This window comes from Squalius cephalus (genome assembly GCF_949319135.1).
Source record: "Squalius cephalus genome assembly, chromosome: 5".
In the NCBI taxonomy this organism is placed as follows: Eukaryota; Metazoa; Chordata; class Actinopteri; order Cypriniformes; family Leuciscidae; genus Squalius; species Squalius cephalus.
In genome coordinates, this window is record NC_137126.1 from 16,801,528 (window position 1) to 16,939,105 (window position 137,578).

Consider the following 137,578-nt stretch of genomic DNA (forward strand, 5'->3'; position numbering starts at 1 on the left):
AGCAAGAACTAAGCAGATACTGGATGAATGCTGAATAACATCATGTATACTTACATTTGTTATATTTTTAAAAGGCAGATATAGTAAGAATAGTGTTATGGACAGCCTACGTGCTATCAGAGCCCGTCTACGGATTCTCTGGTGCTATCAGAGAATGTCTAATAGGAAGAGAATTGGCACTCTCTGCTTACTTCCGGTTTCTGGACTGGCTGCAGTAACACGTCTCTGTCCATGCGGGGGCGCTCACAGGACGAGTGCAGAATGAATGGAGGTCTATGGCGAAAAACCCTCAAAATCCACTTTTCTCAGGATATAATTTTTTGTCTAGTAATTTGAATGTTGTATTCGAAAGGAGATGCAAAGAAATTACACATTGCTGGGTGTTAGATTTTTTAGAGTCACTTATTTGGTTTAAAAAGTCTTTTAAAATGTCAATGACGTCAGAATGCTGACGTCATTAGCAGAATGCTAGCGTGTTATGGGCAACAACAACTCAACCTGCAAGAAATCGAAAAGAAATAAGTACTCGTTCATTCAACTTTCGACCTATAACCCATGTTGAACTTGCAAAACTTACAATAAAATCTGAGATTTCTCAACGGGAATAGGGTGAAAGAGACACATTTAGCCGTCTAGCCCCATAGACTCCCATTCAGTCTGCACTCGCCCGCGATCACTGCAACCAAGATCGATACAATGGGGCTAATAGGAAGTGCCAAGGCTCTCCGTAGACGGGCTCTGGTGCTATTCAGCTGATGTGTGCTAGCCATAGACATGGTGCTGCTAGCAGAGAATGTCGGCTCTGGTGCTAGCTAGCATACATTTGAGAAGCTAATGTTTGTAGACTCTCGTGTAATGACTCTCCTGTCTGAAAGGTGGCACTATACCCTTCAATGTTGAATACACTTGGTAATTTGCGATAAAGAAGTAGAGGAGGAAGAGTGCGCGTGGAAACCATTGCGCCAAAAGTTTTCTAGGCAACGAATAATTTTGCTTTATTCCTATATATTGCTAAACATATTTTCACTTTCATCCTGTAATATTGCTTTTAATGTGATTTTTTTTTTTAAATCGGATGTGCGGATGACACGCGATACACGTGCAAGACTGTCAGAGAGTCAAGTTGTATTTTTGAAAAACACGTTATTCTGTTTTCTGCCTTGTCATGTTTTTTGCTTTTTAAAGAATGGATGAAATGCAGTCAGATTTGCGTAATAACATAATGGGCCGCTTTAATGAGGAAAAGGTGAAGAAGAAGAGAAAGAAAAACAGGAACTTGCATGAACTCACTGAAAGCTCAAAGATGCAGACTGAGAAGCACAATGAAAAGAAGCACAAGAAAACAAACACTGGACAATTGGAGAATATAAGTCTGCAGACACATACAGGTAAAAAGAAAAAAAGAAAACTGAACGAAGGAGGCGAGGTTGTCATCTTTGAGGAGGCTTCAATGATGGATGGTGGTGTCACAAGCCTGCATCAAGTAAAGGACATGAAAACACCCACAGCAGGATCGCAAGAACTGCAGGGTTCAACTGAAAAGAAGTCTGCTAAAGCAAAGAAAAAGCGAGCAAATGTAACCGAGATAAACTGTGATCACATGGCACAAGAAGAACAGTCTGTCATGACGACAGAACCTCAGGAAGTCCCATACATAAGCTATCAGGAAAGTGACTCACCTGTCGTACTAACTGGTACTTTAAAGCGCAGAAAAAAGAAAAACCGTTCGGAAGAACCACTAGTTGATCCAAATCTCCTGAATGAACTGAAAGAATTTTGTCCTAAAATAGAATCCAGAGACCCATCTGAAATCAACAAAATGATCGTGTATGACCTGCCAAGGTTCAAGGAATTCAAAAAGCAAGGTAGGCTGATTATATCAATGATATATAGTATTTTTGATTTGTCAATGTTAAGCATGATTGTATTGATGCTTTCATTATTATTTATATCAGTGTATGTATATGTATATATATATATATATGTATATAAACACACACACACACTATTGTACTATTTTATTACAATACTGTCTATGTCAAAGTAATATATTTTTGCCTTTCACTCTTATGTCTGCAGGCATCATGTTGAGACATGGAAGATTCTCTAATGCAGAAAATGAAAGGTTAAGAAAGAATGTTGAAGATTTTATCGCTCTCACAGGAGTGAAAGATGCTACCAAGCTCTTTCATCCAAAAATGTTTCCAGAAGAGAAATGGGAATTGACAAAGTTGAAAAAGGTCTACAGGTTTTTTGAAAGAATTGGTGAGTCTCAATCACATTGGTTTTACCTACTTTTCTGTAATTTAGATGTTGATTTTGTTTTTGAAAGTTCCATGGTTATCATCCTTGTTTGTAGACACACAATCAAAGCCTTTTTCAGACTGACAGTCAAATTACAATTTATGTGCATATCCATTTGGAATCTGATCATATTTAGCAAGTGTGAAGGCAAAAAAACAAAAAGAAAAAAAAACCTCATACATTTTTACTAATCCGTTTCCGTTTCCTATGTGGCTTGAAATCCTATTCAAATTTCTCCCTATTCAAATCTGGGTACCATACGACTCCACCAGTCACTGCTAATCGGCCTGGTCTGCAAACCTCTTGAATTTTGAGACCAGCAGAGACAGCAGCTTGGGATAAAGCCGTGCATATCAGCCTCTTACGTTTCTGCCACTGGTTCATTAGACGTCCAGCACTGCGGCTTCGTATTGGCATATTATAAGACAACATTTAAAAATGTTTGGTGTATGCCTACCAACACAACGTCCTTGCCATAGAAACCAAAGCAGATACTCCGGAAAGAGTGCCATGGGACACATAAATCAAATCTGAACCCGGTCAACCCACCTCTCTGCACATTTTGTATCACTCTTTTATCTATCTGACACACTTAGTTCAGTTCATTTAGCTCTTTTTCAAATGAACTGATGATCTGAATCAGGCGTGTTAAATAAAGAATATATATAAAGGCTACATCCTTCGAAGGACTCCGACTTCAAAGTCCATGAAGGTCGGACCAGGAGTTGTTAAATGGGATGGTCTAGACTCTAGCCTACGGAGGACTGTTCGCCTAGCAACTGTGACAGCTGCCGTTGACGAGCGGCAGTAACGTTTGTACTGGACTTATATTCATCTGCCTAAAAGCAAACCATGGTTGTCTAAATATGTTCACCTTGTTCCATGTACATAATAAAGAGTATGAAGTATATAAAATAAGTAAGTAAATATATATAATGTAAGTAAATATAAATATATATATTTTTAAAACACAAATTATATTATTTAATTATATTTCAGCATAAACATATCTAGCTAACATTTATGTTAACATAGAAATGTTGCATGTTTATGTAAAAATCAAAGTATTATCATTATGTACCCTTTAAATATTTAAAAATAATGCCATAAAGATGTCACCGGAAATCGAGTCATCCGTGTCCGTGTAGTGAGCCAGGGTCCTTGCTGTCCTTACCAGTGCCTGAATTCATGTACACGTCACGATATACTGATTCGCGACCTCAGTAGCTAGGGAAGCTAGTTATCGCTAGGGAGCTCTTGAATCAGTATATCGTGTTCATGAATTCGGCACTGGTAAGGACAGTACAGGACGCTGGCTCACTACACATTGGGACACTGATGACTCTATTTCCGGTGATGTGAAAACATCCTCATTGTACAACATCATTACTGGTATTTATGAACAACAGCAGAGCTGATATCTTCATGACATTACTTGTAATGTTATTTAAAGTACTTTATGATAAATACTTTGCTTGTTACATATACGTACGTAAATACATTACAAATGTTTGCTATTTTGGATGACTCCCTTATCTGACCCATATATTTCTGGTCTTGGAGTCTTTACTAATGAGCTGATGAGTTGAGTTAGGTGTGTTATTAGTAAGAGTTTGCAATAAGCTACCATTTCTTAACATTAGTTAATGCATTAGCTTTCATGACCTAACAATATGAAATATTTTTTACAGGGTTTATTAGTATTTGTAAAAACAGTTGTTCATTGAAGTTAGTTACTATAGTGCATTAACTAAACTTACGTTTTATAAATGTAGTTATAAATTTGTAGGTAATTTGAAACTAACTAGTTTTGTCAATCAATAAATAATCGAATTGCATGAATAAGAGCTTGATCATAAAATGTAACGCTAGCCAAAGGATGATAGAAAAAAACAGATGCTTCATTAATTGCGTTAAATATTTTTAACGCGTTAAACTGGAAAAAATGTATCTAATGCGTTAATGCGTTGACGTTGACAGCACTAAAATTAACATGAATAACAATGTTCAATACTTCTACAGCATTTATTAATCTTAGTTAATGGCGCTGACAACCTGGCCATCTTTAAATATCAACAAGACCATGCCTAGTTCCAGAATCAAAGCACCAAGGGTGATTCTAGTAAAGCGCAGGTGTAATGTGTAAACAGCAGTTTAAATAACAGGCACTTTACATGGCTGCTGGCTCTAACGTTAACCTAGATATGTGTGTGCTATTATTAGGCACATATCCAAGTGTTTGTGTGGAGTGTGGAAGCCAAAGTAGCCTATTAGCTTGCTTACTGCATGACATGGAGGCGCCCGTGCGATCACTTGCATTTTTTCCTGTTAACATTGGAAAGAACTTAAAATACTCCGTCATTTTTGGTCATACAGAAAAGAGTAATACATCATGTAGTGCATTGAAACTGTAATGGGTCTAAATTTATTTGTGTACACTCACAATGACAAACAACATTTTTGTAAAATAAAGAAAACAAACAGGATGCGCTTTCTGCAGTCTCGGTCTCTGTGAACTGAAGCACATCACGAAAATAAACTGAATCTTAGCGTACACTTGCCTCACATACATGAAAAATATAACTGCAGAAAGCTTGAAATGTCTTTTAAACAAAACAATTCAAATCGAAAACAAATATTATCTGATTATTAGGGGTGTAACAGTTCACAAAATTCACGGTTCGGTTTGATACGATACGACAGTGGTGTCACGTTTCGGTAAGTTTTTGATACAGCAAAAATAAATAAATGCCAGGAAAATTTCCTTAATTTAAAAAATAAATAATTTAAACAACTAACATCATAAAGTATGATCTTTTTTTTACTTTGAACAATGATGGAGCTATACTTGACCTATCCTCTGGGGTGTCTTCTTAGCAGCATATAAAACAAAAACAGCTCCTTATAAAAAAAATAAATGTAATATTGTAGTAGTTATAAACAAATACAGAAAATAATTTTTGTTTTTATATGAAACTCAATGTGCTTTTACTCAGTTTGCAAACTATTATTATTATTTTTTTCATAAAGATGACTATGTCCACTAAATGCTGCGGGGATAGTTTGTAGCGTGTGTTTCTCCTTGTTTTCGTCTAAGTTCCAGTTATTGACACACTGGGGAGATGTGAGCGTAAATTAGTTGACATGTTTGAAGTATTCCCACTGGTGTAGCCTATTGTCATGTACAGGGCTCCAGACTTTTGAAAATTTTAGGCACATAAGCAGTAAATTTAGGGGCACACCTTAAATCAGCCTGCAGTGCAGTTATTCACATTTTCCCCCATTTTGACTTTATTACTGACAAGTCAAGTCAAGTCAACTTTATTTATATAGCGCTTTTCACAATACAGATTGTATCAAAGCAGCTTCACAGTATTAAATAAAATAGTACATCAGTGTTTGTTTCTAGTGTAAAACGTCCACGTTTGGTAATGCTGATCAATAGTATTGTTGATTGATTAATTAAATTTAGTATCTCCAATTGAGCAAGCCAAAGGCAACATGTGACAAATGTCTTGGTAATAAATAGACTTAACTTAACTTGAAGACTTAACTTTTATTTTAAGTTTGCAAGGCTCCAGATTAACATTTGAGGGCTGCATTTTTATTCATAGTGTTGAAATAATAAAATAAAAATAAAAAATGTATATTTGGGAGTGGAAATGGCTGCCACCTACTGGTTACAATGGTAATTGAATGTCTTTTTTTATTTTTAAATAAGTGTGAGTTTTCCTACATCTTGAAACTTTTAGTTTTATAAATGGGGGTAATCTTTGAAGGATGAACAAATAATGTTTTGGTCATCACACTAAAAATAACATTGCCTACAGTTAAGTGCTAGAAAAAGATGTGTGACGTTCTTGAAAGCATTTTACTATTCCTGGCAAACTTCCATGGTTACAGTTAGTGTTACTACACTGAAAATGGTCCAACGAATCGTTCAATTTGCAATGCATACCGAACGGTTCAATACGAAAACGTGTATCGTTACACCCCTACTGATTATGTAATCCATATGAAACGTGCATATGGGCACATCCACTTCTGTGGAAATGCATCTTAGCTGGCTGAGAATGAATAAATTATAGAATGAATAAACGTCCCAAACTGGATATGAATGTAGACAGTAACAATCACAACCTCTACTGCAGTATTCTTGGAGAAAATGTGTTTCCCCATAGCGTTAGCTACTGCTGTAGTGTCTCGTTCCCTCCTCTCAGGGAACCGAGACGCTTTATGTGCGCATTTCAGCTGTGTGCGCTCAGAAACAGTCTCTCACATAGTGTATGCATTTACTGAAATTAGACCTCTTTCACTACTTATTGCGCATAAATGGTTTAATATCACTTGTTTTTAAACTGCAAGGCATTCAAATGATAAGCTTTTGTGGTGGCGCAGCCCGGTAATATCACATGAGCGTAACCGCGATAGAGACGATAGTCCAAAATCTCTACTGATTGACAAATTTCTACCGGTAAATCGTGTCTACTGGTATATTGCCTACGCCTATACATCTGGCACGGCATGAGGATGAGTAAATGATTAGAGAATTTTTGTGTTTGGTTGGAGTCCCATAAACTTGTCATATTTAAGTACATATTGAACATTAAAGAAACTGTAATGAAAATGTAACATTTTTGTTACTTAAAGAATTTGTTTATCTTTTTTTCCAAATCAAATTTGAACAGCGGATGGAATTCCCAGGTCTTGTCATGATGTTTTTACCCGTGGAACGAAAGTTTTTGATGGTAGAAACTATAAGGGAAGGTAAATGAAAGTATAATTTTGAAAGTCATTTATTTGGTTTGAAAAAATGGATCTGCGATGCCTTTTAATTTAGTTTTGTTACAAACCTCCATGCTTTTTACCCCCCCCCCCCCCCTTTCTTTAAAGGTTTACAAAAGAAGAAATCAAAGCATTGCTCAAGTATCATACATTACATGGCAGTAACTGGCGAAAGATTTCTGAGCTGACTGGTCGAAGTTCTTTTTCTCTTGAGAAACGGTTTTCCCAAATTAGTTCTGGTAAGTCTTTTAAAAATTTCCAAATATGTACATTTCAGGTTTAGTGACTGTTGGTCATTTTGTACATCATCTCATCACACAGCTAAAAAAAGTGGTCTGTGGTCCGTAAAGGAGGAGCAGAGACTTTTGAGGGCTGTGCGAGACCATATTGTAACAGTGCTGAAATCTGAGTCGCCAAATAACACAACACCAAAACGAGTCAGTAGAGAAATGCTCTACCAAAAATTGCCTTGGTTCAATATTGCACTGAAGGTTAAAACTCGATGTTGGAGCAAATGCAGAGAGAAATGGTGAGAGAGGCATTTAAAACACTTTTATATTAAATGGTGGTCCATTTTAAGTTATTCTCTATTTGTATAATCAACATTGTTGAATTTTCCCCTTCACGCCTAAGGTTGAACATACTCGCTGTACGGATGTCCTCAGGGACTTTATGTAGGGGAAGGAAAGCTCAGGAGGCCAAAATCAGACTCATTAAAGCGTAAGAGATCTTGTTTTTGCATGCTTGCTTAGCTTTTGTTATCCTGTTTTTCTTTACCTTGCTTTTACAAAAACAAAAAAAATCATCTATTTACACAGAATGTATCAAATGCAAGTGGAGGATGTTACGGATGTCGACTGGGATGATCTCACAGCTGTATTCGGGTGAGGATTATTTGCAGTTGGGGTGGGTGAAATGGCAAAAATATATAACAAATGTTTTTTCAGGCAGGATCATGACCTTATCACGGTTATTTTTCATATTGGTTTGCAAGTCTAATTGTTAGTTACTTAGCAGTACCGCCTAATTTCCCTATTTAAAAAATAGAACCCTACAAGGTAACAAAACATAAATAAAAAAGAATGCCAGACCATTGAGGCAAAAGTAAGGGTTGGGCAATATGACCAAAATCTTATTTTGCGATTCATAATTTTATTTAGCACCAATAAAAACAAAGACAATCAGTAAAGCAATTTTAAAGCGGTAAGTAAAGCGGTTTAAAAAAAAAAAAAATCAGGTACAGTATGTATTTTGAAGAAATACAGTATGCATTTCAAGTAAGAGATTGAATAAGCAATTGTAAAAATAAAACACTCCATAGTTTTTACTGTATGAATGAAATATACATTGATTCTTATTCCAAGAGTAAAAAGTGATTTTTCATTTTCTTTTGGTGTTTGATTAACAATGCAGCAGCAGGTTTATTAAGTTTCTCTCACTTCAAAAGAGGCATAGATATATATATATATATATATATATATATATATATATATATATATATGTATGTATTTGACCGTTTAAGTGCAATGAGACGCAAAAGAAACAGCACGAATTGTCTCAGGCGGCTTTCTGTTTGCACTGGGTGTGCACGCACAGTACTTTCGTGATGATAAAGAACTGTAATGTAACGTGAGCATAACCACAATAGGGCCATTTCGTGTCAAGTCAATCAGAGGTCCCTGGCTCAAATATTTTATTTTTTTCTACCATGGATAAATATTTACATAATCCACTATTTTGTAAAGGAAGGTCAAAATGACAATTTTAAAGCCAAATTACAAGGGGGTGAAAATGACTTTAGAAAAAAAAAAAATTTTACACATAGAAAAATTGGTCTATTAGTAAATGATGTTGTCTTTAGCAATCCTTGTTGCATTAAATACAAAGGTTACAGTTAAAAAATGGGGAGAAGCACTTTTCATGTTTGTTTGTTTTTTTCCCCTGCAAGTTGGCATGCCTGTAAGTCAAAAAGTACCGTATTAAAGATATCTCAATATCCTTTTAGATTTTGGTTCTCAACAAACTTTTCTTTTGTTTTGTTTATTTTTAAGGCCATATATATTTAAAGCCCCAGATATATTTAGATCTCAATGTGGCTCTATGTGCCTATTGTTAAACTTGACCCATTTTCAATGGTCGAAAACCAAATGTGGGTGACACCTGTGTAGGAGAATTTACAGTTAATGACCCAAGAACCAGATATGATGAATGATGACCCGGAGTCAGATGTTAAGTCAATTGAAGAAAATGTTATTGAAGAATAGTTTGCAGTTTCATCAGCAGAAGTCAGCTTCAACACTCACAAGGAGTTCATAGGCCACCCATGCCGTACATTTACATTTACACAGCAATTATACCTTACACAAGTCACTCATCATTACTTCAGGTTGAATTAATCTGATTGGCTAAGAAATAAACAGAAAATATCCGCACATGGACTGATAAGCTGAAGCATATCTCCATCAATTATGCGGCTGACACCCGGATTCTGGTTTACGCACGAAGTGACCCTCCGAAGTCACAGAACTTCAGGTCGTTTCAAGGCGCCAGCTTGTCAAGAAAAACAAGTAATTCCGTCTCCCCAGGGTGCCAGTTGTTCACCTCACCAATACTGATCTGTAACAAAGAATACTAGCGCTCACACACACAAATACACAGCTTCTTCAAGGTTGGAGTTGGTCAAGCTCTTGCTCTAAACAGGAAACTTTCCCAAAACATAGCCTACTAATAACATGTTCTTTCTCTCATTGAGAGGTTCAGAAAATATTCGTCATTATTCTCTAGTGATTGAAGATGACCACTACTTAAAGCATTTATTTTACTTTTCAAGTAGACAGGCTGAAATGACCCCAGTGACCTCGGCTGTCTTGGTCAGCTAGAAGAGTAAATAAATGTTTTAACATGGAAGAGAGCACATTGCATATAATTCTATAACTAAGTAAACTCATAAGCTTGAAGAAGTCATTAAAATAATTGAATATGTAGAAGGATAAATATTGATTAATACCTTAATTATAATCACTCATTAGACATTGAAGCAACAGTGGATTCCGGAATCGAACCCTTCACCTGTAATTCTGCTCCAAATCTCAGGTGAAAATTGTCATTCTAACCCCCCTCCACAAAACAGTGGATTACTCAGTAAATAGTGATCAATGGCATTTAATATTTTGGCTTCCAACGCTATTAATGTTTGACTTTATTCAGAATATTAAAGGGTTAGTTCACCCAAAAATGAAAATTCTGTCATTACTCACCCTCATGTCGTTTCAACCCGTAAGACTTTTGTTCATCTTCGGAACACAAATGAAGAATGAGATTTCTGTCCCTCCATTTACAGTCTACATAACTACCACTTTGACACTTCAAAAAGTTCATAAAGAGATTTGAAATCTAATCCATATGAATTTAGTGGTTTAGTCCACACTTTCTGAAGAGACACAATCGCTTTATTTGATAAATAGATTTGATTTAAGCTTTTATTCACATATTGAACAATTTGACTTTTTCAGGACTTGATTCATTGACACACATTAGTTACGGTAAACGGAAGCTCAAATTGCGAGAACCAATGAGTTTTTTTCTTGTGCGTCAAGCAAGTATGCTTGGTTGAGCTTCTGTTTATGTTTGCTGATCATAGTTTATATGTGAATAAAAGCTTAAAATTAAATATGTTCAAATTTTATGTTCATCACATAAAGCGATCGTGTCTCATGAGGAAATTTAGACTAAACCGCTCAATTCATATGGATTAGTTTTACGATCTCTTTATGAACTTTTTGAAGCATCAAAGTGGTTGTAGTGGTTGTCTCTCCGATTTCATTACAAATATCTTAATTTATCACTGAAGATGAACGTAAGTCTTACGGTTTGAAACGACATAAGGATGAGTAAATGATGACAGAATCTTCATTTCTGGGTGTAAGTGCAGATCGAGGAGACATTTTAATCGTTCACAATCTATTATCAACTTGTTGCACACCCCAATGTGCCTAAATGAGTAACATTTATGTACACTTTTGGTTGCTCAAACACCCAATTAATCTACTATATATAAAGTTTGCCCCAAAAAAGTATTTTGATACTGACATTTTTCTTTCAAATGATAAAATGAAATGCAATGAGGTAAATTGTCTGGGACTACACAAAGCACATGCAGTAATTACCTGTTGAGGCAAGTGCTGTTCAGTTTGATTGGTTGTTTGTAGTAAAATGTCCTACATTCTAACACTGTATCATTAAGGCTACATTCAGACTGTCAGTCCAAATCCGGTTTTTGTGCATATCCGGTTGAAATCCGATCAGATTTAGCAAGTGTGAATGGCAAAAAAAATCACATGAAATGCAATATGCCATATGTGGTGTGAAATCCTATTCAAATCACATTTCTGGAAATCCATTTCAGTCTGCCTGCCTTGATCGGATTTTGCGTGGTTTGTGACTTTCTCACGCCACGTAAAACGTAAAAGTCAGATGATGTTATTGGAGACATGCTGAAAGTCACAGAAGAAACAAGGTTGTGTTGTTGCAAAGTGCCATACCAGCCACCTTTCTGCCGCTGCCTCAAAAGACGCAGTTGTCCAGCGTGGCGACTGCACATTGTCATGTTGTAAATAAGACAACATCTGTATTGCAAAGCCCTCCATGTTGTGGTTGTTGTTGTTTTTGGCATATACCTACCAACTGAACTTCATTGCCATAGAAACCAATGCAGAAGTCTTTGACACCACATTAGTTAAAGGGTCATTTCACCCGTGGAGACATGAATGTGTATTGAAAGTGGGTCATTTATGTAGAAGAAATGTGAAATTATTTTTGAATTTGGAGCTTTCTAGACTGAGAAAAGCCAGAAAATGTATTTTTGGCTTATGTGGATGAAAGACAACAACTCCCAGAATGCACTTGCTTCGCTGCCCTACAAGGCCACTCCCAAGCCACGCCTACCGGTAAGAGAGCGCAGTTTAAAACAAGGCAAGGCTAGGCTACGAGTGAGTCTCCGTGACGAGTTTGCCCAAAATGTCCGGGATTCGGCTTTTGCGTTCTACAGTCGCCATTCATCATGTTTACTGTGGCGAGCAGGACGAGGCTGAGGGGCGCGGGAGAACGGCGCGAGGCCGGTGGCGTGATTACTGACGACCGACACCTGTGAGGCACTGTTCTCGTATCTCGCACGGAGGAGCAGGTATTTTCTTAGCAATGGTAAAACACACATCAACCGATCACTCAACCGGCCTCTCGTCTTTCAACCGATCACCCCACCGGCCTCGCGTCTTTCAACCGATCACGCCACCGGCCTCGCGTCTTTCAACCGATCACGCCACCGGCCTCGCGTCTTTCAACCGATCACGCCACCGGCCTCGCGTCTTTCAACCGATCACGCCACCGGCCTCGCGTCTTTCAACCGATCACGCCACCGGCCTCGCGTCTTTCTCCCGCGGCGCTAGCCTCGTCCTGCTCCCTGTATTACTGTGATTACTGATGAGCGCGCCTGTGAGATGCACCGGTCTCATGGGGTATCTCTCACGGAGGTGCGGGTATTTTCTTAGCAATGTTAAAACGCAAATCAACCGATCACTTGTTTAGCATTCATGTAAACATTACATTCAGATTCACCAATCGGGGTGAATTCAGTTAGATTGAAACAAAAGGTGAGCATGTAAACAATGGATGGCGACCGCAGAAAGCAAAAGCTGAATCCCGGACATTTTTGTCGATCTCGACGGCCGGACATGTCCGGGAAATAGAGTATGGTAACCCCTACTACTCAGCTTTCTTCGTCCCTGTTTTCTGCAGGTTTCTGCCGTTGAAATCAAACGCACTCGCACTGATCTGTGATAGGTCTGTTAGCGCATTAGGTCCAACCCCCTATGGGCGGGTTTGAAAGGGTGGATCTAGTGCTTGTAGTCTTAACAGAAATCCCCCCCTCTTACACTTCCTCCTACAATGACGCAAAATGACGATTTTTGCGTCATTGTAGGAGGAAGTGTAAAGAGGTAAATACAGATTTCTCTCGTCTCGGGGGAAAATGAAAAAATGTTGCATGACCATTCAATAGTATGACTGGGTTTCTAACAATGCAAAGCTTAATGCAAATGGGTGAAGTGTCCCTTTAACTATGTAATAATGGTCCCACCAGGTTGGCTCATTAAATGTGTAGAAGTTGCTACCTCCAGGCCACTACCATTTTGGCTGTTTTGACATGATGTGACTTGAAATGTTTTTCTAGTTGGAAATCAATAATTATGGTAATTCTGACATGTGAATGTATCCTAATACCACAACCTGTAAATAACTGATGCAGTGGACACAAAGGACAGCTTTGTAATATAAGATCAGTGATAACTTAATTTAACAAACCTATAGGATCGTAATTATAGATTTAACAGTGATATATATGTATATTTATTTGTTAAAAACCATGAATCATTACGAGGTCTTAATTTTACTTTTATTTATTTTAAAATTTATGTATGTAGTGTGGTATAACTATGATATGAGAACTAATTCAATGAAACCCCAGATTAATTGAAACGTTGGTGTTTGAACATTGGAAGCATTTAAAACAATCAGAGATAAATAAGGTGAGATTGCTATATCCAGAATAAAGAAATAATGTCCCTAAGGAGTTAATTAAGTTGGGTAAATGGCATCTGAGGTCAATTACACAGGTTACATTATTCAGGTTCCCATCAAGTAAATGGAATAATGCACCTGCTTGTTCAAGCATGATGATGATGATGATTCTGCAGGTGTAAACAAGCTTGGTGTCACGTCTTTGTCTTCGTTGTCTCATAGGGATGTTCCTCCAGCACATGTGCAAGCAAAGTGGCACCAGCTTAAAGTTTGCTATGTGCCAGATTGGAAGGTCAAGTGTTTTGGAGGTAAGTGCTTTCATATATTCCACATTATTGCTGAATTTAGCTTTTTACCTTATAGATAGTAATTGTAACTTCAGCACATTCTTCTGTTTTCCAAAGTGTACACCAAAGATGGCTTCCTAAAAATAGTTGACACTCAGCATAGCCTTGTAAACAATTTACTTGGTTTGCTTTAATGTAAAGTTTCAAGACTTGACTCTTGGTCAGAGACTCGAGAATATGTCGGTGTGCAGTAAAAACTTTTTTTCATGTAGAAACCCATCACATGTTAGCTCATGTAGTGACTAGAGTATGAATTTCCCACTAAATTTATTTTAATGTATTGCATGTCTATTATGTTTTTCCAGACATTGTTGACTTCCTCTATGAGAAAATCTTGCCAGCCCTGGAGAAAGATTGTGAAGACCTTGATGACAATGAGCTGAAGGTTGAGCAGAAGCAGAGCTTTCTTATATCTGACATTTTTCAGGACATTGAGGATGGTTGCTGTGACAGTGATGAAGAGAGTGGCCAGAAAGAGGACAAAACTTGAACTATAATCACTTGTACAGATAATTAGACCTTAAAAATGATACCTTTAAACCAACACGCTAAATATTCCACCACTGTAAAGAAAAAGTACATGTTTAAGATGTTTGATAGTTCCTTTTTTATTCTTCTGTTCATACATTTATTTTTGATCAAGCATTGAATAAACAGAATTTGTATAATGCCTTTAAATATCTTCTGGACAGGGACATTTTTTATCTTTTCCATAAGGAGGTAAAACAGGGATGAGTAAGGTAAACAATGTTCGGTCTATCTCAGTTGAGAAATGTTAGGTAGTATGAAGTGTTTATAGGCAGCTTGAAGCATTTGCATTTTACATTAGATCAAAAGAACACAAACAACCCTGTCTCATTGTCCCGACAAGCCATTAGATTACATTTTCAAACCAGTCATGGCCCGTTGCAGTGGGTCAGAACTCCAGAAATCATGGTTCCAACCCAGGAACCAGCCTGTGAATGTCGGAGGTTCAAAGCCCTGCTTCACTGTAACAATGGGAGTTCTCTTGTCCCTATTGGCAGGATCCGATTCAATATATTTGACCGCTAAAGTAGGAAAAGACAAGGATGAAGGTAAATCATTAGCTAATGAAAGCAGCTACAATGTTACAGAACATAGGGATTTTCTCACCTGAAGTCAAAGTTTCACTTTTTTCTTCTTCATTAGCTTCATTTCCAATCCAAACAAAGACCTAGAAGACAATGATTTCAAGCATGGAAGGCATTAGATTTCATTTTCTTTAGAGTGTATTTTATTGCAAGTGTCACATATATACAGGTTTACCTGATCCCAGGTGTCCAGGATCATGATATCATCTGGAGCCAAGTCCTCCTGGGTCATTTCTCCTGGCACCTCTTCAATCTAGATTGGTACAGAACAAACAAAAATTGTGCACTATGAAAGCAGGCATTTCAGTGATCAAGGCTCCAGCATCCCTGTGACCCTGCAGAGGATAAAGCAGTTTGGATAATGTATGGATGGATTTCAGTGGACTATAATTAAATTAAACCACATCTCTTTAGATCAATAGAACAGTGAGGAGCATTGACTTTTCTGGAACTCCGTCTTAAATACTACAATCGTGTTTACATTCTTGGCAACATGGAAACTCACAAGAAATAGTCCTATCTTGTTAGAGCATGCAAACAGCTTAGGAGGATGGGTGTCCATTTTGTTCTTGAGCCTTTCAGAGGTGCGATACTCTGCTTTTCCTCCAAGAGTGCTCCAGAAGTCATCTATGTAGAAATTTGAACAATATTTGTTCTAGAAGGATTCTTCTATATTTTTAATGCAGTGTCAAATATAAATACATTAAAACACTCCTCTACCAATGACTGTACACCCACCTCCCTCTGCTCCTTCTGATATCTCTGAAAGGTCCACTCCTAAAATGCTGCCAAGCTTTTTGGCTCCATTCTTTTCTGCATCACTTATACCCTGACCCAGCCACAGCGTAGAGCCCGAAGGAGTCACCAAAACAAAGGCATCGTTGGAGTTGAGGCTGGAGGCCACAGCGTCAACCTGTTTCAGGCAAAGTGAACAACTTTTGTCCAAGGAGAACCAATTTTGCATACATTTTCAAATGAAGAACAATAGACAAAAACAAATCATACAATGGTACAGCTAAAACACACTTTCACTCATGACTCACCTCAACAGCTCTTGTGTGCCCAGCAGTGTTGGCACGCACTTGGAAAAGGCGGACTACAGGAGCTTGTGATTGGCCACCCTCTCGTGAAGTCCCACCCTTGTGCACCACCATTGGTTGCCCACCAAAGATACTCATGAGGTGAAGGGGTTCTTTGCCTTGAATTACTCGCACCTTAATAAACATGCACATTCAAGCTGGTGTTACTGATTTGTTTTGATGGTCTGTGTGTCAAACAATTACGCTCCAATCCTAATTAAGCACGCCAACTTGCAAATCAAGGTCAGGATTGCTAGAAACCTTCAGGCAAGTGTGTTGGGGTAGGCTGGAGCTAAACACTGCAGGACATTAGCCCTCAAAGAGCATGTTTGGACAACTATGGTTTATTAGACTACAGGTAGAAGGTGAATATTGTAATCATTAAATGCACCAAGCAAGTGTCACCTGCACAGCACTTCCACCAAGCTCTGCATCTAGCTGGGCAGCTAGAATGGCAGAAGTTCCTTTTTCATCTTGACTGGACTCTTCCCCCTGCCTGTGGACATAAACAAAATGTAATGAACCTCTGCAGTGATGACTCATCCCATTGACGAACAGAGGCCCAGCCTGGTGGGGCTAAGAGATAATACTCAAAGACCATTGTGTTCTGTTACCCGAGTGCTCTTGTGTAACATGAGCAGACAAAGCCCTTGGCTTAAGACCAACCCCTTAGGCATTCAGTGTTTATTTTCCAGGTTCAGGATTCATAAAGGACTGAATGGAATCCAGAAGTAGGTCTGTAACTCTTACCATATATATATAATCTGCCCCTGACGTCCCCCATGCCTGTAGGTGTACAGGATGATGTAACTATCTCCTCCAAAGAACTGCCCATGAATGGATGAGTCAACTGGAACCTTGTCTGATCCCTCAATGCGCCAGATCTTTCCAAAGCAATGAAACAAGACAAATTGTCCATTCATATGTCTACTTAAAAAAATCACTTGATAATTGCAATCTGTTACACAACTACAGAAGACGTTTACCTTTATCTCCCCCTTCCCGTCATCTACCATTCCATGCTGAGCAGCCATTGCCTCTGATTTGTGCAAAGATGATGCATCAAAGGGCACTTTCTTGATCTTGGCAATTCTGTTGGGCACATAGGCTTGTCCCATACCCTTTGTCTGCTCTGTATCACTCCAGAACTTAAAGAACTGTTTGAAAAGAGGAGTCTCTCCATTCTCAGGGATGATCTGGACCTCAGTGTGTTTAGGATAGCCCATCTTACTTATGAAGTCCTCAGCAGCTTTCATACCTGCACTCCGTTCTTCTTTATTAGCCTCTTTACCTGTTTTATCAAAGAAATAAAGGTTAAGATTTACATTTAGGCATGTCCCAAGATGTAAATTTTGAATAAATTTGAATGATCTGCTAAGCCGACCTTTCCAAACAAATATCTTGCCATTGGAACCATGGTCCAAGATAAAGCAGTCAGTGGACTGCAGTTCACTTTGTGAAAAAGGGTTCTCTTCAGCCACCAAAGTGACAGACATAGTCCCACCGGCATTTGACACCTGAGCAATAATGACCACAAGAATTACCCATTTTGTGGATTTTTCAAGATAATTTCTCAGGGAAAAGCTAAAGTATAGCTTACTGTACCTTGTACAATTTGGCCGACTTCCTGTTGGACGCGTCAGTCTTCGTGTCTTCAGACTGCGCATCAGGAAGATCAGGCTTTGGTCCAAGAATCTGATCAAATATAGTACAACACTCTTGTTCAGAACAAAAGCCTGAATACTTACTAAAGGCTGCAATACACTACATGACATTTCCCCCAATTTGTAGACTGGAAGAGCCAGTTGAGGAAGTCAGCCAGTTTAGTTTAACTTAGTTACATTTTTTTAGTCGATTTTAGAATGCATATGGTTTTCCTTAGTCCTGTGACTTGAACAATTGAGGCACGTTTCTATTTGAGTTTTTTGTACTCGGAACGACTTGAATGTCTAGTAGTGTGATCCTCAGTCAATCAGTGTATGATGGTCAGTTCTGATGCATGTCTAGTGTTTTAAGAGCTGTTCAGATTTTATAAGTTGTGTAGTGTATTCCAGCCTTAAGGCACTAACCTATATCAAAAATGAGTGAAGGAAACATACTCCTTGTATTATACTTACCGCTAGTATCTTCTCACTCTCTGATCCTTCTTCACATACAAAAAGTTTTGCTCTCCCACAACGTTCATTATCACGAATATCTTTGGAAACATTGGTGGCCTTCAGTCTTTCAAATTGGTTACACTTGGACCCACACCACTGGTATATCTCCTGATGCAAGTATAAGAGAAATAGCATGAATACATGGAATACATTATGATAAAATGCAAAAGAGAAAAGAAGCAGAACATTAATTCATATCATATTTCACCTGTCCAAAGTCTAGGATGAAACAATCACCCTGGTTGAAGCTGTCCCAACTCACAGGTACTTCAATGGCCCGGATTACACGTCTGCCACTCACATGGAGAACTCGCTTCACATTCACTGCACCAGAAGCTATGTGTTTGAATCCAGAGGCAACTCCACCTTGCTAAAGAAATAAAAAATTGTTTGATAAGTAAAATGACATCTGTGGTTTTGTTATGAACTAAGTTTCCAAATATATTTTGTGCATCAAAGCATTTTAAATTGATTAAATCTACCTACCATGTACTTAAGGCCTGATTTGAAGTAGCCTACAAAGGTTTTTGACTCATATCCCTGGACCTCTCTGTACTGGATGGGTTTTCCTCCAAGGAAATCATCCATTTGGATGGTGAAGATAGCAGCAGCCCCACTCTCATCCGTTGTGCATGCATCACCTGGAGATACCATTTAACAATGTTCATAAACAAGTGGTCACAGTGGACAACTTAGATTTACGTTAACTGCAGTATTACCTATCCAGAAGTGAACGTCATATTGTAGACTCCCAGACTTTTGTTTTATGGTATTAAGGATGAGGTAGGTATCACCTGTGTAGAAGCCACCATGAAGACTCTGAGGGACAGGCACCAAATCCATGTTTTCAATCCTCCATACCTGCAGGCCTGTCTGCTTTCCTGCTTTCTCAAATTCAGGGTGGTACACCATGGTGCTGTTGGAAAAAAACAACTATTATAATAATTATATACAATAGCCATATTTTGCATACTTGTGTTCCACATGGTCTAATGTTAATAAATTAAATAGAGGAAGGGTGATGTACTTTGTTTCCCATGAAATACATTATCATCAGCTTCCATCAGAAAGAACAAAGGCAGTTCCTGTCTATATGTCTACGAACACTTTTTCTACACCTCAAAATAGTTCTAATGCTTTGACAGTTGAACTGCTCTCCTGGTAATGCCTCAGGCAGATATTTCCACCCCCACTGGAAAAAAATAAGAATCAGAAAGGGCGGAGTCTCTCTCACACGTACAATTTTATACTTACCAGTCCTCTAAGACTTGCCATTGTATGTCATTCAGGAGTAGACAATAGTACAAGGTTAAAGTTAATAAGGTAAAAGTTACCCTGCTGACCTAATTTACATAAAATGCATTTTATTGGTTAATGCAGTGGTATCATGATTGCAAAGCATTATATAATGTTTATAGAGAAACTGATGTATTTTTTAATACCACTGGGCTACAGCAGATCAGATTGTAAATTAGAATAATGCATTAATAAATGGACAACAAAATAAATAAATAAAGCAAGTGATAATATATATAAACATGAAGGCATTATATACTTTTTTGTGCATATACACCCAGGATACCTACCCTGAATCAATTAAGGCTGCTTACAGAGATGCTTGACAAAGGTAAATAATTAATAGCAACATCAGATGCACTGAAAGGTGACTGTATCAGGAAACTATCAGGATTTAATGCTTCTCAATTAACAAAAACATCATCGATAAGAATACATTTGCTTCTTAACTTATAAATAAATATATTATGCCTACCTGTTGGGTAAATCTTCCTTTTAAGGTATTGTCAGCAGAAGAGTTTGGGACCGAGGCGACAGCTGTATGTTTGAGCAGTGAGCTTCCGCAAGTAATGGGAGTAACATCTTCAGGTGTGTTTCATTTGCATATGAAACCCCTCCTCTTATTAGAAACAGCTCCCCCGTCTTCAAAAATGTGTTTCTTTCAGGAAAAAAAAAAATGTAGTGTAGAGTTTGCAGTTTAATATGAAATAACACAGTTATAATATATTTTAGGTTTAAATGCACATTACATGTTTGCAATGATTTAGTTGTTAATGCATTTCATCGCATTCGCACCAGTCGTAATAAAGCAGTGTAACAAAGGTGCCATTGCCCATATGACCATGAAGGTTTAAGGTCTCAGTCTGGCATTCATGCACAGGGCAAATTACATTTCATGAAACATAGCTAAAATGCACAAGATAATATACAAAAATAGTCAAACCATTACCCAGGCCAACACATACTACAATTAAAAGTTACAAAATATTTATATTATATTTATAACATTTAAAACACGCGTGGCGACTTGCCTCGACCTGACAATTCTGGAAAAATACACTTTTTGGCTTTCTGACAAAAAGCCAAGCGTCTTCCCTTTATGCTAGTTTCTCTGTTGGACAGTGTAATTTTAGAAAAAGCTGTTGATTAAATACCATTTGATCTCATATTGTGTAAAAAAATTTTCTCTGAACTGACGATTATTTTCCTCATCCGTTTTTGTGGAAGCACTGTTGGTCCAGTAGAGGTGTGTGTGTGCCAGTTTTATCTTCAGTAGAGGTGAGTGTATGTGCTATTGTTGCTCCAGTAGAAGTCGCTGCTCTCACTGTTTTCATCGCAGCAGCACTTTTAGAGGAAGAAAGCGACCGGACGGCTCACACTCGCCGATAACCAACCCAAACCTCCAAAAACCACTTGAATTTATATTTTAGGTAAAGGATACACACATCACAAGATAATTTTCACCATATTGCTTTTCAGAATTGCTCGATACTAACGACTGACACTGTTTTTAACGCTTTACGTGCCTCATTTTTGGGAGTAGCTGTTAGCTTTAGCATCTCTGGGTTTGGTTCAGCGCGAGGTCAGCTAACGCTAACTAGCCCTTTAATGCTCAACATTAACACATTTATCGTCTAAAATACGACACGGAAACGCAAGGGTCGCTGACATACGGGTTAAAACATTACTTTGGAGTTATTTATATTAGGTGTGGTCTAGCTTATAGCTGTGAAACCTTTGACAGGAGTATGTGATTAGCTGATTAGTCAGTCATGGCGCTGGCTGATTGTAGTGCTGCAGCAGTGTTTATGCTGCTTTAGCTCAGTGTCACGTTACTCTTTGCCTGTATACATTTCAATTACCATAACTATCGTGCTTGCTTGTCACCTATACATCATCATTATCCTGAATTTGCTTTGTCCCGATCTCTCACTACCGAGGTTTGGTGATCTTATGGAGGAAAGGGGAAATGTGCCTTTTAGACAATAGTAGGACATTTGGTCAGCTGAGCGCTGTTTGATTGCTGCCAGTGTGGTTTCATTTTGTTGTTGTGAATGCTGAATATTTGATTTATTTCGACTGTTTATGAGTTAGTGTCATTTTAAGCTTTGTATAATTTTTCTTTCTGCTTTCCAGTGCAAAAATGACGACTGCACCATATAACTATTCCTATATTTTCAAATATATCATTATTGGTAAGTGATCAGTTTGTTTTCTACAATACACTGTTTTTTATCTATCTATCTGTTCCATAATATTTAATTATTTAGTGGACGTTTGGTTTGGCTCTTATATGTGTGTGATTATTTGTTGTGTATAGGTGACATGGGGGTTGGAAAGTCATGTTTACTCCACCAGTTCACAGAAAAGAAATGTAAGTGCCAAAGGTGGTATGAATTACACTAAAACAAGGAATCCTTAAAGATGCACTAAGCGATTTCTGGTAAATGCTGTTGATTTTTGAAATCACCCAAAAAAAAAAAAAAAAAAAAAAAAAGGATCACACCCCTATCTTGATGCCTCCGCCCCCACATTCATGTACACGCAATGCAACACAGGCAACAACTATGACGGAATCTGCTGTGACTGCCGCCCGAGGGTATGATTTCATCAATAAGTGAAAGCAATTAGTGTTACTATGATAATGCAGGTCGAATGTCTAATTGTTATTTAGCTCCTCTACTCCTTCAATGGCAAAGTCATCCCTTCCAACCCCAAAAAATAAAAAGTTTTCATGAACAGGTCCCTACATTAACACGATAGTCCAAAGTAACTAATATATTACACATGTGACATAATTAAGGGGCTATAGAGATCACTAATAGGGGAAACAAAAGAAAAAACAAAATATTAGGAGTGTTATCTCACTTTTTGGACACACTTATTGACAATGCTTGAAACAGGCGGTGGAGGAGGTTTAGATGTTCCAGGCTTATAATGACACATGAGTAAATATTCAAGCAAAAGACATGATATCTTAGTTCTGTGAAACACAACAAAACCAACGTTATTCGTGTATCGAGAAGAAATAAAGCAACCTCGGCATCTTTTTTCAGGCCTTCCCGCACCTTAAGGTCTCTCCAGCGTTAGAAAGCTTCTCCGATATTAACACGGGTCCCACCTCTTGTCTGAACGTAACCCTTCTTTTAAAAGGGATATTCCCTTAGCCTTTTCCTCTTTAGTATTTTTTCTGCCATCTCTCTCTCTCTCTCTCTAATGACTGTCTTGTGCACTGAGCTCTCTCTCCTCCCCCATCATGAGTGGATACGCCCCCTACTGCTGATTGGCTACAAGTGTGTTTTGGTGCTATTTCCGATCCACTTTTCAACAGCGTTTTTCATAAATCGCTTGCTGCACCTGTTTATTGAGGCACAGGCTAATACTAAATACATTTTTGTTGTGATACTGGAATTTCTAATATGCAAATGTATTACTTTATAAAGTAACATCGCCAACTACTGGCCTGGCATGCATAATATGGAATTTTTAGTCGTTTACACGGATGTGCGTGTACGGGGATCGTTTTGATAATGTTCTCGTCTGTATGCAAGGAAAAACATCTCAGATTTGTCTGAGACGTTGTCATGTAAACACAGCCTTAATATCTTCACTTGCAAGAATAAAAAAAAAAAAAAAAACTCAAATCTTTTATTTTGACGGAGAACTGTAGGGAAGCCCTTAAAGTTTTGTGACAACAGGTTTACTAACACTTCCAATTACAAATCTAGTTGAAATGCTACAATCATCTGTCCACAAAAATGGGAGATTACGCTAATGTGCTAAAGCATAACTGCTGCATGTTGCATTCCCAAATGCATGTTAAATCAGAGCACATGCAAAGATGGAGTTTGCAGCATTTACTGTGAACCGAGTTGCTCTGAGATGCTGAAAACTCCAGATCATGAGCTACTCGTGTGTAAGAACACTGCCACGCTCTGAAACACGCAGTGCAACAGAGAGATTTATAGATATTGCAAAAAAGAGTATTGAAAGAGAATTTTAGTATCTGTGTATCAAAAAAAATTTTTTTTTTGACCACATATGTTATCCTTTTTATGCTGATTATGTCCTCATTTTAAACAAGGAGGCTTCAAAAAAAGTTCTTCATTGCTTGAATAACTTCTACTTTGTATCTTTTTAGTTATGGCTGACTGTCCTCATACAATTGGTGTTGAGTTTGGCACACGGATAATTGAAGTGAGCGGGCAGAAGGTGAAGCTTCAGATTTGGGACACGGCAGGGCAGGAGAGATTCCGTGCTGTCACACGCAGCTACTACAGAGGAGCCGCCGGGGCCCTCATGGTGTATGACATCACCAGGTAGACCAATACTCTGATCGCATTGAGGTTACATGTTCAATGCTATCTTTTGAACTGCTCTTTTTATTATTTAAGCCTGAAGGAAAATATGTGATTCGTATTTGTTTTTGCAGGCGAAGCACGTACAACCACCTCAGCAGCTGGCTGACTGATGCCAGGAATCTCACCAACCCCAATACTGTGAGTTCATTCTGTTTTAACTATAACTTAAGCCCAAACTTGGTACACGTGATGCTTTTCAATTTTGTTAAAATGGTGTTGGGGCTTCATTCATATTTTACCTGCAGATGTGGTTTGCATGAAGAGCAAACTTGAGCCTGTGCAAGACAATCTAAATCTTTCCTCAGGTGATCATTCTAATTGGTAACAAAGCAGACCTAGAAGCCCAGCGTGATGTCACATATGAAGAGGCCAAGCAGTTTGCTGAAGAAAACGGTAAGGTGGTTGTAATTTAAATTTATAAATGATTATTGATATCTTTAAAGAATCTTTAAACTTGAAATTAAAATGCAAAATCATATTTCTTTCTATTTTCCCTCAAAAACTATTGTTTTTATTGAAGAACATACAGTTCTGTAATATAGAACAAAACTTCTGGAATAACAAAACGACTTGGGGTAAATTTAATATGTTAAATTAAATGTTAATTCATTGTACTTTGTTGTGGGGGTGGGATGGTTTTTAGTCCATTTATTGTTGTTGTTGTTAACTGAATAGCTCAGATCCAAATGATAAAGTGGTCCACTGTTGAATTGACTTCAAGGCTAATACATTGCCAAACATCCCACACTCACTACAGTCTTTTCAAACAGGTTTGTTATTCCTTGAGGCAAGCGCAAAAACGTAAGTGGCCTTTATCTGCCATCAGAGCGTACGCACGTAATTTGTCAAATTCCCAGTGCGATATTTCAGTTCTCTTTAGCATCTCTGCATATGTCCATCCAACAGAGGTGAGAATGTGGAGGATGCTTTCCTTGAAGCCGCAAAGAAGATCTACCAGAACATTCAAGACGGTAGCCTGGACCTGAACGCGGCCGAGTCAGGGGTCCAGCACAAGCCTACCGCCCCCCAGGGTGGGCGGCTCAGCAGTGACGCACAGCCTCAGAAGGAGGGCTGCAGCTGTTAATGACCATGGAGACTTCACTCTCTCTGTTTCTCTATTCCTTCCCCTCCCAGATCCCACCTCTGACTCCCTCTGTATCTAAAAGTCTTTCCCCTTCCAGTATGTTTGCTCATGGAGACTGGGGCCAGATGGCTCTGTGTGATGGAGGTGTAACATAATTCATGCTCTATTCTTTCCCACCTCCCCTTCTCCTCTGTATTCCCTCACTTGTTTTGCTTGTTTCTCATACGCACACATCCCAGTGCTCCCATTAAGCACTCAAGGGAGGACGGCTCCTCCACTGAACACTAATCCTGAAGAGAGAAGATGATTGTCGATAAACTGAAGAAATGCTGGGTTTATCCTTTACAGATGTGATGTGCGTAACTATAAACTAAACATCTCATGTACAGGGGCTGTCTGAATACTAGAGTAATGTAAATGAAATGGAAATATTGGCAAACGTTATTCGTGTTGAAGTGATCAGGAGAACATGCATCAACATTGTATGTAACATTTTGTTAAAAATCTAAAACTGAAATATTGTATTCTGTTTTAAATTAGAGTTTTTGCAGTTCACATCCAATCACCAAATATTTATCCCTGTTTGTACCTATTCAGGAAATAATATACATGTACTATACAAGATTAGTATTGTTCTGAGAAGAATCTCAATGGAAGGTCCATTGTAAAAAAAAAAAAAAAAATCAGCTATGGCTTTGGTCGTTTCAGACAGTTATTTTAACATAGTAACTGTTATAGTAATATATTGAAGAGGCTGGGACACATTTTAGGTCCTGAAGAATGTTTTCCGCACTTTGCAGTTTTGATTTGGTTTTTTTCCGAGGGCCTGGAGCTGGTTTTGTGTTAAGATCTTAAGTCTACAAGGTTTCAGATCCCCTTTCGGGCTGTTTTTGAGCATCTGTAAATATTTCAACATCACAGTAGCTTTAGAAACAGACCAGCAGGAGAAACATGTACCGAATCTTCAGGCCCTGCAAATTGTCATCATATCAAGATATTCATATTGTTTTTACATTGATAATTTCAGTTGCCTTATGCTTTGCTTCTGTTCACTCTGATGTGCTGCCCTTTTTATTCATAATCCTCATGTAGCTTTTATCGAAAGAATTCCAGCGATTCACTTGTAATAGAGATTTTGCCTTTTCAAAACATTCCATTAAATTGATTTCCAAACACTGGTCATCTTTTGCGCTGAGCTGAGTTTCTTGAAGGTTGCTTAAGCATGATGCACGATATGACTGCTTTAACAGGCATCATGGTTTTCCCCTAATCCAAAGGGAGTTCATAAAACCCTACAATTTATGAATATGTAACGAACAGGCCACCACAGCATGAGAAATATCATTGTGGGAAAATTTAGCCCTGATCTGATTAGTACAGCATCTTGGAAAAAAACTACTTAAAATGGGCTGATGCGACAACCAGCAGTTTTCTTTTTTCCATAGATGCACATTTGCAGTGGACCGATAAAAAGGCAAAACCAAGCACTCCAAATATGATTTTTCTATAAAATTTGTGTATTACAGTAGATTTTAGATGTTTTGTAAACTGAAAATCCCTTTTTAATTTGTGTTTACTGTCTTGCTTTTTCACATCTTAATGACATCTGCAAAAATTAATCTGCTATTGAACTCAAGTATGTCTTCTGACTGTAAGTGACTTTTATTTGTAATTATGTTAATAAAGACAATACTTTAGACTGAGTTTTTGTCCACATATACAATTGATCAAACTGTATATGAGCAATAGTGAGAGACATCTTGGAACATGAGAAACTGGACAAGAAACGAGGCTAGTAATTGTGTGCAATTCTCGCTTTAATTAAAGTATTTGATTTGAGACAATCTATATAAAGAGAAGTGCTGTAATAAATACTCTGCATATCATGGTTTCGAATACAAGATCATTTTTGACAAATGAAACTAATTCATTCCAGAGCACAACCTTTTTTTTGTGCGTCACATGATGAAACCTGCATCTGTTTCAACTGTAAACACCCACAAAACATTCACAAGACATTACCTACTTTAACATGAACAAAAGGCATGTAACAGTCATTAATAATTTCATAAAGCAACAACAAAGAGGTAGAGAATGAACTTTCACCGTCTTATTTTTTCCCTTAAGTTTCAGTTTCCTTGTTTGTATGGAAACCGAAACCAGTTTGTTTTTTTTTTGTTTTTTTTTTGTGCTGTAGAGAAAGGTTTAAACATCCAGCCTCTGCCCTAACCAAAGGAGGAAGTTGAGACTGTCTTGTGGATTTGTCTCAATGTTTGCCCTTTTCTTAGATGTGGGGTTTAATCGAACAGCTCCTCATCTGTACTCCTCTGTAATTACCTGCTTACATAATCCGATAATAGAAGATAGTTTCTTCTTTATAAATGCTGCATGGTTACTATTCAGTATATGCAATTATGATGTCAATACAGAAGTGCCAGTGGACCATTGTTTCTGATCCCTTACATCGGTATGTTTTGGCAGGGCTTCCAGGTCACTCAAATAAGAGGAGTCTTTGGAAGAGTTGCCAAGGAGCTGGTCCAGTTTGTCAACATGTCTGCGCAGACCCTGAATGCTGTCTTCAGTCTGCAGTCTGCGCTGACTCAGAGCCTCTTGCTGGGAGAACATGCGACTGCGCAGTTGAACCTGGAAACCATGGACAGACATTCAAATCAGCCCTAAGATTTCAAATCTTCTCAGACAAAATCTAAATCAAATTCTAATAATATAAAGTGTTACCTTATCACAGGGGTGTCGGGCCAACGTCCTGCAGAGTTTAACTCCAATATGCCCCAACACACTTGCTTAGACATTTCTAGTAATTTTGGAGACTTTGATTTGCTGGTTCAGGTGTGCTTAATTAGGATTGGAGCTAAATTCTGCAGGATAGTGGCCCTTAAAGATCAGGGGCCTCATGTATAAAACCTTCCATAGATTTCATCCTAAAAGTACGTATGCCAGAACCTGTGCAAAGTTCCCTTTTTAAAACCTCCACCCCGTCTCCTCCCATCCACGTGATACCATGTTTAACAGAAGGCATTAGGGAAATAGGAGATAAGGACCATGTGCCGTCACATCCCATTACTAAAAATCATTCAGTATCCTTGCCTTGTTTTACAATAAATAAATCAATATTGTATAAAATACATTTCAGAGAAGAATTATTCTCAATCACAGGCCAAATAGTAGACTATTTTTAATTGCTTTAAGCAAATCAAATTTATGCAATTTTGCCTATAAGATATACATATTTTAGGATGGTTTATATATTTTTAATGGAAATAGACTTGCAGTGTAAATAATTGTCTGACTCAGCGCGTCACTGACAAAAACATTAAAAAATTTAAATAAACGTGGATATCTTATCGTTCCCTTCAAATACAATAGTGTTTTTCATAATATTGGGAAGACCCCGAAAAATGATTATCATTAGGCTACTGTCTGTCTGTCTGTGCACGACACCAACAGCACCTGCGTGCAGCAGAGGTTTTACAACCTACTGTTACTGGACTGATTCAATCTGGTCAATGAACCGTTCGATCACCGAGTGACTCCTTCAGTGCCTGTCATTATACGGTCTATGTTGCTAAGCCATCTGCTTAGATGGAGTAAGTGCGCATCATTGATCATTATCCGCACAAACGTTTTTTCTCAGAACATCTGTTATTTAGAACACAGTTCAAAGCGGAATTACCATGCGCCAAGCAATCCACGCTGTAGTTAAAACATTAAAACACATCATGCCACAGGAAAAGTGTTCAAAAGCAGCGCATCCACTACAAATATTTCTATCTAAACTAATATAAAAATATTGTAACTTCTGGATGATGATTTCATGAAATTTCAGTGCTTAACTCCATTAATGAGAGTGGCATATTTCATCTAAATGTGTATATCAGTTGTAAAACCAAGTTTAAATCATTATTTTACTTCATTACTTCGCTCACTCCAGTAAAAGACTGCGTACGCACATATTTATGCCTGTGTGGAAAATGTGTACGGACATTTCAATGCCTTTTTTGCGCGTACGCAACGTTTATTCATCAGGCACCCCTGCCTTATCAAATGATCAAGATATTGGCTGCATCCTTCGAAGGACTCGGACTTCAAAGGTCTTCCCGAGCGTTGTTACATGGGACAGTATAGCCTACGGAGGATTGTTATTGACGCCTAGAATATGTGACAGCTGCCGTTGACGTGGGGCAGTAACTTTTGTACTGGACTTAAAAGTTATATTCAACTGCCCAAACACAAAACAGGGTTCACAGCCTGTCTAAATATGGTCACCATGATCCATTTGTGTACAAAATAAAGAGTATAAATAAACTATATAAAAATCACATCTAGATCATTTGAGTAAGTAGAACCCAAAACCATTTAAGAGTGTAATTCGGCAATTTCTTTAAAAAAATTCTGTCGTCACTGGCGCACAAATAATTCTGTGGTATGAAAAGCCACGAAGGGTCCATCTGTTTTATAATTTCACGGGAAACGAAGGGCACATTTCAAGGGCGCATTTGAAGGAGCCTTCGAATTGGGACAGCATTTGTCACGCCGTAGTGATGCAATCGGCCTTCGAAGGATGCAGCCTCTGAATTGGGACAACAATTGAGATCCTGATTAACTTAACTGTACCTTCAGGTGGTCCTCCTGCTGCCTTAGTCTTTCCCTCAGTGCTTCCCCTCGCCACTGTTCATCCTGTTAGTAGAAAATGATCAACATTAGCCACATTCATTGCATCTCAACTCCTGATTAACAAAACAGAGTTTGCAAATGTGCCAGGTTAGAAACTTCAGAAGCAGAAAGAGATTTAAGAGCTGAAGAAAATGGATTGTGCCCACAAGTCATATGAGCTACTTCTTGGTGCTTTATCCTTTTGGAGCTCCCTCTGTGTTCAATGGATAGATTAATCAGACTTTTCAGTGATAAAATGCTGAATAAATGTTACTTAAGAGCAGTGGTTCTCAACCTTTTTCACTCCAAGGCCCCCTTCTAATATCCACAACAATATTCAAAGGCCCCCTATTTTATTTTCAAAACTTTTTTTAAACCAAGTCCTTGTTTCTGTAAATAAAAAAATATATATTATATTATTTAATTTTTATACTTATGTTATACTTTTATACTTATTCTACTGCAATGCACTATTTTTAACCAATGAATTTACGTGACTCTTTCAGTTGGGATTAAGGATTTTTTAAAATATATATATATATTTTACTCAAATTGTACCCGATAAAATATTTTAAAGCTCAACTAGTAAACTAGTAAAAAATGCATTATTCATTATAAAAATGCCCACTGTGTTTTAGATTTTATTAATTTACCAGGTGTACAAGTCACACTTTTAGAATTAGGCTTCCTCATACAGTATATCCAGGTTTACCAAGACAGTGGGGAGCCTGGTTCTTCAAGGAACAATTAAATTAAAGGGATGGTCCGCCCAAAACAAATATTTCATCATTTATCATTCTGTGGAACTACTGCGGATATTTTGAAGGTGGTTCATAACCAAACAGATCTAGTTCCTATTTACTTCCATTATTTATTTTATTTTTTTGTAGATATAAGTCAATGGGTACCAACAATCTTAAAAATATCTTCTGTCATGTTCAGCAGAAGAAAGAAAAGTATACAGGTTTGAAATGAGGGTGAGTAAATTATGACAGAATTTTAATTTTTCCATTATTTTAAATCATTTAATTCATCATGAGGCCTTCTAGATGTTTGCTGAGTCTCCCTAGTGGGTCCCGGCCCCTGATTGAGAACCACAGCTTTAGAGTAATCTGTGCACTTTTACACCGCTATCTCCCATTCTAACACACTTGTTTAAGAGGTGCATATGAAAAGCCTCACCTTAGTGTTGTATGCTGGATTCCCCAAGGAGAGCATAACACTAGGATGATTCTCTTTCAGGCTGTCTGTGTCTGAGGAGGCGCTAGAGGGCGACTCCAGCTCCCTCACCCCACTGTCTATCTCCACTTTCATCTGTGATCTCACAGAGCGCACGCTGTCCTTAATCTCACATAGCCGAGAAACTCCTTCCTCTTGGCCCTGCAGCTGAGAGAGAGGCACATGACAGTCATTCATCTTTCTCATATCTCACTGATAACCATGTACAGTAACATCACATGTGCTGCAAAATTAGTTACAGCCCAAACAAGTAGAACAAGTACAACTAATACGTTTTATCTGCAACAGATCTATAACAGTAAACAGATGTGGTGTGTTACAATGCTATTTTCTGTTTGTACCTTGTCTTTGAGGCAGAGCAGCTCTTGGGAAATAGTGCTGAGCTGTTCCTGCAGCGTTCTGGCTTGTTTATGGTTTTCTTGAGCAGCTTTTTCCACAGTCAGCAGGTCCCTTTGGAGCCGCACACGCTCCTGAAACAAGCTCAAGTTAGTCTGTCGGCTACAAAGTATAATAAAACTTACAGCCGGAGCTGACTAAAGACCTCGTAAAAAGAAGGAATGTTAAAATAAAGCCAGCACAATGTACCCATTTACAATGGTATCATACTTGCAAGTCTAAAGGCCCGTTCACACCAAGAACGATAACTATAAAGATAACGATAATGTTCTAAAAATCGATACGACACAGAGAAACAATATTTTTGCAATCTCTTTTTTAGAACGATTTTATTCCATCCGATGAACGATACAAACATAGACAGCCGATCAGAACCCATCCTGCTTTAAAGAGCTCAAGCATTTAAAGCGGCAGACAAACACGTGCTTAGAATAAACAGAACGATATCGTCCGCTGGTGTGGACGCTAATATAGTTATCTTTATAGTTATCGTTCTTGGTGTGAACGTGCCTTAATTGGGTTAAGTTGAGCTTGATGATCTCAAAATTGCCAAATATCAGCTGAATGAAGTTTATAATGTTGTTATTAAAGGGTTAGTTCACCCAAAAATGAAAATTCTGTCAGTAATTACTCACCCTCATGTTGTTCCAACCGCGTAAGACCTTCGTTCATCTTCGGAACACAAATTAAGATATTTTTGATGAAATCTGAGCTATGTCTCACTCCTCCATAGGCTGCTATGTGACCGAAACTTGCTGGCCCAGAAAAGTTATTAAAGAGATCGTTAATATAGTCCAAGTGACTCCACTGGCTCAATCTTAAGTATATCAAGCGACGAGAATACTTTTTGTGCGCAAAAACAAACAAAAATAACGACTTTATTCCACTTTTCATTTCCTTCTCTCTGGGCCTCGTAGTGTTTTTGCGCTGCGCGTCTGTGTTGCACGTCATCACGCATCACACACATGACCGGCGTCGGCCAATAGTGAGCCTACGTGGTGACGTGAACACAGACGCGCTGCGCAAAAAGACTACGCGAACCAACTAGAGGCCCAGAGAGAAGGAAATGAAAAGTGGAATAAAGTCGTTATTTTTGTTTGTTTTTGCGCACAAAAAGTATTCTCGTCGCTTGATATACTTAAAATTGAGCCACTGGAGTCACTTGGACTATATTAACGATCTCTTTGATGACTTTTCTGGGCCAGCAAGTTTCGGTCACATAGCAGCCTATGGAGGAGTGAGACATAGCTCAGATTTCATCAAAAATATCTTAATTTGTGTTCCGAAGATGAACGAAGGTCTTACGCGGTTGGAACAACATGAGGGTGAGTAATTACTGACAGAATTTTCATTTTTGGGTGAACTAACCCTTTAATAACTAAAACTATGAAAAATAAAGCTGAAATAAAATATAAATATTAGAAGAAAAAAAATAACCTTAAAAAATTTAATAAAATAAGTTCCTGTCAAAGTACTAAAATTAAATTAAAATTAAGTTAAAACTAAACCATAAATTAAATAAATTAAAGGTAAATAGAAATATAAAAAAAATACAAAATTACTACATAAAATTACTATAACTTGAAAACTGAAAATATAAAAATAACTATATAAGTACTATAAAAGTATATAAATAATACTAAAATACTGGAATAAATGGCATTAAAGTCGACATGAAATCAAAATGGACCCTATTTACTTTGTTAGCGCATTTTACTAGTCTTGTGGTGAACAATTAATCCGTGCAAGTTAATACACAGAAAAAATCTTTAATAGAATTCGGAAAAGTTACTTCCGGTCTGGAATGGCGTTCCTTTTCTGATGATGTCAGTTTGACAGATAAAACGCTTAACCACTCCCCTCAAACTGTTAGTCTGCTATGAGCAGAGATGGAGAGGAGGAGTGCTAAAGTAAAACCCTGCCCTCTATTCAATATTCCGTTTTACTCGGAAATACGTCACAGCACTGTAGAAAAGTCGTTTGCAACTTCCAGTTCATGGGGACTTTAAAAGATATTTTTCGTGCATATAATGAAAGAAAACAGACATTCTTTAAAATATATTTTTTTATGTTGCTCAGAAGAAAGTAAGCCGTGCAGGCTTGGAATGACAGAATAAAATGTTGGAATTCTATAGCACTAGGCAACAGCTCCAGTGCCCATTAAATTGCCAGTGTATTACTAATGGGTCCCTGACAATCACCTCTTCCACTCCCAGCAGTCTTTGCCTGTTTGTGTGGCTGTGGTTCCTCTGGGCCTCCTGACGCCCCTCAGCGCTGGTCCTGTCAGACAGCAGAGCCTCCTGCAGGCGATGGGTCTCCTCAACAGCATGCTGGAGTCTGATGTCCCGCTCACACACCCTCTGCTCTGAATACACACTCACACTTCAGTACTTAAAGGCAAGTCGCTCTGCGCTCACCAGACTAAACGTAAGGGACCACGTGGTAATGCAGCTCACCCAGTTCATCCACCTGCTCTTGTAGTGCAGTGCACTGTTTGTGCTCCCTCTGCAGGTCCATTTCTGCGACTGTGTCCTGCTCCATCCGGTCCAGCCTCAGGGCCAGAGCTCTGTCTAATGCCTGCAGCTTCTGCTGCTTCAGCCTGTGCTGGTGCTCCAGATCAGTGCTCTGCTGCTGCTGTACCCTCACCATCTACCCACAGGACACAAACATGATGACCTCATTACTCCTAGAAAACGGTCACCTACATCATTTCTTAGACATAATGATTTTAAAGGTTAGTTCACCCAAAAAAAATGGAAATTCGGTCATCATTTACTCACCCTCATGTCAAACCCTTATTGGGTGGTCACAGTTTTTGTCGAATCCACATGGCTGGGAATTAAGTGTGAGGGCAAAATAATTTACAACGCAATTCAACGCATCATACATCTTCACTGTTAACAAAAGACTAATTACTTTTTCCCGCAGAATTTTCTAATGTGATCACAACTTCTGTTCGACTTCGAAACACAAAAGATAGTTTCAAAGAAACCTGAAAGATTTTTGTCCCTCCATTGAAAGTCCTTTAGGCAAAAAACTCAAAACTCAAAGTTCAAAAAGAGGTGAGAGAGAAGTACTTTGACAAACTCTGTAACCTCATTCAACAGTTTTCCAGTTATTAAGAAACGGACCAAATTCAGATGTTACTGGGGAAGCTTGTTCTTGTCATTTTATTCATTGATTTTATGAATAAAATCAATGGCAACTGTGACCACACCATTTTGCAAGCTCTCCATTGGCTTCCAGTCCAATTTAGGATCGACTTTAAAATTCTACTATTTGTGTATAATTGTTTACATAACTTTGCTCCTAACTACTGATCTATTGTGTCCCTAACCCTCCCAGAAGTTTAATATCTGGTAACCTTAACTTACTGACAGCCCCTTGCTCAAGACTAAACGCAGAGATAGAGCCTTTTCGGTGGTGGGGCCTTGATTGTGGAATAGCTTGCCAGTGCAACTTACAGCAGCACCCTCTTTACCAGTTTTTAAATCTCTTTTTAAAACTCATTTATTGTCCTTAGCTTATAATATATGTTAATTGTCGCTCCTTTTTACAGCCCTTTGGTCAGTCTTGAGGCCGTTTTAAATGTGCTTTATAAATGAATAACATTAACTTAACAAGTTTTTGTTAACAAATACAAATATTACTTAGTCTTGTCATTACTTGTTTTGCATATAATGCGTTGGCAATATTGTATGTCAACACAATCATGTCAATAATTGAAAACTGAGATTGAAACTTTTTGGAGGATAAGTAATTGATGACATAATGTTCATTTTTGGGTGAACTGTCCCTCTAACACGTCTAACGTTCATCATCTAGTTTCAAAGGTAAAGATAGTATCTCGCTTCACCTTTTCATGTTCTTCAAGCTGTGTCTGTTTCATGGCTACTTCTGCCTTGAGCTCCTCCAGCTGCTGCCCCAGTCGGTCCAGTCTCTGTTGTCTCCTCCTGATCTTCTCCTCTTTCTCCTGCAGTCCAGCCTTTTGCTCCTTTTGTTGCTTCACAAGCTCTTCCCGCTGCCGTGTTGCAGCCTTCACCTCCTAAACATGATCAATCAAGAGAAACACTTTTCATGCTAAATAGAAATGCACAGAAATTTCAGTTTGAGTGTCTAAATCATTAACCGAAATAGTGATGTTTAATTAGCACTTTTTCTGATGGTGCGTTTTGACTGTCAGTATCTATTTAGTCCACAAAACGTGCATAACACTCTACAACAGGTAAACGTGTCTTTTGTGCTAGGGTTGGGTTGACAATATGGATTCCTCATTTTAATAACAATAGTCTTTGTGCTTTGTTAATTTTGGTTAAACAACGTCTCAGCTTTCAAATTCTATCAACAGATCAGCACGAAATAAACATGATTGAACATCAGAAGGTATGTAGAAAGGAAAAGTACAACCAACTGAATTGTATCATGTTTCAAGTAAAGGCACGTAAAGGTGTTTCAACTGTGGAAAAACGTCAATAAATAAGAAACAGAAACAATTATATAATTAAAAAGGTGATATAAAAATGTGCAATTAAAATTTTTTATATACACATTTTTATATTAAACTGTTTATACAAGTTTTGTTTTTTGTTTTTGATATGATTATTAAATAAACTATTTTCGGTTTCAGTTTTTTGGCTAAATGAATACCGCTAGATATGCAGCGTTTTGCTGTTAACTCACCTCTCTGATCTCATCTAACTGAGTTTGAGATTCCATCAGCTGTTTCTTCAGTCTGCTCAACTCTTCTGTGGGTAAAAACAAGCATTTCAGAGTGTTTATTTTCACAGTGCATGAAAACCAACAGCTGATGTTAAAGTAAGGCTGCTGAGTGGATACCCTCATGCTGCTGCTGCGCGGCTGCCGTGTCTCTGCTGATCTCCTGACGCAGATCATGTGCGTGTTTCTGCTCCTGTTGTAGTTTGTCCAGCTCAGTCTGTAGTCTGAGAAGCTCTGTTTCTGCTGCCCTCGCCCTCGTCTCTGCTGCTTCCAAACACCTGAAACCAAGTCAAGTCACTATTTATATAGTGCTTTATACAATATAGATATACAAAGCAGCTTTACAGCGATAAACAGGAAAATAATGATCAATAAAGCAAAAATAATTAAATTCTGCTGTAAAAAAACATCATTCATCTGAAGTCAGTTCAGTGTTGATTCAGTTCAGTTCAATAACTGTGTAAAGTTCACCAATTATGAAATGAGTTCAATTCAGCTATAAACTGCTCTGCAGAAGTCAATAGTAACGTTATTCACTTTGAGTCAGTTTAATGTTGATTCAGTTCAAGTCAAATAAGCTATAAAGCAGCTCTGCAGAAAACAGTGTGATCATGTAGCTCAGGGATGCCCAATCCTGCTCCTGGAGGGCCAGTGTCCTATAGAGTTTAGCGCTAACCTGCCCCAAACATACTTGACTGAAAGTTTCTAGGGGTGCTTCTCAAACGGATGGCTGCCACGTCATCAAGTGGTGCCGAAGGCTGTCTTAATTAGAACGTTTTGAACATTTCATGTCCTTCATTCAGCTCATTTTGAAGGATGCATCAAGTGTATCCTTCGCATCCACCCATAATCCTTTGCACACACTTCAATCCATGAAAAAGAACTGATGGTAAACGAGGAAGCACTGAGTTTCTCTGAGTTCATTATGAAATGTAAGACAAAAATATTGTTTTTGTAGAAGAAAGGCATACATGTTAGCTTTTGTTTTGATGTAAATTAATCACTTAAGACTAAACTACCATTAATGTAAGCACTGGGAGACCACAGATGCTTGTCATTTCTGTACTATTGTGAAAGCCAGTTAATATAAAGGTTTTTAATGCAAAGTATTTTTCCAAAATTAAGTTGTAATTGTATTTTTGTGCCCTGATCGTGGGGGCGGGAACATGTGTGACGTAGTAGCCATGCGCATTCTATTCAGCCATTCAGACTCATTCTATAGTTTAATGCTGAGGAGTTTTGTTCTCATCCAATAACTAAAGAAAAACAATCAAAATCAGCCACACCATAAAGATAAAACTCAAGTCATTCTTTATGATTTTTTTTAAGCCTGAGATAAGTGGGTATGGAAGATGCATATTTTTTGTTTGCTATATTAAATTTGTATCTTTGATGAAAATATAGGTATTGTTGGATATTCTGGACAAGAACTGCGCACTTAGACACTAAGGAACCACCTTGTAAATGATTGATCGACATAAAAATATAAGACATAAATCGACCAACCATTGTTATGTTAGACTTTAACTAATGAGGCATTTAGAGGTAGATAAATCTGAAATCATATTAATTTTCATGATGATGATGATAATAACTAAGATGTAGCTTCATCAGATATTGACTTTCCAATATGACTCGAAAGTCTCTAAAGATTGTACAGACAAAAGAAATGTGATTTTTTTTATTTTAATTTTCCATACCTGTGAGCATGTGTGCGTCTGGCCTCCAGGTTTCTGCACTGTTCCTGCAGGCTGCTCCTCTCTTTGGCTGTTTGCTGTTGCAGGTCTAGGCTCTTCTGTTGGAGGGTGTGCAGCTCTGCTCTCTCTTTCTCCAGCAGGTTCATCTGTCTCTCAGCCTCCCCACGCTGCTCCTGCAGCTCTTGCTGCACATGCTGCAGATCCATGCGCACCTGAGCAGAGGAAGCTCACATCAAACATCAGCACAGACAGTACAGGTGAAGACGGAAAAATGTTTAGGACTGACCTCTAGAAGAGTTTCCTGGCTCTTCTCTAGCTGGTCCAGTTTCTGGTTATGTTGCAGCTTCACTCCCTCTAATTCCCCAGTCTCCAACTGGACCATTTCTAACACATGCCTTAGCTCTAAACACACAAATTCTCAACATTAATTGGGCGAACCAAACGGATACGATTTTCATTCATTCAGACTTATAGTAATTTGTCAATTTCTGCACCACAAGCAGTAGTTCTTTATTTTGTAACTTTATATATGGATATGTCAGGATAACCTTATCTCTTATACATTACTTACTGACCAATACATCACAGAAAACCAGACCAAAATTTTCAAAATGTCAAATTTGAATGGTCACGTGATTGAAACGTTTGCCATTTTCAGTAAAGCAGTGGCTTTTGGTGGCTTTCTTTTCACTATTAGAGTGTGCAGGCTTCCGTTTGGATCTGTCTATTTGGATCTTTTCAGTTTACGCACCTCGTTTTGGACTTTTTGAAGGTGTGGTGAGTTTTTGACTATTTCACATTTTAATGTCAGCAGAGGATTGGCTCTCAAAGGAAAGTGACTGTTCCGTCAACTGGCCAGAAAACAAGTTTCCAAAAACACTCCCTCTCCACCTCTCGTCTGCCACTCACACCACTGTTTGAGACTGACGTCAAATTATGTTAAACTGATGTCATGACATGTCAAACTCTATTGTAACAGACCTGCTGTGTGTTTTTTGATGGCTGAACGAAGGCTCTGCAGGGTTTCTTCTTCTTGCTGCTGATCTTTCTTACACTGCCCCAGTCTGGCTTTCCTCTCGGACAGCTGAGAGTCCAGCTCTCCTTTCTGCACGGCCAGAGACTGGAGATCCACGCGGAGTTCCTACACATATCCAGACCGTTCATAAATATTCATCCTAAATATTTCAACACTGCACTAATATTTTGTGCATGTAAAAACCTGAATGCGCTGGTGTAAGAGTTGGGCATCCTCTTCTCCCTGTCTGAGAACATCCAACAGGCCCTGCCTGTGCTGCTCCACACTAACTCTCAACACCTCCTCTTCCTGTTTCCACTGCTCCAGCTTCCTGTCCAGCAAAGACAGCTCCTCCTGCTGCAACACCACCTGTATCCCACACAAAGTCACATTGATGTAATACTTTTTCAGCTACACAATACTGTTCAAAAGTTTTGGGTCGATTTATAGTGAAACACTATTACTTTCACTACAATCTATAATTAACACTACAATCTTTTCTATTTTGGTATGTTTTAAAATTGACTTTATTCCAGAGATGGCAAAGCTGCATTTTCAGTAGCCATTACTTCAGTCTTCTTTGTCACATGGTCCTTCGGAAATCATTCTAAAATGCTGATTTGGTGCTTAAGAAACATTTATCATCACGGCTGAAATTTCTTGTGGTGCTTAAAGAAAGTGTGAAAACTGATACAGTTTTTTTTTTTTTTAAGATCTTTTGATGAGCAAAATTTTGGAAGAAAAGCATTTATTTGAAACAGATATTTTGTTGCATTATAAATGTCTTTACTGTCGTTTTTGAATTATTTAACGAGTCTTTGCTGAATAAAAGCACAATTTCTTAAAAAAGAAAAAAATCTTAGTGACCTCAAACTTTTGAACAGTATTTAGTTGATACTGAGTGGTGATTTTCAGAGCTGTACTTGGTATTGTTTTGCTTCTTTACACATGTGTTACCTGAGTGTTGAATTTGTCCAGCTCTGCTTTGCGTTGTGTTAGGCTGTCTTCTGTCTCTCTGCAGCTCTGTAGCAGTTTCACCTCCAGGCTCTGGGTCTCTCTGAGCTCTTTCTCAACAGTTTCCAGTCTATATACAAGAGACAGACAGTTCAGTGGAGAGAAATTTTCTGCATTCAGTGATTTACTGAAATTATAGTTGTAGCACCTGTCAGTCGCTCTATCCAGTTTTCTGTTGACTTCTTGAAACTTTGCATCTTGACATGCGAGGACCTCCTCTACTTCTTTCAAAGTGTGTTCTTGGTCCTGTTTCCTTTTCTGCAGCTCCTTAACCTCCTCTTGAAGATTCCTTTAGTAGCACATTTACATGTCTCATTTCTTGTTATTAGCAAGTTTTCCAGCTCAAACTAAACTTGATGCAGAATCACAGAAGAGCCTTAAAAGCTAAATTGCTGTTAAAAGTTTTGTAAACCATTCATAAGTTGATTTCCCCAAAAAGTGTAAACACTTTTTGTCTAAACAATAGCAGATGGGAAAAGTGTTTGGTAAACCTTTTTGAAATGGTTATTTTTGCAATTCTGTTTGGTGTCACTTATGACGTATTCACAGCAGCTGAAAGGATTCAGAACTGAAATAAGTCAAAATAAAAATCAATGTGTGGTATTTGTGTTCACCTGAGCTGTTGTTTGGTTCGGACCAGCTTTGTGGCGCTGTCTTGAGCTCTCTTTTCCATCTCCACCAACTCTCGTTCTGTCTCTTCCGCTCGCCTGCTGGCCTCATTGTAGCGCTGCATGCTCTCTTTAGTCTGCAAACCCACATGCATTAGATCATTAGCAACTTGGAAGTTGACATATACATGTAATATTTAAGAAGCCCAAAGTTAGGGAAGCTAATTTAAAAAAAAATTATGTAGTTAAATGTAACCAGTCAAGTTACTCTTTAAAATAATAATAACTGATTTATATTTAATATTTTCATTTATTTAATAATTATCATTTTTAAAATGTAGTTTATTCCTGTGATCTCAAAGCTGAATTTTCAGCATTATTACTCCAGTCATCAGTATCCCATGATCCTTCAGAAATCACTTTAATATGCTGATCTGCTGCTCAATAAACATTTCTTATTATTATCAATGTTGAAAACAGTTGTGCTGCCTATCATAATACATGTTTAAGGATTATTTGATGAATAAAAATTTCTAAAGAACTTATTTGAAATAGAAATCTTTTGTAACAAATTTCTTTACTGTCAGTTTAATTGCTGAATAAAAGTATTAATTTCTCTATAACAAAAAAGAGACTTATTTGACACTAAACCTTTCAATGGTAGTGTATTAATTGATATAAATAAACACTAAATTATTAAAAAAACTAATAAAAGCCTTAATTTATATAATTAAATTAAAACTGTGTGATAAACAGCAGTATGTAGCTAAATATTTATTGTGCAGGAGGCAATGATTGAATCAGTGATTTTTGTAAAATACTTTTTTTGTCATCTTTATATATATGACACTGAAGAATTGATAGGAAAGTGGAAGGAGTGAGAGAGGACGTGAGCTACACTGGACTACTGTAAGGGGCAATTCACACAATTCAAGCAGGTCAGTGGAGCGAAAAGGTCTGGAGATGTGTTTTTTAAAAGTTTAACTCATTTTAACTTGAGCGGCGCGTTTTTAGAATGGCGCATCATGCACGAAATGCAGAAAAAGACAAGAAGAAGCAGACGCAACGGTTAAACACGTCCGTCTAGCACATGTTTACATTGATAAACAATGGAAAAGTAGCGCAGTGGAATGGAAAAACGCGTTCTGTGTGAATGGCCCCTACTGAAAAATATATTTAATAGCGTGGCTACGCAACAGTGTCGGACCTTGGCTCGAGTGTCTTTGAGCTCTGTCTTAGCCTCTAGAAGCAGTCTGTCAGCTTCTCTGAGCTCTGCTCTGCGCTTCAGCAGGGTCATCTCCACACACTCCACCTCTCCCAGCATACACTGCTCCTCCTCTGCATGCAATACTGTGCTTTCCAGCCCACTCCTGATGAACCAAAACAATGAAAGGCATTAGATATTCAGTTTTATCCATAACATGTAGTTTACATTTCAGAGATGCTGTGTGTTATACTGAGTTGATATTGAGTAAGATATATTGGTGTTAGCATGCTCACTGACGTGTGGCGCTGCAGTGTGTGGATTTTCCTGCGCAGACGTTTGATTTCCTGCTGTAGCTCTGTTGTTTTTTCCTGCAGTGTGTGCTTTTCTTCTTCAGTGTGAACTTTGTCAGCACACTCGTCTCTCAGCCTTCGCTCTGCCTTCTTCAGATCTCGCTCCTGAAACACATACCAAAACTACTTATCTTATAAAAATTAAGACCATTTCCATGTACACTACCATACATTCATTTGGGATCAGTTATTTTTTTTATGTTTTTAAAAAGAAGTTTCTTATGCTCACCAAGGATGCATTTACATAACAGTAAACAGTAATACTGAAATATTATTATAATTTAAAATAACTGTTTTCTATTAGAATATATTTGAAAATGTAATCTGTTTTACATTTAACATTTAATTTTCAGCCACCATTACTCCAGTCTTCAGTATCACATGATCCTTCAGAAATCATTCTAATATGCTTAGGTGCTCAAGAAACTTTATACAGTATCAATAGTTGCTTTCTATATCAATCACTACATGCATTCTACCAGCCAACCGTGCTGAGGATTCCGGGTCGAGAATGGTTTGTAATTGTGACGTGACGTCACATCCAGGAAATATAACTGGAACCGTTTGGCTCGATAGTGAAAAAGCAGCTAATGTTATCAGTTGTGCTTCTTAATGTTTTGTTGAAATTGTGATTTTTTTTTAGGATTCTTTGATGAATAGAAAAGTTTGAAAGACTTGCTGTCTTTTATTCCATGCTGAATTTTATTCCATCTTACTAACTCCAAACTTTTGAATGGTAGTGTAGTATAGTGACAAAAAACAAACATTAGCACACAAGAATATAATTTGCTAAATATCATTGCAAAAGTTCGTGATACTTCTGATCTCATTTGGACATTAATTGGTTAATAATATAATATAATATAGTTTTTTTATTCATATTTTCTCGTAATATTGGGTTTTTTAGTCCTTACATTATGCACACATAATCAGAATATGACCAAATTCTGATTAATATTGTATTCTGATTAATATTGTAATATAATCTTGTGTTAGTAAACACTGTCAATGTAAAAATGTAATGTTAAAATAAAATAATAATTGAAATTAGTATCTCTCACCAAGTCCTGATGTCCTGGCACATTACAGTGCAGCGTCCCACTGGGCACCAGAGGAATAGTAAGATTGCTGGGAGGAAGACCGAACACCAGTCTGGCTCCATCAGGAGGCGTCCCACAGAGGACTGTACTTGAGCCAGTGGGCAGGCCAGGTACAGGGTGACTGTAGATAAATGAACCGGGGGGAAAAGCGGTGCCATCCGGTAGAGTAAATCCAGCAGAGCCAGATGGAGGCGTGAAACGTGTCCCCTCCATATCGCTCTCTCTTCCACTGTCTCTGAACATCTGAGCATCTGAGGAAACATGTGGACAGATATTAAAGCTTTGACATGATATTCATCACCATGATTATGTTGAAGAGAAAGACTGTGGCACTTGCCTCTCTTTCCATGAGCGTGCGGATGGGGGGAGTAGACCCAGTATCCTCCATTAACAGGAGGTCTTCTCTCCCTGTGTGCTCTGTGGCCTGACCGTCGACCTCTCTCAGGTGACTGAAGGTGCACAGAGTCCAATCCTGAGTCTTGTGTGCCCTGAGATCCCAAACTAGGGGCCTGAGGACAAATAACATGCTGATTATAATACAATACACTTACAAGAGTATTCCTTTTCTAGTGCTAAAAGAACATGTTTCAAAACATGATTTCTTACATTCTGATTTGATGGTACATAGTACCAATATCCTGTGTTTGGCAGGGGATCTCCTAAACTGGACAGGAAGTTATTCTGCTGTAGAAGAGTCTCCCTCAGGACTCCAATCTCTTCCAGCAGCTCTTCTAGATTTCCGTTGTTAGCTAAACAAAGCACAATATATAACAAGTCTATTTTTGCACTGAAGGAAATGTGCATGGTGCTTGCTTGGCCACAGAACACAGCACCATGAGGCTAGGGTGTTTGTGAGGTGTTACCATGGAAAGATGACAAACAAACCTTCTTTGGATTGTGCAAGTTGATCTTTGAGACGTTTGGTTTGAGCCTGTTGCTTTTTCAAGGTTTGGTTTAATCTTTCCAATTCTTGCTGTTGAATACTAGAGTTTGGGACATTGCGGAGATTCCCATCTGTCTCATGAACCTTCATTCAACAGAAATCAGGGAATGCATTAACGTACAATGTACAATGGGGACAGGGCATTAACAAACTAAAATCTCTGACAAGTGAGATACTGGAAGTCATCAATTTCCAAATGAGAGTAGTACAGGAGCTGCGTGGAGTTCCAATCATATACGTACGTACATAGAATTTTCTGATATTTCGATTTGAGCTTCGGGTGCACTGAAATACCGCATTTGAACTTTTGCAGCTAGAACATAAGCGACTGCCTGACAAGATGTGATGCATTCTAATCAAAACTATGAGCATGATATGAGAAATACAAATATTTTTTAATTAAACTGATATCCTTTAAACACTATTTCTGTAAAATAGGCAGTTAAAGGTCTTTAAAATTAACCATCACTGAACTTACAAAAGCTGGACAATGACACTATTTTCTTCTCGATCTGCTGTACAGCCGAAAACAAACTTTGTTGCATTATTTTCCTGTTATCACTGTAAAGCTGCTTTGAAACAATCTGTATTGTAAAAAGCGCTATATAAATAAAAGTGACTTGACGACTTATACATAATTATTTACACTGATTAGCTCTAGAAAACCTACTATGCTTTTCTTCCAAATGTATTGGCAGTAATTTGTTCTGTGTGCACAAATTCATACATTCATTATTCATTCATTTTACCATAGTGAATAAGCAAAGGGTTATTCACAACAGTTCAGTGTGACTACCACTACGGGGCGAAACGTGCCTATCGTACCCAAAATGTCAGAGATTATTTGAAAGGAAGATAAAACTGAAGACTAAAGTCTGAAGATTCTGAGCAGATACATTACCCTATCTGTCAAAAGCTTCTGGAGAACCTGGATTTCTGCTTCAGCACTAGCCAAGTCCTGAATGGCTTGAGCAGCCTGAAACTTGGTGCTCTGCAACTCCTCTGCATTCTACATGCATATAAAAACATAATCATCAATGAACTTTTCTCACATTGATGCTGCTCCAAAAAGATCTCAAGTAGCCTGCACTTTGTCTTACCGCTGCTCTCTCCAGATGTATTTTTTCTATAGTGCTATGAAGAGAGTGAAGTTTGTCCTTAGCTGCTGACAGTTGTTCGGCAGCCATTCTGTCAGCAGAGGAAAATGATCTCCTGAGTGCCTGCAACTCCAGACTAAGAGAATCCAGCTGCTCTTGAGTCTGGCTCTCCTCGGCTTTCATCTAGAAAAACAACAAACCATTACATACAGAGCTGCTTAAAGCAATATCCAAAGTAGATTACTTACAAAGTAAAAAGTTTAGGTCAATTGTGGATCAATAAATCACGCATAGCTGACTGAAAATAAAGCATTTCTATAAAGGCACTGGTATAAACTCTCATTCAGTTTAAAGTTGTCCATAGGGTCGAAGAGTAAAAAAAAACTTTTCTTGCTAAGGTTCCCTACACCTAACATTACAGTTTGATTAAAGCTCTGAAAGTATCTCAATCATGACAACTTTGGCAATAGATTTAACAGCATTTTATTGTTAGGAATGTTTCTCTTTCAAACATTCGTTCGGTATCTCACAATGGGAAACGCCTTGGGCAAATGGATCTGCTATGCTGCTGCTACTGGCATGAGTGAAGTACAATCAGCTACTTCGAAGAGATTCATGACTGACCTATGCATTTAATTGAGCAAAACAGAACAAAATCAAGAAGGTGGCAAACAAATTTAACAAAAGAGTTTTCAAATGTTGAATATGTTAATCAATCTCATTCTGGCACCTGTTTATCTTGTTCTTCTAATTCAGCAAGCAGACGGTCCCTATCGATTTCAGTCTCCTCTAAACGCTTCAGCATCAAGTACTGCTGCTCATGGGCATCTTCCAGCTCCTCCTTCAACCTATGGAGCTCCGCTTCCTCACCACACCTCTCTGCTGCCTGCTGGAATCAAACAGAGGGAGATCAGCATCACTTTATACGAAGACATTATACTGGAATATGTGAGCATCTGATTGATGATATTTCAAATAATGATGAATTGAATGCTCACCTGAGTCTGGTATCTCTCTTGGTACTTCCTGAGTCTCTCTCTGAGCAAACCCATTTCTCCAGCGAGTCTGTCCTGGCAACGCTGGGCCTCGTGTCTATCTCTCTGAGCTGCAGATACTACACGATGCACCTGCTGTTGAAGCTCTATGAATTTCTTGTTCACTGGTTCCCCGAGGTCTTCAAAGCTGCAACTGGATGGGATAACAAAGACATTTCACAATCTGTTGGACACATCTGTAATCTGCTAAAACATATAATAAGAATCTATCATACCTTAGTTCCTCTTGTCCTGTAGCTATGGCTCTTGACAGCTCTCCTAAATGTTTAGCCACATTCTCAGGGTGAAGAAGCTCATCCTTAACCTGCTCTAAATCACCATGAAGAGCATCCACCTTCTCCTTAAGACTGTCTCTCTCCTCCTGTGAAATACATTTTCAGCCAGGGTTTCAGAGACGTGAGTCTTACTGGAGGCTGAATGATTCTCATTCATCATCAAGCAGCAGAATGTACAGTACACTTTTACAGGAAGTGAGAAGGTTTTTAATGAGGTGAGGGGTCTCTGCACTTCAGTTATGCATCCTTTGGTTTTTCCAAGAATTGACCTATGCTTATAAAGGGATAGGTCTGACTGAGCTTTATTATTCTGGTGTGAGGTCTGATGTGCAGTAACACACCTGAAGAGTGTTGACCTGTTGCAGAAGCGCCGTGTTCTCGAGCTCTCTGTCGGCAGCCATGTGCATCTGTGCCAAAGCATTCTCTTTTGCCTGTCTTTCTTTCTGCAGCTCCGCCTGAAGAGCTGAGTGCTCCATCTGTAAATGTGGAAGGCAAGAAAACTTAAAAGTTAAACATTTCAAAGGATAGTTCACTTAAAAAGTTCACTACAAGTATATTATATCCCTAGTCATATAAAGCCATTTGTGTGAGGAACAAATTTTAGTTATTCACTGTTCCACATATTCAAATCTAGTACACTACTGTTCAAAAGTTTTGGGTGTAAGTGTTGGGGTATTTTTTTTAATAAAAATTAATGAAGTTAAATGTTTTTACAATAAGGTTGCTTTACAATAAGGTTTCATTTGTTAACATTAATTAATGCATTAACTAACATGAACTAACCATGAGCAATAGATTTGTTACTGTATTTGTTCATCTTTGTTAATGTTAGTTAATAGAAATACAGCTGTTCATTGTTTGTTCATGTCACTTAACAGTGCATTAATAACATTTCACAATATTGCTGTGTTTATGGTATTTTTGAACAATTAAAAACAGCCTTGGTGAGCATAAGAGACTAAGATACATTAAAAACCTTACCGACTGCAAACTTTTGAATGGTAGTGTTTAAGGAGCAAGCTGTGCTTCCAAAATGAATGCAAATAATTTTTGCTGATAATACACATGAAAGAATGTGAATATGAATGAATATGAAGAATGAATATGAATATGAAGAATGTGACCTCCAGCTTGTTGATCCAGCTCTTGTAATATTTCAAGAAGATGAGGACATATCAAGAATATTTGAAATATAGTGCATAAGTTGTTTAATTGTGAGAGCTGCTCCTTTTTGGAGGTTGATTGGCACTAATCACTAATCACTTTCTTTTTATGGAAAAGGGCAACGTGAATATTCAACCAAACATTTTGTGAAATGAAAAGAAAAAAGGTTTGGAGCAACAATTTTTATTTTCAGGTGAACTATTCCTTTAAAAAAAACTATATCATATTATGGATGAATATGTAAAAATCTATGAAGAGATTTCCTACTTGACTGAGTCGACGCAGTCTTCCCAGCTCCTCCTTCAGTTGCGTGGCCTCAGTATCTCTCTCCTGCAGTTGGGTCTCCAGCTCTGCCAGATATTCACTGTCCTGACCCTGAGCCTGCTTCAGCTCTTCGCTCTCCTTCCTCAGATCCTCCAACTCCTGCTGCTGATGCTGCAGCTCCTGTAACACAACAAACAATATGATAATGTTGACTTGACATATTATTACAGAGTGGTGTATTAAAACAGCACTGTTGAGCATTGTGTCAGAATCAGACTCCAACCTCCTGTGCGCTTTCAGCTCTCAGAGCATCTTTCTCCAGCTGTGTGCATTGAAGCTCCTTCTCACATAGGAGGTGTTGCAGAGTATCTTTCTCCCTCTGCAAAAGTCTGCAATCTGACTGGGCTCTTCGTGCCTGTTCCTTCATCCCCTGCAGATACTCCTGGAGACCTGAGATGATGCCCTCCAGGTCACGCTTGAGTGCTTCATTGGCAGCTATCTGACCTAAATGAGTGGAGATTGTTTCTTCTTACTTATTTTCATTTAAATATACTGTATTCATAATGGATCCAACAGCATCATTATCCAATAAAGGAAAAAAAATGTAAAAAGTTCCTCACCATCTGTAAGCTGTTGCTCTAGTTCTTTGATCTCCTGCGTTTCCTTGTGTATCCGCGTGATCATATCATCCAGCCTGCCCTCCAGTTCCTGGTGCTTTCTGCTCATGATGGCCAGCAGCTGTGTCTTTTTGGACAACTGAGCCTTCACATGGGCCTGCAGAAGAGATGGCAGAGAGCAAAATCAGTAGAATCACAAGTACAACACAAGTGATACATATGATGTCAGTTTAATGTTGTACAACTTTATTTTTTGTGTTTTTTAATTTTTATATTAAGGGACCATAACATCATAGAGATTTAAGGCCAGTTCACACCAAGGACGATAACTATAAAAATAACGTTTTAATAATCATTCTAATTCTATGAGAAAATTTAAGTCCACAACACATAATAATGACACAAAGGAATGATATCAATGGAATCACTTTCAGATTTAAAAAAAAAAAACGGATTAAAAAAAAAACAAAAAAAAAACACTGACATCCAATCAGCCAATCCATCCTGCTTTAAGGAGCTCAAGCATTGAAAGCAGCAGACAACATATGCAGTGCGTACTAATAATAAACATAACGTTATCATGTGTTGTAGTGGATGCTAATATAGTTATTGTTATAGTTATCATTCTTGACGTAAACGGACCTATGTGGACTCATTTGACGTGGACCAGTAAACATCCATCCAGCAACCACCTGAACACCTTAGCAACTGCATAGCAACACCCAGGCAACCACCCAAAGCACCCTAGCATCCTGGAGGGGACTTTCATTGGGAAACACACACAAATGTGCAATTGTACAAATGTAGAACTACTAGGTTTCATCATTAATGCATTTAAAACTGATCTAGACTGATAAATGATTTGCAGTCTTTTCAAATCAATCAGCTACAAATCTCAGAACAGAACTAAAAAAAGACAAAGACCCTGCATCCCAATTCACATACACTGAAAAAAAAATTGGTGTAGAAACACTTTTCACTCACAAATTGCTAGAAAATTTCTCAATTAATTACAAAATTGGCAAGAACACATTGTAATTATTGTTATAGTTTTGGTTGTGGTTCTCATAGCGGACACTTAAAATTCTCACTGAGGACATTTTACTCATATTTATTTGACTGCATTGACACTTTTAGATGAGAGCTGAACTGAGCTGGATGATGACATCAATCACTGTTTTTTGCAGAACTGCGTTAGATGAAATTAACTAATTTAATAACTGATTAACTTTTACAACGGAACTGAATCAACACTGAACTGACATCAGCTGAACAATAACAGTTTTATTTTTTTAGAGCTGCTTTACAGTCGAAATAAACTCTGTTCGCATCAATAAATAATTTTCCTGTTATCAGTGTAAAGCTACTTTGAAACAATCTGTCTTGTATAAAGTGCTATATAAATAAAGGTGACTTGACTTGAATTAAACATGAAATTAAGTAGGAAAGTAGAAAGACTGAAATAGTATTGTCTTGTAAAACATACTCTGTTTTATATACTCTATAATCTTTGAGAAATAGCTGGTTGTGTGGTGGGCGTTCTGGCACAATATGGCTGCCGTCCCATTCAGGTTGATGCTGCACATTGGTGGTGGTTGAGGAGATCCCCCCTTCTATGTAAAGCGCTTTGAGTGCTATATAAATGTAATGAATTATTATTATTAAATAATCTTTTACAGTGTACTATTGTGGACAGTATGCAAAATTGGGAAGAAGGGACAGTCGTGGGATGCTCTCTTGAGTAGGTACTTATTATGAATAAGTAATTACTTCACAACCACTTAAAAAGTACGTTCTGTATAGTATGAATGTGTCTAGTATTTATTCGCCATGTTGCCCTCATCACGTAACCTACAGCATCAGTTGCGTCCCGTCACAGCCATTCAAAAATCCTCTCCCGTGGCCTCATGGGATAGTAAAGTGTCCATCGTATGCACACTTCAGAATCTCGCTGGAAGTATTAGGTCATCCGGGTACTTTTTGCCTACTCTTTTATGAGTACTGTGAATTCGGACATACTTCTTTTGTCACATACTACTATACTGTAGGGTTTGGGAAGTATGCAATTTCGGATGCAGCCTTGGACTTCTGCATTCGTTACTTCTCCACCCATACACTTCTTCTTCCCTTCCAACAATTATCTCAAAGTGATAATGTAACACTTTTATTAAGCATTATTTTACACATAATACATTGTTCAAAGGTCAGTTTGTTTTAAAACTTTGAACCAACCTTCTTTATAAATAAATATACCAAAGGTATTTATTTGTATCAAATGGTTTGGTCATAGTAATTTAACAATGTACATTGTTATTATGCCAACTGCTCTCAAATCGAATGTAAGCCATGTAAAATATGCAATCCAGCAAACCCTGTTGACATAATGATTTAGCAATTTCCTGTTTAAAACACGGAAAATATATTCCATATACATTCAAACTTACACATTAATGAAGCATGTTTTGATCAACTTTAAAAAATGAAATAATGGTCTTTCATTTCAACAAACAAAATCAAGAGTCCCAAATTGCAACACTATGACAGCAGCCTCCCATGAGCCCCTCCTTGACCCCAGTGGGGTATTTACTTACTAAAGCGGTGTGGCTGCCATCTCTTCACTTTCTGTCTCTATATATCCATTTTTCTCCTGTTGCTGCCCCATAAGGGGAAAGAAAGAGAACATTTCCTGTGTCTTTTAGCTGCGCTACTCTAAACTTCAGAGCTTTTGTCCACAGAGTCCAACTATCATTAAAAGTAGCCCTCTCCTCTAGACTTCATTCTCCCCCTCCTCTGCCCCTGCGCTTTTTCCACCCTCCTCTCTACTCTCTTTGAATCAACACAGGAAACTTTCTGCCTCAGCCAATCAGTGCCCTTGTCTGGGGCCGGGTGGGAGTAAGGAACCTCTTTGGCTCCACCCACAGCATTAACAGATTTCCCCTAGGACAGTAGTTCTCTCTTCTTTCTTAAAGAGGCAGACGCCTCATTTTATACAACGTGATGCTGAGAATAATGGGTTAGTGATGATTAATTCCATAGAGATCTTCATCTTATTATTGTCACCTTTGTTGTTAGGGAGGTACCACAACACATCAGTGATTGAGACACATTTTCGACTACACTTTTTGTGTGACAAACATTTTCTTTAACAGAAAACAGGAAGACATAAACTTTGTTTATATATAACATAAATAGACTGAGGATCTCAGATCCGAATAAAGCATCTGAAGAGTTCAGATGCTTGTGGTGAAAACAGAATATACATAGACATAGTATACATAGTTTGTTCCCCTTTCTTTCATGGTTTACTCCAGAGCTGCTATATATACACTACCGTTCAAAAGTTTGGGGTCAGTAAGATTTTTAATATTTTTAAAAGAAGTCTCTTCTGCTCACCAAGGCTGCATTTATTTGATTAAAAATACAAACAAAAACAGTCATATTGTGAAATATTATTACAATTTAAAACTGCTGTTTTCTATGTGAATATACAGTAAAGTGTAATTTATTCCTGTGATCAAAGCAGAATGTTCAGCATCATTACTCCAGTCTTCAGTGTCACATGATCCTTCAGAAATCATTCTAATATGATGACTTGATGCTCAAGAAACATTTATGATTATTATCAATGTTGAAAACAGTTTACATTTTTATTTCATGATGCTATGATGAATAGAAAGTTCAAAAGAACAGCATTTATCTGAAATCTAAAGCTTTTGTAACATTAAACACTACCTTTCAAAAGTTTGGGTCAGTGTATTTTTTACAGTACAATATTTTTTTTACTGTATGTGAAAAGGTTCAGTGTTTTATGTATTATGTTAGTGTTGTGTATTTTACCCCGATGGTATGTCTTTAAGTAACACTGCTCTGTGTATTTTTAATTATTAGCCATTGTTTATAGAATGGCCGGTTTTAATGAATTGTAGTTTTTCATTTGACCTTTTATTTTAAACATCTGTATTGTTATGGGGGTTTACCTTAAGCAGATTTATGTTTAAGTAGATTGGTATATTAAAGTTGTAATGCAACGGAAGAAGCAACAGATCTTTTCTTCTGTATTGTAACATTTGAGTGTAATAGATTATCGAAAAAGAAAAAAAAGTACAGTGGGGACTTTGTTCAATGTATTGGTTGTTGATTGGATTTTGAGATGTGGGAGAAGTCTGAGAGAAGTCTCTTGTTTTTATCGGACTGTCATGTTATGACATTTTGATTAAACATTTAGAGAAGAGAAGAAAAAACATAAGCATGTATGAATTGTTCAAAATAAGATTTATAACATGCATTTAGAAAATAGATAGGGTGAATTTTCATTTCATACCGACTTTATATCAGTTCATGATACATACGTTTATGAACTGTAAAATATGCATATTTCCGTAAATTGAACAGGATGTTTTATAGTGTTCAGTAAGGCTAATAAATTGCATTAACTTCTAGAAGAATTGTTTTTTTAATTATTATTATGAATACATTTATTTACAGAACATTGGTGTCTGTGTTTTGCCACTGTGTTATGACAACAATAATCCACAAGAAGTTGCACATAACAGAGATTTTACCATAATTAAGGGGGTTTTACTCACTCTGCAGCACATCGTCACAACAACATTACTTAACCATGGTAAAATCACTGTAATTATTGCTTTAGCATCATAAGGTTGTAAAAGCATAAGTGTTACTGACATGTCTGGGGTCACTGAGATCCAGGCTGTGCAGTAGATTCTGCAGCTGGTCCATTTCATTCTGGGCTTGATTCCTATCAGCATTTAGTGTGTCCAGCTGCCTCTCCACAGCCTCCATCTCTCCTCTTAGCTTTCCCAGCCTCTGTATCCTCCTTTGAAGCTCTTGCCTGAACTGCTCCTTCTCAGCTTCACAGATCTATGTGCAAATCAACATAGATACATTAAATAATTTAAAAAAATCTGAAATATGAATGGGGACTCAAGCGGCCATCAAGTTTGACTTAAAACAGAGAAAATATTCTCAAGGAGAACTGCAAGTGGTGTTTTAAAAACTTGTCTAAAGGGGAACATCTCACCCGTCTCTGAGAAACGGTCTCCTCTAGCTGCCGGAGCTCCTCACTGGCTCTAAGGATCTGCTGCTCTCTCATCTCAATTTCTTTAAGTAATTGCTGTAATCGCACCTCAGCTAAAAAAAAATAAAAACACAAAAACAGATGCATTAGGAAAACTGCAGAGATGTGGATCTTATAGTGGTCCCATAAAACAGGGAAAATGTCCTGCTGATGCCACTTGGTTTTATTATTTTTGGGGGCCACTGTTCAACAGTCAGTTCAGTTTTATTTGAGGGTAATATTGTACATACAGTATGCGCAAGCAAAGCGATTGTATGCAACTTAGTCCCATACCTGAGCAGCATTGCTGGTAATAAGAATAAAAATCTACAGATTGTTACAAGTAAAGCTAGTAAAAAATGAATAGCATGTGTAATATACAAATGAATAACTATTTAGACCCTTCAGTATAATGTGAATACACAGTGCCCTTGAACCTTTGTACCTCTGAGCTGCGCATGTCTGGACATGTCATGTTCTCTGGGGTAGTCTGTCTCTGTCAGGTTCGCTGAGGCTGGCTGATGCTGGTCTCGTGCACCCAAGAGGATGTTCCTCTTCTGACAAGACTTTCCTATGTAGGGACTCTCAATAGAAAGTTTCTCTACCTCCACCTCCTGAACAACATAGAGAATGATGTCTCTAAAAATGAATATAATCCTACCATACAAAAATGACCAAAGCAAAATTAATTGGAGCTTTTGTATTGCAGAATTTAATCATCAAAGCTCAAATGAAATGTATCTAACTGTTAAAGACTCGCACTAAAATCTTATTAAAATATATATATTTATTATTTTCTTAAAAGTGGAACTGAATGAAGTAAAACTTCATGCACTACATATTGGATGGAAAAAGACGCACTACCGTTCAAAAGTTTGGGGTCAGTAAGATAGTTATTTTAATTAAATTGATACTTTTTATTTAAATTAATACCTTTATTTAGCAAGGATGCATCAAATTCATCAAAAGTGATAGTTAAGTAGTAGGAGTCCTCAACTTGACACCACTGTTTTGGGTTTTTTTCCTGTGCAGAATGTCTTCATCTCCCACCTCTGTAGGAGTGATTCCTTCATCCCGAAAGAAGGTTGGAGATATGGAGACCTAGTGGGCCCTGTTCAAAGCCTGCATTGAGGAAGCAATTGGCTGGAAGGTTGTTGCTGCTCTTTGCGGATGATGTTGTCCTGATGGCCTGATCGGGCTGTGACCTTCAGTGCTTCCTTGGGCTGTTTGCAGCTGAGTGTGCACCACCTCAAAATCCAAGGCCATGGTTCTCAGCCGGAAAACAATGGACTGCCCACTTCGGGTAGGGAGTGAGTTGCTTCCCCAAGTGGAGGAGATCAAGAATCAATGGGTCTTGTTCACGAGTGAGAGGTAGGAGAGGTAGGTCAGAGCATGAGATCGGGTCATTATACTGGACTGTCGTGGTGAAGAGAGAGCTGAGCATGAGGGCAAAGCTCTCGATTAACCAGTCAATCTATGTTCCAACCCTCACCTATGGTCATGAGTTTTGGCTAGAGACCGAAAGAATGAGCTCACAGATACAGATTGCAGATGTGGCCAAAATTAGTTTTCTCTGCAGGGTGTCTGGGCTGACCCCGAGAGACAGGGTGTGAAGTAGAGCTGCTGCTCCTCCGCGTTGAATGGAGCCAGTTGAGGAGGTTCGAGCATCTAGTCAGGATGCCTTGCAGTGGAGGTGTTGCGGAAAAGGACGTATGGGCAGCCTACTTAGCCTGCTGCCACTACGACTCAGTCCCAGACAAGTGGAAGAGAATGGATGGATGGATAAATGTAGCCTTGGGGAGCAAGAGAGTTCTTTCAAAAACCCTCAATCCCAAACTTTTGAACGGTAGTGTAAATTTACCAATAATAATAAAAAAATGAATCCCTTTTTCTCAAAACAAATCACAATGAATGATCTACTTATATCCTCAAGTTATTATAAAACCTAAACAAAACCAAAACTTACAAGGTCTGGATAAAATGGAAGAGGTTCAAACTTGACATCTATTTTGTGAAAAGCCAACTCTTGCTCGAGCTCATAGTGTTTTTGACAGGCCTGGGTCAACTCCACTGTTTTCTGCTTCAGCTGTGTAATGAGGAAGAGGTCATTTAAACAAAACATTTTACATAACACCATAAAACACATCAGCCACACATCACTACAAACCTCTCAGCTCAGAATGAAATTGAGTCTTAAAGATATGTGTACTACAAAACTGTTACACTCATGGAAATGCACAGAGCAATGAATGATAATTGAAGATTTCCATTAATACAGAATGCACACATGCAGAAACATGCTAAAGAACATAGCAATGCCATACCATCAACATTGCTCTCTAAAGCGAGAACCTGAGAGGACAGGAGAACATAACGTTGACATCATTCCGTAATTGGTAGGGCACATAAGTTAAAAGACATTTAAGTACCTGACAGAGGGAATCCAGCAGAGGAGCATGATATGGAAGCTAAGATTGAAGAAGGAATGAAGAGAAGAGACAGTAGAAGACATACAGATAGTTTACATAAGAGCACAAGAGTGAAAGATAAAAAAAATCAATAGGGAAGGGAAAGTTAAAAGGGATTCACTTTCTGCATTAGAGCCAGTTCTGCAATGAACTGGCCTCAAGTGGTCACTGGTCTCAAGTAGACTTCTAGTGGATATATGAAGTCAATTCTACTCAAATTTACCTGTGTCTAAGCAGATTAACCACAGCTGTAGATCATCACATTAGCCATGCATGTTGTCCACTAACGTTTGACAGAAAAGTGTCCTATTACAAGCAGTACCTTGAACAATATCTATTGTTTTTCATTTAAAAACTAACAAAAATGATTTCTGTTAAATATTTTACTTAAAAATGTGCTCGTGCAATATAAATAAATGGCATGTTTTTAAAATTTTGTATACTGAGCAAGTGCATTAAAGCAATGAGTATAAATTTGCTATTCAAGTAGTTGAAACCGATTTTGTTTTTCCAAATACAGGCTCTCCAAGAACTTCTTCAATTAAAGTGATAGTAAATGATGCAACACACTACAGTGATGAGTGATGAAAACACTTTTCAGTACCATTCACAAAATACCTTTGGAGTAGGTGACAAAAGCATGGAGTAAGAAAAGAGAGCTGGACAGAAAATTGTCTAGAAATAGACAGGAAAATTAATGTAAATTTTGAATAATTAATGTATACTTGAGTGCTCACTGTGACTGCATTTTGAGTTTTGCAAGCACAAAGATTTGAAAATTAATATGAAAGCAGATAAAAGTAATTTATAGATAAAAGTCAACATGAAACATGGAAAATTTACAAACCATTTTCCTCCCGTTATGTGACATTTAAAAACAAACAAAAAAAAACCAACATATTTCTGTAATAAGTGATGTTTTAGAGACGGAGCAAGTGGGTTGTCTGTAGTGTCTTGCCTTAAAAGGATAGTTCACCCAAAAATGAAAATGAATACACCATTTACTTACCCTGGAGTTGTTCTAATGGCGTATGCCCTTCTTCTCAAAAGGAGAATTTTTTAAAAAATGTCTTGCTCGTGCTCATCCATATAATGGCAGTAAAAAGTGACCAGCATCAAGCTTTAAAAAAAGATGCAAAAGTATCACAGAATGATCCCATGCAAAATGTGCTTTATATTCCAAGTGACGAAATTTTATGCATTGTTTAATTAAAATCCTGATATTGGCCGTTGGTCTACTCTGCTCGACTGTGAGTTCAAGAATCTATTAGTCGCCCAGAAAAGGAGACATAAAATACAATTCCAATAAATCCCCCCAAAAAGTATCTGTATACTTTCTTCACTGAGATGAACATCTCCAGACTTGAATTCCGGTTGTCAGATGACAGTCAGAATGACTGGTGGCAGATGTGAACGTGATAACTTGTTGTTGCGATGAACACAACAGATATATTCATCTCAGAGAAAAAAGTACATGGATTGTATTTTGTGTCATGTTTTTATTAATCTTGATTTCTCACAACTTTTCCCGGGCCGAAGACAGAGTGAATTGCTAATAGACTCTAATGAATGCCCAGTTGTGCACAGAAGAAAAAACGGCCAAGCTCAGGATTTTAGTTAAATAATAAAAAAAAAATTTTAACCAAACCTTGTCATATACCCCCAGAATACTTGGAATATACAGCATGTGATCAATCTGTGATACTTGTGCGTCTTTTTTTAAAGCTTGATGCTGGTCGCTAATCACTGCCATTATATGTACGAGCGCGAGTGGGACTTTTTTTCTTTTTGTGACCCAAAAAGAAAGAAGAGCATACGGCATTAGAACAACACCATGGTGAGTAAATGATGACTTAAGGCTGTAATACGCTACACCAATTTTAAAATCTGAAAAGATTTTAGAAACATTAGGCATCAAACACTTGCAGACTTTGCAAATGGTTACAGAGAAAAACTAGGCATCATACAAATTTCAAATGATTATAATCATGATGGAATCATAATCTGAAGCTAAAAAAAAAAATCAGAGTCTGTGCCCATCATGCACTTTTCTGTAAAATCAATCAACTCCAATTGCCCAAAATCAGCAGACTGGTGGAGACTTCTGGCAACTTTTGTCAACTTGTCTGCAAAAATCAGAAAAAGTCGTGTAGTGTATTTCTGCCTTTATTTACATTTTTGGGTGAACTAACACTTCAAAAAAGTAAATTTGGATTTAATTTTGACTTTAAAAATAGGTTTTGTTAGGTGGTGCTTCTTAAGGAAATTATCTGAAATAAAAAAATATTCTTTACATAAGATATCACAGTTGTGTTTGAGGGCGAAATGCTCCACCCTATTCACACTGAGCTTGATGACAGCGAAGACTGCATCACCCACCATTTCAGATTTGGTGTCCAGTTCTCTCCTGAGTTCCTTGTGTCCCAGCTGTTGTTCCTGGTTCTGGTGCCTCAGGTTTTGATTGGCTGTGTCCTGCCGCTCCAGCTCTTCCAGTGCTGCGGTCCGCTCTCTCTGAAGCTGTGCAGTCTCCTCAACTCTCAACTCCAACTCCTGCTCCAAACGCTCCACTTCCTCTATAAGAACAGCACAATGGGGTTCATATTATAACAGCACATATGAAGATAAGATAAATGTAGAAGATGAGATGGTGTACCCATATGAAAGCGTTGATGTGCTTGCTCTCTATCCTGTGGACTGATTGGTTGTCCATCCAGTATTTCCAGTGACCTCAGATGAAAAATTAGGAAGAGGTGATAATGGGGCAGGCTGGAGATAGGGTTTTCTGCTAATGTCAGATTCGTCAGGTTCTTCAGAGGCTTTAGTTTGGCCATCTCATGAAGCTAGATCATAAAGGTTGAGAATTTTGTAAGTAACATTACAAAAACTGAGTATGAGTAATTCCCTTTTAACACAGTTAAATATGACATCAGTCATTATTTACTTTCCCTGATGTCGTTCCAAACCTGTTTGACTTTATTTCTTCTGCTGAGGAATATATTTTGGAGAATGTAACCAAACAGTATTGGTTCCCTTTGGCCTTTGATTTCCATTGTTTGGACAAAAAAAATAAAAAAAAATAAATAAATGCTGATACATTTTCCAAAATATCTTCTCTTATGTTCCACAAAAGATTGAAAGTTAAACAGGTTTTGAACGACATGAGGGTGAGAAAAACAATGAAAAAGTTTTCATTTTTGGGTAAACTATCCCTTTAATGTTTTGGGGGTTTTTTTCTGTTGATTTTAAACACATGATAAACAAATATAAGCAAAGGCTGAGATTGAAAAACCCAGATAAATTGTACCTACAGAGAATATCTTGTTGCTGTGTAGGTTTATGGTCTGAAGGGATCTGAGCTTCTTTGCCATCCAGACCGGAAGATGTTCAATGTTGTTGAAGGCCAAATTTAGAACCTGAAGGTTTGTCATGTGCTCTAGACCTTCAATTTTTCTGTACATAATTGAAATATAAATTATATTTTAAAACTTTTACTGGCTTTAATAACATTATATCTTTTATTCTGTTATAACACTATGAAAACAATAAAAAAATGGATATGTGGTGCCACCACAGGGAATGCTTGTCATCAAGTAGACAAATGTCACATTCTCTTACTGTATGCTGTTACTGGAAAGGTGGAGTTCCCGTAGTTGACATAATTTCTCTAGTTTCTCAATTTTCTCAATCCTGTTGTTACTGAGGTTGAGAACCTGCAGGCGCTCACACTTGTCCAAATTTTCAATATACTAAAAAAAAAACATGAACACACAGAAGTCAATACAAATGAATGCAAAATGCAACAATAAACTTTACCAATCACACTGAGCATTAACCAAATAATGTCCAAATCTTACCCTAAATTGTTTGTCATGTCCCGTAGATGTAGACAGATCCAGAGTCTGCACAAGGACTACATTTTCACATTTAGTTAATCTCCTAATCAGGTCTTCTGTGATGTATCTTGTCCCTTTCCCCTTATATTTACTCTTGTCTAAGGGTAGATATTTGTGTAAATGAATAACACACAGTGCAAATATTTACAAAACTGGTAGCAGCAAAGTAATTATTAATTAAAAATAATGAAATTATTCATCATTGTGCAATTACAAAACGCTTAAATGCATTAGATGAAAATTTGTTACTTTTCACACTGTGGACTAAAAATGTAACTCTTTCTTAATAAACATTGTTCACAATCTTACTAGTTTAATTTGTCTACTAACCAAGTCCAATAGGGGGCATACATGATTATTCTGGCAATTTCTAAAAGTCACGGATATTTTCACTCTTGTATCATTTCAATCACATCTCACATTATTTGTTTTTAAAGGTACAGTATGTAGGCTAACTTTTTTGTTCAAAATTAACTAAATGTAGTCAATAATGATCCGAATCCATTATAAATCCTTCTTCCAAAGCGTGTTTTTGTCTTACCCTGATTCACTATGGTAAGCCTATTTTAGACCGGGCAGGGTGGTTTTCGCGGGAAATTGCATAGGTCACGTAGCCTGGCTAACGTCAGACCTCTTCTCATTGAGAAGTGGTCTGGGAACCACATGTTCATTTTCTCGTATTTGAGGCGTGGTTTACGAATGCCCAGAGCCGTTTATTGGGCGCTACGAATGTCTATCAAATGCGCCTGTACGTAGATCATAGCCAATCGTTTCAATTATACCAGATGACGTGTAGAGCGACAGAAATTCGACGAGGAAGAAGACGAAATAAACTTGCGTTCTAAACACTATCTAAGGCTGCATCGAAAGGTAACTTCGCGTCTGATTCCATGTTGGATCCATAGATATAGAGCTCCCGCCCATCCGTAAAACCCCACTGGACCTCTAGATTGAAAAATCGTCAATGCAAGTGAATGTGAGAAAATAATTATTTTCTGGTCCCGTTTGAATTTTGCCATGAATGTGAACATATGTTGTCTGTGAATTTTGAATATAATTTTTCGTGTGAAGAATGCTACAATTTAGCGGGTAGAAGTTTGATACGGTTAGACTTTGTGTGAGAGCACTTTGTGGACTACAACTCTTCGCTGCTTTCGACACGTTTCTGAAGAAAGAACAGCCCATTTGGTTTGAATGGTGACATTTGGGGACAAAACACACAGGCATCTCGATCTGTCTCCATAGATTATCGCAGCATTAGCACCATGATTTGACAAGTGGAGGGAAAATGTGTTATGGGGTGACGTCACATAGGGGACATGTAGTCTTTCTCGTTATGTCTTTTCCACAACTGCTAGCCAAAGAATCGTACAATATACTGTCAAACTCGTAACATGAAAAATTATATAAAAAATTCACAGACAACATATGTTCACATTCATGGCACAATTCAAACGGGACCAGAAAATAATTATTTTCTCCCATTCACTTGCATTGACGATTTTTCAATCTAGAGGTCCAGTGGGGTTTTACTGATGGGCGGGACTTACCAGCTCTATAAACAAACTGCTTCGGTGTGTTGCATAGACGTCGTCATCGTCAGAAAAGTTGCTCCGGCTACTTTGAAGTATGTATGGTGTGGGAGTGGCATAGGTTAGTTGTCACAACAAGCGAGAAAGGTTGACATTGAGCATGTAGAATCTCGAACCACTGGGAATCACGCTTTTTTTAAAAAAAGAAAAGAAAAATGCAAAATAGAGGAGAGTCGGCTGGCAAAAGGAGAACGTGACAGTCAGAGTGTGACGCGTAATAAAACAAGAATCAACATTGGCTTGGTTTTCAGAGATGGCGAGAACTGAGGGATTTGAAATGTTAAAGGCGTCATTAAAGTTTTGTGAAGGGTCACTTTATTATGGGTTGTTGTAGCGCTTTCACTTTTGATTAGGCCATCAGGTAGCGACTTCAACGAGGTGGATAATAATTTAACAGGCAGTCGAATTTTGCCACAACCCCGTCCACGACGAAAGTTTGGTCACCAGATTACATTGCAGTTTACGCAAGTCATGTATAGCTGGGATAATTTATGCTTATTTCACTCTTAGTCATCGTAGTTTTAAACACAAAATATTTCACACTTTAATGGATTTTTAGTTTTAGATTAAGTGCCCAAAGTTAAAGAAATATCCACTTGTTGAATGAATTTGGAGAAATGACCTAAAGATTTCAAAGGGACATATCAGATGAGACAGACACCTGTACTGTAGGACATGCAGTATCTAAACAAGAGACTGAGATGTAAGTTAGCTGCTACCATCATCGTTAAGATCTTCTCTAGGACCTCCCTCTCCGACCGTGAGATGGCGTTGGGGGTCACAAGGCTCTTGGAACATTTGGATCCTGTTGTTGGTGATTGTTTGCGCATCTTGCTTGCGAGTCTTTTCATTTTATTAACGTAACGTTAGGGGTATTAATTTTATCTGAGGAAGCCAGCGATTACGATGCTCATCCTAACGTTACCTAAATCAAGACGACTGCTAAAACCTAACTGCTGGTAGTTTCTTCTGCTTTATGTTAAAACTTACAATGCAGACCAAATCTGACTAATGATAGAACGAAAGTCATCTGCTAACAAAAATGTTATATTTAAAATAAGTTTTATATTTAACTGCATGGCCACTTTTGTGAAGACTCGTCCATTTTTGTTAGCCCAGTTTCCATAGCGACCTATTAGGATTCCTAGAGATCATCCAGTAACCGTCAGATTATTATAATTCTCTCTTAAATAATGTCAAAGCGGATACAAGCCTGTTACCTTTATCTCTTGTCCCAGGTGTCGTATATAGTTCATGCGTTTCTAAAGGTTTAAACTGAGCTATTACTCTCTTGTCTGATTCTCCAGCCATGAACTCAAATGATTCGCGGTGATGTTAGGATCATGTGACTCAGCTGCAATTATTTCAAAATAAGAGTACTGTGCGCTCAAAGCAGACTCAATATCCAAACAACCAGAATGTTTCTCACAATGTTTAGCAAAATATTATAATAATTGTATGCACATACATAAATAACAACAAACAATTTCCTAAACACATTGTCAGTAAGCTTGCAACGAACATTGAAAGTTGTTTGATATAACAAATTGGAAATGGAATACTTTTTTTTAATTTTATTTTTTATTTTGTATATGTTTGTAGTTAATACAAAATAATGACTAAGCTTATAAAATAATCACATATTTAAAGAATTTCAAAAAACTGTAGAATTTCTAAACAATATTTTTTATGTATTTGAACGCTTCTGTTTATTCTTATTCAGAGTATGTTATAAAATAAGAACATGCATAAGAATTATCTCTTTTATTGACATTGCAATTTATCATTTATCTTCACAGCCAGATAATATGAAATCAATTTCAAAATCATCCAACACTCCGGCATATTGTTTGCAGGCAGCATTCCTGCAGTCAGATTCAAGTGGCCACCAGTCCACCCAAGCATGTGAGTCCAAAGGAAACTTATACCTAAACACACATGGTATAAAGAAAATCAGTTCTGAGGCTTTTGTACTAGCCCACATAATAGTTAAATAATGAATGTGAAACACTCTCACTTTACAATGTGTTGTACTAATGCAAGGTGTTACATAACAGATTTTAGGAATTCATAATGAATTTGCAAAAAAGAATTGCATATATATGGTCGTACAAACAGATAGTCTTGCCCAAAATCTTGATTTAAGGTACTGTATGATGTGTTTTTTAAAACATGAGCAAGAAAGCAAAAAAGAACTCACTTATAAGCACGATCCACTTTTATCTTCATGCTCTCAGAAGTCATGACCAGATACTGCTTGCCAACTTCGAAATTTGTTTCATTGCAAGTTGCCTTCTTCACAAAATCTATCTCTGAATCTGTTTTTAAGTCGTCCGTTTGTTCTGCAGAAGAGAAATTCTGGATTGAAGCTTGTTTATTCAAATTCTTTATTCAAATAATTTTACTTTAAATCATTTACAACTTAAACTTTATAATATATTGACAGAAAACATATTCAATATACTCTTGCCTTTTTTTAGCACTGCTTTAACTTTTGCTTTGTAGGTCACGAAATCTCCACTTGCCTCAGAGGATCCAATTAACACTTTAAATACTAGAAAAAAAGATGGGACAGTAAATTACACATTGTGCAAACGTATACCACTGATCATGTGACAATGATTTTTATGTGACCAGAAGCTTCATGAGGATCATTATGTACCATATTTCATGCTGTCTTTGCACATATCACTTTTGCGCTGTTCAGCAGTGATTGTGGGATCAATGGTGGATTTAAAGTTGCAGCATTCCGCTAATTTTGAAAAAGACATGGAAATACAGACAAATTGTTAAACTAACACAGCCGCATTAAACTCAATACACACGTAAGCCTATGTAAATGATAACGTCATGTGCGATTTCAGTTTTTTCTTTATTTCTGTTTTTTTGGTTTTAAGCAGCTTACCTGCCATGCACTGACACTGGTCTCCCTCACAGAGTCGCAACAGTTTGCGGCTTTGTTTGTGGTAAAACTTCATACAAGTACTTCCTATTAAAAATGAGAAGAGAAAGCTTGTTTTATGTAGCCAAAATCAGTTCAGCCAGATATAAATAAAACATTTGGGGAAACATTTGTGCTATACCTTGATCATTAAATTCGTAAACTCTGAATACCGAGGATCTGCTCATGCCAGTTTCAAATTCCTCTTGAATACGGAAACCCACACAGTAGAAATCTTTTGATGGTATCTGCAGGATAAGTATTGTGTGGTTAGAAATATTCTTCAAGATGACATTCTTTAATGCAACCTTTTGGAGAAAGTTTGTTTTGTCTAGCAATGCTTACCGAATCTATTTGAAGGATGACTTTGTCACCCAATATTTCATAGTTGGAAATCTGAGACTCAAGTCCATTTTGATACTGCAAAATTTAGAAACATAAAATGTCACTACAGTTTTCTGAAACTATGAATGTTTTCTGTGGAAATGTATTTGCACTTAGTGTCTCACCATATCTAAATCCTCCTGGACTGGGGTCACACCGGTCGGCAAATTAATTTCCATCACAGTGAGTCCTGACTCAGTTTCAATTGAATTTTCATGTGGCTTGTATCTTTACACATAATGGCATTTTTTAATGCGTTTTACATGCAAATCAGAAATTTACACGGACACTTAAAACGTGTAACTTCTTATCAGGAGTTTCTACAGACTTACTTTGCACAGGCCACAATCCGCTGTGACAAAAGCATAGGATCTGCTCACAAAGAAATCAAATTAGCTGCACCAAGTTCATTTTAAAATATAACAAATGTATAAAAGTATAAAAAAAATACAGAACGTACCATCTGAATATGGGACACGGTCATGAATGTCAATTGATATATTAAATTGGCAATTTTCATTGCTCTCTGTCATCCCATAGTAAACTGTTCTCAGCTGTCAAAATGAGGTTAATCAATAAATACAGTTGGTTTCATGCATAGAATATATATATATATATATATATATATATATATATATATATATATATATACACACACACACACACACACACACACATATGTATAAGTCTAGATTGGTGTAGTGTTTATCAAATACACTGAAAATTACCATCCTTTAGAATGATTGTTTAAAAAAGGATGATTTTGTTTTGTTTTAGTTTTTTTTTTAAATCTGGTCGTTACTGATCAATGGCATATATTAAAATTCTACAATACTATTTTTCAAAATCAAATAAAAACACTAAAAATGAAATCAATACTTTTAAATAATACATTTGAGCATCATTACACTATATACTGTAACTAGACAAGTATAAAAAAACAGATTTTTACTTTGGGATCTGAAATTAATTTTAAGTGATCACTAGAATATAGCAGAGGTAGTTTAAATGTAAAAATAGATGAAAATGAGAGCGAACAAATAAATATCCAATTTTGATATATATTAGTAATATCAACCAATAACTGATACTTGTATTCTTTTGTTAAATACAAGCTCACTTACTTTGGCAAATGAAACACCAGAGCTCATTGCTGTTTTGATTATTATATCATCATTTTTGATCACCTTTTCAAAGAAAACAGAAGAGTGGCATTGAAATGAAAGTGACAAATGAAAATTGTATCCATAATAATTAAGTTAACATCATAAAAAAAAAAAAAAATGAACGCCTTACCACTATTGGTTTAGCAACAGGCTTTTGCTGAGTTAGTTTGATTCTGCTGATGTCACCTTTAGTCTTGTATTCAATGTCAACCACCATGTCTAAGGTGGCTTGACTGGCTAAGAGGCTATACTTAGTAAGGGCCTCCAAAGTGAGAATGCTGTCCTGAAAATTTGAGGAAAGTAAGATCACATATGATAAAGACAACATTAAAATATTAAGATACTGTATATATTGCATTGAGTACCTGTGTTGAAAGAATGCCCCCTCCGTATCTCTGGTCTTGTGTTAACCAGTTCAGGATGGGCTTTGCATAGGTGGAATCACCTCTGACTAAAGAGTTAAGCAGGACATAAACTGTTGTTTCCACGGTCTTTGCTGTCGCACCACTGGGTTTTAATGAATCCTTGTTAGATTTAGAGTCTTCCCAGAAACGAATTGTGGCTGGGTTCCCTGAAAATGTTAGATGTACAGACAAATTGTTCGTATTAAGTTATTGGTCAAATATTAGAGGGTTTAATCTGTGCTGATTTGGGTGGTTTTTTTGGTCAAAAGTGTGCGGATTGTCACAAATAAGATTTTACCTTTAACTTGAGCCTGCTGTTTGATTTTTTCATAAAGGCTGACTGCCGGCATACTATTGATGTCTACCAGTGTCAGAGCATAGGATGCAATGGCTCTAACATATAAACTTTCAATCTTCTTTGACTTAGAGGAAAGGTACTCCATGGCATGATCTAAAGCATTTTTAAAGGCCTAAAGAGACAATTGTACTGTTAGTCACTGACTGAATGAGGAACAATCCTACATTGGTCAGAATTTACTGCCAGTCCTACCTGTATGTTAACATTTGGGACCTTCAGAGCATTTTTAATTCCAATCATGACAAAAGAAGTGAGGAAGACTGTCTTTTCAGTGACATCTGCTCCGGAACCCTTTAAAAAAACAAGACAATCTTGATAAAAACACTGAAATATACAGTATGATATCATGAACACTTATTTTCTTCACATACCATGAGTTTAAGTGGATTGCTTTGTGATTTCTCAAAGAACGAGCCATCATCATTCTGACGATATTTAATCAGCCAATAAATGCCATTGATCAGCACTTCAGACTCCATAGAGACATATTCATGCATGTCAGCAAAAGTCTTGACTATAAGAGCCGTCACCCTAAAGAAGTTTTTACAACATTACACCTCCAGTAGAATGTTAGTAGCACGTAAAATGTATAAGTTCTATATGTATTGCTATCTATGTAAAACATTTGTAAAATAACAATTAGACAATGCTTCGTTTCAGCTGCCACTGAGGAAAAAATATGGCATACAAAAAAATGTAGCAGTTGTTTACCAGGTACTGGCTGATTTGTCCTTGTTCGACCACATGCTGAAACCATGTTCATATTTCAGCTTATATGACATCATGCTGGTGATGCCTGGAAAGCAACAGTGAGTCGTTAAATCACTTAATAGTTAATTATAGTTAATTGTACTGGCTATAACTGATATAGTTACTTTCGTATAAGACAAGCAAGTAAAAAACAAAATGTAATTATTATAGGATGTTACTATTGTATGGAGACCGAGTATACAAAAAAATTGAAAATAAAATAATGAAAATAGAGCAGCAATTAACGGGGTTCAAGTGCTTTAAGGACTTTAAGCACATGCGTAAAAAGTTATCTTTTAAGCACATGCGTAAAAAGTTATTATGTTTTATTTAGCAAGCCTGTAACCACCTAGTGGTTGCAGCCAGTTTACTGAGAAAATATATGTTTTAAATCTTTTTAAAAGTTATCGAGGTTGAGCCAAAAATCTAGCAATCTCCAATATTAATGAACGGTTCGATTGACCCCGGTGGTCCTAAAGGCAAAGTTGCTCAGAATGAGTTGTAACATATGATATAAAAGTTGTGGGCATGTACGAAAAATCGCACGATATACAATCCTCTACGCACGCGAAAAACGTGAAGCCCATTCATAGGTGTACAGAGTTTGGTGAAATTATATTAATCGTTCAAGAGGGATAGCCATTTTAGTAAAAGTACTTTGAACGTTTTGGCATCTCGCCACAGACGTCAATCTAAATTTTGACTTTTTTAATAATCATTGACAGTCAGACTCCAGAGAATATTTCTGCACTGGTTTGGTTCCGATCGGGTGAAAAACCTAGGACTATTTCCCAAAAGTTTTTTTTTTTTAAATCCAAAATCCCCAAAAATTGTGCAGAGTAATGATCAAGCCAAGGATTCCAACAATATAAGTCACTTGACCCTGCGATGAATGGTTTGAGTTATGAGCTATTACATTCTTTTGATCGCTGTAGTGCCACCATTAGGCCGATTGGGGCGAGCCTTGGTAACGTTGTAGATGGGGGCTGGGTACTACCATCCCTCAAAGTATAAAGTCTCTACAACTTATGGTTTGGTCTGCCCGATCACTTTTAGGGGAGAATGCTGATCCTTGGAAATTCTAAACATTACAACAGGGTTTCAGCGCTACGGCCTTGAACCCCTAAAAGAACATGATACAAGAAATGTGAGGGGAAAAAAAAGTATTCTTCTCTACTGAAACAAACATCCCACCAGCTTGCATTTTCCTTTTTAATTCCTTTTCACTTGCAGCTGACTCTTTCCCCAAAATGTCCCATTTCTCTGTCTTGTCTAGGTAGTGGTAGACATAGTAGATTGGCAGGAGACTCATGAGCTCCATCTCTGCAGTTCCCCGTGGCAGGTTAGTCAACTGTTTTAAACCTTCTGGGTTATTTATAATTGACAGAAGCTCTCCCAGTACTTCACCTGAACAAGAAAAACAAGTTATAAAATTGTGACTTGGCAACATTTCCTCACTATAAAAATACATAGAGCCTCTGGAACCTCCAGTATAATCAATTTTAATCTACGCAGTTTATAAAAGAAACATTATCGCACAAATCTGATTTAAAAAAATGTGACTGTGTAGAAAGTGTCATTTAGCATCTGCACAAATGTGTTCAAGCTTCGCAGGCATCATACCATTAACTGTTAGAATACAATCCACAGTTGACTTGGGCACAATGTTTGGTGGAATTAATTTTTTTAACTCAAGTTTTCGCATGGAAGTGCCTAAGAAGGGAAAAAGAAATGGCATGAAACTCCAGCACATGAGTAGAGAGCATACTTATACTCTTCAGATGTCCTTACCAAAGACTCCATTTGGATCTATTCTTCCACCACTTTGTATTTCAAGTCTAATTCCCTCTGGCTGTGAAGTACCAGAAAATTAATCAATCAGATCATAATCTCAGGCATACTAAACTGAAACTGGTTTAGTTCTCAATAAACACCATTTTTAAGCAAAAATATCATGAGCAATCTCTACTGTACTCTTTTAAAATAAAAGACTTAAAAGGCCTAAAAGTGTACAATAAAAACACACTGTAACTTTCAAAACTTCCTTCTATATTAAATATGTAGTTTGTACATCTTTAGAAAGAAGGGAACAAACTGTTACAAAGATACAGTCCTCTAGCACTGACTGCATATCGCCTCTTACCACCACTTTCAATTTCTTGACCACACTCTCAGCCCCCCACTCAGTTGTTAAAGTGAAAGTGAGCGTATGAGTGCCAGCTTCCAAGGCCATGATGTAGAACGTGACCAAAGCCACTGAACGGCCTTCGATAAGCCCCTTGTTTTCATTTGGCTTTCCCTGTTTCACCTGTTGAGTTCCACGAAACACACACACTCCCTCTGTTGCCGTCAGGGTCACACTGAACTATTAATGTATGTGTGAGATATAGAAAGATACAGAGAGAAAGAAAACTATAATGAGTTTATCACCATAATGTCACATAAATATATACACCATTGTTCAAAAGTCTGGGGTCGGTAAGATTTTTTTATACTTTTGAAAGAAGTCTCTTATGCTCACCAAGACTACATTAATTTGATCAAAAATCGAGTAAAACAGTAATATTCTGAAATATTATTACAATTTAAAATGTTTTCTATTTTAATATATTTGAAAGTGTAATTTATTATTGTGATGGCGAAGTTGAATTTTCAGCAGCCATTACTCCAGTCTTTAGTGTCACATGATCCTTCAGAAAAAATTCTAATATTCTGATTTGGTGTTAAGGAGAACCTCGCGGGTAACGACTGTAACCATAGTTTTCTTATTCCCAGCGAAATAACAATACAACCTGTCTTTAAGAACATCTTGATCGACTGGGATCTTTTCTTTTCCCCGACATTTTGTCAGTCAATCTCCTGCTCTTCCACCAAGTTCATCGTTAACTTCAGGCACTGCCGCCTCAACACTGATTGGTTCTGTTCACGAGCTGGGGTGGGACTTACAATTTTATTGGATCCATCTGATGTTTGTCACTGACTGAATAATTAATAAATACTTTAGATCGGTCTAAACCATTTATAGGGAGGTAAGAGAAGCAGATATTTGGAAAAAATATTTAACAAAATTTAACCCTGTGGAGTAAGTCTGATCAGCTGTTTGTCTGTTTTGGGTCTCCTAAGAAATGGTCTCTGCATCTAAACAGACTATTATCAAGTGGATAGTTGAGGCAGACTATCTCTCTTGCTTATGAAGCTTCTGGCCAGCCATCACCTTTGGCCATAAGAGCTCTTCCCACTAGGAGTATGGTGGCCTCCAAGGCCTTCATTTCAGGGGTCTCCCTTCAAGAAGTTTGTGATGTGGCAGGCTGGTCCTCGCTGCTCACGTTTGCCAGGTTTTATTCCTTGGACCTTGGTGCCCCTGGGTCACGAGTTCTTATGTCATAACTGATCCCAGTATTCACACGACAGGTTCTTGTGCGTATGGCGTTCATGGCGAAGCTAACGCCGGTCAGACCGGATGTGCTTTTATCCTTTCTGGTAGTGACGTCACCCGCCCGTGATGTTCACTATCGTCCTTGGACTAGTTGACACATGTGCTTCAGACGCAGTGTCTCGTTCCCTTCTCAGGGAACTACCGTCTATGAGTTGGGCCCCCTCAGAGGCCAAACCCGCAGGTTCCATGTCTCGGGTCAGGGATGGAGGATCACTCCTCCCGCCTAAGATAGAAGCTCCCTCCTGACCAGAATCTCCAGAGGAGAGCCGTCGAGAAGGGATACTAGGTCCGGGAACCACACCAGAATAACCAACTTATTCTGTCCTGGTGGACCTTCTCCAGAACTCCTGGGAGTAATGCAATCGGGGGAAATGTGTACAGGCAAAGCCTCAGCCACGTCTGTATCAATGCGTCTAGTCCCAATGGGGCTGGACGTGTGAGAGAGAACCACAGCGGACAGTGCGCCGTATCCTGAGACGCAAACAGATAAAACCTGTATGGACAAGCACATGATGGCCTCTTAGGTCAGGGAAGTGCTTCAATGCCATGAAGACCGCTATCATCTCCAGGCAATTTATGTGCCATGAAAGATGATGACTCATCCACAGACCCTGAGCTGAGCAGCCTTCCATTACCGCTCCCCAGCTGGTGAGAGAAGCATCTGTCGAGAGAGTGACTCGATGACAAAGAGCTCCTAACACTGGACCCTGTGACAAGAACTAAGGTTTCCTTCATATAACCAATTTTGAGTAGTGAAGTTGAGTAGCCACTTTGGTGACCTGAAGCATATTGGCAGGAAACGACTGATTTGACAGATTTTCGAACCAGACGCAGCTGCGTGGTGACGCTGGATCATAAGCTTGCTGGAAACCGCTGCGCCTGAGGCACCGATGGTGACGGGGTTGGCAGAACAGCCTCCTGAGAGCACCGAAGTGGCACTGTGTAATGAGGTGAACACCGCTCCACCCTCAAAAGGTTGCCCTCAGAAGTCTGACGCCATCATGAGCATCAGGACTTCTTCTTTGTCGAAACCTTCTTCGCAAAAAGAACATTCCTCAGATCGGTCTTCTGTTTGGAAGGCTTCGGCTGAGAGTGTCGCCCTAAACCCCATGGTTTTTGAGGGGGGGCATGAGAGGCGACACTCTCCTTCTGTTGCGCTCGATATGAGGAGCTCTACGGTTGGGGCTTCTCACGCTCAGCAACTCCAGTGGCCTGGAGACGGCCACTCAACTATGGTGTTAACAGCATCGCCGAAGAGGCCAGGAGGTTATAGCGGGGCGTCCAACAGAAAGGCTCTGTCTTTCTCTTTAATATCTGACAGATTTAGCCATAAATGCCTCTCCACAGCCACCATTGCTGTCATAAACCGCCCAATGGTGCAAGCGGTCTCTTTGGTGGCCTGAAAAGACAGATCTGTGGCCCGACACAGTTTTCGAACCGCATCAGTCCCCACCCCCTCACTATCGTCTAGGTCCCTCAGCAGGTCGGCCTGGTATGCCTGTAAAATCGACATGGTGTGTGAAGACATGCACCAGCCTGACCTGCTGCCATATACGCTTTTCCCACTAGCGTGGATAATGTTATTAGGGGCTTAGTGGGAAGGGTAGGGGCCATCAGGGATGATGCCGAGCTCGGGGACAGATACGTTCAAGAAAGTTCAAAAGAGCATTTATTTCAAATAGAAATCTTTTGTAACAATATAAAAGTCTTTACTGTCCCTTTTGATCAATTGAATGCATCCTTGCTGAATAAAAGTATTTGTTTCTTTAAAAAAAATCTGACCCAAACTTTTGAACGGTAGTGTAGGTGATAAAGTATAATTTCGATTTAAACTCATCCTCAAGTATGTGAACCGCTTACCCGAGTTTTTGAAGAACGCTGATTGTAGACTGAACCCCTGAGCTCAATCTGCTCTCCACGAATCATGGAATAAGGCAAGGGTATATCCACACTAATGTCCTGGGACACCTGAACCTTTTCATCTGACACACAGATCCCTGACCAAAGGAACAGGAGAGTCTGAGATTCTAATAAAAAAACACCCCAACAGGTCTGCATGCATACTGGGTTATTTCCAGAATGCACTGTTTGTAATGATGGCTGTTCTTGTGAAGCTCACGCCTATGGTCAGATTATTCCAAAAAAAAATCAGGCCCTGACGATGGGTGCTAAATGATGACAGAATTTTCATTTTTGGGTGGACTATCCCTTTAAAGGTAGAATGTGCTACTGTAATTCATATTTAATTAGTTGGTAATTCAGGTAATCCATGCATATAGAAAATCTGCATACTGTAGGCTATAGCCTACTGAAGTGATTATAAGAGTTAATATGCTAGTATGCTATTTCAGTCTTTCCTACAGCTTTTGGCTAACGTTACACATATTCCCTTTTTCAGCCACCAGGTGATGCTAAAACAAATCATTTCGATCCAGCTTGTTGCCTCACCCTCACTGAATACCCCAACTGCTTTCACCTCCCAGGTAGTCAGTGAATCTGGAAGATTTTTGGTAATGCTTACTGACCCAGACCTTAAACAGACAGATTAAAATGAAAGGTATAACTGGATAATTTAACAAAAAGAGAGGAATTTCACTCATATGTAGATTTTGATGTATTTCAAATCAGTTTATTAGCAATAGTACAATCCTAATGGATATATGTAAATATATATATATTATAAATATTATCAGTTAGCCAGAAGGTTGTAGTTCAGAAAGTTTTCTTACTTGCTGGTGTGTTCCTCCCATAACCAGCTCTCAGGGAAGTAGCTCCTAATCTGAGATGGCATCACATCCAGCAGAAAGTCGATTGCTGCATTACGTAATGGAGAACTTTAGATCCTGTCTTTTTACATGTTTAGTCATCTAAGTTACTAGAAGTTCATTGTGTTGATGATGTCATAAGTAACAACCATACCTCCACGACTTAGAATGATTCTATCCGAATTCTCTTTACGGAGCTTCATAGCAAATTCACAGCATTCCAAGAAGGCACGCTGGCACCTTTTCTTCAAGTGCTCAGCAATATTTCTACAGATTTGTCAGATGAAATTATTCACAGGAATACTTTACACAGTGCAAAGATAAAGGCTAATGTTAAAGGGTGATTCAGGGTGATTTCAGGGTGATTGGGAAACTTTTTGCCATTGAGATGACTTGGAAAATGTGTCCCAATCAACCTGAATTAACCAGTTTGTTTCATTCAGATGGATTATGTTAAAGCATGTGGCTGCCATTTAAATGAACTCACAAAAAAGATATATACAAAATATAAACACTTATACGTAATGTGTTATACATTAAATTAATTCATTATAGTAGCAATATCTAATTATAGGCTCCAGAACAAATTTTCACATCAAGTATTATTCATTATCAAATTAATAATGTTCCTTATTACTTGATAATATCAATTTTATTTATTTTATGTATCATGTATTTATGTAACATTGGCACTACAACAAAGAGAAATACATAATATGAAACTCAAAAAGATCTCTAAAATATGATTTCATGTAAGTGTCACATTAAAAGAGCTTAATTCCTTACGTAGGAAAAGGCAATCTCCTAGAACGATGTTCACAGGTTTCAAGCGTAGGGCTACTGCGTGTCCCAGACATGCAGTAATTCTTGTACGGCCCATACGTTTTGGCTGTACAACAAACATGTGGGCATAAATGTATTTTGATGATGTTGCAGTGATACAAAAGGTTATTAGCGCATACTGTTACTGTTTTTAAACAAAATGCTTGCATACAGACCCTTTTCTTCAAACTTTTGCCCCAAGACAGGTGAACGTTTTTGCCTAACTATGTCTGAGCAGGCCCCCTCTTAAAAAAGAAGAAAAGAAAATACATTTGCCAGTGTTTCAGCAAATTATCACATCCTCTATTGAGATGTTTTAATGTAACGAGTCACACTCGCTTATTAACTTTACACGTGAGCATGTACCTGCACTAGAGGCCTTGGCGTTTGCATTGGTGATGAACATAAGGCCAGCGCGGTCCAACACATCAGCATTATTTTTGCCTCCTCCTCTTCCACAACCCAAGTCACTTCGCTCAACATGTTGTAGCACCTGCAACAATGAGAAAATTTATCATCACCTTAATTTGTAGTTTGTGTATTAAAACGCACCAAAAAAAAAAAAAAACATACAAAAGCTGACCATATAGACCATCTTTTTGAACAAGTCTGCTATTTTACCTTTTTTAGAGGGTCTTTGTCGTTAGATTTTAGGTTGTACAAGGCCGTATCTACAGCGGAAAAAGCCACAAGTGACTCCTCTTTAGTTGACACTCTTAATTGAAGTTTATCTTTGGGTTTATACTGTGAGTTGAAAGTTGATATGTCCACCTGAAATATATTCCAATGAGGTATATATATCACTATTCATAAATAACATAAAACACTTCACAACTATTGATGACAAATAAAAAGGCATTACTTTTAAGTTGTTAACACATTTAGCCTTCACATCAATCCACACAGAGTCTGCCACCAGTTCCGCTTTTTCCTCCCCATGCAGGACGTAGTACACCAGTAGCCGAGCAGACGGCACCATGTCAGGGGTGATCTTAATGTTAAGGCTTTGTCTCTTTTCACTGACACGCTTAACTGTGGCAAACTGCACAACTTTTCCTCTGGAAATGACCTTAAAAAAAAAAGATTCTGTCATAGATGGTTCACTGGAATAATTATAATGCATTAAGATGGATACCATATAAAGCACTTAAAATTATAATGTAATGTATAATATGTTACAGTATCTGTCAAAGGTTTGGGAACATTTTTTATTATTTTTTTAAATGTTTTTGAACAAAGCCTCTTATGCTTACCAAGGCTGCATGTATTTAATCAAAAAATACAGTAAAACCAGTAATATTGGGAAATATTCATGTAATTTATTCATGTGATGCAAAGTTGAATTTTCATTACTCCGAATGAACATTACTCCAGTCTTGGTGTCACATGATCCTTCAGAAATCATGCTGATTTGCTTAATATTTTGTGGAAACCATGATACCATTCAAAGATTTTTGGGTAAGAATAAAAAAGAGAGAGAAATTAATACTTGTATTCATCAAGGATGCATTAAATAGATCAAAAGTGACAGTGAAGACATTTATAATGTTACAAATGATTTCTATTTAATAAATGCTTGAATAAAGTCAATAAATAAATGTAATAATGCAAATAAATGCTTTTCATTGAACTTTCTATTCATCAAAGAACCCTGAAATAACTTCTGAAATAAATAAGGATCATGTGACACTGAATACTGTAATGATGTAATGATGCTGAAAATTCAGCTTTGCCATCCCAGGAATAATTTACATTAAAATATATTAAAATAGAAAACATTTATTTTTATTTGTAATAATATTTCCACAGTATTACAGTTTTTACTGTATTTTCTATCAAATAAATGCAGCCTTGGTGTAATAGACTTCTTTCAAAAACATAAAATATTTAAATTTGTCCAAACTTTTGATGACAGGTACTGTACATTAAATTAATTCATTAAAATAAGTAATACATAATCATAGGCTACTTTTAGTAGTATCTTTTAGCGTATTCTTAGCCAATTTTTTCACAGAAACAAAATGACAAATATAGTCTCAAGCACCACCAGCAGCCCACACTGATTCTCTAAAATATCATCTTAATTTGCACCATCGCTTTATTGAGCGTTGAGTTTCATAAACTCGGCGTTGCATTTGAAATCAGAATTGTATTATTCTCAGTTTTTCAATCAATACATTGTAATGGAAATAATAGTTTAAAAGCTGAAAAAAAACAAATAATTTTTTTATAAGAGACATGGTTATGTTTCGCTCCTCTGTCTGTGCTTCAGAGAGCATCTCAAGCCGCTAAACTTATGGAAAGTTTTCAGTCAGGGAAACTGTTTCTCAAAGATGTTGTCATGGTTCACAAATCCTTGTGTTCATTTTGTGGATCTGTTGGTGTGTGGTAGGTGTTGGGTCTATGTATGTGTTGCTTGTTTGTTGCCTAGTGACCAGCTCATCACTCCAATCAGTCACTTCAGCTGCAGCTAGTTTACTGCCTATAGCTGGAGTGAGTTATGGGTGTCGTTTCGGTAACTCACGTAACCTCTGTTCTCTCTAGAAGAGGGAACGAGTATTGCGTAGTTGCTACGATACGGGAAAGCCTTTCTTTCTCGAGATACTGAAGCCAAAAATTATCCTTAATTTTTATAATCTTGTCAACGCAGTGCGGCAGCCTGCAGACCTAGGGCAAGCTTACTAGCGTGCCCATTGGCTGCCCTGCGGCAACTGCAGCAGCCTACCGCTGAGCCCTTGGCGTGACGTCACGACCAATGAGCGCGCTTGGCGCGCTTAATGCGTCACAGCCCGCGAAAAGGGGTGTGGCTTAGCGTATATAAACAGGGCTCGGAGGCTGCTTCTCTGGTTTCTGTCGCATGAAGCGAAATGAGCTCGTGGCGCGAGCACGGCGGGCTACGCAATACTCGTTCCCTCTTCTAGAGAGAACAGAGGTTACGTGAGTAACCGAAACGTTCTCTTACGAGAGGTTCTCTCGTATTGCGTAGTTGCTACGCTACGGGAACGCCCTTGTCAACGCCGTGCGCGCCCAGCATCCACTTAATGAGTCCCAGGGAGAGCCCGGGGAACGTGATAGCAGAGAGCCGGGCGGCCCAAAGAGGGCTAGCGCCGTACATAAGCACACACTAGGGGGTTAGGAGCGGCACGGCCGGTCCAAACTGACAATTCCCTGCATAGTGCAGCTCAACCAGTAGAGCTAAATCACACACCGTAGCCCGCGCACAGATAGTGGGCTGGCATACGCGAGACTTAGACTGATAACACTTTCGCCTGCAGGGCGGGAACATCCAGGTTGTAAAACCTAACAAATGTGGAGGGGGAGGCCCAGCCTGCCGCTGCACAAATGTCATGAATGGGAATCCCGCTGGACCAAGCCCACGACGAGGCCATGCCTCTGGTGGAGTGAGCTCGAATGCCCAATGGGCACTGCAGGTCTTTAGACGCATAAGCCACAGCAATAGCGTCCACTATCCATCTGGACAGGCTGTGTTTCGAGGCGGCGAGACCCTTGGTGCGCCCACCAAACGAAACAAAGAGCTGTTCCGAGCGCCTGAAAGCGGCGGACCGTGAAATGTAGTTTCTCAACGCCCTGACCGGGCAGAGGAGATTACTATCGGCCTCGCTGCCGTGCGTTGGCAGGGCTGAGAGGGAAATGACCTGTGCTCTGAAGGGAGTGCCCAAATTTTTGGGAACGTACCCATGCCTCGGTCTGAGAATGACTTTGGAGTCATTAGGTCCGAACTCGAGGCACGCGGCGTTAATAGATAACGCGTGAAGGTCTCCCACTCGTTTGACTGAAGACAGTGCTATCAGAAAAACGGTTTTGAGCGTGAGGTATTTCATATCCACAGTTTCCAAGGGTTCGAAGGGATGCGCTCTCAGGGCCTCCAAGACCAGAGAAAGATCCCACATAGGAACCGAGGGGGGTCGCGGGGGGTTCATCCTCCTGGCTCCCCTAAGGAAGCGGATGACGAACTCGTTCCTTCCTAATGCGCGGCCCCGCTCTGAAACAGAGAGCGCTGAAATGGCCGCAACATAGACTTTGAGCGTGGAGGGGGACCTGCCCGCGTCCAGTAGCTCTTGAAGGAAACACAGTATTCGCGATACCCCACATGTCTGTGGATCGAGCCCCTTAGCAGTGCACCATCTGTTAAACACTGACCATTTCGACATGTAGAGCCGCCTCGTAGAGGCTGGACAGTCTGTCGGGACCCTCGTTCAGGTGGCCAGGCACATGCGCGGCTCTCAGCGAGCGCAGAGGGTGCTGAGCCCACACGAGGAGGCGTTCCGCCAGGGTGCAGAGCGTCTTTGATCTGACACCGCCCTGGCGATTCACATAGGCCACTACCGATGTATTGTCCGTGCGGACTAGAACATGGTGACCGTGGAGGAATGGGAGGAAGTGTTTGAGCGCTTTCTCGACCGCGAGCATCTCTAGACAGTTTATGTGTAGGAGATTCTCCTGGTCTGACCAGCGGCCATAGACCGGTCTGCCTTCGAAGAGCGCTCCCCAACCTAGGTTGGAAGCGTCTGTCGAGACAACTTTCCGGTGTGAAATCACTCCCATAGTCACTCCCGTGAGATACCATTCGGCTGCCAGCCAGGGCTGCAGGGCTGAAATGCAGCCCTGATTCACTCTGACTCGCAAGCCGCCGGCCGCCCAGGCTCGGTGGGGCACGCGCGCTTTCAGCCAGCGTTGAAGCGGGCGCATGCGCAGTAAGCCCAGCTGGAGCGCTGCTGCAGCTGAGGCCATATGCCCCAAGATACGCTGGAATGTCCTCAGCGGAACCCGGCTGCCTATTTGGAGGGATGCGGCGAGGAGGCGGATGCGGCGCGCGCGCTGCTCCGACAGTCTGGCCGTCATAGCCACCGAGTCCAGTTCTATTCCAAGAAAGGAAATTGACTGACGGGGCGATAGCGAGCTCTTGGTCCAGTTGACCGAGAGACCCAGCTCCTCCAGATGGCTGAGAAGCGCTGTTCTGTGAGACACAAGTTCCGTCTCTGACTGCGCTAGAATAAGCCAATCGTCCAGATAATTCAGTATTCGCATTCCCTGTTTTCTCAGGGGAGCGAGGGCCGTGTCCATGCATTTCGTAAATGTACGGGGTGCCAAAGACAGGCCGAAGGGCAGGACTGTGTACTGATATACTCGACCGTTGAAGGCGAATCTCAAGAATGGCCTGTGACGGGGAGTTATCTGGATCTGAAAGTATGCGTCTTTTAGATCGAGAGAGATAAACCAGTCTCCTGGGCGAATCTGCGCGTGGATTTTTCTGGTTGTGATCATTTTGAACGGCCGTCTCATGAGGGCTTTGTTCAGATGTCTCAGATCTAAAATAGGTCTTAACGCTCCGTCCTTCTTGGGTACGAGGAAGTAGCGGCTGTAAAAGCCCGACTCGCTCAGAGAAGGATGAACCTGTTCTATAGCCCCTTTGCGCAGCAGCTTCGCTATTTCTGCTTGAAGCAGGTGCGCAGCTTCTGAACTCACTCTCGTCTCCGTCTGTGCTGTAAAGCGCGGAGGGCGACGAGCGAATTGAAGCGAATAGCCGTGTTTTATAGTATTCAGCACCCATTCTGACGCGCCCTGAATCGCTTCCCATGCTTCCGCATGCATAGCTAGGGGTCGAATGGTCTCTGGGTTCAGATCGCCGCGCTGCGCGGGATGGGGAACCTGTATCAGAGAGGATGGAGCGGCGTGCGCGCCGCTGGTGCTCGAACACGGGGGCTGGTAAACAGTATTGGCCGACTGAACAGCATTCAGTAGCTCGGTCCCATCGGATGGAGCGTGATTTGCTGTCAAACATCCCAGGCGCGAGAGTGGCGTGGGGATTATAATGTCTAAAAGTGAGTGCGCGTGCTCGTGAGCGGGCGCAGAGTTTACACTTATGACATGGCCAGTGTTTGGGAGCTTTAGAGGGTCTGTGACCCAAGGTAACTGACTGGCAGAGCGAGCAGCGGGTAGGTGTGAGCACAAGGTTGTGGGCACATTTTCTACACTTAATACTCGAGCGGCTTGCGTCCGCTTCATGAGAGAGCACTCTGTGCGCGTTACCATGGGGACCCTGTTTGTGTGAAGCAGTGAGCACATGGGAGTGGGCACATTTTCTACACTTATAATACTCTCGGCCTGAGCCGTTGTTGCCCGGGGTAACCGAGTGGCAGAGCGAGTTACGGGTAGATGTGAGCACAGAGTTGTGGGCACATTTACTACACTTAGTACTCGAGCGGTGTGTGACCGCTTTATGAGGGAGCGCTCTGAACGCGTTACCATGGGGACCGTGTTTGTGTGAAGCAGTGAGCACGTGGGAGTGGGCACATTTTCTACACTTACAACACCTTCGGCCGGAGCCGGAAAACCCGAATTTACACTCTTTCTGAGATTTATTTGGGCCGCCGTAAAAACGGCGTTTGTGTGCAGGCGAGCGAGTGGTGTTACTGGCTCGTTGGCTGCGGTGTAAGCTGCTGCAGTAGCCTGTACTGAGGGGACTGACAGAGCTGGGCGTTTTGATGGCGGTCCGGCCGCAGCGGGACTCAGCCATCTTTTCCTCCCTGCGGGTGCTAGGAGGACTTCGCGGGCTCAGACTTCAGCGTTATCTTGGGACGCGGACCCCGGGGGGGCGGCGGTCTGTGACGGCTGGTTGAGCGCGACCTAGGGCGGCCGCCCTGGCGTCGCTGCGAAGCAGTTGGTGGCCGAGACGAGCGCTGTGTGGAGCTGCGCGCAGGAGGCTGAGCTTGAGAGCGGCCTGCGGCTGGGCTCGGGCGGCGGGGCAGGAAGAGATTCATAGCCTGCGACGCCTTCTGTACTTCAGAGAAGCGGTCCACAATCCCGCTGACCGCAGGGCCGAAGAGGCCAGTGGGCGAGAGCGGGGCGTTGAGGAAAACAGCGCGTTCTGACTCACTCATATCCGCCAGCGTCAACCATAAGTGTCTGTCGATGACGGTGAGCGCGGCCATAGATCTGCCGATGGCTTGTGCAGCGGTCTTGGTAGCGCGGAGCGAAAGGTCCGTCGCGCTGTGCAGATCTGTTAAGGCTGTGTGATCCGAGCCCTTCTCGTCCAATTCGCGGAGGAGGTCGGCTTGCAGGATCTGGAGAACAGCCATCGAGTGCAGGGCGGAAGCAGCTTGGCCGGAGGCGGTGAATGCGCGGCCGGCGAGAGCTGATGTGGTCCTGCAGGCTTTGGACGGCAGGGCAGACTTTGAGCGCCATCTAGCAGACGGCGGGCAAAGGTGCGTTGCCACCGCTTCCTCAACGGAAGGGATGCCGGTATAGCCTTTCTCGGCGGCCCCGTCCACCTGGGAGAGGGCCGAGGAGACAGACGAGCGGAGTCTAGCGGAGAAGGGCGCGTTCCACGACTTCGATAGCTCCGCGTGGAGCTCGGGCAGGAAGGGTGCTGACCTAGAGGCTGGCGCTTGGCGGCGGCTAGGCAGAAAACACCCGTCGAGTCGGTTCGGCGCGGGCTCCTTGGGTGGGGACCAGTCTAATCCCAGTCGGTCGACCGCTTTGGTGAGGAGGCGGATAAGCTCCGCGTCGACACTGGAGCGGGACCTGCCAGACTCTGGAGTCGAGGAGGCGGAGCGGTGAGAGCCCGACCACTCCTCGCTGTCCGAAGCAAGCAGAGAGCAGCTGTCAGCAGCGTCATCTGCTTCATCCCCTGAGGCGACGGCAGTGCAGGCAGTGGCCGGCCGCTGCGCGTCGGTGAAGGGCGGGGGAGAAGGAGAGAGCGAGGCTCGCGGGAGGGGCTCCGGCGAGCGCTCAGCTATAACCACCGGCTCGGGAGGCCTTTGAGAGCGGCGTTTCTTCTTTCGCGGCCCTGAAGAGGCAGCCGGGGAAGGTGGAGGATCATCAAACATGGCGAGTCGAGCCCGCAGGGTCGACATCGGCAAGTCCTCACACTGTTCGCAGCCGCCCGTGGAGAGGGCGCGGGCTGCGTGGTCGAAGCCCAGGCAGAGAGCGCAGACCACGTGGCGGTCTCCGTCGCTGAGCGAGGCTCTGCACAAGCCACAGGATGAGCGAGGCATTTGCAACAACGCCTCGCGCTCTTTTAGATGCAAAGTGTGTCGCGGGGTGAACACACAAATACATACAACACAGAGCAGTAAAAGGATATATTCGCCGGATAGCGAAGCAGGCAGGGAAAGCTGAAGGCGGCGAAGGCGGCCGGCGTCCTCAGGCTGAGATCCTCGGCGTGCTGGTCACTTGATTCGACGGCGGCTTCCTCAGAGAGCAGCGATGCGTAGAGCTTCGCTGAAAAGACAGAAATCAGAGAAGCAGCCTCCGAGCCCTGTTTATATACGCTAAGCCACACCCCTTTTCGCGGGCTGTGACGCATTAAGCGCGCCAAGCGCGCTCATTGGTCGTGACGTCACGCCAAGGGCTCAGCGGTAGGCTGCTGCAGTTGCCGCAGGGCAGCCAATGGGCACGCTAGTAAGCTTGCCCTAGGTCTGCAGGCTGCCGCACTGCGTTGACAAGATTATAAAAATTAAGGATAATTTTTGGCTTCAGTATCTCGAGAAAGAAAGGCTTTCCCGTAGCGTAGCAACTACGCAATACGAGAGAACCTCTCGTAAGAGAACGGTTCGTCACTCATGTCTTGTTCTCGTTGCCAGTTACCTCGTCAGAACTGCCTGCTGTGTTTGATTCCCGCGTTCTCCTCTGAGTCCTGTGTGGCGCTGGATTACCAGTTCGGAAAAATTTACATCGACCAGTCTCTTGTAGTGCACCGTTCTCATACCCAAGACGTCACTTTCAACCATGCTTCAATATATGACGCTCAAAGCACCCTTTAGCGTTCATATGAGACGCATAACCCTACCACAGACCTAAACCTACCCAACCGAAGCGTCTCATATTGACGCTAAGGGTGCTTTGTGCGTCGGATATTGACGCTTTCGAAAGCGTCAGTTACATGACGCCTAAACCTACCCATAACCGAAGCGTCACATATGGACGCTAAAGGGTGCTTTGAGCGTCAGATATTGAAGCATGGTTGAAAGTGACAAAAAGTGACGTCTTGGGTATGAGAATGTGTTGGTATTTCTATTATGGTATCGTCTGTCAAGTTTCATCAGTCTCCTGCATCTTGTCTGATCTGAGTACTTTCTCTGTCTAATAAACTTGAGCTACTTGCATTTGGATCTGGAACTCGTTATTGTGACAGATGTGCAACGATTTATAGATTTATTTGGAACTATTTTCGTTGACGATATATAGAGCAAAATGTAAGTCATGTAATATTAACGACTTGTTTTTTTAATTGTATAAAATGCTGATGTTCGGGACTGCACTCTTCTGATATGTTGGCTCAACTAGGCTTTTGTTATAAATAGAGAAAAACAAGGATAGCCAACAGGAACTTTTTTGTGAATTGTAGGCTATTCTGTTTCAGAAATGAATGGGCTTTTATTGTAAAATCTGTTGATTAAGTTTGGTTGAGTGGTCTGTTATGCTTAAATAATAAAATGTATGCCAGCTTCACTTGCTCTCGTTTATGCACCAGCTGCAAATGCTAAAAATAAATAATAAACAGCGCTAGTTTTTGTATCAGCAATCATGAATTAAAAAAGGTAAGTCAGTCTTTGTTTGTATTGCATGTTCCCTCTTATAGGTGCTCTAAGCGATGTCATGCGTTTTTTAGGCCAACATTTTTTTTGTCACATACAGCAAACATCTCCTCACCCTCCGCTAGCTGCCTGTCCCCTGAACACACTGTAAAAAACCCGGAAAACAAACTGGGCTAACCCTCACCACGAAACATAACAAACTGTTCAAGCCAATAACCGACAAGAAGGATTTGGGGGTGGTTTTTTTTATTTGTTTGAGATGGTCCTCATTGCAGAACACAAAATCCAAAATCCATACAAAATGTATCCACCTTACATATACCTAAACCTACCCATCTCCACCCCCTGATCCCTAAACCTACACATCTCCACCCCCTGATCCCTAAACCCACCCCTAAACCTACCAATCTCCACCCCTTAGATCTGGATCCAACTCCGCCCCCTGGATCTCGTGTACTGCAGTGAGGTGCTACTGGGTTTTTTGGGGGTGCGCGGACGAGGAGGAGGGAGGGTCTAGCTACAGCCTCCGTTTTGTTTGACAATACTTTAACATCACTCCAACATCACTTAGATCATCTTGATCTCCCATCCCTCACAAACTCGTGTGGTCGACTGTGATGTCAACTCGTGTGGCCAACTGTTACGTCAACTGTCGACTGTTATGTCATAATGATTGTGAGTATAAACAGTGCAGCGGATTTATTCTTTTTGTAGCGAGTCGGCGATTGTGTGAGTATGCTTTTTACACAGGGTTTGGGGATCTGAATTTTAATCTTTTCATAATTTGCAGAAGAATCGGCTTCTTAGATGGGAAATATGAGGAGGGAGAATTGAAGACCACGAGGCAGTGGAGGCAGCAGAACTCTCCCAGTGCTAAAAAAGAGGACCTCACCTCATCCCTGGTCTTCAGTGATGCATCTGAGAAAGCTCAGCACTCAAGTTTCTCTGATGCAACAAGGGCCATGGACCAGAGGAGAAATTGGAGGCAGAAAAAGCCACAGATAGCATCTGTGCCTGCTGTGTCCCCAAAGGGAGCACCTGTGCCCATAGGGTCCCAAAAAAGAGGAAAACTCAGGATCCCTGAACATTTGACTAAACATCTGAAAAAGGCTGCTTTAGAAACACCCATACCCATCCAGTCTCTACCACCACCAGTGGCTGCCTCAAAGGTGCTCACATGCTCCTCACATGGAGCACCAATGCCAGACAAGATCAATGCTAGGCCAAAACTAAAGACCCCTGAGCCACTAAGGCAGGAGCTGCTGCAGCAGAAGCCTCAAGCTTTTCTGCAGGGGCCAGCCATGCCTGACAACATCTCAAAGAGGCAAAAACGAAAGATCCCTGAGCCTGAGATAGCGCCTGTGTGTTGCGCACAGGGAGCACCTGTTATTGACAAGATCTCAGAGAGGAGAGATCCTAAAAACCCTGAGCTGCTGAGGAAGCATTTGCAAAATGCACCAGTGCTTGAGTCTTCCGTAAACTTCAGGATCCCTGAGCAGCAGAGGGAGAAGTTGAGGGAACAGTGGGGGCAGCAGCAGAGGCATAAGAATATCCAAAAGGGAGCACCTGTGCCTGCTGTGTCCCCAAAGGAAGCACCTGTGCCCATAGGGTCCCAAAAAAGAGGAAAACTCAGGATTCCTGAACATTTGACTAAGATCTGAAAAAGGCCGCTTTAGAAACACCCATGCCCATCCAGTCTCTACCACCACCAGTGGCTGTCTCAAAGGTGCTCACATGCTCCTCACATGGAGCACCAATGCCAGACAAGATCTCTGAGAGGAGAGATCCTAAAAACCCTGAGCTGCTGAGGCAGAAGAATGTCCAAAAGGGAGTGTCTGTGCCTGCCAAGACCCCACAGAGAACACTTTCTCCACCGTGTTCCCCACAGCAACCACCCAGTTCTCCCGAGGGAGCACCCATGTCCAGATGGAGTAATAGTGTATGGAGCACAGAAGCTTCTGTAAGTCCCTTATATCTCTTGTATTTTTTTACATGTTATATATATATATATATATATATATATATATATATATGTAAGGGATAATTAAATATATAATAAATATATATGTATTGTTGTATTCATTATAACAACCGCCTCGCTCTACATTTAAATATATTTATTACATGGCTTGGTTGAATTCTAATGTAGAATGCGGCCTGTTATTTGATAACAGACCGCTGCTAAGTATAACACACCGTTGCCATGAAAAACGGAGCGTTGCTATGGACGCAGGATTCTAACTGTAGAGACGGAACGGACTGTTTTCTTTAGCGGAAGCAATACAATCGTTTTTAATGAACGCTTCGCGTTGGGGTTCTGATCAGCCTGTCGGGGTTGTATTCGCTATAACAACCGCCTCGCTCTACATTATCCCATATATATATATATATATATATATACTTTCCACGTGTGTTTTGTATTTTGTTCTTTCTCTTCTGTGTTTGTAAACTTTTTTGTTAGGTTGCGATCATTGGATCCTCTGGCTGTCCATCATACCTGTGACGTCAGGATGATTGACGTCATGACCAGCGCGACCAATCCATCCCCACCACTTTTTGCTAAGGTCGATATTGTCCCCACCACTTTTGAATAAAACATCTCCAGTTAAAGGAGAACTCCGGTCAATTTTAACATTGAGCTCATTTTTTTGTACATTTGGAGTGCTGTCAATACAGAGAACAACTACAAAAATCGGTGTTGCCTACACCGAGTTATTCTATTTTTAAAATTTGCACCCTGTTGACTTCAATGGGGCAAGTACTAAACCTGCTTTTAGGCTCTTAACATCCTTGATGTGTCATTACAAGTGCACAGAAAATGTGAGTGATTCCTTCTGAGTGAACACGAGTGGATCTGACTGCAGTAGATGTAAAAGATATGTATAAAAATGATGTTATTTAAGCCAGCGCAAATACCTGTTTACATCCTGTTTTTCAGTTGAAGTCCATAGTAATCGATTGCCGAGTTCACGCGCGTGATCATAGGTAACTAAACCTATGCGCGTGAACTCGGCAATCGACTACTTTGGACTTCAACTGAAAAACAGGATGTAAACAGGTATTTGCGCTGGCTTAAATAACATCATTTTTATACATATCTTTTACATCTACTGCAGTCAGATCCACTCGTGTTCACTCAGAAGGAATCACTCACATTTTCTGTGCACTTGTAATGACACATCAAGGATGTTAAGAGGCTAAAAGCAGGTTTAGTACTTGCCCCATTGAAGTCAACAGGGTGCAAATTTTAAAAATAGAATAACTCGGTGTAGGCAACACCGATTTTTGTAGTTGTTCTCTGTATTGACAGCACTCCAAATGTACAATAAAATGAGCTCAATGTTAAAATTGACCGGAGTTCTCCTTTAACTAGCAGAGCATTCATTTAGATTGTTTGTTAAATAAGTAGCGCTGAAATGTGTTGTTTTTGAAATCAAGTGATCAAACTGGTCGTTGCCGCAACGATCAGTGGCGCTTCACTCGGACACGCGCTTCTACCCATTGTGGAGACTCTATTCGTTCCGGTGAAATTACAAAACAAAATGCACACAAACGTGTCCCTGCCTGATATACAACCACTGATAAACATAATCGGTTTTGATGAAAAAAAAAAAAAAAAACCTATACAAGTGCGGATTACGGATTAGAACCCAGAACCTCTGACACGCTTGGCAAAAGCCACTGGACTATTTAAATAAATGAGTCGGATCTATGTATTTATTCACGTGAAAATTCTCACCACTAACAACATATATTAGACCTCATTAAACGACAAATTAAACCCAATGTAGGCTACTATTTAAATCGATTGCTGGGCATCGTTATGTTATTGTACATATGTTATTGTTATCTGATTTATGATTTAGCATTGTGTTAGCAGCACAAAAAAAAAAAAAAAAAAAAAAAAAAAAATTATATATATATATATATATATATATATATATATATATATATATATATATATATATATTATTTTACCTGGTAGCTGAAAGTCTTCAGAGAAAGGTAGTCACGATAATGAAAGAAAACATCGATGTTGATGTACTGTCCAACTTCAACTACCGAGGAGTCAGGAGGTAAATCGATGTACAGGTAACGATGGTTGACAGAAATATATGATTCAGCCTTTAGTTTAAGTGGAGCCTGACTCCAACGTGGATCTTCTGTCTCAAACTGAAAAGAGTACAAAATGAATGTGCATTTAGCATATATATCATATTATAATGCTAAATATATAATTAAATGATTAAACAGTTAATTCTCTGTAATTTTAACCTACTCTTGGCCACAGTTTTACTCACAGTGAATTCAGCTTCCTTCACTTTATCAGGTATATTACAGATGAAGTAAGCAATTCCATCTCCCCGACTCATCACTGTCATTGTATCCTGGTGCCCATAAAATTTGAAGTCCTCCAGTTCATTGTCAGCTGTAGTTATTGTTGCCCTTATCTTGACTGACACACCTTTCACTGGTTTACCCAAAGGATCCTTCACCAAGACCTATGGGTCCCCAAAATATTCAGATGGATGAAACATATAAATATGCTTGTTCAATTACCATAAATCTACTTGAGGAGACAGGTTTCTTACTCTCATAGCGTATGGTAGACCCGGTTTGATGAAAGGAGGGGTTGCGCTCAGACTCAGGGTAAATGGAGTTTCTACAAATTTTACAGTTGAGAGCTCTGCCTCCTGGGAGATACCACCTGACAATGAAGAGGTGTCAAACTTGTTTGCTTGATATTTTGATTCAGGATAATGCACTCCTGTTTCGGTGAAACTAACTAGACCTACCAGTTGTCTCTTGCAGAAAAACTGTCACACGAAGAAAGCTGTTTTCTTTCATGTCACTCAGACGTTGAGGCCCATTGGGCATGTATGACAAAGCTAACTTGATGTTTAAGTTGACTTCTGTCTTTCCATTTATCAGCTATAACAAAAGCCAAAAACAAATATATCCTCTGCAATCAATCATCAAATGATGTTTAGTTGACTGGAACACTGACTTTACCATATATCTTGTAAATGTTGCTGGTATCATGACGGTTTCTCCAGGAGAACTGTATCCAAACATCAAGAAAATATCCGCCAAACTAACTGGAGTTCCATGGACATACCTGTCAGCACAAATATACACATTTAAACATTTTTGTGCAAATATATGAATTGTCAGCAACTGAACTGAATATACAGTAGTACCATTTTAAAAGTTTGGGGTTGGTAAGATTTCTTAATGTTTCCGAAAGACTCTTATGCTCACCAAGGCTGTATTTATATGATCAAAAATACAGTAAAACATTAATATTGTGAAATATTACTATATTTTAATATGTTTTAAAATGTAATGTATTCCTGTGATGGCAAAGCTGAATTTCAGCAGATATTACAGTCTTCAGTGTCATAGGACCAATCAGAATAATAATCCTTCAATAATACTCATCTCTTGTTATTATCAATGTTCAAAACAGTTGTGCTGCTTAATATTTTTCTGGAAAAGGTGATTTTTTTTTAATATTCTTTGATGAACAGAAAGTTCAAAAGAACACCATTTATTTGAAATATTAATTTCTTGTAACAATGCAAAACAGTCTTTACTATCACTTTTGATCAATTTAATGCATCCTTGCTAAACAAAAGTATTATTTTCTTTAAAAAACTAAATAAATACAAATAAAAACTAGCAATATAAAAACAATACTGACCCCTAAACTTTTAAACGGTAATGCATATATGTGAAATAAAAAAGGAAAAACATACTTGGCTGAAATCTTCAGCTGGAAAGACTCAAAGTACTCTTCGCTGATATAGTTGGATTCAGGCTCAATGTTGATTGAAATACTGGGCAGCACTGAGAAACATACCTTGATTTCAGATTTCATTAACTCTAAATGTCTACATCGCACATGAAATGTTGGTCTTACCGTATTCTTTGACCACAAACTCAGCAGTGGCAGTTGTTTTAAAAGTGTCGGCATAGGTGGCCTCAATTTTCCATATTCCATAACTGATGAGATTTGTGTTGTGAATAAAAAAATGATGCAGAGTGAAAAAAAAATAAACTAATAAAAACACTATCGTTTTGAAAAGACTGCAGGCTTCTTCTAGTTGTCTTAACCAGTAAAACTTCCTTTCTTAACAAACATGAGGTTGATGAGGTTTTTCTTTTTTTACAGTACACTACAGTACAGTACAGTAGTGCAGTACAAAACAGTACAGTTAGCTAGTCTTCAGCAGAATATCACTATTATTCCAAATAATAATTTCAACATCAGATCATTTAAACATACAGCCTAATCATAATAGATTGTAATGAATTGGTCTTACGTCGGCTTTAAAGGTATTTTGAAAGGTGGAAGAAGTGGTTTTGCTCCATTGATGTCAGCCATATCAATAATCTCTACCTTGATACCATCAGGGTCCTAAAATTAATTTAAAACATAAAAAAAAAAAAAATCATAATTCATGCGAAGCAGGGGAGAGTGGGGATGGTTGCAACACTTTTTGCATTTCCTTGTGTTTCTCAGAGACTGCTTGTATTTGGAAAGCCAAAATATGTCAACTACCCACCCACACTGCTACAACATGTGTAGTCAAATGTCAAATGTTGCTAAGTCAAATGATGGTTGCAACAGTTCGCAGGGGCAGTTGTAACATTCATTAAAATGTAATAAAATCATTCTTTAACAGACAGGATTTTCACTAAGTTAAATTGACTGTATTAAGACAAAGACTAGTAAAAAAAAAAAAACATTTTCAAGTAACAACCAGGTTTTGGTAAATTATTATAATACATTTGAACTACAAAATAATTTCCTTAAATCAAAATCAACACATACTAATGTGACCTTCTGTGAAAAATTACAGGACTGTGTGTGTTTAAGTGAATGTTGCAATATATTCTTACATTCTTGCAAGGTTATGTGGCAAATTGCGCAGTCTTTTGCCTCAGACCTCAGTGTCCTGCCTTCATGCTTCACTAACACCAGAACGGAGGGACACCTCTTGTGGCACACAGATCAAATGTATGCCTAGTCTGATTGTTTACTTAAATAAAAACTGTTTACTTCAATAAAAAGTGGAAGATACCTGACTATTAACAGGGGTTTCTTTATTAATACATACAATTATAAATTTGTTATGTTATGACAAGGTTTTAAATCAATGTTGTGATAAGGGTTGCAACTGTCCCTACACTGCAGCCAGGATAAAACTAGCTTGACACAACAGCTTTTTGACACATGCTAACTTTTAGAAGCTAAGAAAACAATGATTAAAATTATATGACCTTATAATGCTTCACGCAAACAGACAGAATGAAAAAATATAGCTTTTTAACTTGAAATTAAAAAAGTGTGAACATGTTATATATTACATGTGTAATATGAATGTCAATAATATAATATGAACCCTCTAACTCAAATAAGCCGTGTTGCAACCGTCCCCACTGTGAAGAGAGAAACTCACCACGAATGTAAGAGTGACGGTCCGTCTAGATTTCCTCAGCTCCTCGTTGAGGGAGTAAACACGCACTTGTACTAAGAAAGCAAATAGGTTCAAAAGATGGTTTTGAGGTGATTGTCTCTTTCATGTACTCACAGCATATTTTTCTTAATACATAAACTCTCGTCTTATCATAGGCCTATACTGACCCTCTTGTTCTGGTGTGTATAGCGGCTTATCAGTCTGAATAAAGAGAAACCCGTTGACAGGAGTAACTGGGATTTTTTCATATGCAGTGAAAGCAGAGGAAATCGCCTGGAGGTAGACATATCTGTCCGCGTTTGGGAAATCTATAGGCATGATCTGGGGAAAAGAAAAGGGTATTTTCAGGGCAGAATATCATTCACTAAAAACACCCATTGCTTATTAAAACTTTCCATATTTTTTCGAATTGTGAATTCCAAAGAAAAACACATTTAGCCTAAGTGAAACATTTCAAACGAAAACTATCTTCTAAAGTCCTTTAACTTTGCAGTCTTACCCGTAAAGTAGCCGAAGCTTGATAGTTATTCGCGGCGTTGAGCTTCAGGGACTGAGATGCATATTCTTTATAACCTGGTGCCAGGTTGTTCTTCAGGTAAAGATTTACTGTAGTTTCCTGGTCATAACCAAACAACTGCACCACAACCTTTTCTGAAGCATCGAGACGCAGGGTTTTAGGTGCAGTGATTAAGTATCTGTAAAACAAGTTAACATCGGTCTGTTTCAGTGGCAGATGCGAAAAACATAAGTTTATATAAAACATGAATGCCTAATTTCAGACAAACATGAGGGATAACTCGCTCCCAATCTCACATAGCTATGCTGTTCTTGATGGTAGGGAAGATTCCATTTAGTTTACAGTGCTAATTTTTAACAACACAGTCCAATACTATTCCTGTCCTGTAGACATTTTTAAAAGATGTAAATTGTAACTTACACATTTTCCTGAACAGTAATGCAGACGAAGAGATGAAGTATACAGAACAAAAATAAACGTGCCATTATAGACAGTTTGCTCCTTAAAGAAAAAAGAAGTCAGGCATTTGCTCGGTTTTTGTCAGCCAAATCAATATCTGTTTACTTATCAGTTACTTATTTGCTCAACTGTCTTGAAAGAGGTCCCAAAAATGTTTTTAGCTCTAGTTTAGAAAGAATAGCGATAGTCCAAATATGATGACTTGAAAATACACCAGTTATAATGGCATGTTTCACTGTTCTGGTAGAAAAGTTTAACGATTGATTGTGCAATGCTCATATCGATGTAGAGTTTGCTCAGTCATTGTGCAAGTTACAAGTAGAGGTAAACAATCTCTGTTTACTGCTAAAAAGGGATTTCATGGAGATGTTTGCTTTTCAAGGGATTTTTTGTTATTGTGCAATTCTGGTAACATCTGGACATCAGTCTGACATTTTTCACTTATTCACTGAATCGGAGAAAAATATCCTCTGCACACATTTGAATAGAAAACCAATGATGTTGAAGAGCGCTCACTGTTCTTGTAAGATTTAACAATTTACATGTTTAGTTCTTCTTCTTCAAAAAAGGTCACAGTCCAAAATTAATCAATAAAAAGTGACAGAAATATGGGATTATTTGTTAATTATTTATTGAGCATACAAGTGAATACCCAAATAATTTTATATAAGCAAACATAGTATACATAATATAATAGAACCAAGTTTTGTAATAATACTTTAAGCTTTACATACATACACAGATAAAGTGACTATTCCTTTGTTTTTGGAAGTAAATCTTCAAATCATATGTACATTCCTTTACATACTTCATATTGTTCATTCACAATAAACATGCTCTGATTGGACTGCAGTGACACAAATCGGTCACTAAGTGGTGCTTGATCCCAGTGGATCCGTTATAGTGGCTAAAGCGGATGGGGTGATGGGGCTTTATCCTTAGTTGAATGGGACAAAACAATACTATTTGCATGCAAATATGAATAAAATATACACTGACTACCGATCAACATAAATGACAATGTCTGATCAGATATAATGTGGCAGTTATCTGCCGGAACATATGCACTAGAGCCATCAGTGCGTGTAGTTCTGGCAATGGTAAGAATTCAACATGAACATACGAAACAGCCCTTCCATGGCCATTGTTTTCACTTCAGTGCTGTCATGACTGAGTTCTGCAGGCGTCGTTCATCATATCTGACCACTTCTTCACCTTTAAGGAGCTACAAAGCATCCACTAAAGGTGAGAGTACTCAGGGCCTGCTTGGCATAGACATACTTCTGCACTGAAGAACAGCCTGTGAGATTGCAAACATCTGAGATGCTTCATGCTATCTCACAGCACCATGGTAGGAATGTGATGCACCAGGGAGACCGGGTGAGGAACCTGTGCCAGCTGAGGGGGTGGGGGCGAGTGGGTCTGCAGGCCCACCACAGACCCTGTGTTGGCCGGCCGGTGCCTGGCGCTCTTTTGGTGCGCCCTCAGCCCTGCCAACTGGGAGTATGCGCTCTGGCAGACGTGGCACTTGTAGGGGCGCTCTCCTGTGTGGAGGCGCACATGGTTACGGAGAGTGGATGACTGGCTGAAGCGGCGGTTGCAGAAACGGCAGACGAAGGGCTTGTCCAGTGTGTGTATGCGCATGTGGGAGCGCAGGTTACTGCGGGAGTTGAAGCCGCGGTGGCAGATGACGCAGCGCATGCGACTGGCGGCGGCGAGAGAGGCAGCAGAGGAGGTGTCGCACATGTGGAAATCATCTGTGGGGAGAGGATAGAGCTCGGTCAGTGGACAGAAGCTAAAAGGTCAGGTGCTTTAAAAAACAGATGCTAATGGAGTTTTAACCAAAGTTATTGTGGAGCTGTGATAAAGATCAGTCTTTTCTTTGACTGAAACTCACCCAAAGCCCTATTACTCACCATTTTTAGTCTTAGTTTTCTGCTGTTCATCCTCTATGCCAGGGACTCCCGGGATACCCAGGAAGGTGTTGTGGGAATTCCCATACCACACAAGCAGTTCTTGATCTGGAGGTATTGTCTGTTAATGGAAAAAAAGAGATACATTTATTTTATATACTTATAAAAGCACTTATATATATATATATGCGCACACACACACACACACACACACACACACACACACACACTTACATAGCCTATATAAAACACTATTCAAACATTTAAATAAATTTCAACTTTTCCAAGTTTAATTACTTAAGAAAATCTAGTTGAAATTCTAACAAATATTATTCATTTCAAATTATGAAAAAAAAAAAGAAAAAAAAAGAAATATGTATCAAACGAACCTCTACTGCTTTGTAAAATATGCTGCTTCCGATCTGCACAACCTCCAGGTTCTGTTCTTGCTCATTGCGCGCGCATTTGATGTAAGTCATCCAGCTGCGATGATCCTCTTGACTGGCATCGATGAAATAGCGCACCGTACCATCTTCATTGAAAACCTGAGAACAACAAAAAACGCTTGCCATCAGTTCTCTGACTTGGGATCATATTTTAGCAGAATAAATTCCAAAAAAAAAAACGAGCCCATGCATGTGACACCTGTTGAACGTTGCCTACCTCCCACATGAGATTGTTGTTCTTGAAGAGATCCACATGCTCGGGTGAAATGACCCTGCCTGTGAAGGGTCCCATCTCGGTGCCAGCTTTTATCCAGGTTTTGGAGAAGATGCCAAGTCCTTCTCCAGGGATCGAGCTCTGCGCAATGATGACTTCACTTGGCAGCACTAAGCTGGAGAGTTTCTGGACCTCTGAAGATAGAAAGCGGCAAATAAAGTAGGAAGTTAATTTGGAACATTTAGATTAGATAACTAATAAAAACCAGGAAACATATTAAAAAAAGAAATCTTGAATTGCAATGACGCAGCCTGTTTGCAAGTTCATAGAAAGAATAATTTGAAAGAAATATGGGTTATAGTGTAAATTTAGTAGCCTACAAAATGCTTTTTTTATATTCTTATTTTTTTATATTCTTATTTTTTTTATATTCTTATTTTTTTATATTCTTATTTTTTTTTAAATCGTTTGTATTGTAAAACTACATCAGGCTATAGGCCAATATAAAGGAATGCGCAATCAGACTTCAAATGCGGCTCTCAGGCGAGACTCAAATAAATGTCAAACACGTATTTACGTCTAAGAATTCAGCAATTTTCTACGCTTTAAATGTGAAGAGGCTATATATTCATAGGGAAGAAACAACTTATTCCGTATTCATTATCCTTTCAGAAACTTTGTAGCACTAAATGTGCGCTGAAAGAAACGAGAACCTTCTTTAAACGGCCCAGGAATTTCTGACAAAACGGAGAAAAGGAGATTAGCTGCTTGACATGGTGTGAATAGCGGTAGAATCAGCTTTCACGGCATATTAACAGCGGGACGGAAAACTTTAAATGCGCCTGAGAGGAGAGAAAAGTGTCAAAGCGGGGGTGTGGAGAGACTGTCCCGAGCTGATGAATGACGGGCTTTTCTCTGTCTAACGTCCTGGCTTCACTGGCAACATTCTCAGGTCAAGCACAACGTTCCCCTCATGATTTTAATAGCCTTATTTAAATGAGTTTCAATTTGCCAGTAAGTGACTTGTAAGTAAGGTGACAATAAAGTAACGATTTTATGATATAGCTAAATGCATTTAAAAAAAAAAAAAAATTCCCCAACATATGTTCTACTTCTAACCACGTGCGAATTATTGACTTTCAAGGGGTTGAAGGAATTTCTGCTAGTAAACTTTCAATTCCGTCTCGCGAAACCCAAAATTGTCTTGAGGCGAACCGTTAACCCTCAGAGCTATAGCCGTTTTAAACCAAACAGTAAAATCATTATTTCCTTGAAATATGTAAATCATTTATAGTAAAGTAATACAAAATGACAGTAGGCCTAGCCTACTTACATTTTGCCGATATTTAGCCTAAGTTGGATAGGCAGGTGAGCTTGACTTCTGTTCTCAAGCGTCTATCTTATATGACTTTTAAGACTTAACTTTTGTTGTTATTATAATGTTTGAAAATGCCATTGGAATGTATACTGTAAAAAGAGTAAATAGCCTACTTTTAAGACCCTCCATTTCGCATCCTGGAGTGCGCCAGGCTGATATCATGTATTTTTACCTGCGCACTGTGATGCACTTGAACTGTTTAATTCAATTAGTTTTTCCTATTTAATAGTCATAAGCCACCAAATTAAGCATGTGTGTCTTTTGCATTATTATGAAATAGACATTTCTTTTTACTTTTTTCTTTGTTAAGCCTATTTCAAGCACGTTCAAGTATAATTAACTGTATAGGCTATTTGAAATATGACATAGCTATCAATAAAACTTCACATAATTTAATATAAGATCTAGTTTGCAATAAAAATTAAATGTAAAAACTGCTTTACAACAAAATACTCTAGGCTATAGTATGACGAATCCATAATCAACGAATAGCCTAAAGTGAAATGTTGCGGACTCACCTCCGGAGAATGACTGCGCCAGGACCTCGGCGGTGAAGGCTGTTTTGGGGCTGACAGTGCTGGTCTTCTCCTCGAACAGGTGTTCCCCCAGCACGTTCCTCCAGCGGCCGTACAGGAAACTGTGCAGGATGTCTGAAGTGATGATGTCGGACAGGGCCAGAGACTGCTGCTTAAATCCAGCCTTCAGAACCAGAGCATCTGCAGGCAACACTGAACCCATCATGAGCCAAATGCGAACCCCTTAACTAATAATCCCTGCGATTAAAAAACCCGAAAACACCCCCCTTGCTGTTCAAATTTAGACCGAGTGTCTATATTATAAAAGGCGAATGTAATCGACGAATCAGTCTGAGGCCAATGAAATGTGAAATATGCTCTCTTCTTGCTAAGTGTCGAGAGAATATGTTTCGTCTTTCCAAGGTCCCGGTGGGCTTTATATGCGTCAGGTCTGACCCACGGTAATTAGTTATTAATGACCCTCCCCTTGTGTTCTTTAGACTTGTTCAACCAGAGGAAAAAAACGCCACACTCTTTATTGAGTGGCTACTCCTTAGGGGGTGGGGGGAAGAAGTGGGAGCGATGTGTGTGTGTGTGTGTGTGTGTGTGTGTGTGTGTGTGTGTGTTGATGTTCAGGATCCAACAACCGCGTTTTGGCTAAAATAACAAGCCCGGTCTCAGCACTGTGAGCTCCGGTCCAGCTGTTTGCTTCTGAGAGATGAACATGAGATGAGATGAACACTTTTGGCATGGAAAACGTAAAAGCAAACTTGACTCTCAGCATCACGACTGGGATCCAGGTTACAATAAGTTAGCTGAATTATCTCGATAGAGAAACTGACAATATCAAGTTATATCAGTCTTTTAAATTGCGATTTAACTTGTAGGCTAAAACAAGACAACGAGAACAAAGGCATAACAATAACTAGTGGCTTTTGTCTCTTATTTGCCCGCTATATTTTCTTTCTGAGTGAAACTGAATTAAAAATGTCCAAGTGTTTTCTTAATGTTGTGCCACAACATTCATCATTAGATCAATAATTATATTAAATATATATGCATACATATTATAACAATAAATATTAATTCATTACTAATTTATTAAAAAACATCGACATCGAAAACAAAATGAATGTGTAATTTCCCATCTAATGCACATTTAGCTGAACAACACAAGCACAAACATCGCGTTTCTATTCTTCTCTATTAATGTTAAATGTACAGAACTCTGTAATCATATCGAAATTACATTCGCATAAACCAACTGAATAGTTTTTAATGATGTGCTTTGGAGTACGAAAATATGCAAAGCCGTCTGGGTCAAGTATATCTTTTATTCAATCTTTTTCAGGCCGAAGTAATTTAATATTCATGGATGTTAATTTAAAGTCTTTTAGTATTGTGTGAGGTGTATATGAGCTTTTTTTTCTGAATAGCCTCTTGCCTTTCCCCCTCTTTCTCCAGGGTTGATGGACTGAGACAAAATGGGCAGTTTCCCCCCTTTCCAACAGGGAGGACATCTTTATTCCTTCCCCGGCTTGCGGGTTTCCTATTCAGCTCTCTTCAAAATAATGCCGGCTGAATGAAAAGTGCTGCAAATCAATCTTTCATGGTGTTTTTGAGGGCAATTTGACATCCATGCACTCTTCTTTTCTTTGAGATAAGTACAAGGGGAAAAATCTGGACAAGGATGGGGTCTGGCGAGTGGGGAACTTCCAAAGAGAGATGCGAGGAGAGCGCTGAGGAGAATATAGGTGAGTGATAGGGCAAGAAAAAAGATTAGGACTCAACAGCTGCTTTTGGGGGATAACCCCCCCCCCCCCCCCCCCCGGCTTTTCTTTTTCTTGAGGGGTTTTACCCTCCCTGCTGAATTGGATTTGCACAAGTACAGATTGATTTGTTTTTATTGCACTATTATTGGTTTCATAAATAAGGGCAAACTTAACCTGCATGGGGTGAGAGATGCAGTCTTTTTTTTCCCTCATTATAGAAAGACTGGGGTGTTACAATTAATATCGGAGAAAAAAAGTTCACAGAATATAGAGATACGTATTTTAAATTGAGGCAAATTAAGAGAGATAAAATGTGATGGAATCGAGTGATAAAATTCAACAAGGCTGATGTTCAAGAAATATGGCTAATATAACGTGCAATGACACTGGCAGGCGATTTGAACTTTCATTTGCATGTATCGATTATTGATTTGGGGGTTCCGACTGTATCAACATGCATTTTTAGATGTCGATTTGGGACAGTCTCCTCTTAGTGATTTTAAGCTTCAATTGTGAAGAAAAAAAGCGAATATTCCTTAGATAAAAACAAACAAACAAAAAAACATATGGCTAATATATATATATATAAAAATAAAATAAAAAAAACCCCTGCGTTTCAAGTGGCGACAGACCTTACAGAGCATGCAATGATAATTAATAGACGGCAAATCCGTATTCCATGAAATAATCACATGCAAAAGACGGCGTGGAAATAATTGTGATTTCAATAACAGGGTGATAAAGAAACTTGCTGCAGCGCGTAATGCCTTTTGCATTCATGGCCTTCGTCTGTCCCGCGCGTCTCGGTTGCACAAAGCTGCAAGCTGTTCCGCGGTGCTTTTATCACAACAGAAAGGAGACAAAAATCCCACAATAATGGAGATTTGCAAATGTTTTTCTATTGATTTGACTCAATGAACACTGGATTTTTAGGGCTAGGAAAAAGAGAGGACTTGGGCTAGAAAGCTGAATTGAGAGTGTGGAGGAGAAAAATGGTTTTTATATGGCTGGATAAAATTTAATTAGCGTAGTACAGCCCTTGAAGGACAATAGAGGACTCAATATGTACCCAATCTGAATCTCATTGGGGATCCAGACCGCAGAAAGTCAAAAGAACTGGAGAGAGAAAAGCAAGCTTTGAGAAAGGGAAGGAGCGAGGCAGACGGCAGGTGACTGGCACGCGTAAAAACAAGAGGGACACTTTTGGCACACGGCTGATTATTTGAAAGAGAGAGAAGACAAAACAAAAATAGAGGTTTCTTCAGGTTTGGCCCACTTAGACCAGCTGAGACTAAGGAGTGAATAGAGCACAGAGACCAGAGGGGGACTGGAGAGCAAACAGAAAACGCGAAAAAGCCGAGTCACATCACACAAGTGCTTATGGGAATGCACCCAAATGGTGGTAGAAAACCGTGGCCAAGAGCAGACAGCAATATCACGCGAGTATTATGCATATTCATCGTCTGTGTTCGTACAGTGCAAATCAAAGCTCTTATTGAGCAAATGATATTGCAGGAGCACGTGCGCAATTTCCATGGAGAGATTTAAGGGACCAAAGCATCTGGCTCGCTGCCGCTAATGTGGATTGACACTTGGATGAAGAATAAAATGTTTGTTTTATCTAAGACATTATTAAACGCCTGTTTTGAGTCCAAAAACGTGGTGTAATAATGCTGCTGGTCTTTTGGTCACCGAAATAGCTTAATATTTCACGAGTAGGCTAACTAAATTACTTTAGAGAGTAAAATATGTTTTATCTGTTACACGGTCCCATAAAAATGTATAGACAAATTGACAAGGAAAGAAAAAAAGTATTTCTCTTTAAAATTGCATAAATTAATTGAGAGAGTGCGCTGCCAACCTTTTAGTTGAAGTTGACATTATGTTGTAGACTAGTGCAGGTTTTAGAATGACTCAATTGGTCGTTTGGTGTTAAAATAATTAGGAATTAACTAAGTATTACTCAGCACTATTATTCTCAGACGTTAATGTAATCCTAATCGACACAATCTGAATATATAATATCCAATTTTTAAATAAATAGATATTAAACGATTATCATTAATACAGTTGGCTAAACATTAAAATAGCTGAGAAATCTTTTTAGATAGTTAGTAAATGTAACAACCGATTTCATGCTGGGTAACAGAGTTCCACAGGTTACAGACAGATGGCAGAAATGCTACTAAATTATTATTATACAGTGCAATAAGAATATTATTATTATTAATAATAATTATTACAGTCAAATATTGTCAGGTGAGCAGAAGAAACCTTAAGCTCTGCTTTGTGTCTTATAATTTCTTGACCCTTTAGTTATAAGCTGTATGTATAAATTAATCTTTTACAGATCTTTTATCTTTTACATTTAAGACAGATCCAAGAGAAATACATTCGTAAATTTTCTCACAGAGCCGGCACACTGGAAATGAAAACAGATAAGGCTGGTTTAATAGCTTTCAACTAATTAACACTGACAAAATAATTAACAAAGTTTTCCATGGTATTTTTTTTATTCATAATATACTGTACCTGCATAGCTCCACTGATCAGCCAATCAGCATGCTCTGAATGCTCACAGACAGTTGTGCTGTTAATGATAGCAGTTTCTTTCAGCTTCAGTAATTGTATTATTTGTTGACTGATCTCTGTGTTCAATACAGATTGATTATTCTATAAAGGGGAATGAGTGCTGTATAGGGGCATTTGCCCTGGTATTATCTTTTCTCTAAAGTAGATTACAAAATATAAACAATCAATAAAGTGAGGATTCGTCTGAGTACATTTTAAAAGCTCACTGATAATGAAAATAAAGCATGGAATGATCTAAAAAGGACCAGAATTTGAAAACAGCTGCTGACAGAGTCAGTGGGAGATAGAGACAGGTCTCCCGGTGGGTGAGACCACAATATGCACCAACAGCGGATTTGGCAAATCAGTGTGACACAGTTCATAGTCAGAAGGATCCCAGGAGCAACCATATAACCATTGTTATAAGAGCAACAAACCTGTTGAAGATGAAAAATCAAAATGGAGAAAAAAGCAGTAAAAGCTATACCATAAAGATTTTATCCTTATCAGTCATACGATTACTTATACATGTAGCTCTGCTATATTTAAGATATAAATAATAAAGCATTTACAACTTAATTATGAGACTCAAGAACAATACCCATTGTTTTTCTTTTAAAAAAAGCTTCAATTTCTTCAGTTATTAATTCACTTCTGATTAATTAATTGCTGGTAATACAGCAACACTTTTTAATGTTCATTTGAATAGTTTTAAAAGAGGACAGTCCACCCAAAACTTTAAATTCTGTTATCATTTACTCATCATCATATTGTTCCAAACCTGTATGACTCACTTCCACCTGCTGAACACAATATAAGATATTTTGAAGAATGCTGGAGCAATTTTAGTGGCCAATGACTTCCTTATGCTACACAAAAGAAAGTCATTCATTCAGGTATGGGATGATGAAATGATGACAGAATTTTCATTTTTGGGTCAACTATATCCCTTTAAAAAATATCCACTTAACAGCTAATAGTGGGTAAGAAAGGGGTCCCAAACATTAATAATAAACATTGAGGCCCCTGTACTTCACAATTCAGAGGGACCCATTTGATACAAGCAACCTGTTACAGTTACAAAACTCAAGGTGAGAGTACAAGGATAAGCAGCAGTATAGACCGAACACATCCGAAACAAGTAGATGTGATGGCAATAAAACACGACCCACATCATTCATGCAGATAAGTGCTGGCAACAGCAGGCAATTTCCTTTGAGAGATAAGTGCATTAAAAGAGGAGGTAAATGCTTGTAAAAAGTAAATATGGCTTTAACTGATGCCTGCATTTTACATAATTCACCTATCATTTTGCAAAAAGGTAGAAAAAGGCATACCCCTCTTGGGCATTGTAGTCATTAGAGTGATCTTGACATTTCACTGGGAAAAATGTCACTGCATCAAACGATCTCAAAACAAAAGACCTCTTAGTCCACACAATAGTCCACTTACAGCTTTTCCTAAAGTTTTTTTTTTCACCCAGCACACGTCAATTTTGTGACTAATGCATTTTAGAATTAAGACTGAATGTGGTAGATAGAGGTCTATTATGGTCAGGGGGAGAGAAAAAAAAAACAAAAAGTAAAAGCAAAAACCTCTTCTCCCACTAGAGCCTAAATTTTTAATCAGTGGTTATCTATCTAAAGGTCAGAGAAATAAATGCAGGCTCATCAGTATTTACCCTTCCACTTAAGAAGATATTTCCTGAAATAATCCATCTGCTTTTATTACAGTGTGGCACCACTCTCCCTACTTTCACAATTCAATTAAGGGACACCTTCTGGGTCATTACCCAATAATTACTCATTTGCTACTGATGCCAAATGTGCTTTTGGCAATGGGCTCTGTGTGTCTATTACTGCAGAGCGTGTACAGTACAGCTGCCCCGGCAATTCCCATGCTGACACCCTCATAACACGGCCTTTCTCTCAGCTTCCTGTCTCAAACTTTTCAAATGGCTACTTAGCGCTCATGCATAGGACATCAATTTTAAGTTGTTGTCATCTGATGTGTAATTACTGGTAAAGACTTGATGGCTGACATCATCGTCAGTCTGACCACAGATGTGGTAGAAGGAGATGCTTTGCACACAATAGGGTATAGGCACTAAACATGCTTGCTTATAGCTACAATATTAAACATATTAAAAAAATATTAAAACTACTAAAAAAGGGGGTTTTCACAGCATAGAATAATTATTTTAGGTTCCCTAAAGAAGTTTTCAGTGAGCATTTCTTAATTAAAAGAATTGTTTGTTTTTTATCAGCGTGAACATCATTTTAATAATCCAAAGAACCTTTTTCTACAAAACTAAAAAAAATATATATATTTTCAAGAGTGTAGTACTAGTAGCTATAAAAAAAGAAAAGAAAAGGGGATTTGATTTCAAATCCAATTTGTGTTTCAAACCAAATTCAAAAACCATATACTTTTTGGTTTTGATTTCACTTCATTTTCACCTTAAAAAGTCTTATATCATAATGTTAAAATACTTATTCTTCTGTTCAGATGTATTATGCAGAGACATCTTTAAGCCATTCAAAGTTTATTCCCCCTAAAAAGTGTGAACACTATGCCAAAATCAATTCATTGCATTGTTGTCTGGGCATCCTGAGCTGGGGTGCATTTCCCAAAAGCAGTATTACCAACATAGTTTTATGTTTGGCTTGGTGTTTCCTTAAACTAGATCCAATGATCATTTGCAAACAGTACCGCAAAGTTGAAACTACAGCCATGTTACAGAAGCTAATGTTCTTGTTACTTTCCGAAGTCCTGTCTGCAATACCTACAGAAAAATATATATAAATAATAGTAGTAGTCAAAGTACTAATATAATATAATATAATTAGATTCACTGATAGGATTTTTTTTGCCGATATAATACTGATTTTAACAAACAATTATTGTAATTAAAATAGATTCATGTTTAATTTGATCATGTTGTATTAGCAAAGTTTAAAAACGCTTGCATTAAGGTAGCCTATATTATCCAGATATTGCTGGATCATCAAATTATCTTCATTGAACATGGATTGGATCCATTTAACACTCAACAGTCCAATATGAATACATAAATACCTACAAAAGAACAAAGAAGATGCATAATAAACAGTCTTTGTCAGGTAGGTCTAACAGTAGTTTCCAGGTACACAAATTGAACAAAGTAATCAAATGTAAGATAACACTGCTGTATAAATTAAATATATATTAATCCTTATTAAAGTTACAAAAGTTATTTAGTCAAGAGCAGTGTGGGATTAGTTGTCTTTTGTAGACAGACAGCAGTGCAGCAGGAATATTATGGTGCTGTCACTTTAAGAGCTGTATGGATCCAATACACTAATATATAGTACATGCATTTCTTTCTCAACTATTTAGTGTTTATGTTCCCTTAAGCTATAACCAACTGTATTTAATAGGATACTCGCCAAAATGGATTTTGGTACAATTTTATGTGAATTTGTCCGTTCAAGCGCAAGAAGAAGCGAAAGAGAACTCAATTCAGTTTAAACGCTGTCTGAGACAAGGCTTTCTGGGTGTGCGCACACAAAACTTCTCACACAGCGAGTACCAAATTGAGTTCTCTTTCGGATCTTCTTGCGCTTGAATATTTAAATTGGCAGGGCTTAAAAACACGTGAAAAGGATAAACTTTTGTGACGATGCAGCACTGGCCCGATGAGTGTCATTCATGCTTGCATCGGAGAGTCGCATTGTCGAGCCCTGCTATACTTTGTACAGGTTTCGTTTTGTTTTGGCAAGTATTTAATTATTTAATTATATTTATATTATGCAACTCAGTGCCTTCATGCAATTAATTAATCAAAACTATATTATTAGTTTATAGGCACATGCATAATGCAATCACACCACAACAATTTGACAACTAATGTTAATGTTTGGATAAATAGTCATGACTAGCGGGTTACTTTCTCTGAACATCGTACAGTGGTGTTTAAGCAGTGAGCTATGTAATTGTACTGTAAATGGACAGAGGAGTGTTCAGGGAAACCTGTTTGAAATAATCATTATTTTCCACAATTCCGTTTGAAAAATTACACACTTTTTTTATGTTTAAAGAAAAATGCCAATTTCCAAATCCAAATTAATTTGGAACATAAATTTGAACCTTAACTGCAAAAATAGTTACCCATGTTCATTCTAAAAAGTTTCTCCAGGGCATCCTCTTGGCATTCATTGGCATGTATTGCTTCATTCTACAAATTGCTGCCGGTTGTTATGCAAAGGTGAATATAAAAAGAGCGTTGAGTGCTCCTGTTCCAACACGGCCTGATAAAAGGCCTGTGACTCCTCTCGACATTTTCCACTAACATCCATGAAAATCAGAGACAAAAACAGACAGTGGTCCCAGCCTGGAGGAGAAAGAGCATTTCAGGAACACCAGCAGCGTATACCACCCCCATCACGACCTATGTGCGGGGGTTGCATTTCAACAACAAGCAAAACAGAACCGATTCAGCAGGGGTTATAAAGGGAAAAATCCAGGAGTGACCCCCCCACCCCCCACCCCCTTTTTTAGCTTGGCAGATTGTGCGTATTCATGAATCGGTTTCCCCTTTCTGCAAAAAGTCCCTCAAAGACCAGACAGCACCCTCTTCAACGGGCCAGGCTCGAAAAGAGTCAGCCAGAGATGTCCGAACATCAATTACATGTTTGTTCACTTTTGGGTGACACACAGTTGACCCGGGGTGAACTTAATCTGAAAAGGCTGTAAAAAAAGCCTCCTCCTCCTGTTGGCCTTCTCCCAGTGCCAATAGACTACCCTCGGGCCATTAACCCATTGTCAACCAAATGCAACTTCTGCATTAATGAAGCCATTATGAGGTCTACAGTCAGAGAATGAGAGAAATAAAGACACCGACTATTCAATTCATAGAGTGGGCCTTGGCAAGAGGACATAATAAGAGACTCTCAATGAAGCAGGTTAGGGGTGCCACAAAAGAAGCGAGGCTGGGCGGACAGCTGCGTAAAGGAATGTCAAATGGATAAGTCGCAAAATCTGTCCGTTCACGAGGATACGGCTATGTGCGAAAGCGATCCGTTTTGAGGATTTGGCAGACGCTTTTATGCAAAAGTGCATTTTAGCAGTTCATGACTTCCCTGGGAATCGAACCCACGACCATGGCGTTGTTAGCACAATACGCTACCAGTTGAGCTGCAGGAACAAAAGAAAGCTTCATTATGCGTTTCTCATAACAACAATGAAAATTGTGACTGAACTGAATGTTTGTAAAAAAAAAAAAAAAGTCCTCTTGACTCCACTTTGAGGACTTTGCAGGATCTCCCGTGCGAAACTAGAGCGCCCGAGTGGCATGGCAGTCTGACGAGGGCGGGTCCAGCATGGCGCTGGCTGCGTGCGGTATCGTAAAGACATTAATCACCTCCGCTAAAAGATCCGCTGACAGTGCCCAGACCGGCTGACTTCCAGCCATATTGGCCTGTTTCTTATGTTAATGCAAGGATGGGGCCCTCTAAAACCAGGTCTATTTGTCCTATTCACTTCCACACAGAAGGCACTTGACATTTCTATTGCTCGCCTTTTTTTCTTAACTATCATAGATCGAGCTGCTGCCCATCCATCCATCCCTGCCCTCCAACACAAACACGGCCACCACCGCTCACTGCACACTCACTGCGACCAACGGCCCGTCCCTAAATGGTCAATGACTTTTAAATAGCAGGCAATAGAGTGTACGTGAATGGCAAATCAGCTAATTTGACTCTGTCATTCACTCATTCGAGTCCATCGCCTTGAAAACGGCTTTCATTTAAAGCCTGAAGCAATCTTCCAGATGATTGAGGGCTGTTATTATCAACCTCAAACAATTAATGTCACATTACTTTACATGCATTATCCCCTTCATTAAGCACTTTACGTAGGGAGCAAATGGTACTTTTAAAAGCCATATATACATGAGCGAAGAGAAAGAGAATGAAAGTCAGAGAGAGAGAAAGAGAGTGGGAGAGGGCGAAAGAGACAAAGAGACACACACACACACACACACACACACACACACACACACACACACACACACACACACACACACACACACACACACACACACACACTTGCACTGGCCACCCAGGTGTATAGTCTTCATTATGAAACTTAAAATGACTTCCTTTCCAAGAGATGAACTGGGAAAATATTGAAGCTCTACAGGAAGAATTAACATCATAAAACCTTTTCAGTACAACACATTATCATGAAAACAATTTAGAGAGTATATTATAAGCAATGTTGAAACATCAAGTCAGGCCAGAATCGGAGAGATATATTATACAGAGAGATTCTCTGGTTTGTGTTCTGAAGAATGATAAGAATTCGTAAGACGACTCTTATCGAGATCAGCTTGTCAATACATTGGGTAAATTAGGTAGGTTTCGCTTGTACTGTCTAGTCAAGCTGGTAACCCACTGTGAGGGTAGAATGAGAAAAAAATATGATGAGAGACAGATTGAGAAAACGATTGGACAATATGCGAGTTAATCTTTTCGTCTCTCTTAAAAAACTTAATACAAAAACAAATTCCGTATAGCTGTCGGTACAAAACACCAAATTGAAAGTGTAATGATCCAGGACAGATCTGATGAAAATGGAATGAAATGGCTATGTCAATATTTTCTATAACAGACTCTCAGTTGGTGCAGCAGTGGGTTCAGAATACACGATTGACCCTCCAGCACCTTAATACTCATAGACTGAGGAGCTAGCTGATAATATCTTAGCTCTCCTCGTCTTTCATATTCAGCAGTGGGTAATGCATCTTTGTGCATATTAAAATTACTGACTAAACAATAAATGACTAAACGGCCAAAGATGCAATGTGCCAAATTGTGGATGGAAGAGTTGACAGAATTCTTCAGCCTAAAAATGAATTCAAATGGTTCCAGGTGTCAGCAAAACATGAAGGAATTGGCAGAGTATCTCTTAGTGTAAAAAACTAAGAGGCTTGTTATGAAGCCTTAACATGGATTAATTTAATTGTATCAGATTATAAAACATATTAAATGAATGTGCCAGAAAGAATGTTTGGATGATTACCTTTGAAATTCATCTCATTTTGTGAAAACAAACAAATAACATGTTGGCGATGGGGGCATATTGAGTATGCTGGATCATGTTTGGTCATTGTCAGTTAATTGTAAACTGTTGCATTTTTCTTTTTTTTCTTTTTTTTGGTGTTAATTGGCAGTATGCTGATTGCACTGAAAAACCAACTGGTGTAGAAACAATTTTCACTCTTGTAAATTTCATAAATAATTATAAAGGATCGCAAGTAACACATTGAATTAAACGTGAAATTTTGATTTAGACTGACTTAAATGATATTGCAAAACGAACTCCAATAATCTTTTATATTTAAAACTTCGAAAAAAGTCATTTTTAGTGTATGCGAGAGAGTACATTTGAACAAAGCTTGCAAAAATATGTAAATAAGAGCTTTGAACGAAGACACTCGCTGTTCAGGAATGTCTACAGTAGACCCTCCGAATCGCAGGATTTCGTCTGTGTGTATAATCTCGTCTTTGAAGCCTGCCGTGTTTCCCTCATCACGACTTGAACATTTTTTGTCCTCAAACTGAGCTCAGTCTGAACTTAATCCAGTGGATACTTCACTGAACCTTCACAGACATTATGGCATGGTTCCTTGTTACCCCCTCTCTCCCATGGAGTCTATTTACCTACAATAGGAAATAATTCAGGGCCTGGGGATCGTAGATGAAAAGATCAGTGCCAATAGACAGTGCTATCATATCGCACAATAGTGTACGTCACTCATGGGCTAACTTAAAGCCTCTTTCCATTTCTCTTAGGATGGTTAAGATCTCTTTCTCTGTTTTTCTCAACAGGACAAGCAGTGAGAGGAGTCAGAGAGTTGGCAAACTCCCATGTTAGCCAGACGCTCCATTCTCCAACTGTTTGCCATTTCAAGGTCCTTTTTGCATTTTTTTGCTGAAAGGACTCCAGCATGGCTGAGACTTAATGGATGGCCCGACAAATAAAAATCTCTGCATACCAACTGTCACTTTTTATATTTTTTCTGTTTGTCTTTGAGCGCTGAGCACGCATTGAATAAAATGTTTTTATGAGAGGATTTAAATAAATTTAAAACACTGGTAAGTCAAAAATACCAGAGATTTAGGAGTACTCCAGTGGAGGGCTTTTTTGAAATGCAAGGCATACTTCCATTTCATGCTTTACTCATTATATTTTTGTGTGCAGATAAACTGAGGCAAGGCACAGGATGTGTGAATTCGCAGGAATTTCATAAATGAAATGAATGAATTAAAGAAGTGGATTATTTTAAATCATTCAAACGTCAAAACCTGCAAATACCGACATTCATTGTTGAGAAGCTGTATATTGTCATGCTTAATGAGTCAAAGAAAGCATGATTCCCTGACATCCCTGAGAAGCTGAAAACACCGCTTTCCACCAGTCCATATCAATGTCTTAAAGGTTTAATTAGCCAGAGAATGCCAGCATTCAAACCCTCCAGGTGAGTCATTACTCTAACGTGGCAGCCCTTTCCTTTTAAAATGCACAGATATTGGTCTGCAATTAAAGGGATAGTTCACCCAAAAATTCTGTCATTAATTACTCACCCTCATGTTGTTCCAAACACTTTGATTCATCTTTGGAACACAAATGAAGATCTTTTTGATGAAATCTGAGAGCTTTCTGTCCCTCCATTGACAGCTTCGCAACTACCACTTTGACACTTCAAAAATTAATGCAGAATTTACAATCTGTAAAGCCAATCCATATCTTTGAGTGGTTTAGTCCAAAATTTTCTGAGGAGACTCAATCACTTTATATGATGAACAGATTGAATGTAGGCTTTTATTCACATACAGTATAAACATCCATCAACTCACACATCAGTTGGGATAAACGGAAGCTCAAGCATGTTCGTTTGACGTGCATCCTCGTGTTACGCAACACGCTTGAGCTTCCACAAGAACCAATGACGTTTGTTCCCACGAGTCAAGCAGGTTCGGTTGAGCTTCTGTTTATGTTCGCTGATCAATGTTTATATGCGAATAAAAGCTTAAATTAAATCTGTTCATCATATAAAGCAATCGAGTCTCTTCAGAAAATGTGGACTAAACCGCTCAATTCTTATGGATTGATTTTACGATCTCTTTATGTACTTTTTCATGCGTCAAAATGATAGTTGCGTAGATGTCAATGGAGGGACAGAAAGCTCTCAGATTTCATCAAAACGATCTTCATTTGTTTTCCGAAGGTGAACGAAAGTCTTAGAGGTTTGGAACGACATGAGTGTGAGTAATTGATGACAGAATGTTCATTTTTGGGTGCACTATCCCTTTAAGGCTCGTGATTTTAACCTCAGCATATATGACCTGCAAAATATGCGCCTATAATAAAAAATATCTTTATCAACTAATATGGATAAAAGATTGCTGGAAGTCATAACTCATTTTCTCAAAACTTACATAAGAAAGTATCCAGTTAAAAAAATGGTTCTTTGCCAGGGGGCCTCAACATGACAATGGTTTAAAAAAACACAAAACAGGTACTAAAATAAGCTAAAACAACTAATATTTTTTTTCTTTGAACAATCTGAATTCACAGTCTTGCAAATATGAGGAAGCCTAATTTTAAGTGTAATTTCTAAACTTCGAAAAGTCAGGTAAATTATTAAAATCTTATAACTCCCTGACAATCTTTATAATGAATATATATTTTTCTAATTATTCAAAAACACTTTTGCTGCTATTGAGGTGGGATACGGGTACGGTTAGGGACAGGTTTGGTGCTATAGTTAGGTTTAATGGTGAGTTAAGGGGTAGGGAAGGGAGTCGTGTAATTATAGATGTAATGACAGAAGTAGATTACAGCAGTAATTTCATGCAGGTATTTTTTAGAATACAAGTACAAATTAAAAACATGCACAATAAATGTGTTGTATCAATTATTCATTTAAATGTTACATAATAGTTAAAGACACTTAATATAAAGTGGGACCAATATTTTTTGTAAAAAAATCTTCTCCTCAATCCTTATCCATTACATTAAAAAAGTAACAGGGCCTTTGCATATAGTTATGGGCAAGGGGGAGTGGGTGTAGTAGCAGGAGGTATATTTCATATCTCAATGATACATCTTATATTACAGATTAAAATCCATGGACAATTCTGTGTTGAAAAAAGCCTGAAATTTACTCTGGTTTGAACACCCAATTAAGAACGCACAGCAACGAGTAACTCATTACGTAATCATTTCTATTTTGGAGGAGGGAATTCACTTTCACCTACACAATACCCTTCTCAGCATGTCTGATAGGTGATCCTCATGGAGGAAGCCTGACTTGCACCTTAACAGCCCGAAATCCAACCCCTAGAACTGAAGTGAATGAGCTCAATGCATCTCCTCCTCTGACCCCTCCGAGTGACAGAGGTGACCCAAGACCTGCCCTGGTCACACACCTGGCCTGTAGGTCCAGATGGCACTGATTGGAGCGATAAGACAGATAAGAGATGCATTCTTACTGTAGTGGCATGTGTGTGTGTGCGAATGTTAGGGTGAAGGGAATATCGCATTACTTTATCTTGCATGGTGATGACTTACATAGTGAGAGTGAGATGTAGTAGTTAACAGAATGTGACTGTTAGGTGTTCCAGTGGTCAGAGAAGTCATGGTATAAAGAATTGATCAGTTCCAGTTCTGGTTCCTTGATGGTCTAAAGGTCTAGTAAGGTTCCTTAATGGTCTAATAATAATAATAATAATAATAATAATAATAATAATAATAATAATTCCATTTGCCAAATAATAGGGACAATAATATTTCTTTTCTTGTGTATTTTAATGACTTTTCAAATTCTCTTTAGAGGTGGCAATAGATGTAATGCAATAATTGTCAACATATTTCACTCATTAAAATGTAGAAAAAATTTGACAAAGTGAAATTGACAAAGTGCATATTGTTAGCAACATGCTAACATATGAACTATCTGCAACTACTCATTTCTGTCTCACCGTTAGTTGCGTGTTTGATTCATTAGTCATTCTTTTGGGAATCGGACTACATTGGTTGTGCTGTTTGTTTTTGAGTAACTAAAAAGAACCAACTCATAAGTCAAGTCACAAGATAGAGACTCATGTCAAGTCATCTTCATTTATATAGCGCTTTTAACAATGTAGATTGTTTCAAAGCAGCTTTACAGAGATAAGCGTATAATTTAAGGTAACAGAGATTGTTTCGGCTTTACAGCAGAGTTAAGTTATTTCCATCTGAAGTTAGTTTTGATTGATTTGCTTCCGTCGCAATGATCATTTGTTATTAAATTAGGGGCCGCTAAGACGACACCAATCCCTCTACACAGACTTTAAACGCGAATCTGTGAGAAACGTTGTGGCGTTCACATGAGCATTTAGAATGAGTTCTATAGTTATGTGCGTTTGAATATATGCAGGTTTGGAATTCCCTACAAGCCAAGCCTAAACAAAGTACTTGTCTTTCCCTATAAATTTTGATAAAGAATTTTATTTTATTTTGTTGCTTTGGGGTAGGAACGCGAAACGGATTTTCCCGACAACGCCTTATCTGTAGAGTGGTAGTGGGATCCTCCATAGGGAGAGACTAGTTGGCACTTCAGCACTGCGTTGTCATCGGTCCAGGCGAAGGTCCTTCGTCAGATCTGGATACGGCCTGGATCCGGCAGGCTGCAGGAAAACCTCGGGATAAACACAGACACTAAAATTAGCGTAGATGCCATTCTTCTCATGATGTAACGAGTACATCAGGATTTATGGGAAGTGTTCCCGGTTCCGGCTGACCTAATCTATGCAGCCTAACATTAAATTATAGAAGTCTATAATGTATTATGTGAAAGCTAGGTCAAAGAGATGTGTCTTTAATCTGGCTTTGAACTGACAGAGTGTGTCTGCTTCCCGGACAATGGTAGGAAGACTGTTCCAGAGTTTTGGTGCTAAATAGGAAAAGGATCTACCGCCAGCAGTCGATTTTGATATTCTAGGTATTATCAACTGGCCGGAATTTTGAGATCGCAATAGACGTGACGGACTATAATGCGTTAAGAGCTCGCTCAAGTACTGCGGAGCTAAACCATTTAGTGCTTTGTAAGTGATCAGCAATATTTTAAAATTGATGCGATGTTTAATAGGGAGCCAATGCAGTTTTGACAGAACCGGGCTAATATGGTCATACTTCCTGGTTCTGGTAAGAACTCGAGCTGCTGCGTTTTGAACCAGCTGTAATTTGTTTATTAAGCGTGCAGGACAACCACCCAGTAGAGCATTACAATAATCTAGCCTTGAGGTCATGAACGCATGAACTAATTGTTCCGCATTTGTCAATGAGAGCATATGGCGTAATTTAGATATATTTTTAAGATGGAAAAATGCAGTTTTACAGATACTAGACACGTGACTTTCAAATGAAAGATTGGTATCAAAGAGCACACCCAGGTTCCTAACCGACGACGAAGACTTAACAGAGCAGCCATCGAGTGTTAGACAGTATTCTAGATTATTACGTGAGGAAGTTTTTTGTCCAATAATTAGAAACTCTGTTTTTTCAGAATTTAGAAGTAGGAAATTACAAGTCATCCAATTTTTTATATCCGCTATGCATTCCGTTAATTTTGTGAATTGATAAGTTTCGTTAGGTTTTGAAGAAATATAGAGCTGAGTATCATCGGCATAGCAGTGAAAGCTAATGCCATGTTTCCTAATGATATCTCCTAAGGGTAGCATGTACAGAGTGAACAGCAACGGTCCTAGTACTGAGCCTTGTGGTACGCCATACTGAACTTGTGATCGATGAGACATCTCATCATTTACTGCTACAAACTGATAACGGTCAGATAAGTATGATTTAAACCATGCTAGTGCAATTCCCGTAATGCCAACATAATGTTCTAATCTATTTAAAAGAACGTTGTGGTCAATGGTGTCAAATGCAGCACTAAGATCGAGTAACACTAATAGAGAGATACAACCACGATCGGATGATAAGAGCAAATCATTTGTGACTCTAACGAGAGCTGTCTCGGTACTATGGTACGGTCTAAATCCTGACTGGAAATCCTCGCAGATATCATTTCTTTCAAGAAAGGAACACAGTTGTGAGGATACTGCCTTTTCTAATATCTTTGACAGAAAAGGTAGATTCGAGATCGGCCTGTAATTGACTAATTCTGTAGGATCAAGTTGCGTTTTTTTAACAAGCGGTTTAATCATGGCCAGCTTAAAGTTTTTTGGTACGTATCCTAGAGACAAAGATGAATTAATGATATTAAGAAGAGGATCTATGACCTCTGGAAGTATTTCTTTCAGTAGCTTAGTCGGTATAGGGTCTAACATACATGTTGTAGATTTAGATGATTTAATGAGTTTAGTAAATTCTTCCTCTCCTATAGCAACGAATGAATCAAATTTTTCCTCAGGGAGACTACAATGCACTGCCTGATGCGATACTGTAGTAGACGGTTGCATAGTTATAATTTTGTCCCTGATATTATCAATCTTATAATTGAAGAAGTTCATAAAGTCATTACTGCTGTGTTGCTTGGAAACTTCTGGGCTTGAAGCTTTATTTTTCGTTAGTTTAGCCACCGTTTCAAATAAATACCTAGGATTATGTTTATTTTCTTCTAATAGGGTTGAAAAATAAGCAGATCTAGCAGCTTTTACTCTTACTCATAAGAGTAATTCTTTCAGGAGTCAAGTCACCTTTATTAAATAGTGCTTTTTACAATACAGATGGTTTCAAAGCAGCTTTACAGAGATAACAGGAAAATAATGCAACAGAGTTTGTTGTTTTTCATTCACTAAAAATAACTGTCTCAGAAAAGTAAAAAAAATGTTCAGAAGTACGATGGTTGTGTCGCATGTAGAGGTGTTGCAATCTTTTTCACAGACAGATGATGCATTTCCACAGTTATTAACATCGTACAGTAAATGGAGAATTTTTATATTTTCATTAAAAAAATGTATGTATAACACTATACTTTGTTATGACTTCTGCTTCTGAGAACCCCTGAAATGAGAAAAGGGTACATTAAGTAAAGCAGGAAACTTTATCTATGTATTTTTGCATGGCATTCTGCATGAGAATGCACATGCACAAATTGCAAATTGTTAACATTCGGTTTCAGTATTTTTTAAAGTTCCCAAACCAACTTTTTTCCAGCTCCTAAACCTAGTCAGAGGCAAAAAGTTACTCATGGTGACTCATTTTCAAAAGTGGTTCACTTATTTTATCCCTTAAAACTCATCTTTGATCACCAAAATGACATACTCTATTTAAACGTTTTTTCCTTGAATAAAAAATTCTTCATGTCTTAAATTAGCTTGAATGTAACTCTACACCCTTGCCTCATTAAGTAGACGTGGTTCTATGAAAATGCAAATTAGCCCCGCCTCCACTGACACAGCTCAGAGATCCACTCGTTGGCGATCACACACTGACCTGATTGGTTAAACACCAGCGATTTCAAACCGCGTTTTTGAGAGACTTTAGTTCACTGCAGTTTTAAGAAGAAAATACTTAGCAATGGTGTTGACTTATGAATTTGCACATGGTTTGTCTTAAAGCATATTAAAAGCACCACACAGACAAAAGCTTGATTTTCACTACAGGGGGACTTTAAAAAAATGGCAAAACAAGCAGTAGTATGCTAATTAGTCACACTATTACAGTATTAATAACACTTTTATTAACACACTTTTACAAGCTGTAGGATGCACCTGGGACTACTTTAAGAAAACAAATGAATTACACAGAAAACAAACAAGTGTCATGGCATACATCATCAATTGATATAGCATACAATAGAACATAAATCAGCCATTCCCTAAAGCTGCTTTCACCCTGTGATATTACAGCTGTCCAGGAGCGATTTCACTTACTGGTGGAAATGATGGTCTACATGTTTTCACGGTTGGGCTGTTCTGCTAATTACAACGTCAGACAAGTAGGCAAGTCATATCATTATCATGCTCATGGCTAAAATTCAAAAGCCCCAATATAAAATGTATGGGTGGGCCTCACCTCCCCTGGGCCCAATAAATGACTAAGGTGTATTATAAAATACATTCTTATATTTTCCACTCTGATAATGACCCTGAATATTATATTATTGGAATTATATCACAATGTTATTAAATATGATGTCTAATCTTGATTTTAATATATATTATACAATGTGTGTAATATAATGTTATATTTTTATTAGTGCAGTCAATCAATTACAAAAAAGAATTACTAATTAATCACACATTTTTCTGTTATTAATGGTGATTAATTGCACCTAACATTAAAGTTTTTAATATATTTTTATGTTGTAGTACTTTCACATTTAATTTCCAAAAAAATGTAGAAACAGCATACAGTATGTTTTAAATATTTGTTTAATGGCATCTACAGTATAAGGCCAGTATCACTGATACCAGTCTATCACACGATTTTTTCCCCTCAGTTTTAGCCATTAATTATAGCCATTCAGCATTACAGGATAATTGAAAGTCATCGATTTTAATATTTAATAGACTTTAGAAATATATATAATAAATGTCACATTAAGCTGTGCCTTTAATATATCTGGCCTTAAATTTAAAGCTGTTTTTCCAGGCGGGGTGGTTCAGATTTTTACCTGCCCTGCTAAAATGCACAAAAAAAGTTATTGTTTTTGACTCATGTAACTCACGCTTTAAGATTTTCAGGGCTAGGTCTAATAGGTTGGAAATATACCGAAATTGAATAAACTGCTTAAATTATAAATTAAATATAAATTAATCCTCATTAAAGCTACAAACGTTATTCATTCAAGAGCAGTGAGGGATTTTATCATCTCTTGTTCTTTGATTAAAGTCCCCATGAAATCAAAATTGAAGTTTGTTGGTTTTAGATTAGATTAGATTAGATACATTTTATTAATCCCGTAAGGGGAAACTCATTTGCCACCATTGCACATTACAGACACCACAAATAGACAATTGCACATTAAAAACAACAATACAATCATTCCATGCAAAAAATTACACAACTTTTTTCAAAAAAACCTAACTGCAGTAGGAATAAAATACCTTCTGTATCGCTCTGTAGAACACTGAGGCATTACTAATCTTCCACTAAATTAACTTTTCAGACCACTAAAAATACGTGTAGTGGATAACCTTCGGAAGACAGGATCATTTTTCATTTTGCCCTTGTAAATTAGGAATAAGGACAATAACCAAACCAGCCTTCTAATCAATGTATTAATCCTATTTTTGTCATCTACAGTGATACATCCCCAGCAGAGCAGACATGAAAGACATAAAGAAGCTTCCTACCAATGCCAATGGAACCCAACTTTCTCAAAAAGAATAATCTTGATTGTGCCTACTTAAAAACAGCCACACTGTTCTTCTGCCAATTTAGTTTACTGTCCAAATGGACACCAAGATATTTGTAAGATTGAACAATCTCTATTTTCTGACCTTTGATAGAATATGTTAGCCTTAATGTTATCTATAAGCTAGTGCTAGTGCTCCAAAACAATGAGCATTCAAAACGTAGTCTCTCCCTTCCACCAATATGGATCAATGATTTTGATGACATTACTCTGCTTCAAGATTTTCTATCCAATCAAATGCTATGTTGAATCTAAAGCGTCCCGCCCCCTACATTATAAATAGACTGAAGCTGCGACTAAAATCGGTAACTTGTTCAAACATTTACTATTTTCTACATGGTGAATGGCACATAGTGCACTATATAGGGAATAGGGAACGATTCAGACAGTGTAAATATGCTTTTCATTGGGGCGAATGAAGTCTGGTTTCATGTCAGTTGTCATGCGTTCAAGCCGCAGCGCACACACAGTCTGCTCCGGTCCAGAGACCCAATAGCACAGTGCGGATCATATGCGCGAGTCGGTGCAAACCAGAAAACATATCGGACCCATTTGATTTCTGCAGAGAAAGCTATATTTTACAGTGATATGGAGGAAAGTAGGAAGAGAAACAGTTAGAGATTAGGAAGAAACTGCTGCTTTATCGAGCTCAACGGCTCTGGCCGAGCTGTGAAATAAACTAAACGCTATTGGCTATTTTAAAAAAGAGAAAGAGCTGTTCGATATGTCCCGCCCTGTTTTCTTCAGTGGGCCTTCAACATTAATCACAGACAGCAGCTGGTGTATTAGGCTGCTGTCACTTTAAGACCTGACGCACATGACCTGGATCTTACACGCATCCTAATTTCTCACAACTCTTTGCATTCATTTAACACTTTTTAAATAATTTAAGACTGTGCATTCTGTGCATGCATTTATTTTATAGTAAATATTTTAGTTCTCGTGCTTGAATGGTTTAATAGCACTTGAATGAATGATAGCGTATGATCTGTAGCACAGCCAAATGATGACATTAAAAAAATGCTGTGTTAATTGCGTTTTTAACTATTTTTAAAACGATTTTTAACGCGTTAAATTGAAAAAATGTATTGCATGTGTTAATGCATTAATTTTGAAAGCCCTAATATTTATACACCAAATTATGCAAGTGAAAAGAGGATGTTCCACATTATTCTAAACCTTTATACATTTCTTTCATCTGCTGAACACAAAAGAAGATATTTTGAAGAATATGTGTAACCAACCAGTTGATATCAACTCTTTGGAGAGATGTCTTTGGTTACTGACATTCTTCAAAATATCTTCTTTTGTGTTAAACAGAAGAAAGAAATTCATACAGGTTTGGAACAACTTGAGGGCGAGTAAATCATGTCAGAAATTTCATTTTAAGCAAGTTTGCTTATCCTTTTAAGCAAGTCACAGTTCTTGTGCAATATGGGGAGAAAAAAAAGATCTTTCTGAAGATGAAAAGCCTGAAATCGTGCAATGGCTTGCAAAAGGCATGAAAATGGATATTTTGCGAAAACTGAATAGAAATGATCAAATTGTCGAAAGATTTGTGAGTGATTCACAGCACAGAGGAATTATGTCAGATAAGTTTCTTAAAGGGATAGTTCACCCAAAAATGAAAATGACCCTATGATTTACTCACCCTTAAGCCATCCTTGATATATGACGTATATGGCATTCTTCTTTCAGACGAATACAATCGGAGTTATATTAAAACATGTCCTGGCTCTTCCAAGCTTTATAATGGCAGTGAAATGTTGTTGAAATGGCCGTCTGCTGGAAGTTAGTTATTTTAGTTGATAAAGTTTTAAATATGGATATTTTTCTTACACGAACGCATCGCTTCAGAAGGTCTTTATTAACTCCCATGAGCCGTATGGAGGATTTTTATCATGGATGGATGCACTTTTATGGACTTCAAAACAGAAAGAACCATTCACTGCCATTTTAAAGCTTGGAAGAGCCAGGACATTTTTTAAACTCCGATTGTATTCGTCTGAAAGAAGAATGTCATATACGGCTTGAGGGTGAGTAAATCATGGGGTAATTTTCATTTTTGGGTGAACTAACCCTTTAATGCTATTAAAAGGGCAGCTATAAAAAGACACCCCTATGCTCACAAAGAGGGTCCTTGGGGGTGTCAAAATGACCTCTGCAAGATATGTAGAAGAAGAACCGTGCTTTCTGAAATAAAATAATTTTCATGCAGGACAACGCACCATCCCATGCTGTAAAATAAACCATTGACTCCTTGGTTGCTCTGAGAATAAAAGGAGAAAAAATCATGATGTGGCCACCATCATCCCCTGACCTCAATGCTATTGAGAACCTGTGGAGCATCCTTAAAAGGAAGATCTATGAGAGTGGGTGGCAGTATACCTCAAAACAGCAGCTCTGGGAGGCAATACTGGTATCCTCAAATTAACTATGGCAGAAACTATACATAGACGAGTTCAATGGATCAGAGTTAAAGCCATCTCAAAGAAGGGCTGATGTATTTATATGTAACTTGAACTGTAAATAGGTTTTTTGTTTTAAATTGTTTTCAGTTTTAAAAAAAAAGATCTGTCCATGAGAAAAATAACGATAAAGCTGTTTTAATTATCATTTCTTTCGCATGTAAAAACATCCATATTGTAATAATTGTTGAGGAGAAAAAAAAAAAAAATTGGAACACAGTGTATAATATACAATGTTGCAGGGATGACTTTTTTTTAGGCCAAAACCTGGAAATTAGTTTATAAGTACACCATTATAGGTTCCATGGGCCAGAGGTCAATGGGGTTTTTAAATAGATTTAGGGTTACATGCCTGAAATAAGGTCTGTTTAATACAAGCTCAAAATATTTTCAGGTTTTATTCTTTAAAATAAAAACTGTACATCAGTAATAATACCCCCTTATGATAAAAAAAAAAAAAAAAGCTTTTACTTGAAATATACAGTTGCTTACAATTGGCACTTAATGTCTCTGACACCCTATGTAGTCCCATTTAGCCATCACATTGAACAGGTAAACATAAATACTAAGTTAAATGAAACAAGCAAACAACTTTAGTAACATCTTCATATTGTCGGCCTAAAGTGGCAACACTCACCGGTCTGTGAGAGTGACCTCTTTAAAGTGAAAATAAACCCTTTTAACAGCAGGATCCTGAGATAACTTGTATTGCTTTACATGAGAATTAGAAGTGAGTTTTGTAAACCTCAAACTCAGAAGAGAGTCAAATAACTGCAAGACATTTGAATCAAGAAGTACCATTCAAAGATAAACTCAACAATGACAATGCTGGGCTACAGAGTCATTTGGTAAATTATCAAATCTTCCTGAGGAGAGAAACGTCCCAAAAGCAATATTTCCTTTCAGAACAAAAACCCACATCTCACTTGCATTCACTAAGTGAAATCTGTCTTCAAAAGGCAAGAGGCCATCGGAGACAAATTGCCTTCATTCTCACTAAAGGAAAGCATTACAAAAGGAGCCAAATGAAAACAAAATTACTTGAGGTAGGTATCCGGCTGAAATGACAACACATAAAAGCTCTGTGGAAGAAAAGAAAGAAAACAGTTTCCGTTTTTGTAAGAAATCGTCAATTGGATCTCCGGAGGGTACTCTTCTGTCTTATTACCTTCCCCCTTAGCTTTTATTCATCTATGTATCTGTATTTTAAATGACTCAATTACCCAGCACCCTGTGGTGAAAATTACATATGTTTCTCCCATGTTTCCTTTTTGGGGCTGGGGCATAGGAGACCTTGGTGTGCCCAAATCCCTCCCCCGCCCACTTTCTCTGACTCGCCTTTCTTCAACGCTCTATTCTCTTCCTCCATCTGTTGCAAAATGCACAAATATTGTGGATGCACAAGCCCACTGTGAGAAAAATCACATGGAAAGATGTTTTGGCACACTGTAAAAAAATTGCATAGATTTAACGGTAAAAGACTGCAAAAATGCTACGATAAATACCTGTTACTTGGTTAATGGTAACTGTAATAAATCTAATGAACATTTCTGTCAAAAATTTAGACAAAAGGATCTAAATTCAGCAGTCTTCGTTTTATTAACAAAAGGAACTCAGAAACAGAAAAAAACAACTTTAAAATGCAAATTAGAACTGACAATGAACTGAAAGAAACACATAGCTTAAATAGACAGAACAAGAAACAGGGAAGAACGGGAGAAGCCAGGGTGGTGACTGAGACGAACGGGAGAAGCCCCGGGACTGCAGGGACTGGGTGATGATGCGGGTTCTCGAGGGCAGGACGGAGCTACAGCGACGAGCAACTGAGGTGGAGCTGAGAACTGGCAGAAGAGGTGGAAGCAGGAGGCTGGATGGGAAAATCAAAACTAAGAGCTCAGTACTGCTAACAGGGACAGGCTCGGTGCAGGGAACAAAAATTGGCATTAAGCACTCACTCTCCCAGTCTATGAGCAGTTCGTCACTTGTACTCAAGGGGGTTGGGCTCCACGACATCCCCTCATACGGCACGGTGATGTTGTCAGCTCAAACACTTGTTCAGACTGATCAAACACAAGATCGGCTCAGGATCTTTAATCGAGGCAGGCTCTGGCTCAGTGTAGTAATGGTAATGGCTGACACTCTGCTCTCCTCCCTGCTCTCGCAGATGGTAAATCGGGAACCGTTGTGGAGGAATACCCATTCCACGTACTTTTTAAAATTCCCTGGTCCTCTTGTTCAGGCCTACCCAGAAAAACACAAACAGGCTGGCGTCATAGTGAACTAGATGTTGAAGTTCCAGGAAAGCCTGTGTGTGTTCCTTTCTTGGTTCTCCTGCGAGAGCAGGAGGATCTGGACACAAGTGATAAGAAAAACCAAATAAGAAATGGACAATGAACTGAAAGAAACACAGGGCTGCCTTAAATAGACAGAACAAACCAATTAAAGAAACACGAAACACCTGTGACAACTTAATCAAACCATTTGTAACCTAGAAGATTAACTGAAACAGAGAAACGAGAGAAAACTGAGGCACAGAAATAAAACATAATACAAAACCCATCCAAACATAACACAAAATCAGATTATCCCTAAAAATGTCATGTCATTTACAGCAAAATACTGTTAAATTTACAGTTTTTGAAAGTGAAAAAGAACAAGTCATCTTAAAATTTACATTGAAAAAACGTAAATCACCTTTCCCAGAATTCCTTGTGTGACGGGTCACATTTGGTGGTTTTGTCAATGAAAATGTCTTCTTGGTTTTTTCTTATCAGTTATGTACTTTAAGGTTTTATGGCAGATTTTAGTACTTCATTGGGTTGGTATTTTAACAGTTATTGATCAGTTAATAAAATACACTTTTTTAACAGTAAGTTTAGGTTAAACCCATAAAACCTAAAATGTTGCTATTGTATTTTTTAAAGTTCTGGCAAGCACAGCTGGTCTTATACCATAAATGTCAAGGTTTACTGACAATGTAAATGTAAAGTTTACTGTGCAGCTTTTATAATAATATTAATAATCATCGTCATAATAATAATTCCCATCAAACCTCACATGAAATTTCTGTAAAACAGCGCATGAGTGTCTGTTTATTTTTATATTTGCCACTTAAATCAAAATGGATGGAAATCCATTTACTTTCTTACATTTTTTAGATCTGTATGTCTTATTTTGAACACTCCACCAGTACTTCTTAAACTAGCATCCTCAGATTTCCCATCTGTCTCTATTAATGGAAGGCTTTTCATCCTTGAACTGAAGCAGTTTCACAAGAGTCAGTCCATTTTCAAGAGAAATGGCTTTTTAGTGGCCTCATTATACGTTCCTACGTTACATCTCAGCCTCAGGAGTTTGTTTGCCGTAATTGGCTTACCATTGTCTCGCTGAAATCTCCAATATTTACACACATGCAGCAACGCATTTGACTTTGTCGAACACCATCAACAGACCACAGTAGACCATCATCTGAGTCCCATCTGGAAATGCCTGAATCCTTAAGAGCCTTTAGCCATTAAGGACACACTTGCATTTCTTATTGGTTAAGACTGTTTTATCCCACACCAAAGAGGTTATGCGGAAGCACTGTTAGTGGGCTGATGTCACATGTGACCTGTACGACGCTCTAAGGCACTCTTAGGGTTGTGTTTTGTCTGCTTTTGTCTGAAGAGCTCTTGAGCGTCCATGATTTTCCACTTGGTGAGGCCTCTTTACACAGTTCAATACAATCAGAAGCTGTGTTGATTGAGTCAACACCCCGTCCCGTACACAAATATGTCACACTGCAGCATTCACACGCTTAGATAAACAATTGAGTGAACAACAGCATGTGCGCATAGACCCTGAACACTTGCACATCTCACAACAGGTCTGTTTATCTGAACTATAAATGCTATACCATGGTTTAAAATCAACAATATCATTCTGTTTATTACAAGCACATGCTGCAGTTATGTCGTCTTACGCTTTCAATTCTCAAGCTCTTTAAAACAGGATGGATTCTGATTGGCTATCAATGTTTTTAGCGTTCATCAGGAAAAATGTTGGGAAAGTGATTCCAATATTGTTTATCTGTGCTGTTTTAGTTACAGTTGTGGTGTGGACTATTCTTTTACATTCAATGATTTTAAAACTATATCTGTATCGTTATTGTTATAGTTATCGTCCTTGGTGTGAACAGGCTAAACAATTAGATTTAAGTAGTTCTGTTCAGCCTTTATTTACATTGTTTTAAACTGTTAATATATTATCTGCTTCATCTCACATTTTCAATAAGAAACATATATCACTGAGCAAATATATTGTTGTCTAAACCCATATAATGCACCAATAAGCTGCAGTCTGCATTCCGGGACAGTTTTGACCTGGTGGAACTTAAACTTACAACTTAAATATAACTTGATGTTTTCAATAAAAATATTGTATCTTCTGAATAAATTAAATGTGCAAATGTTTGCATGTTATTACCAGGTTATTATTACATTATCACATCTTTTATAATTTGAAAATTATTAATTATACATTAAAATCTATGTGGTGCTATTTGTATCAATATTTTAAGAAATTGTATTAGAATATATAATTATGACATTTATAAGAATTTTTAAGAATTTATAATTTATGAAATTATAAGACAAACCCCCCCAATAGTTAACATGAATTAATGTATAATATTCTACAGAGTTCATTAATCTGGATTAATGCTAACTTCTACATTTTTAACATGAAAAGTTGTATGTTAACTATATGCATCACGAACAAACAATGAACTATATAAATGAACACTATTAAAGGCTGTAAAAGATCATCTTTTACAGATGATCACACATAATTCATTAAAGGGATAGTTAACCCAAAAATGTGCATCGATTACTCCCCCTCATATCATTCCAAACCCGTAAGACTTTCGTTCATCTTCAAAACACAAATGAAGGTATTTTATGTCCCTCCATTGACAGTCCATGCAACTACCACTTTGAAAAAGTTTGTAAAGAGATCGTAGAACTAATTCATATGAATTGAGTGGTTTAGGACAAATTTGCATCAAAGTGGTAGTTGTGTGGACAGTCTCTCAGATTTCATTAAAATAGCACGAAAGTGTTACGGGTTTGGAACGACATGAGGGTGAGTAAATGACAGAATTTTCATTTTTGGTTGAACTATCTCTTTAACACAGAGCCTTATTGTACAGTGTAACAATGTTCTTGAAAGCAGCAAGTTTATAACAACAACAACAACAAAAATTTGAAATAGTGAAATAAAAATGTTTCCAGATTTATTCACTTGATCTAAGAATTTTATTTTAAAATGTTCTCCACAGCAGTCAAACAGTTCAATACATAACCGTATGAGCACACAGTTTTGTTTTGCAAATGTTTTCCCAGCAACATCAAAAACAGATCAAAACATACTCATAATTGTGCTTGCAAACAGACGACCGCACTCTGGGGACTCGGCAGTAAAGCCCCCAAAAGTGAGATGAAGGTATTGATTGAGATAAGCTGCTGTTGCATTATTGCAACCCCGGGGTGTTACGGAGACCAGACCAATTGAACAGCCAAGCAGCTGGTGAGAGGTTAGACACCCCTCATGCGCTCACCTCTATTCACAGTCTAGTCAATACTTGACACTAGACTTACACTCTGGTGTTCATAAGAGGACTCTGGAACTGTGTCTCGGCTGAGATTAAGTCTCAGCAGGAGGGAGAGTGAGGACTAAAGCTCTAACATCTCCCACATGATTGATAAGAATATCATTACTGTGGAATCTGAGAGGCAGGCCGCTGAAGCTATGAATGGATAAAGAGAGATCAAGAGTGACATTAGTCAACTGTTAAAGAACTTGCTTTCGAGGTTGGACACTGATTCATTTTAAGCATTTACGCAAAACACAGGAAAAAGAAAGGAGTGCATTTTTTATACTTCTTCCATTCTAACCTTGTGTTTTTATGAAGACAAAATAATGTAATTATCAACATTTTAGGAACACTGTCGCCTTTGGCTTTTGGCTTGCTAGTTGGGGACATTTAATATTCAACAATATTATTAATCTGCCTGCATTGACTCCATAATATGAGAACTGAACTGAGCTGGAAGATGATATCACTGTTTTCTCTAGAGTGGCTATATATATATATATAAATTAACTAAATTAATAACTTTTTTACAACAAAAATGAACCATCACTGAGCTTACTTAAGCTGGACTATGACGCCATTTTCTTCTAGATCTGCTGTAGAGCAGAAACAAACTTTGTTGCGTTATTTTCCTGTTATCACTGTAAAGTTGCTTTGAAACAATCTGTATTGTAAAAAGCGGCATATAAATAAAAGGTGACTTGACTCTAAAAGTGCCATTAAACAGACAGGGTTTGGACTTATCATTTTGATGCACAGTTATGCACTTTTCAAAAAAAGCTAAATGGCCTCAAACTATAACTAAACATTCTGATGCTATTGCAAAAATGTCAATGAGGTGAAAATTATCTTTTTCTTGATTCAAACAGATATTGATTTAGGTGAGAAAAAAAAAAAAACTTACAAAATATGTCACCTTTAAATATCAACAGAATTGATATCTGAACTTCTAGGGCATCACAATATCTCTATGACAGGGACATACTGCTTTTCATCAGCTTCATCACCAATTCCAATAGAGCAAGAGCAAAAACAGTGCTGATCTTAGATCAGTTAGTGAAGACCTCAGACCACCAGGGGTGTGCTGGTCCTCCAACTATAGAGCATTGATTCTCTTACATAACACACAATTCCCCACCAGGTTTAGAAGCAGCCATACTAAGATACACAGCATGACGAGATTACGTTCACTAACAGTTTGTGGGCAATATTATAATTCAAACATTGACAAAACAACCTCTTGACCCACCTCATCATCTCAAACCTGAGGTTTTATGTTCAGAAAAGCAGACAGCGTTGAAAGAAAGAAAGAAAGAAAAAGAATCTTACCTAAAACACTTTGTTGAAATTTTTATTTGTAGAGAATAAACAACCAAATTTGTATTTGTTTCGAGCTATTTGGCCAGTAAAGACTGCAGTAGTCTTTCTGGAAAACATCCCTGGATTGCTTTGTAACTAAGACTAAAATCTATAATAAGCGTTGTTGTAGTATTTCCCCTGTTTTGTAACCCCAGCTTTGGTTCCACAAGAGCAGAGAGTGTGACTAATGTCCGAACTCTGTGTCACAGTCATCTCCTGCTCTTTAACATGAGGAACAACACAGGTTCAGGTCTTAGGTTACACCAGCCAAACATTTTACTGCCCTCATTTAGTAATTGAGCGCCTGCATGTATTGTTCCGCAGGTTTTGTGGAATCTGCTTCACAGTGGGCAGGTCATCAGACCAGGACCTGGATACCTGAGTGTCAGAGATTGAATGACCCTCAGGTATCCAGATCTAGAAGGAACGGCAGGAGAGAGAGAGAGGGAGAGATTGAAAAATAAGAGAATGACATTAATGGGAGTACAAGCTGACAACAATTAAAAAATACAATCAGTCAGCTGTTTGTTAAAGGATGGACTTATTAAGCTCAAACAATGGCGTTCGAAAAGCTTAGGGTCAGTGTCTATAACTTTTTAAAAAAAATACTTTAATTTTTTATTCAGCAAGCATGCATTTAATTAATCAAAAGTGAAAAGAATGTTAAAAAAAGATTTTTATTTTCAAATAAATGTTGTTCTTTTGAACTTTCTATTCATCATAGAATCCTGTAAAAATGTATCATGGTTGCACACAAAAATATTAAGCAGCACAACTGTTTTCAGCATTGATAATAAGAAGAAATGTTTCTTGAGCAGCAAATCAGCATAATAGAATGATTTCTCAAGGATCATGTGACACTGAAGATTGGAGTAATGTATTGCCATTGCAGCTTTGCCATCCCAGAAATAAATGACATTGAAATGGAAAATCAAAGGAAGCCTTGGTGAGACTTCTTTCAAAAACATTTAACAAAAAATCTTACTGACCCCAAACTTTTGGTAGTGTATACAAAAGACTTGTAAGAATCTTCAGACTTTGATGATACAGAAGACATATGACTCATATCATATATGGGTGAAGAAATATGATATGCCAAAGTACTTGTTGAACAAAAACTGAAATAGGAAGCAGCCAGCAGAAACTAAATCATGTGTTGCGAGATTTTCTGTATAAATTAGATGGGGTAGGTGCATCACCTTAAATGTACTTCCCCCTGAAACAATGGCTAATATCTTAATGAGTGTCTAAGAGCTCCCGCAGGAGGCCGAGAGGGTCGTGTACTGTTATTAATGGGATATAATGGACGCAAGTCAAGCATCATTAATTTGACCTCCCACCACTGACAGGTACCTCTTACAGCCCCTGGCATTTCAGGAACATGAAACCTGTGAGTGGAAGTGAACTGAAGCTCTTACTGAAACCCAGGGCCAGAGTCCAACATTTTAACAGAATTATACATTTATTAACTTTTAGCACAAGTAAATGCAAAACCACTGGACATATTAACACAAACATATACATGTAAAATGTTCATATAGCCTAACAGCTATGCTGATTAATGAAATGACTTCATCTTAAGATCATTTTCTTTAATTAGTTATCATGGCAGAGTAATTGAGAGGGATGGGGCTTAACTGATTTTCATGACAACATACTACTAATGTAACTGAGAGATTGGTTAAATGAAGAGATATGCTTTAAAAGTGATTGAGGAAGACAGCTAATTATAGCCTAATTAGCCAGATGGGGGACCTCAGGGGATGCACTGAACTACTGAAATGGTTTTATCAAAAAACTATAGCCACGGGAAAAATTTGCAACTGACAGATCATTAGTTTTAGTATGACAACATTCACCAGTGATTTTGATCGCATGGTGTATTCAGTTTGTACTGTTTTTTTCATTCATCAACAGAATATGAAATAACTACTGTTCAAAAGTTTGGGGTAATTAAGAATTTTTTTTAGCATTTCATATTGAGCAAGGATGCATTAAACGGATCAAAAGTTACATTATGTTATAGATTTCTATTTCAAATAAAAGCTTCTCTTTTGAACTTTCAATTTATCAAATAATCCAGAAACAAATGCATCAATTCACAAAAATATTCAGCAGCACAGCCCATTTTTTTCGAATAATAAGAAATGTTTCTCGAGCCTCAAATCAGCATATTAGAATGATTTCTGAAGGATCATGTGACTGGAATAATGGCTGCTGAAAAGTCAGCTTTGCCATCACAGGAATCCATTACACTGTAAAATATATTAAAACAGAAAATAGTCATTTTAAAATGAAATAATATTTGATAATATTACTGTTTTTCTGTATTTTTGCTCAAATAAATGATCATAAGAGGCTTCTTTCAAAAAGCATAAAAAAAAAAAGACTGGTAGTGTACATACAAAGCTTAACACTTTTTGATACTGTAAGTACTATTTAGCAGGTAGAATAGAAACAAAGGACAAACAGAAACAAACTATTGGATATAACCCTGAACATTTGAACAGACAATAAAGGATCATTTAAAAAACAACAACAACAAAAAACCTTCCATCTGAGCAGAAAAGTCTAGTTACAATGCAATTCAACAATAGTCCATGTCATACAAAAGAGTTCACAGTCTTAAACACCATGTCACAATAACTGACACATCTAGACCCTGTCCTGCCCCCTTAGCCCCTTTCTGCACGCTCATGTCCACACAGGTCTCACGACCAGCTGACCAGCACACCTGCTGGGTCCAAACCCATCTGCAACAGATTAGCCTTTCCTTCCACTACAACAGAGCCATTCCAGTCTCAAATAGTCCCATCACTTCCGCTAGAGCTGAGAGATTGCCTATCGACCAGACTTGACCCTACATCTTTATACATAAAGATATATGCAACACGATTCTTTTTCCTGCCCACTATCGCACCTGCCTGCCCTCGAGAGAAGGGAGACGGTCTCTCTGCTGTGAATGACTAAAGTGAGACGGTTATTATTTACGGCTGAAAGCAAAATTTCAATAATTGTGCGAGGAAAAAGTAGCAGGTTTCAAAGCACTTAATTTTTATGTGAGGTGGACCTTAGTCTTGACTGAAGTGGTAATTGATGATATTTTAAACATGACCTAGACCTGTGCGAAATGGAAAGATAAAATACCGCCCAGAGATCACAATACAGCGCAGAATGTCGTGACAAAAGCGCAGCCTTGATGAAATGTCATCATTTCATCCGTTTGACCCAAGATGCTGTTGAATTCACAGGCTTTAACAAAAGCACAACACTAACAAAAGGTGTAAAATTCAGATTGAGGGAAGCTTTTTTTATATATATTATTACCTGTTAAATGTATGTAGCCTGAAAACTCTTTATTATAAGCTTCTAAAAAGGTCAGAACAACCAGTACTTTATAAAACAGAAGCTATAAAGCCACAAAAGCAGATGATGAAACTTATAAATACAGAAGCGTCCTTCACATTCACTTCAAGTTAATTCTCAAGCCTTCAGTGGAAAAAGAGGCTTTTAAAAACTAGCATTGACAACCACCGCCATCCTGACTAAGAGTGTTTTTATGTCCACTTAAAGGAAATCTTTCTTTTGTAGCAGTAATCCACTCAGTTTTCTAAATCAATATCGTGAAGATTTTAGCGTGTTTGAACATTTATGCATCCTTCGGTTTGGTAACGTGATGTTTATATACAGTAAGGGGTGTACATCCAATATTAAGATATAATAGACAGTGACTTTATGCCTGCTTGTCCAGGTTCAGTAATTCAGTGCTGAGACATTACATAAGGAGGTTTCCTTTATTCTGCCTGAGAGTACATCACATCCAGTTACACTATTGATCAGCCACTTTAATAGACATTAATACACAGTTGCAAATATCTGCTTATTTTGACCACAATAATATCTTATACAGTATAAAATAATAATAATAAAAAATATATAAATAGTTTAATCATAATCATAGTTTCATTACAATAAGGTTCATTAGTTAACAACATTAGCATGAACTAATAATGAACTTATACAGCATTTAACTAATGTTAACTAATGAACCTTATTGTAAAGTGTTACCTCATATTTATACACTGGCCAGCCAAAAAAAAAAAAAAAAAAGTCGCTGTTTGGATTTAAAATGCTTAAGAGTCTATGACTGGATCATTATGGCAGTGATTATTATAGCATGTTATACGTTTAGCAACAGTTCTTCTAACCCTAATTGATGGAGTGTGTATCTTTTAATTTCTTAAACAACATCATGGCCAAATATTCCAGGATGACAATGTCAAGATTCATCAGGCTCAAATTGTGAAAGAATGGTTGGGAGGGAGCATGAAGAATCATTTTCACACATGAATTGGCACATCTGAGTCCAGTCCTTCGTTGAAAGTCTTTGGGATGTGCTGGAGTTGACTTTACAGAGTGCTTGACTCTTGCATTGTCAATACAAGATCATCATAAGATTTATTTCCATCAAGAGGTGCATACATTTTTGGTCTTTGAGATGTGTACTCCAGCATATCCCAAATACTTTAAATAAATTTAAGATCTGGACTCAGAGGTGCCAATTCATGTGTGAAAATTATTCTTCATGCTCCCTCAATAAATGGAAATAACATATGAGCTCATATGGGTCATGAACATGTGCACAACACACTACAATATACAGGACAAAACACCAAAGTTTAGATTTTTGACAAAACTTACCCCATGTCTAACCCTAAGGTCAGAGATCTGATCTTCCTGGACTTCCTGAATACTCAAGTGAAATTTGAAGCACAAGTGCAGGGTGAAAAATGATAAAATAAACATATGTACATTATTACTGTTGATCAATGCTACTAGCGTCACTGCTGCTGTTTTTTTCTTATGGAACTAGAAACATGAGTGAAATATTCACTTCCAAAAAGTGAGGTATTCACATTTGAAGTGAAACACATCAACACACACACACATTAGACAACACAGTCCCTACAAAGAGTTGCATACATCCACCAAACAGACAATTCCCGTTCAGTTTAAGCTCTTTCCTCCCATTACAAACCCCTACTTTCCTCTCTCTCCACTTATTTCTCCTTTTTCTTTTCTTTCAGCATGAAAACACACTTGCTTTTATTTTTGCGCTTTTCTTTTTTAATGTGAGCTGCGTGTTCAGCCTCTTTTTCTCCTCCTCAGTGTGTCTGTGCTCTATAATTACGGTAGTTTCTACCTACTGCGCCAAAGAGCGCCCACCCCTCTTCCTCCCCTCCCCGAGCGGCCGTGTCTCCCCATGCTTAATGTGACACCGTCAGTCAAAGCCTTTGGAGAGCAGCCGAGCAGAAATCAAAAGACAGGGATGAAGTGTGAGGGACAAAGAAGACAGTGGATGTGATAAACACAGAGAGAACCTGCACGTTACCTGACAAGGGCCCTCTGCGAGCCGAACCTGGTTCCTGCTGCTTTTGAAGGTGTAGGGAGTGTTTGCATCTCTGTATTCATCCAAGAGTGATTTCACTAAATGAACTGAATGAAAGTAATCCGTGTGACTCCTGCCAAAGTCCAACCTGTTATTTTGTGTCATCAAGTAAAAGACTGAAGAGATAGGAAGCTAGTTTGAGGAAGAAAAAAAAAAAAACACACTTTGATAAAGTTAGTTATTTTTGTTTATTGTGCATGCTAAATGAATGCTTTTTAAATGTGAAACTTTTTAAGTGCAGTGTTACCTCACCTTTTTGTATTACTACTTAATCGACATCAGATATGTTCAGAGCAATACCTGTTATTTATATTAATGAGAAGACTATCAGATGACTTCCTGTGGGCAAGAATATCTCAGTTACACACTCCGCTGTACTGGTCCCAAGCCTGGGGCAAGGGCCTTACCAGGCCAGAGCAAGGAGTTCACTGATTTTCATGAAACTAAAGTTCCGAGGACATTCGTTGTCATCCCACCGAGATAACCAGAACTGGGCAACCAGGGAAACTAGGCAAGAAACCAATGCACCTGCGATTAAGTGCAGAATTTCAAGTACTTAGGATCCCTGATCCAGGAGACGAAGATCGCATGGGTTGCAGAAGTTCAATGTCGAATCGGCCAAGCAACAGCAGCGTTTGCATCGCTCAAATGGTGCGTGTGGAAAAAGGCCAACATCACGAGTGCAACCAAGATGCGCCTTTTCCGGACCATGATCATTCCGATTCTACTCTACATATTAGAGACTTGGACCCTTCCGAAGACGGAAATCAACAACTTCGAGGTCTTTCAAATGGTCGCCTCACCCTCGCGGATGCCAAGACCCTATCCTCTGATTGTTCAGCATAGAGTCAAGTTGTGAAAGACACCAGAAATCCATCACCACCTACAGCAGCGTTTGAGCTATGAAGACGTCTTTGGCACGACACTAGCTAAGGATCAAGACACATATGTAAGATGAAGTGTGGAGAAAGTTGTTATATTTAAATACTGCTGATGTGCAGGCTCAATAGCAACATTTCTGGAAAACGATATGTTGCTTCTTGCACATTTCGCAACACTTTCATGGTAAAATTTCCAGTGAGTTGTACTAAAAGCAGGTTTGGTTTTATCCGAAACAGATGAACATGAATCTGGCAAAGTTTTATTACGTTGGTTCTTGTACATATCGTGGCAGTTCAGAAATGAAATGTCCGGTGAGAGGCGATAAAAGATTAGTGCTATATCGTGTTTAAAAATAACATACCACCTACCCTAAACTTAACAGATGGCTTTAACAAAAGCAAAGATAAAAAGTATTTGCTGAAACGACCATGCCATTTTAGCTTGCTTCAACAGTCTTTGAGATCTTTCACGGGACTCGTACCAGAGCGCTCTGCATCGCAAGGTCAATGCTATGTCAGGTGAGCTACCAAGCAAGTTTACTATGTCAGAAAAGTAATACTTATGAAGTGTCACGGGTGCAGCTGGCAGGAAGTGCACGAAGATTCAAACGAAATAGTCTTTAATCCAATACAACAGGAGAACTCAGGGAAGCAAACATTGATGAGAACAGACACCAACTGAAAGAACCACGGAGCATAAATACTAGAATAAATGAGGGAGCTGATGAGATAATTAATAGGACACAGGTGAATGTAATGACTAATTAAACAGACTGAGGAAAACTTGGGCTGAATCCGAAATCACCCCCTATACCCTCAAATAGGGCGTTATTTAAGGGGACAGCCATTTGTAATGGTGTCCGAAACTATAGTGGACGTTGAGTGCACTTATTCAATCCCACAATGCACCGCAATAACGAGTGTACAACCGATGTACGCTCAACGGCTGTCCGAATTTGCTCACTCCTTTTCATTCACTCCTTCAAGTGAACAGTATTAGTGGACTAACTTAGAGAATAGTGAATGATGGTTCAGGGGACGATTTCGGATTCAGCCAAGGTTACAGGACAGAACCAAAAACACAATGAAGGAGGGAACACAGAACATACATGTGACAAGTAGCTGATTATGTGATACAAACGTCAAATTGTATTACTGTAGTTTTCAAAGCATGCACTATGGTAAATGTTTTGAGGTCATAACAGTATTATGCAAGGAAACGCATGAAAATAAGTCTTTATGAATTGATAATCTGACATAATCATAATTTCTGTGAAAAGGAAGACAAGTTGTTTGTGTTGTTTGTGACACTAGTCACAAACAACACAATATAAAAATATATAGTGTAAACGATAAATCACGTTTGAAATTTGTGCTGGCTACTGTATACAGGCCACCAGGGCACCATACAGACTTTATCGAAGAATTTGCGGACTTTCTATCAGAATTAATATTGACTGCAGATAAAGTACTAATTGTTGGTGATTTTAATATACACATCGATAATGAAAAAGATGCATTGGGTTTGGCATTTAAAGACATTGTAAATTCAATTGGAGTTAGACAACACGTGTCAGGACCTACTCATTGTCGTAATCATACTCTAGATCTAATATTATCACATGGAATAGATGTTGATGCCGTTGAAATTCTGCAGCAGAGCGATGACATCTCAGATCATTATCTAGTCTCGTGTAATTTGCATTTAGCCAAGGCTGCAAAGCCAACTCCATGTTTCAAATATGTTAGACCTATCACTTCTGCTACTAAAGATTGCTTTATTAATAATCTTCCTGATCAGTTTCATCATCTCAGCATCCCAGATAGCTTAGAAGAACTCGATATTGCAACAGAAACTTTTAACTCTCTCTTTTCCAGCACTTTAGACACAGTTGCTCCGTTGCGCTTAAAGAAGATTAAAGAAAATAGTCCAACGCCGTGGTACAACGAGCACATTCAGGCCCTTAAGAGAGCAGCCAGAAAAATGGAGCGCAACTGGAAGAAAACAAAACTAGAGGTATTTCGCATTTCATGGAAGGAGAGCTCAATTACTTACAGAGAGGCTTTAAAAGCTGCTAGATCTGCTTATTTTTCAACCCTATTAGAAGAAAATAAACATAATCCTAGGTATTTATTTGAAACGGTGGCTAAACTAACAAAAAATAAAGCTTCAAGCCCAGAAGTTTCCAAGCAACACAGCAGTAATGATTTTATAAACTTCTTCACTTATAAGATTGATAATATCAGGGACAAAATTATAACTATGCAACCGTCTACTACAGAATCACATCAGGCAGTGCATTGTAGTCTCCCTGAGGAAAAATTTGATTCATTCGTTGCTATAGGAGAGGAAGAATTTACTAAACTCATTAAATCATCTAAATCGACAACATGTATGTTAGACCCTATACCGACTAAGCTACTGAAAGAGATGCTTCCAGAGGTCCTAGATCCTCTTCTTAATATCATTAATTCATCTTTGTCTCTAGGATACGTACCAAAAAACTTTAAGCTGGCTATGATTAAACCGCTTGTTAAAAAAACGCAACTTGATCCTACAGAATTAGTCAATTACAGGCCGATCTCGAATCTACCTTTTCTGTCAAAGATATTAGAAAAGGCAGTGTCCTCACAACTGTGTTCCTTTCTTGAAAGAAATGATATCTGCGAGGATTTCCAGTCCGGATTTAGACCGTACCATAGTACTGAGACTGCTCTCGTTAGAGTCACAAATGATTTGCTCTTATCATTCGATCGTGGTTGTATCTCGCTATTAGTGTTACTCGATCTTAGTGCTGCGTTTGACACCATTGACCACAACGTTCTTTTAAATAGATTAGAACATTATGTTGGCATTACGGGAAATGCACTAGCATGGTTTAAATCATACTTATCTGACCGTTATCAGTTTGTAGCAGTAAATGATGAAATGTCTCATCGATCACAAGTTCAGTATGGCGTACCACAAGGCTCAGTACTAGGACCGCTGCTGTTCACTCTGTACATGCTACCATTAGGAGATATCATTAGGAAACATGGAATTAGCTTTCACTGTTATGCTGATGATACTCAGCTGTATATTTCTTCAAAACCTAACGAAACTTATCAATTCACAAAATTAACGGAATGCACAGCAGATATAAAAAATTGGATGACTCGTAATTTCCTACTTCTAAATTCTGAAAAAACAGAGTTTCTAATTATTAGACAAAAAACGTCCTCACGTAATAACCTAGAATACTGTCTAACACTTGATGGCTGCTCTGTTAAGTCTTCGTCGTCGGTTAGGAACCTGGGTGTGCTCTTTGATACCAATCTTTCATTTGAAAGTCACGTGTCTAGTATCTGTAAAACTGCATTTTTCCATCTTAAAAATATATCTAAATTACGCCATATGCTCTCATTGACAAATGCGGAACAATTAGTTCACGCGTTCATGACCTCAAGGCTAGATTATTGTAATGCTCTACTGGGTGGTTGCCCTGCACGTTTAATAAACAAACTACAGCTGGTTCAAAACGCAGCAGCTCGAGTTCTTACCAGAACCAGGAAGTATGACCATATTAGCCCAGTTCTGTCAAAACTGCATTGGCTCCCTATTAAACATCGCACAAATTTTAAAATATTGCTGATTACTTACAAAGCACTAAATGGTTTAGCTCCGCAGTACTTGAGCGAGCTCTTAACGCATTATAGTCCGTCACGTCTATTGCGATCTCAAAATTCCGGCCAGTTGATAATACCTAGAATATCAAAATCGACTGCTGGCGGTAGATCCTTCTCCTATTTAGCACCAAAACTCTGGAACAGTCTTCCTACCATTGTCCGGGAAGCAGACACACTCTGTCAGTTCAAAGCCAGATTAAAGACACATCTCTTTGACCTAGCATTCACATAATACTTTATAGACTTCTATAATTTAATGTTAGGCTGCATAGATTAGGTCAGCCGGAACCGGG

The 137,578-nt window shown here is 38.6% G+C and overlaps 6 protein-coding genes and 1 long non-coding RNA gene across 15 annotated transcripts; 2 read left to right on the forward strand and 5 right to left on the reverse strand.

Annotated features, from left to right (window-relative positions):
- Window positions 1-902: 902 nt before the first annotated feature.
- ttf1.6 (transcription termination factor 1, tandem duplicate 6) lies at window positions 903-14,501 on the forward strand. Of its 2 annotated transcripts, XM_079870561.1 has the most exons (9): window positions 903-1,865; window positions 2,080-2,265; window positions 6,993-7,071; window positions 7,198-7,328; window positions 7,411-7,618; window positions 7,723-7,809; window positions 7,908-7,973; window positions 13,885-13,970; window positions 14,315-14,501. In XM_079870561.1, the coding sequence occupies exons 1-9, from the start codon at window positions 1,187-1,189 to the stop codon at window positions 14,497-14,499; spliced, it is 1,707 nt and encodes a 568-aa protein (XP_079726687.1). In that variant the 5' UTR covers window positions 903-1,186; the 3' UTR covers window positions 14,500-14,501. The 2 variants fall into 2 exon arrangements, with proteins under 2 accessions (XP_079726687.1, XP_079726688.1); XM_079870562.1 differs by lacking the exon at window positions 14,315-14,501 and having other exon boundaries at window positions 7,908-7,995; window positions 13,885-13,959.
- Window positions 14,502-14,595: 94 nt separating this feature from the next.
- Window positions 14,596-20,313, reverse strand: gsnb (gelsolin b). Of its 2 annotated transcripts, none has more exons than XM_079870559.1 (16): window positions 20,131-20,313; window positions 19,079-19,275; window positions 18,846-19,000; window positions 18,568-18,729; window positions 18,318-18,467; window positions 17,806-17,895; window positions 17,585-17,717; window positions 17,187-17,491; window positions 16,951-17,084; window positions 16,606-16,696; window positions 16,165-16,335; window positions 15,860-16,034; window positions 15,627-15,748; window positions 15,297-15,374; window positions 15,144-15,204; window positions 14,596-15,058 (listed from the first exon to the last, which is right to left on the reverse strand). In XM_079870559.1, exons 2-16 carry the CDS (start codon window positions 19,269-19,271, stop codon window positions 14,889-14,891), a joined length of 2,190 nt encoding a protein of 729 aa, XP_079726685.1. In that variant the 5' UTR covers window positions 19,272-19,275; window positions 20,131-20,313; the 3' UTR covers window positions 14,596-14,888. The 2 variants fall into 2 exon arrangements, with proteins under 2 accessions (XP_079726685.1, XP_079726686.1); XM_079870560.1 differs by lacking the exon at window positions 20,131-20,313 and adding an exon at window positions 19,387-19,508 and having other exon boundaries at window positions 14,625-15,058.
- Window positions 20,314-20,931: 618 nt separating this feature from the next.
- rab14 (RAB14, member RAS oncogene family) lies at window positions 20,932-26,799 on the forward strand. Of its 2 annotated transcripts, none has more exons than XM_079870576.1 (8): window positions 20,932-21,085; window positions 21,792-21,850; window positions 21,976-22,029; window positions 23,797-23,974; window positions 24,088-24,154; window positions 24,322-24,409; window positions 24,787-24,817; window positions 24,923-26,799. In XM_079870576.1, exons 2-8 carry the CDS (start codon window positions 21,799-21,801, stop codon window positions 25,098-25,100), a joined length of 648 nt encoding a protein of 215 aa, XP_079726702.1. In that variant the 5' UTR covers window positions 20,932-21,085; window positions 21,792-21,798; the 3' UTR covers window positions 25,101-26,799. The 2 variants fall into 2 exon arrangements, with proteins under 2 accessions (XP_079726702.1, XP_079726701.1); XM_079870575.1 differs by lacking the exon at window positions 20,932-21,085 and adding an exon at window positions 21,472-21,643.
- On the reverse strand, window positions 26,343-62,861 carry cntrl (centriolin). Of its 6 annotated transcripts, none has more exons than XM_079870542.1 (41): window positions 62,779-62,861; window positions 59,928-60,064; window positions 59,689-59,819; window positions 59,382-59,523; window positions 58,727-58,913; window positions 58,453-58,646; window positions 55,572-55,691; window positions 54,051-54,219; window positions 53,570-53,679; window positions 53,215-53,409; window positions 48,532-48,685; window positions 48,195-48,415; window positions 47,915-48,091; window positions 46,825-46,959; window positions 46,424-46,569; window positions 46,152-46,341; window positions 45,884-46,039; window positions 45,157-45,336; window positions 44,958-45,065; window positions 43,999-44,140; window positions 43,720-43,862; window positions 43,451-43,622; window positions 43,075-43,364; window positions 41,961-42,118; window positions 41,664-41,826; window positions 40,463-40,593; window positions 39,997-40,137; window positions 39,792-39,918; window positions 39,039-39,203; window positions 38,801-38,960; window positions 38,106-38,221; window positions 37,823-38,031; window positions 36,243-36,400; window positions 36,087-36,151; window positions 35,263-35,451; window positions 33,863-34,055; window positions 33,608-33,771; window positions 31,352-31,480; window positions 30,954-31,157; window positions 29,733-29,795; window positions 26,343-27,743 (listed from the first exon to the last, which is right to left on the reverse strand). In XM_079870542.1, the coding sequence occupies exons 4-41, from the start codon at window positions 59,499-59,501 to the stop codon at window positions 27,513-27,515; spliced, it is 6,075 nt and encodes a 2,024-aa protein (XP_079726668.1). In that variant the 5' UTR covers window positions 59,502-59,523; window positions 59,689-59,819; window positions 59,928-60,064; window positions 62,779-62,861; the 3' UTR covers window positions 26,343-27,512. The 6 variants fall into 6 exon arrangements, with proteins under 6 accessions (XP_079726668.1, XP_079726665.1, XP_079726663.1 ...); XM_079870539.1 differs by having other exon boundaries at window positions 45,884-46,042; XM_079870537.1 differs by lacking the exon at window positions 62,779-62,861 and having other exon boundaries at window positions 26,343-27,437; window positions 27,564-27,743; window positions 45,884-46,042; window positions 59,928-60,020.
- A 121-nt stretch (window positions 62,862-62,982) lies between these two features.
- Window positions 62,983-92,913, reverse strand: c5 (complement component 5). Its single transcript, XM_079870543.1, has 42 exons — window positions 92,566-92,913; window positions 92,128-92,323; window positions 91,796-91,949; window positions 91,611-91,681; window positions 90,471-90,565; window positions 90,068-90,150; window positions 89,904-89,994; window positions 89,158-89,263; window positions 88,941-89,076; window positions 88,737-88,852; window positions 88,446-88,646; window positions 88,123-88,317; window positions 75,447-75,653; window positions 75,206-75,355; window positions 74,951-75,077; window positions 74,761-74,829; window positions 74,549-74,651; window positions 73,917-74,029; window positions 73,727-73,811; window positions 73,446-73,528; window positions 72,858-72,994; window positions 69,705-69,926; window positions 69,353-69,413; window positions 69,185-69,274; window positions 68,756-68,968; window positions 67,523-67,607; window positions 67,183-67,342; window positions 67,004-67,102; window positions 66,752-66,923; window positions 66,415-66,620; window positions 66,180-66,332; window positions 66,008-66,070; window positions 65,344-65,437; window positions 65,216-65,255; window positions 65,009-65,111; window positions 64,845-64,919; window positions 64,642-64,747; window positions 64,464-64,547; window positions 64,221-64,310; window positions 64,029-64,112; window positions 63,759-63,900; window positions 62,983-63,486 (listed from the first exon to the last, which is right to left on the reverse strand). The coding sequence occupies exons 1-42, from the start codon at window positions 92,628-92,630 to the stop codon at window positions 63,342-63,344; spliced, it is 5,070 nt and encodes a 1,689-aa protein (XP_079726669.1). The 5' UTR covers window positions 92,631-92,913; the 3' UTR covers window positions 62,983-63,341.
- Window positions 92,914-93,446: 533 nt separating this feature from the next.
- On the reverse strand, window positions 93,447-97,318 carry prdm12b (PR domain containing 12b). Its single transcript, XM_079872901.1, has 5 exons — window positions 97,074-97,318; window positions 95,181-95,371; window positions 94,907-95,062; window positions 94,521-94,638; window positions 93,447-94,361 (listed from the first exon to the last, which is right to left on the reverse strand). Exons 1-5 carry the CDS (start codon window positions 97,294-97,296, stop codon window positions 93,943-93,945), a joined length of 1,107 nt encoding a protein of 368 aa, XP_079729027.1. The 5' UTR covers window positions 97,297-97,318; the 3' UTR covers window positions 93,447-93,942.
- Window positions 97,319-121,873: 24,555 nt separating this feature from the next.
- LOC307158412 lies at window positions 121,874-133,900 on the reverse strand. The gene is made up of 3 exons (XR_013821227.1): window positions 132,682-133,900; window positions 122,251-122,536; window positions 121,874-122,162 (listed from the first exon to the last, which is right to left on the reverse strand). It is a non-coding gene; the product is annotated as an uncharacterized lncRNA (long non-coding RNA).
- Between the last annotated feature and the right edge of the window lie 3,678 nt (window positions 133,901-137,578).

Excerpts from the sequence above, each read along its gene's own strand:
- prdm12b (XM_079872901.1), bottom strand. The coding sequence starts at position 97,296 with ATGATGGGTTCAGTGTTGCCTGCAGATGCTCTGGTTCTGAAGGCTGGA. Across the intron at positions 95,063-95,180 it reads ACAACAATCTCATGTGGGAG|GTTTTCAATGAAGATGGTAC; the intron begins GTAGGCAACGTT and ends TGTTGTTCTCAG. Across the intron at positions 94,362-94,520 it reads GAAAACTAAGACTAAAAATG|ATGATTTCCACATGTGCGAC; the intron begins GTGAGTAATAGG and ends CTCTCCCCACAG.
- rab14 (XM_079870575.1), top strand. The coding sequence starts at position 21,609 with ATGGAGGAAAGGGGAAATGTGCCTTTTAGACAATA. Across the intron at positions 21,644-21,791 it reads AATGTGCCTTTTAGACAATA|TGCAAAAATGACGACTGCAC; the intron begins GTAGGACATTTG and ends TCTGCTTTCCAG. Across the intron at positions 21,851-21,975 it reads TTTCAAATATATCATTATTG|GTGACATGGGGGTTGGAAAG; the intron begins GTAAGTGATCAG and ends TGTTGTGTATAG.
- ttf1.6 (XM_079870561.1), top strand. The coding sequence starts at position 1,187 with ATGGATGAAATGCAGTCAGATTTGCGTAATAACATAATGGGCCGCTTT. Across the intron at positions 7,072-7,197 it reads GGTAGAAACTATAAGGGAAG|GTTTACAAAAGAAGAAATCA; the intron begins GTAAATGAAAGT and ends CTTTCTTTAAAG. Across the intron at positions 7,810-7,907 it reads AAAATCAGACTCATTAAAGC|AATGTATCAAATGCAAGTGG; the intron begins GTAAGAGATCTT and ends CTATTTACACAG.
- c5 (XM_079870543.1), bottom strand. The coding sequence starts at position 92,630 with ATGGCACGTTTATTTTTGTTCTGTATACTTCATCTCTTCGTCTGCATT. Across the intron at positions 92,324-92,565 it reads ATTACTGTTCAGGAAAATGT|ATACTTAATCACTGCACCTA; the intron begins GTAAGTTACAAT and ends CTTGTTTTACAG. Across the intron at positions 75,078-75,205 it reads ACAAAGACCCTCTAAAAAAG|GTGCTACAACATGTTGAGCG; the intron begins GTAAAATAGCAG and ends TCATTGTTGCAG.
- cntrl (XM_079870539.1), bottom strand. The coding sequence starts at position 59,501 with ATGACAAACCTTCAGGTTCTAAATTTGGCCTTCAACAACATTGAACAT. Across the intron at positions 48,092-48,194 it reads GAGCTGAAAGCGCACAGGAG|GAGCTGCAGCATCAGCAGCA; the intron begins GTTGGAGTCTGA and ends GTTGTGTTACAG. Across the intron at positions 39,204-39,791 it reads TGGACAAATTCAACACTCAG|GTGGTGTTGCAGCAGGAGGA; the intron begins GTAACACATGTG and ends TGTGGGATACAG.
- gsnb (XM_079870559.1), bottom strand. The coding sequence starts at position 19,271 with ATGGTGTACCACCCTGAATTTGAGAAAGCAGGAAAGCAGACAGGCCTG. Across the intron at positions 18,468-18,567 it reads TCATCCTAGACTTTGGACAG|GAGATATACCAGTGGTGTGG; the intron begins GTGAAATATGAT and ends TACTTGCATCAG. Across the intron at positions 16,336-16,605 it reads TTGGTGGAAGTGCTGTGCAG|GTGCGAGTAATTCAAGGCAA; the intron begins GTGACACTTGCT and ends ATGTTTATTAAG.